This window comes from Thermobia domestica, chromosome 1, assembly GCF_964235325.1.
Source record: "Thermobia domestica chromosome 1, izTheDome1.hap1.1, whole genome shotgun sequence".
NCBI classification, from domain to species: domain Eukaryota; kingdom Metazoa; phylum Arthropoda; class Insecta; order Zygentoma; family Lepismatidae; genus Thermobia; species Thermobia domestica.
The window spans coordinates 120,135,115-120,257,010 of NC_137454.1; the positions used below are offsets into that span (position 1 = coordinate 120,135,115).

General features: G+C 35.8%; 1 protein-coding gene across 1 annotated transcript; it reads right to left on the reverse strand.

Moving 5' to 3' along the window:
- Positions 1-15,421: 15,421 nt before the first annotated feature.
- LOC145688434 (uncharacterized) lies at positions 15,422-120,283 on the reverse strand. The gene is made up of 4 exons (XM_081762666.1): positions 118,432-120,283; positions 39,290-39,476; positions 19,434-19,598; positions 15,422-15,677 (listed from the first exon to the last, which is right to left on the reverse strand). The coding sequence occupies exons 1-4, from the start codon at positions 119,768-119,770 to the stop codon at positions 15,485-15,487; spliced, it is 1,884 nt and encodes a 627-aa protein (XP_081618792.1). The 5' UTR covers positions 119,771-120,283; the 3' UTR covers positions 15,422-15,484.
- Positions 120,284-121,896: the final 1,613 nt, after the last annotated feature.

A 121,896-nucleotide genomic window follows, 5' to 3' on the forward strand; every position in this document is an offset into this window, starting at 1 on the left:
GGGTATATTTGTGCACTCCTTTAAAAATTTGGGAGGGGTACCTTGGCCCACCCCTTAAATTTTGGAAATTGTTCATTTTATATATTTGGTATTATAGTATTGGACCCTAACATGTATTATAATAAATTTGGGTGGTCCACTTCGTTCCCTTCTAGGGGTACAAAATTGTCAAAATATAGTACAACCACGTGTTTGTTCTTTTGGCCCAATTTATCCTCTTGGATGAGGTCTTATTACCTTATATGATTATATGGTTATGTATAGGGGTCTATTCCCTATCATAAGACATAGGTACATTTGTGCACTCCTTTAAAAATTTGGGAGGGGTACTTTGGCCCACCCCTTAAATTTTAGAAATTGCTCATTTTATATATGTGGTATTATAGTACTGGAGCCTAACATGTATTATGATAAATTTGGGTGGTCCACCTCGTTCCCTTTTAGGGGTACAAAATTGCCAAAATATAAACGTAAGCAATACGTTGTACCACGTGTTTGGTTTTGACCTAAGTTATCCCCTTGGATAAGGTCCTATTACCTTATATGGTTATATGGTTATGTATAGGGGTCTATTTCCTATCATAAGACATAGGTACATTTGTGCACTCCTTTAAAAATTTGTGAGGGGTACCTTGGCCCACCCCTTAAATTTTAGAAATTGCTCATTTTATATATTTGGTATTATAGTACTGGACCCTAACATCTATTATGATAAATTTGGGTGGTCCACCTTGTTCCCTTTTAGGGGTACAAAATTGTCAAAATATAGTACAACCACGTGTTTGTTTTGGCTCAATTTATCCCCTTGAATGAGGTCCTATTACCTTATATGATTATATGGTTATGTATATTGGTCTATTCCCTATTATAAGACATGGGTATATTGATGCACCCTTTAAAAATTTGGGAGGGGTACCCTGGCCCACCTCTTTATTTTGGAAATTGCCCAATTTAAACATTTGGTATAATAGTATAAGACCCTAATATATATATATATTACTATAAAATTTGGGTGGTCCATCTCGTTTCCTTTCATGGGTACGAAATTGCCAAATTTTAGTACAACCACGTGTTTCGTTTTTCACCTAATTTATTCACTTGGATGAGGTCCTATTACCTAATATGATTATATGGTCATGTATAGGGGTCCATTTTCTATCATAAGACATAGGTACATTGATGCACCCTTTAAAAATTTGGGAGGGGTATCTTGACTCATCCACTCAGTTTTAGAAATTGTTTAATATAAGCATTTGGTATCTTCGTACAGGTCTTCAATATGTACCACTATAAATTTGGATGGTCCACATCGTTCCCTTTCATGGGTAAAGAACTACCAAAAAATCAAATTTCGGAGGTTATTGACCCTTTGATAAGTATTTAGCACGTTATATGGTTTATTACCTTTATATGTTTTTGTTCTCTTTTAAATTTGGGAATTATAAAATAACATAATTTGGTAAACGTTTTTCTAGGACCCATTGGTGTTTCTCTTATGGCCAAATATTCAAAATTTAAAGTTTATTAACCGGCTTTATTATTAAATGAGTACAGGATTTATTACTTTTTCATAAGACACAGGTGTATTTGTGTACCAATCTTAAATTTTGGGAGGGGTACATTTCTTATTGTCATATCAATAATTGGTAATTGTTCTTTGGGTAAATCATTATGATCACGTGATCAGTTATTGACCTATGATGGGATTAGGAGTCCAGGGCATTGGTACATTTAAACTTTGTAGGATAATTTGAGAATGCGTCATTGGTATTGATTATTACAGCCAAATATAAACGTAAGCAATACGATGTACCACGTGATTGACCTTGATGAGGTAGTGTACAGGGATACATAGCTAACCTTATTGAACCTTATGACTCATAGTCTTAAGGGAATACATGCTACAACACTGGCAAAGTTATTGTTGATGTAATTTGATTGGTTGATCACTATCTTTCGTGCAATCTGATTGGCTGATCACTATCTTTCGTGCAATCTGATTGGTTGCTGATTTTCAAATCTTTGCTGCATTCAGTTTTAAGTTTTGTTTAACATTTAAAAATCTTGGTTTCGTTCAACATTTTGGACTCACTGATAAATATGATCAAAACCGTTTATTTGTTAATCGAATAGTTAAAAGCCGGATAAAGTTTGACGGTTAACCGTGAAACGTAAAATTTTTTTTTAGTTTGAAAATTTTTTGTTTGAAAGTTTTTGTTTGAAAACTCGTGTTTGAATTTTTTTGTTTCAGAATTTTGTTTGAAATTTGTTTCAAAATTTTTTGTTTGAAAATTTTTTTGTTTGAAATTTTTTTGTTTAAAATTTTTTGTTCGAAATTTTTGTTTTGAAATTTTTCGTTTCCAAATTTTTTGTTTAAAATTTTTTTGTTTCGAATTTTTTTCGTTTCAAAATTTTGTTTGACGTTTTCGTTTCCAAATTTTTTCGTTTCAAAAATTATGTTTCAAAGTTTGGTTAGACATTTTTAAAAGTTTGTGCACTCATTAGTAAAGAACCGGAACTGTTTAGAACTAAAACCTCTGGCAACATTGTGGTGCAATAGTACACATCAGAATATGGGGTTGTACTTGAAATGAAAAAACACAATTCATTGAAATGGATCATTTTATTACACTCCACATACATCCATACCAGATAGTGGTTCTGGATATTGTCGATACAATGTATTTTGAACTTCTTGCACTAGTTTGTCTTTAGCGTATAATTTTAATTCCAATTGAAGTCTTTTAAGGTCTATTGCGATATCAATTGGTGGAAACTCAATGTCCATTTGATCACAAATAAACTGTTTATCAATACAGTTATGCACCCACGAACGATGTTGACAACCATCACAATATCTAGATACATGTTGTACAATATGCATAACACATTTTTCAAAATAGTACTTTTTCAGGAATATACTTGTTTTGTTGCACACTTCCACTGCATGTTTCACACACTGAAATACGCTGATGAATTTGTTCCATTCCGTTTGTGTTAGATACACCATGCTGCGAGGGACATGGAATGTACTCTTTTTACGTAACAGCACCATCTTCTCTTCGAGGACTGTACGCAGCACCACTTCATGATTTGAGCCTAATGATTTGACTATGGTCACATTTAGCTCATCATGAAAATAATCGTTCATTTGGTCGATTCGTGAACATAATATTTGCCATTCTTCACAGGTCAGTTGTACACCAAATTGTTCTGCTTTGCCCAATCGAATCACAGGTTCAAATGTTCTAGCACTGATACCAATCATCACATGTTTTGTTTGAAATATATTTATTGGATAATAGCTTGCGAAGATGAACTCTTTATCGTTAGAAGTACACATCTTTCCTCCTGAAAAGCACTTGCTCAAATGATTTCACGGTATTGGTTGATTTATAGAACTACGGCTCACGTCATTGGAAAGGAATGTGCTGACATTTGAATTCATGATTTCATCACAGTTGCTGACGTCATGCTGACCAATCACATTCATACAACTATGTCTGACGTCAAAGAAATGTGCTGATTCATGATTTCATCACAATTGCTGACGAATCTGGCTGTGTACTAAATTCAAATTGATGACTTCGACCCAAGAATCCTTTGTAACATAAAGATACAGATCCAGTATTTAAGAAACGCAGCAGTTCTTCTTGTTTTGATGCTTCCATGGGAAAATATCTTGCTGGTAAAATTATATTCTTATCATTTTCAAGCTTCACTACGATTCTTAATCCAAACTTTGTAGGGATCATTTGGCTAGCTAAGATTCTATAAGGTACATTCTGTTGCAAATCAGTAATCTTGGTAAATGATTTCATCACATCACGTGTGTTTAGAAACTGCAGACAAGTAGCCATGATGATGTTATCATGAATACTAACTCGAACGATACTTATATATGATGCAAAACTGATGACGTTGCATTATCATGTTCTGACGTGTACTATTGCACCACAATGTTGCCAGAGGTTTTAGTTCTAAACAGTTCCGGTTCTTTACTAATGAGTGCACAAACTTTTAAAATGTCTAACCAAACTTTGAAACATAATTTTTGAAACGAAAAAATTTGGAAACGAAAACTTCAAACAAAATTTTGAAACGAAAAAAATTCGAAACAAAAAAATTTTAAACAAAAAATTTGGAAACGAAAAATTTCAAAACAAAAATTTCGAACAAAAAATTTTAAACAAAAAAATTTCAAACAAAAAATTTTGAAACAAATTTCAAACAAAATTCTGAAACAAAAAAATTCAAACACGAGTTTTCAAACAAAAACTTTCAAACAAAAAATTTTCAAACTAAAAAAAATTTTACGTTTCACGGTTAACCGTCAAACTTTATCCGGCTTTTAACTATTCGATTAACAAATAAACGGTTTTGATCATATTTATCAGTGAGTCCAAAATGTTGAACGAAACCAAGATTTTTAAATGTTAAACAAAACTTAAAACTGAATGCAGCAAAGATTTGAAAATCAGCAACCAATCAGATTGCACGAAAGATAGTGATCAGCCAATCAGATTGCACGAAAGATAGTGATCAGCCAATCAGATTGCACGAAAGATAGTGATCAACCAATCAAATTACATCAACAATAACTTTGCCAGTGTTGTAGCATGTATTCCCTTAAGACTATGAGTCATAAGATTCAATAAGGTTAGCTATGTATCCCTGTACACTACCTCATCAAGATCAATCACGTGGTACATCGTATTGCTTACGTTTATATTTGGCTGTAATAATCAATACCAATGACGCATTCTCAAATTATCCTACAAAGTTTAAATGTACCAATGCCCTGGACTCCTAATCCCATCATAGGTCAATAACTGATCACGTGATCATAATGATTTACCCAAAGAACAATTACCAATTATTGATATGACAATAAGAAATGTACCCCTCCCAAAATTTAAGATTGGTACACAAATACACCTGTGTCTTATGAAAAAGTAATAAATCCTGTACTCATTTAATAATAAAGCCGGTTAATAACCTTTAAATTTTGAATATTTGGCCATAAGAGAAACACCAATGGGTCCTAGAAAACGTTTACCAAATTATGTTATTTTATAATTCCCAAATTTAAAAGAGAACAAAAACATATAAAGGTAATAAACCATATAACGTGCTAAATACTTATCAAAGGGTCAATAACCTCCGAAATTTGATTTTTGGTAGTTCTTTACCCATGAAAGGGAACGATGTGGACCATCCAAATTTATAGTGGTACATATTGAAGACCTGTACGAAGATACCAAATGCTTATATTAAACAATTTCTAAAACTGAGTGGATGAGTCAAGATACCCCTCCCAAATTTTTAAAGGGTGCATCAATGTACTCATGTCTTATGATAGGGAATGAACCTATATACATGACCATATGACCATATACGGTAATAAGACCGCATCAAACAGGATAAATTGGGCCAAAAACCAAACACGTGATACAACATATTGCTTATGTTTATATTTTGGCATTTTTTTTTTACTCATGAAAGGGAACAAGGTGGACCACCCAAATTTATCATGATACATATTGAGGTCATGTACTATAATAGCGAATGCTTAAATTGAAAAATTTCCAAAATTTAAGGGATTGGCTATGGTACCCCTCCCGGGGTGCATCAATGTACCTATGTCTTATGATAGAAAATGGACCCCTATACATGACCATATAATCATATTAGGTAATAGGACCTCATCCAAGTGAATAAATTAGGTGAAAAACGAAACACGTGGTTGTACTAAAATTTGGCAATTTCGTACCCATGAAAGGAAACGAGATGGACCACCCAAATTTTATAGTAATATATATATATATTAGGGTCTTATACTATTATACCAAATGTTTAAATTGGGCAATTTCCAAAATAAAGAGGTGGGGCAGGGTACCCCTCCCAAATTTTTAAAGGGTGCATCAATATACCCATGTCTTATAATAGGGAATAGACCAATATACATAACCATATAATCATATAAGGTAATAGGACCTCATCCAAGGGGATAAATTGAGCCAAAACAAACACGTGGTTGTACTATATTTTGACAATTTTGTACCCCTAGAAGGGAACGAAGTGGACCACCCAAATTTATTATAATACATGTTAGGGTCCAATACTATAATACCAAATATATAAAATGAACAATTTCCAAAATTTAAGGGGTGGGCCAAGGTACCCCTCCCAAATTTTTAAAGGAGTGCACAAATATACCCATATCTTATAAAAGGTAATGGACCCCTATACATGACCATATAACTATATAGGATAATAACACCTCATCAAAGGGGATAAAATCGACCAAAACCAAACACGTGGTACTACGTATTGCTTACGTTTATATTTTGGCAATTTTGTACCCCTAGAAGGGAACGAGGTGGACCACCCAAATTTATCATAATACATATTAGGGTCCTGTACTATAATACCCAATGTTTAAATTGGTCAATTTCCAAAATTTAAGGGGTGGGCCAAGGTACCCCTCCCAAATTTTTCAAGGGGTGCATTAATATACCCATGTCTTATGAAAGGGAATGGACCCCTGTATACGCCCATATAACCATATAGGGTAATAATACCTCATCAAAGGGGATAAATTAGGTCAAAAACCCCCGAAATTTGACTTTTTGGCAATTTTTTACCCATGAAAGGGAACGACATAGACCCCCAATACTGATAGAGGTACATACTATGGTCCTACCCTACCATACCAAATTTTTAGATTTGGCAATTTCCAAAATTTAAGGGGGGTGGTCCTATGTACCCCTGCCAAAATTTTGGGGGTGGGCTATGGTACCCCTGCCAAAATTTAGAGGGGGTGGTCCTAGGTACCCCTAGGTCATTGACCCTGGGCCAAGGTCATTGACCTTTGACCTATGACGTCACAAAGGTCGGGGTCAAAGTCCAAAGTGTCCTATAGTGGGGCCAATACTACTTACACTGCTCCACAAAACTTAAGCAACTCGAAGAAAGTGGCAGAAAATAAAACGACACGATCACTGCACCAAGTATAATGAACAAACAGATGGTCCAAATGCACAATGCAACACAAGTGAAGATGAACAATACAGTTAGGATGTACAGAGTGACCAAAAAGTTCAGCACGACGATACCTTAACAGGTGAAACTGGATTGTGCGAGCGCATACGCAGTCAATATGGCGTGTGACCATCACAAACAGCTATACAGGCACGATCTATACTGCAAATCAGAGTGTTGATCAAGTCTTGCGGCAGATGGCACCACTCCTCGAGGAGAGCTGTTTGCAGGTGAGGGAGAGTGCGTGTTGGTGGACTGCGCCGCGCTATTCGCCACCCAAGAGCATCCCACACATGCTGGATGGGATTCAAGTCCGGCGAATATGCACGCCATGCAATACGCGTAATGCCTTCGCTCTCCAGATACTCGGACACAAGATGTGCACGGTGTGGGCGGGCATTGTCATCCATGAACAGGAAGTCTGGGCCAAATGCTCCGCGGAAATTGCGCACATGTGTATTGAGAATTTCATCCCGGTACCGTTGTCCTGTCAAAGTGCCATGTTGCACAATATGGGTCCGTTTTCCCATCCAGTATAGTTCCACCCCACACCATAATGGAACCACCGCCATTTGACGGCCGTTCAGCAATGAAGTTTGGATGATAGCGGTTCCTGGCTCTCTCTACACTAAAGTGCGATCAGAATATGACGACAGACTGAGTCTCGACTCATCGGAGAACATGACACGCGCCCACTGGTGTTCCTTCATGCAACATGTTCCTGACACCATGTGTAACGCGCACGTTTGTGCTCCAGTTTCAATGGCACACACAGCAAAGGCCTTCTTGCATACAGTCCTGTTCTATTCAGCCGCCGACAAACAGTTTCACGACTCACGTGTTGTCCTGTAGCCTGGAACAACTCATTGGCCAGTTGAGAGCATGAAGCTTAACGGTTACGTTTGGCAGAAATTGTGAGAAATCAGTTCTCGACGGCTGACGTCTTCTTCGGACGGCCTCCTCCATGACGTCTACTGACTTCACCTCCATTTTGGAAGCGACTCCACAGCCTCGAGACAACACTTTTGTTTACGTTGAATTCCTGCGCCACTTCCACTTGCGATCGGCCCAATTCCAACCGCCGAATTATTCACCCGCGGTCAAAATCACTCAAATGTCGTCTACCAGCCATTGCAAGGTGTGTACCCCACACAAGAACCACTAACTCAATGCTTGGAGCCTCGGACACTACTGGGCTGTGGTGTACGCCTCGTGGCATAAGTTGTTCACCGCGCTTGCAACGGTGCTGCTTATGTGATAGAGTGAGTGCTCGCCTTGCCTGTGTGTCTCTGTGTATGTGCATGCCACTAACCAGTGTTGAATGGGCCCCACGCATCCCTTATACCACGTTCTCTCGTGTTGCTTAAGTTTTGTGGAGCAGTGTATATAGAAGACGATCTTCGTGCCTCCGATAGGGAATTTCCCCGGGCCACACCCCTAAATCATTACTACAGATAGTCAAAGACTTTTCCATGATTGTGTTGGAAGAGAGCTTTCTTTAAATAAATAAAATAATCTAGTATCACTCTGCAATAGCAATACCTCGTCAGTTTTTAGATCTTGAATTATTAGCCATAAACGGAACGCAATCTGAACGTATAAGATTTTAGCTTTCTCATCTAAAAAACCAAATAGCTAGATAATTTGAATAAATAGAAAGAAAGAAAGAGAGAGAGAGAAGGAAAGAAAGATAAGCACTTTTGCAGTTCATTTCTGGCTACAATTTAATGACATAGTTCTTAGAATTAAATCTGAAACAAAAAGTAATGAAGCAGTCTTTCTTCCAGAATATTTTGGAGGGGACGAAATCATAATGTGAGAAATCATCACTTGAACGCTACTTGCAAAAGGACATGCTTTACACAACATTGACATGTAATAAAACTTTAATTTACCTTAGCTCCTTGGGGGAAGGTGATTGGGATATGTCTCCCTTCCGGAAGTATACACGGAAGAAACACTGCTAATGGAATGTTAGAATCTTTGACAGAAAGCTGTGGAAAGTGTGGAATTAAACAAATGCTGAAAAGAGAGAAAGAAACAATGGTAATCCGAATAAAGATAAATAGCACGGAGAGAAAAATCGAGCGCATTTAACAGGGACATTCATAGATTACGGCTACAATGGACTTCCCTGGCGCTGCTCCTGTGCTGTGGTTCAGATTTTCCGGACAGTGTAGTTTCCGTCCAGAGCCAGATAACGTTTATCAAAGTACATAATCATGATTTTCTGTGTCCTGCACTTGCCGACAGAGGGCACACATGATTTCCGTCCATTTGGGTATTTACAGATTGATCCTGGCTAAGCAATAAGTATGTACACTCATGTTCAAAATTATTGTCACATGTCTATAAATATGTTGTTGTAGGAATAGAACTTGATAACGAATTCGTCCGGTATTTCTTATAATGTTAGTATGTGTATAATCGGCAAAGACATATATGTGGCAAATTTAATGTCAAAAGAGCAGTAAATAAGAACAATAAAACGAAAATTAAACTTTCTTGTTTATTTAGCAACATTTTATTTTACTCATTATAATTTTCATATTTATAATTCTTTTCCTGCGAAATTTACCACAGATATACATTTCTCGATTATACATATGGTACCCTGCAAAACCATTATCAAATTATATTCTTAAAAGAAGACAGTTATAGATATGCGACAATCATTTTGGACATGAGTATACGTAGGCTGGTTAAGAAAAATTTTGTGTGTGATACAAAATCTTGCTAAATTTCCTCTCCGAATTTTCTAGACTAAATATTAGCCTTCCCCCTCCCCCTCGGCGTTTCAGCTAGAGAAATTGGAGGGAAGAAAATACAACAGGTGACTAGTTCTCAGTTTTTAACTAGTGTTATTAGTTAAAATTTGAAATGTGACACGGTAAAAGAAAAAGGATAGTAGTTGTAGTTAATAAAAACAATGTTTCGTGTGAAATATCGCACTGAACGAAACAGAAACGCGAACATTCCGAAAGAGAGATAAAAGAAATGACGAAAGAATTAAAAAAATAGGTATCAAAAATAATGAATAAAAACTGGGGAAACAATAACAGCTAATGTGGAAGTGTTAGCATACTTGCAAACTGAATAACATCACCACTTAAACCCTTTTAAGTTTTAGTGTCTATTTTTAGTTACTATCGTAGTGTCTTCATTATTCAATTAATAAAGTACCAATTAAACTTTTTACTTCGTTTTTATTTTATTTTATTTTATTTATGTATGTATTTATTTCTTGTTTTGTTTTGTTTATCAAGCATGGAGGCATTGTAGAACACGTTACGCATGGTTTCATGGCTTTCTGCTTCGCGACATAAAGGGTGATGACGCCATAACTTTAAAAATATGTTTTTGTTAAGCCTATTTGTATTTTCGGCCTTACTTTTGCACCTAGAAGGTTGAAATTTTGCATACACATTCAGTGCACGCATTAGTATTTTTAAGATCTCTGTTAAAATAGGAGGGTCCAGAGGGGCAAAATGGTAAAAAAAAAAGGTATATTTTTTAACAAAAAGTTCCCTTCTTCACGATTTTCCCGCCTCAGCTACATGATGGAGACATGTGAATAGTACCGTTAGAAAACTGTTCTATTTTAAAGAGAATGATGTACGAATCATGCTCCTAAGATAAATAGTGAGGTCTCAGGAAACTTTTAACTGAGATCCTGTTTTATACGGGAATCTGGGGAATTGTGAGGATATTATTTTTTTGACGGTCTTACTTTGGCACTTAGAAGATTTAAATGTTGCACACACATTCAGCGTAGCCCTTGGTATTTTTCAGATTTTTTCAGATCTCTGCCCTAAAACAACGGGTCCAGAGAGGCAAAAGTGTACAAAGGAGGAATATTTTCTAGCAAAAACTCTTTTTTTTTCGCGATTTTCCAGCCTCAGATACATGATGGAGATGTCAATAGTACTGTTTGAAAGTCTGTTCTGTTCTGAAGAGAATGATGTACGAACCATGATCCTAGGATAAATAGGGATGTCTCAGGAAATTTTTATATCACATCCGGGTCTTTTCGAATTATCAAGGGAATTGTGGGGCTCATTGGTAAATATTTTTTTCCGTCCTTACTATTCCAGGTAGAAGCTAGAAATTTGGTACACCTCTGAGTATTTTTCAGTTAATTTTTACATCTGTGAGTTAACATGGGGGGGGGGGTCCAGAGGGACTAAATATATTTTTAAAAATTCAGAAAAAAAATCCCGATTTCTCTCAAAATTTCTCGTTTCAGGCACATGATAGGGAAATGTGAATTGTAGCGTTGGAAAGGCTGTTGTATCCTAAAGAGAATGAGGTACGAACCATGTTCCTATGATAAATAGGGATAATGCTGTAGCCGCCTGATTGAAAGTCTATATATAATTCCATCCCCCCGAAAAAAAAAAACAATTTAGAAGCTTAAAAGAAACTGGTGAGAATATTTTTTAAAGTGTCATGTTTTGAATGAGAGAGAGATATGGAAGAAGGTAAAGGAGAGAGGAAGATTCCAATTGATGGATTAGATTAATCAGAGTAGTTTTAATGATAAAATAATGAGATTAGGGCCAGATCGTAATGCACTGAAACTTATAAGTTCGCGATAAATTGATCTTGATATGGCAGAAAATTTATGATAATAGTGATGATACAAGAGAACTTAACATAAGAGAAGTTTGGAATTGGTAAGTAATCCTGACACCAATCATTATGAATACTACCGGTATTTGTTCCCCACAAGCCTTTGCCTCATCTGGAAACTGCCTTTACGCTAGCGACATCTTTTGGCGTCAGATAGGAATCTAGCGACTACTACTAGCCTAACTATGAATTATTACGAACGTGAATGACAGACTCAGGCGTCTTGCTTTTGTAATAAGGATATCATACATCTATGTTTTCCCATTTATAATAATTTCAATTTGCGTGTGCATTCTTCTAAAAAAAAATGGAATAAAAACATTTATTTCATTTCCGGGAATGCGATTAAATGAGGATTACCATGTTGGGAGATTATAATTAATTACTCCATCACAAATGCTTTGCAAGAACTACATTTTTAATTAGAAAGCTTATTTGGGCTCTTTGTAGAATGTACGTTGCTGCCATCTGTTGGTGATTATGTCAACTACGACATTCAATTATGATCGTTCCCGAGAGATGGCACCACCTGATGTAAAACTAGCGTAAATTGAATGTTGATTAATTGAAGCTGTCAAATCAAACATCATATTGGCGACTACAACACACAACATATCCTTATTTTTCTCCTTTTCATACTGAGTCACGGGGTATGAAGAGTCATTATGATGCCCTGAGAGTTTGATAGACATCGTGTTCGTCGGTTTTCTCAGGGTTCCTCCTGTTTCCTCCCATATTCTCCCAGAATTTTTTGTTGAAAAGGAATTCAATGTTCTTGACGGAATGTCCAATACTACAAGGTACTACGCCTATGTAGTACTGGACTATTATTATTCTATGTACACTCGAGAAAATATATGTAACATTTAACTATTGTCATCTATATTCTCAGAAAAAAAATATAAAACCAAATTGTTTTTACGAGAAGAGTACAAATCAAGTGTAAGCTAAAATTTTAGGCTACATCAATAATTCCTCTGCTGAAGCAAAAATATTTTGTCAAGAAAATTAACAAATGTCTTTTTGACAGTTTGACGGCTTCAAATCTTTTTAACAGGGACTCAGAGACCTATTACTTTTGAGACCTTTGAAATCTAAAGCAGTATCATGTGAGGACATTTTAGGATTCTGACATCTCTTTTGAACTCGATCGCTTGAGTAACTTCGTTGCTCTAAAATCTCAACAAAATTAGAGGTCTGTAATTCAAGATTTTGGTTAACTGTTCTGTAACACTTCTTATTCCATTGCTCTTGCACTCTTCATCTGTCATGGATTCTACTCTAGCGCTCCTCCTAAGGGCGCCGATTTCTCTGTAAATTTGGGGGGTGGCATTCAGATGCAGAAGGTATATATATAAGGATTTTAAGACAAATTGCATTCATATTATGCCAATTATTTATATTCATAAATACAATAGGGAAGCCCACATGAGCTTTGGGGGGCCCGGGCCCCCCATCCCCCCAGGATCCGCACCCTTGGCTCCTCCTGCTTTCTGAGTTTGATTTTAAAACTACAAGAACAGTATTTTTAGTTTTTTTTTAACACTGTTGGACGAAGGAACAAAGAAAGAAGGTGTAGGGGACCTCTATGGTTCCAAAAATCTTTAACACCAATGTGTCCTGTGTTGCTGCACGTGTACTCACCGAGCTAAATGAGGGATTTTCACAGTTTACAAGAACTAGCAGATTATTTTCACCCTTAATTCTTTCATTAATGGCATCAATCTCTTATATCAACTTCGTTAACCTCTAATCACTTCAAAGACGATTTCAACCAAGCTTTCCGCATCTTATTATTATTTTTTCTATAAAGTCAAAAGGCCTCTGTAACGTATGCTGTTGTTTTCTAAATATCAACTTCCAAATACCTAACTACTTCTGACATCTGCTTTTGGTGTGCCTGATCAGGAGTGGAGTCAAACATTAAGCTATTAGAGAGTAAAACATTAAGCTATTAGAGAGTCAAATATTAAGCTATAGCATTTAGCTTTACGGATGCTTTCCAGTAACATATCCGAACAGAGAAATCTAGTAGGTAGATGAATTTGTTCTGAGCCCTGGTCGAAAGACGCGATGTTAGTTTAGGGTCTTTTCTTTCAAAGTAATAATAATAATAATAATAATAATAATAATAATAATAATAATAATAATAATAATAATAATAATAATAATAATAATAATAATAATGGAAAGCAGTTTCGAACGGTTTGGAAATTACTTAAGTTGGAGATAGGCTGAAGTGATTACTGTAAGAGCAAGTTCTACGTGACAAGAAATTTTGTACAATAAAATATTTTCAATATTTTATGCTACTTTTCCTTCCCCCTTGAATCTGCGTTTGAAGTTTTACATCAATAACTCCTACATTTAAAAGTATAATTCTTTCCATTGAGTGAAGTAAGACAATATAATGTGTCTTGATATTTTCGTGAATATCCATCCTTTCAGGTATTTTCTAGTGGTTAAACTAGTCTATAATATAATAATAAATAAAATAGTATCAGCAGACTCCTCCGAATACTAAGTGTGCCCCCCCTTTTTTCTGGAAGAAACACTAGTTGCAACTATTAAGCAGGCCAACCTAACCCAGCATTTCTATAACTATACAACAGAGCAGGGGGCTGAGTAATCACATACTTTTCACCTTTCTAACATACACTTCCAATTTTTATTTTCTGAATAGTACCTCACATCATATGTTTCTGCATCAAAATAAAAATTTCATAATTAAAAGGAAAAACTTCTCGCGACCCACCAAAAAACAGCCCGCGATCCGCCAATGGGTCACGATCCAGACTTTGAGAAACCCTAGCCCTATAGGAACAAATTAAATAAAATGAATTTTTTGAGTTTTACGTCCCACGATTATGCGGCTAGGCTAAAGGAGACGGTGATGAGCAATGAATGAAATGGTGGAATGAAGAAAGTGGGAGGAAACGGGAGAACCCCGAGGAAACCCATGCACACGGTGTTTGCCCACCACAAAGTTCACTTGGCGGGAGCAGGGTTTGAACCCGGGACCCCATATACAAGAGGTGAACGCTCTACCACTGCCTATAGGAACAAAAATCGTTTAACTGAATTTCGCCATGTGGGTGACTGAAGCCCTTTTTGCATGAACAAACTCATTTTAGAAATAAATTTGTATTTACGTATAATAAATAATTGCAAACCACAGAGATTCCTCGGGTTACAAACTTAATTTCTTCTTTGACTCTTTTCGCGAAACGATTTTTTTTTTATCTTATAGGCCTAATTGAAATTAATGCAAATCCAGTTGGTCGATTCGCCCGCCCCAGAAATATATTTTTTTTGACTTGTTTATGGATTCACTTGCGGCAAAAATATACATATACAGTAATATAAAACATACATTACCTTTGTGCGATGCAAATTTAATGCAAAAAGAAAGAAAAGTATCAAGAACAATGCAACAACAACAAATTCGCAGCGCACACACCTGAGTACAACTGTTGCTGTTAGCGAGCCGAAAATATGGCATCGAAGCCACGTGCGCACTTTCGTGAGCCGAGGAATTGTTTGCGGGTCGAGTTAAAATTTGTTCAGAAATTGTATCATTGAGCTGATAAGTTCCTGACAAGAGACGTTTGTAACCCGAGGTACCACTGTAATCATTCGATGGTTAAAAAACAAACAAAAAAAAAAAAAACTGTGATGGTAAATTAAAGGCCTTGAACAGAGCAAAAATAATATTGTATTTAAATCCAAAATTTCTTATGGATGATTGAAAAAAAAAAGTTTATATCATGTTTCACTCATAATATGTTTTAAAAAAAAAAGAAAAAAATTAGTCCTCCAGTAACTGGGGAGCTATTTTAAGAATGAAATCAGTAAACTTATGTCCTTTAGGTCTTCTTGGCCCTAAACGTTTCTTTGTAACTTTTGGCTCAACCCACAGTTCGTGGCTAAAACCCTGAAATTCATCCCAGCATTTTCGACAGTTCTTCTTAATCCATTCTTGCTCCTGAAAACTTGGAATCCTGAAAAAATATTACATTATATTATTATTATTATTATTATTATTATTATTATTATTATTATTATTATTAGGGCTCCTACCAGACGTTCCTATTTAGTCGGGATAGTCCTTTCTTTTTGGACCTAGTCCCAAAATTTTTCAACTGAAGTCGGAACGCGAAAATGTCCCTATTTTTATTTAAATAGTCGTTATTTTATTTTACATAGTCTTACATGAAATAACTAAGAGAAATGTTCAAATATTACTAAGGAGCAAGTATTGTACAGGAACTGAGTTACGACAGAACACTAATTTCTCGGAAATTAGTACCATTGCGTCTCATCCCACTTTAAGCCTTGTACTTGTATAGCCCAAGTTTGACGCTAAAATAAATTGCTATAATTGCCTAATTTCCAATCACTCAGTTATAAAAACTCAGAAAATGTCTCGATTTCACGCTCTGAAAATAAGTTAGCCTTCTGCATAAAGGTACATTTTATTACGTTGATGCGAATGAAATGTCCTTTTTGACGTCTGGGTAGGAAAGTCATCTCAGCTCGGCAACATAAGGATGAATGAAGGTAACGACTCTAACTAAAATAATAATTAGTAAGCAAACAGGTTGAGCTACCCAGCAATCAGGAGGTAGGGCGTCGCAGTATCGTATGAAAGTACACAATGGAGAACACATAATTGCAAGTTATTTTTATTTATGATTTCAAACTGGGACCTTCTGCACTGTCAGCTGAAAAACAAAAAACTTTTAACAATGCATTTGGTCCAGGTATGGTGAATGAAGACACCATTCACGTTGGTTTGTAGAATTTCGTTCCGGTGACACATCCATCATTGCAAAATTAGCTCAGTTGGCACCGACCAACAACATGTTCAAATATGTTCCTCAGAAACACCGTTGAAGCAAGCAGACCCTCGGAAGAGTCCCATAACACTCTTGCTCTTGGAGAGGAGTTAGGCATACGCCATACCAACTATCGTTCGGCTGCTTCGGGCAATCAGTAAGGTGAAAATTTGGATCATAGGTGGCACATGAGTTAATACCGGACAACAAGAATCTTCTGGAAGTGTGCATTTTTTACTTAGTAATAATGGTATTGCTTTCATTAATTCTTAATACGTTGTTAGCAGTTTTTAAAAATTAACAAATTAAGAAAATTGTAGAACCTATTGCAGAGGCATTGTATGTAGGCAAAATTTCTCACATAATTTTCCTTATACGCAAAAGAAGGTTGGTTATGAGATATTCATGGGATGTCCAGCGCCGGATTTCCCAATAGGCCCGGTAGGCCCGGGCCTATGGGCGCAAGCTCCCAGGGGGCGCACAGCCGAGAGAAAAAAATTCAAAAATATCTAGAAATAAAAATTAATAGCCACAACTTAACATGTTTTTTGAACTGATTGAAAAAAATCAGGCTCATAAAGCATTCTGATTTTGAAGTTCATTGGAACAAATAATTGTTGGTAAAGTTCAACTATTTTTCAACATTATGCATCAACTTCGTTACAACATTGATCTCAAACACGGGAGAACTGGCTGTTTTTTTTTACTTATTTACTTATTTTTTTTACTACAGAGTTTTTTTTTTATTTATTTGCCCAAATGGCTAAATTGAACAAAACCAAAGTTATTCACCAATCTTTTGTTAATACATTAACGGTATTTTGTTAAGCCTAGAACCAAGTAAATTCCTCAAAAAACTTGCAATGATAAAATTGCATCGTGGAGTGGTGTTTAAGCAATTAACATATAGGCCTGATATAATTATTTAATAAAGGTTTTTAGGAAAGTAACTTTAACCAGACTAGGGGGCGAAAAAAATTATTGGGCCTAGGGGCGCCAAAATGTTAAATCCGGCCCTGGGGATGTCCTGTTTTCGCAAGTGGGCGTCCAGTAAGACTCCTACATAAGTATCTTCTTACACCTCGGAAACAAAGCTTTCTGTGAGATTCCTATGAATCAGTTCTGGGCTCTTTTGGGCATAATGAGACAAATTTTCGACATCCAAATTAGGCTTGGCTACAACACACAAGTTCAGGATATCTCGTTTCGAAAAGGCACGAAAGTACATCTCGAAAAGTACATCAGTGTCTATTGGAAGAATTGTCTCGTCTCATGGGCAACACTAATTCGAAGATTGTTTCGTGACAAGCACATCCTATTGAAAGCCAAAGAAAGTCTTATGGATACTCCATTATACTTAATCCTTTCGAAAGAGGTAGAACATTTGCAGAAGAGGAAATTAGAAGTTCGACACGTCAGGAACAATTCATATTTCTGTTATATTGGCCACCAAGACATTAACTATGCAGTTTATGATCATATAATTTACTGTTACAAAAAAAAAAAAAATCCTTGTTTTAAGGTATCTATGTAAAGAAGTGAATGAAAGAGTTAGTCCATTTTTGCATTTTTTGAACTTCTTGAACATATATTTAGCTGAAAATCCTACCCATGATCTCCAACTGGAAAGCAAACCAGAGAACATGAGCACCATAGGTGCACGTACAAGCTACTAAACGAGCGGAGAGATCTCAGAGATTCGTGCAAAGGTCTTCAGCAGGTGACCATCAGTACTGTTATAGGTAGGGAAAGTGTTTAAGTGTAGATATGTATACTCATGTCCATAATTATTGTCGCATGTCTATAAATATGTTGTTGTAGAAATATAATTTGATAAAGAATTCGCCTGGTATTTCTTACAATGTTAGTATGTGTATAATCGGCAAAGACATGTATGTAGCAAATTTCAAGTCAAAAGAGCAGTAAATAAGAGCAATAAAACGAAAATAAAATTTTCTTGCCCATTTAGCAACATTTTATTTCACTCATTCTAGCTTTCGTATTTATAATTCTTTTCCTATGAAATTTACCATAAATATACATTTTCTGATTATACACATAGTGTCAGTATTAAAAGTACCCTGCAAAATCATTATCAAATTATATTCTTGCAAGAAGATAGTTATAGATATGCGACAATCATTTTGGACATGAGTCCTGTAAAAAAATTGGACCAGCCAATATTCACGTTTGTGTTCTGTTTTTGCATAATGTTATTCAACACGGTATAGTGAAATCCTACAATATTATAATTGTTCGTAATAAATAGTTCATGGGAGTATCCAAAGAGTTTATATTGTTTGTGTATGAACAAATGTCCTAATTAAGAGGTAATAAGAAAACAATTGCGGAGAGTATTTATTTGGAGGTTATTATTTTATATATGCAGTACTGATGATTGTTTGTTTAGTGGTTAAAAATCTATATTTTAAAAGAAGTATTCACCATAACAATAATTTGAAACAATACCGGATTAATTATTATCTATCTACACTGTTAGGTCATTTACCTGGAGTATTATTACATTGTGTAAATCCTATAGATAAATGAAACATTGCCTTCATCAAAACTATTACAAGTACGTCGAATCCCATCACAGTTTTTTCAGCTACCTAGACAAATTTACAAACTCTTAATTCAGGTAAAATTGCACCGAAAATTGAGTCAACATAAGCTATCTTAACTCCCAACAGAAATACAACAAAGAACTATTCATACGAGAAGCTCACGTACTACTCTTCTCTTAGAATTGAGTAATTTTAAAATATTTTTGTTTAATTTCTGATCAATGTTCTGATTTTCTGCCTTATTTGTTGTTTAAGAAGTCCTTTAGTTTTGCGATAGATACTTACTCAAAAAGTTTATATTTTCTTATACGATTCTTTAAAAAATAATGATTGGTAATAATGCTTGCTTTACCTTATCATGTGACCGTCAACTGCGCTGACAACCGTTCCTCGTCGAGGATCAAAGAAACCATCCTCTGTATCGTAGCATCCTGGAGGAATCTTCCTCGGAGGCATTATATTCGTCATGTAAGACCTACCTGCTGGTTGTAAACCGTTCAACAACTCTTGATAGAACCTGTGAACATATCCAATACAACAATATAAGCAAAGCACCTAAGCAGTGGGCCTATATGACATTGTTAAATAAGTCTTCCCAAAAAGCTGGCGATATTAGGGTATAAAGCATAAGGGCCTTATGCAGAGTCGTGCTGACGTGTGATTAGTACTATACTAAAGATTTCGACTAACATATGTTTCCTGCTTTAGTCAGACCTTTAGTATGACGCTAATCATACGTCAAAACGACACTGGATACGGCAATAAATGTCTACTACAAGCATCGAGTTCCCTCGTGGCTATACGGTTAGCGTGCGTTTCATTAGCGCGAGAGCCGGCGTTCTATTACCGATGGGAGCACACGTGGTTCGAATCCCAGATTAAGCTCACGTTTCATCACATCGTTGCTGAAAAGGACTCTGAATTCTAATCAACAATATCAACCTACTAGAAATATGTCTAAATTAAGCAAGGATTGTTAAGGGAAAATACTAACTTCCACATTACAATCTAACTTAATCTTATTAATGTATTAATATATTCCCTTCAACAACTGACGTTGCCCATTTGAAACAAATAGGCTTATACCTGCAAGAATCAGTAGTTGATACAAAGAGGATTTAAGTTTCGATTGGTTGGTTAAGTTGGGTATTAGCCTCCCTTTTGCTGTGAGGCTATATGAGACGTGGACCTACAGCTAAACGTGAAATCTGAACCACATGATCTGCCGCCGGACATCGAACCCTGATCTTCCGCGGAGAAGGATTTGTGTTTCGAGATGAGTTTCCTTTACTACACAGAAGCATTGTTGGGACAAGACTACTGTAATGCAATGATAGCATATTTCATTTGTTATTGACTGATGAGGAGCAGGGGCGGAATGGTCCACCAGGTGATTGTCCTGCAGCTGAGTGGGCTAATATGATAATAATAGGAACAGTGTCTACTTATAAAAAAAAAATATTTGTTTCAAAATTTTACCTTAATCATTAATTCTAAATAGAGAATATCAACAGTGCAAGGTTGGCTTCGTAAAATTTTCTCATGGATATTTTTTTTAAAAAATAAAAGAAGCGGTACTTTGATAATCGGAAATGCTGTCAATTAATTTATTATCCTCTTTCCTATATTTTCCACCTTTTTTGCAGCAATTCAAAGAAGATAACTTTTCTATAAGGGATACGTTTATATTATTATTGTGCTTGATCATTTTTTGGGTCATCCGAAAAATAATATCTAGTAATCTCTACTTTGTCGGAAGACAGATTTCACATTCGAGTCCCGGGGAATGCATTGAACGTAGTGATTTGAGTCAAGACCTGTAGGTCTCGTCCATAGCAGCTGGTCGGCTGGGTTTGAACTTAAATAAAAATTGAAGTCAAACTGAACGTTTCTTAGTGTTACGAAACATACTAAATTATTAATTGTTCTAGAATGAAAAAACTATGAGTATGCATGAATAGATTACACTGGTCTGCAAATGAAACTTTTTTTCGCTACCACGAACGAAAATAGGTAATTCCTATAGATTTCGAGCTCCTGAGTTCGGATCCGTTTTTATCCAGGACGTACCAGTTTTCAGGGAGGAGGGAGGGGGTGTTTCAATACCCGCTTAAAGATGCTATTCTCCACCCATAATAATTTACACGTTATACTGTAATTTAAATATCAATATAAGTTATGCAGATAAAATTGCATAAAAAGTTAAAGTTTAACACTTACGTGTCACTTGGTTTTCCTACTCCTCTTGTAATTACTACAGGGTGTCTCATTCCAACAGAAGTCTGCCAACATATTCACACTCCATTTACATCTGTAGCGCCACTACATGGTAGCTATTTGCTGGTGAAACCTTTCCCCGTGTTCGTCAGAGACCTCCCCAAGCTGTACATTTCAGGGAAGAAGTCCAGGTGGCAATGCAGGAAGTGTAGCTTTAGGAGCATATTACATCCCATGTTACGAAATGAAGTAATTAACCTGCCCACAATGTCTTTGTAATCAGATGACTTATGATTCCCTAGAAAGCTACTGCACACTTCTCGAAAGGCCTTCCAAGCCTTACTTTCCACTTCATTAAGCTGAGAAGAAAATGTAGTATCCTTAAAAATTTCTTTGATTTGAGGTCCCGTAAAAACACCTTCTTTCACCTTGGCCTCGCTGAGTCTTGGGAATAGTTTTCTGAGTTGATTAAATGCTTTACCATCCCGGTTCAGGGCCTTGACGAAGACGTTCATGAGTCCTAATTTGATATGAAGGTGTGGTAAGAATATTTTCTCCGGATCCACAAGACGTTCATTAGCCACTTTCATCTCCCCTGAGACCAGTTGCTTCCTTGGCGGCCATTTTGTGATGATGTACTGATCTTTGGCTCGACTATCTCAATGACACAAGAAGCAGCAGTGCTTTGGGTAACCTCCCTGTAAACCGGTGAGTATGGCAATAACCTTAAGGACAGCGCATACAGACCACTGGAACTGTTCGTACTTTATTTTCTGCAATAGGTTTCACATGTTCTAGTATGTTTCTTTCATATGTACAGCATGAGCAATAGGGATGGCTGGCTTTTCATTGCCATTGTGTAGTAATACTGCCTTGAGACTTATCCTAGAGGAATCTACGAATAGCCTCCAATCTTCAGTGTTGTAGTTCAACTTCAGTTGTCCCATAAGCAATGGAATGTCACAGCAATACACCAAATCACCATCCTTTGTAAAATCAGGAACTAGGGTCACCTTTCTTTTCCTATACATCGATATATTCACATCTTGGTTTAGTAGATTCCATTGTTGAAGTCGTGATGCAAGCAACAGGGCATTAGACTTGGGAAAGTTTAAGTCTCTGATCAGATCATTCAGCTCTTCCTGACTTATCACATGTGGTTCATTAGTGTCAGGCACTGGAGCGTACTTGGGATCTGACTGTGTACTCGAAGATTGTGCAACATCATCACAAGCAGCAGGTTCTTCATCGGATGAAACACAGCACAGGATGTATGAGTGGTGGTACGGATACAGGCAAACATCATATTTCACAGGTCTCCTCGCGGAATCCAAGTTAGGATACTGTATTTTATGCTTCATGTTCTTTGGGAAAACTTTTATATTAGTCAGGCAGAAGTAACAGTCTGAAACATTATCACGGGGCTCGTGCCAAACCATAGGTACGGCGAAAGGCATCGATTTATGTGTACCTTTCAACCATCCTGTGAGAGTACGCGCACACGAGTTACAACTTTGTTTCGGAGCCCAAACGCGATCCTGGTCGCCGATTTTACACCCAAAGTACAGATGGTAGGCTGTCTTCAGGAATGGTGACAATGGCCTACTTTGTCCCTTGAAAATCACTTCCCCACATATGTAGCAGAATGAATCTGTCGAATTGTTGCAAGTTCTCGGCATGTTCGTTTAACACAAACGTCAATATTTCACGCAGAAATATTTTTCACCTACGGTGTACACAGACACATCGTAACACCACCTTCTACCACGAAGATCAACTCGAAACTGAAATATTTGTTTCACGCGACAACGTGGTGTATGTCTTGGTGCCTTTTTTCAACAACCTGTCTGTCGTCTATACAAGAGGGAGCCGACGAATGATCGCAAGTTGATTACGAAACCTTTCTCCGTCAATAACACCTAGGTTTTTTAGTGTATGTAGTGTGGAAAGACAATAAATCTTTGCAACCTAAGGGGAGGGGGTACGTTTCCAGGGGGTAGTGAGCTAGAGAAAAGAATGTTCCTGGGATATAGCCTAGTAACAGTTCTTGGATTTAGATAAAAATTCAGACTTATGCACTCCAAACACGGGAAACACATATTAAATACGAAAAATACGACTTTCTGTCAATTATGGAAACAGCACCCCGCCAGAGAAAAAAGTTACGTGCTGGAACTTTTTCGATGAGATATTCGTAATCAGCGTCTCGAAATCTATCCGGTACACTCTTTCACTCTCGTGGGAAGATTTTCATGCCGACCATTGTTATTGAAAGAGCTCGGGCCACAATTTTCTGAAATTTGGTTTATGAACTTTTCCGTTCTCTAGTTGTATAGCAAGTGTCGAAGGTGTTAATGGTGTTAAGAGCAGATAGCAACAGTGTAAAAGCAACATTGATTTATAGGTTCAGCGCAGGAAAATTGTCCTGGATTTATAATAAATAGTTTTTCTACCCCAAAGCTGCACAAAATGACTTTGGTCTTTCCTATAATCATCGAGTCGTATATAAGCAGCTTGGACGAATATAATGATAAGCGCCACTTTCGATGGAATTTAGCTATTAGGTAGAAGAGGTGATAGAATCACAGAAGAGTGCGTAGGTAGTTTTATTAGCTGGAGAAGGCACAGAAAACTTGTTTGGTATGTCTCATTGCATTAAATTGCATGGGAATGGTCAACTTTTTTTTTCAGTTTATTCGAAAGTTAGAAAATGTGACATATCATTATGTTCGCCCGAGTCACTTATATATAAAAAGGGCCAGACACCATTTAATCCATGAAGACAAAAAAAGTTGCTGTATCTTGCTATCATTAGTTCCTTTCAAAATGTCATGATAACTGAATAGAACTATCTTCTTTTGAGTTGTGGAAGAGTTTAGTTCTCAAACCGAGAGACCGGTATGAAATGTTTTCATTACTTCCTGTCTAAACATCTATACTTTACTAGAAATAGATGAAAACATAAATACAAAAAAAAAAAAAAAAAAAAAAAAAAAACATTTAAGCAGAGAAGAGTTTTTAACAACTATGGAAACTAATTGGCGGATGGGTGTGTAAAGTGCGTTAAGTCACTTCGGAGTGTTTCGGAGAAGTCGTATTTGAGGGTTCAGACATAAATCCAAAATCCTGTTTTGGGAAAATTATTAGCTGTTGTAGCTCTTCATGTTAATAAGACTGTTTTTTAGGGTTAATGTCTGAAACCCGAAACCGGATTTTGGATTTATATCTGACTAGCAGCGTTCACCCCGCTTCGCTGCGGTCACCCCGGAACGCAATAAACTTTGTTACTTAGATAATTTTTACTTTTTCGCTTTCAAATTGCAGTAAATGTTAACATTATAGCGCCTGTCATTTATGTTAACCCGCCGAGTGACACGGTCATGCGGGTTGCATATAAATACGTTTATTTTTACCTATGATGAACTAATAACAAAGGATTTGTACGTATGGACACTTGAATGGTCAATTATCTCAAGACACTGGTAATTAAAAATTAAAGTGATATGATAAAAACCATCTAGGGTCCAAATCCTAATAACCCCCCAAAAATAAAAGAAATTGGTTCAGCCGTATTAGCGTGATGAGCTAACAAAGGATTTGTGCGTTCTCTTTTATAATATAGATCTTTCAAATGCGATTTCTGCAGAACACTGATTTTTGACTTAACAAACCTTACACACCCACCCGCCAATTGTTAACACCATAAAAATGTTACAAACCAAAATGAAAATTACTTTTTACTTTTCCAAATGAAAATACTCACATTCTGACGCACAGGTTGCGCAAACCTTTCTGCTGCATTCCAAATACATAGGCAGAGAATACTTGATATATTTGTATGCAGTCTTTGTTTGACATAGAGATACTTGCTACATGCTTTTTTTTTCTTTTAATCATTTTATCTGAAGGAACTTCTTAGGGATGAGCTTGTTAATTATCTTTATTGATAGTCTTTCTTATGACTTCTTTGACATCATTTATTTATTTATTTATTAAATAGAGCACAACAGGATAGATTCCAAGTACAGTGTTCGGACTATACATAATTCTTACTACAGTAAAAGTATAATATTCCCAATAATGTGTTGATTACCAATATTAGTTGTTTACTTATTTGACGTATTGCTTCATTATATCTATAACATATCTCTTAAATGTTCGAATGTTGTTTGTATATACATCAATTTTTGGACATAATTTGACTGTGTTATTGTTACTATCGGTGACTTAGTCATTATGTCAATGCGTGACTTGTTGATACTAAAGAAATTGTGATTCATGTTCCGTGTTTTAGTCGACGGAACTGATATACTTAAGCTGGATACAATTTCTGGACAATCGACTTTCGAATGCAAAATATTATATACATATAAAAGAGTATTTGCAAGTCTTCTTTGTTCCAATGTTAATATGTTATAGTTACTAGACAGGATAGAGGAGCTAAATTTATTTGGGTAAAAACCTGTGTCCTTAATAAAGGTAAAAATCTCAGAAATTTAGCTCGAATTTTTTCGAGCATGAACTTATCTTTATTGGTTTGAGGATCCCAAATTGTGCACGCATATTCAAGCTTTGAGCGTACGTACGTATAGTATAATGATTTCAAAGTATTGATATTTTCGAAATCTTTACCTAATCTTATGACTAGGCCTAGATTGCGAAATGCCTCGTTGGTAATATGTTCAATATGTACACTGAACTTAATTTCGGATCAAAGTGCACGCCTAGGTCTTTGACTACATCTTTCCTAAATAGTGGCTGTTCATTAATTACATACTCAAATGTAATACAGGACTGTCTTCTGGTATATGACATTACACTACATTTGTTAGCATTTAGTTCAATATAATTATTTTTACACCAACTGCTTATGTGATGCAGATCCGCTTGCAACAGTTCACAATCTTGAACTGAGTTAACGTCCATATAGATTTTGAGATCATCAGCAAATAGTAACTTATGTTATTTGCTTATATGGTCCGGTATGTCGTTGATATAAATTAGAAATAAGAGAGGTCCTAAGTTCGACCCCTGAGGTACGCCTGAGCTTAGCGAGAATGTAAATGATTGTTTGATCTGTACACGACGAATTGTTTACGGTTTGTTAGATAGGATGGAAAGAATTTTACAAGATGTTGAGAAAAATTTAGGTGTCCGAATTAAGTTAGTAGGGTTTGGCGATGTACTTTGTCGAACGCTTTCATAAAATCAGTGTATACAACATCTACTTGTTTGCCATTATCAAGGGTAGTAGAGATAAAGTTTGTTATCAACGTCAAGTTTGTTACCGTTGATCTTTGTGTAAGAAAGCCATGCTGGTATTCAGAGATAGCGGTTCTAGTATGAGTCATTATTCGTTCAAACAGAATGGTTTCAAACACCTTGAAGCATGACGATGATATAGCAATAGGCCTGTGGTCTTCTATTGTTTTACAAGTCTGAGTTTTAGGAATGGGGCAGATTTGTGATGTTTTCCAAATGTCGGGGTAAATGCCTCCTTTTAGCGATAAGTTGAACAAAATAATCAAGGGGTAGATAAAGATCTCTTCGCATCCTTTTAATATATAGCTCGGTGCAGTATCAGGACCCAACGTTCTTTTTGGCTTCAATTTTTTAATGGCTGTTCTAACCTCGTCACATGTTTTTTTTTTTCAATATGTAGCATGTCTAGGAGATTGTTGGTGTTGTGTTCTACCACAGGTGGCGTGCTGTATGAGTGGTTTTCCCCGAACACAGACTTAAAAAATGCTGCTAAGGAGTCAGCAATGTCCTTGTTACTGTGCAATTCTTTATCGCTAAATGTTAATGCTTTGTTGCGCAATTGTTTCTTTTTTGAACTAATAAAACTCCAAAGCCTGCTGGGGTCAGAGCGTAGTAGGATTTCATTGTTTTTATATAATTTGAGTACTCTAATTTTACTTGGCTTTTTATGTCCCTACGCAAACTACTGAAGTGTTTATATAAAATGCCATATTCACCTGTCCCTTTAATTCTTTTGAGTTTGCGATGATACATTCCTTTGATATTGATCATTTTGAGATAAGTTCTGGATGGAAAGTCTATTCCTTACATAGGGCTGAATCAGTTCTACGGCCAATTTTTCACAAATTCAAATCTTGATACTATAGGTGAATCCATGTAGCTGACAAGGTACATTCGCGAAGTGTCCTCTCGGGATTCGTGTAAAATTGATTCAACTGCGAAGTTATCCGAGATCCAATATGTATTGTAATGATTTTAACGGCCCATACATAATCTGCATATTTATGGGCATTCATATTTCCGAAATTCAATCATACACTATAACGCTCGGACACAAAATTGCTTTTAGTTTCTTTAGATGTAACTGGACATGAACGTGGGCATATGCAAAACAAATTGAATCAAATACTGCTTCTCTGATACATGTTGCTCACCCGGCCGCCATCTTCGATTCAACTTTCGGTTTTTAGAATGGGAATATATGCAAGTGATACATCAAATTCATGTACAATTTCCTCGGAAATTCACTGGTGTAGTAAATTTTACCGTACCTTGTACCGTTTGGAAGGCATTGCATGTTAAATTCCTCCAGGCACTTCGCGAATAAACATTGCAGAGTAATATCAGTTACGTTACGTTTTTGATATTGACAAATCAAAACAATTTCTAACTGGAAAAATACTGTAGGTATAAACAAACTCTTTATAACATTGATGTCATAATCTCATTACATTTCTGTGAGTGATTGTTATTACTTTCATGTTATACTGTAACAAGGAAGTATTGTATGACGCTCAAAATGACTCATGTAAATACAGATTAGTGATGAGCAAATGCAAGACCAAGACCAAGACCGGGGTGGTCTTGGTCTTGGTCTTGGTCTTGCACATCCAGTCTTGGTCTTGGTCTTGCACTGGAATCCTCGGTCTTGGTCTTGGTCTTGGTCTTGCATGCAAGAGTCTTGCAAGTCTTGCACTTAAGAAATCTCAAGCTTTTTATAGGTAAGTTTTAGTCTGGATATAATGCATAATAAACTCTACAATGCGCCAATAGCAACGGAAATACAGTGTATGTTTCTAAATGTAATATAGGTTAACTTGGTGTAAGTATGATGATAGTGTACAACATAGGTGTTGTCCTCTATTTTTTAATGGGTGCCTACGCTTCACTACTTATAAGATATGCCTAAATCACAACGTTTCGTAATCTGTTTATATTTTTTAACAGATCCAACACTCCACTGGTTCCCAAACTGGGGAGGCTACCCCTGAGACGCATGAAAGAAAATCAAGACGGCACATATTATTGAAATACCATGAATTGCGAAATTATTTTTACACTCTAAAGGCGTCAGCTGTTTCTTTTCAACCACGATTAGCTAATCCTTGAATTAATCAAACTTCCAATTAAATATCGAGATTTTGTTTTACTGATTCAAATATGTACTCTATGGTGCATAAACATTGACATTACGCAAAATCGATTTAAAAAAATTGCAGGCATTAGAAATGTGGGCATGGAGAAAAAAAAGGGAAAGAATTAGCTGTGTTGAACGTAAAACGAATCAGAAGGTTTTCGAAATACATATTAGCAGTAGGGGACAAAAAGAAGAATTTTAGATATTGTTAAGAGGAGAAAGAAGAACTGGTTAGGATATTGGCTGAGGAGGAACTGTATTATGAGGGACTTGCTTAAGGGTATTGCGGAAGAAAAGAGAGGGAGGGAGCGAAAGAGACTGTAGTTGAAGGAAGGTATTAAAACAGAAAATTGCTACGGCAAGACGAAGACACTAGCTGAGGAGCACCGAACATCCAACCTTCTCAGTTGCAGCAAGTAACCTGCCAATAATGGCAGAATAGCTATGATGATGATGATGACATGTTTAGTAACACTGACCAAAACAAAGAGAGAGAAAATTAAAATAATAATTATTATAGTCAAACCTCTTAATATTTTAGAATAATTTGAGTAAAAACTGAAAATGACTCAACTGTCTATGTCTTGTATAAACTCAATTTATATGAATATCTTCGATCTGTATTAGAAATACAAAATAACGGCATCAAACTCCAAGTTATTTGAAGTCTCACTTGTGAATATGAATTACTAGCATCAATTACCCCTTCGTTGAGTTAAACTAATAATAATAATAATAATAATAATAATAATAATAATAATAATAATAATAATAATAATAATAATAATAATAATAATAATAATAATAATATATTTCGTTAGTCAGTAATCGCTCTCTGATATCGATCATTTTCGATTATTTTTATATTTCTCTCCCCTCGTTCTCCCCAAGTTATGGGGCTGAATTTGGATTTAAACGGCATCAGAAGTGTCACTGTTCGTCTCAGACACGCCGAAAACTATGGATTCGGCACTAATATCGGTCATTTTCAATAAACTTATATATATCCTCCTCCCCCATGTTGCGAGGCACGGCATCGGAAGTGTCATTGTTCATCCGAATGACCTCGATAACCATGAGTTCGACATTGATAATGGTCATTTTCGATAATTTTTACATATCTCCTTCTTCCTTCAAGTTGCGGTGTTGAATTGGCATTTAAACGGGATAGGAAGTATCACTGTTCACTTTAGCGACGCCGAAAACTATGGATTCGACAATAATATTTGATCATTTTTATCATTATTATATATCTCCCTCTACCCCAAGTTACGAGGCTGAATTTGGTCGTAAACGGTATCGGAAGGTCAGTATTTAACTCAGCGACCTCATTTTCGATCATTTTTATATCTCTTCCCTTCCCTCCGCTAAGCTACGGGGCTCAATTTGAATTTAAACAGCATCGGAATTGTCACTGTTTAGCTCAGCGACCCCCAAAACTATAGATTTTATTTTAATATCGGTCATTTTGAGTCATTTTTAAATATCTCTCTCCTCCCCGCCCCTAAGTTGCATTGTCAAAGTGACATGACAAAACCATCTCAGGTACGATCCTCATCTATGTTGAAAATGAGATCGAGTTCAGTCGGGTGGTTCAAGAGTTATTAAATTTTATTTATTTTTGTACATTTTCCATTCCCTTTCCCTCCCCTACGTTCTATCGTCAAAGTGATTTGATAAAAACCACAACCTCATCTATGTTGAAAATTTTATTGAGATCGATCGGCTGGATCAAGAGTGATGAAGTCACAATGACAGTCACTTATGTATATATATATATATATATATATATATATATATATATATATATATATATATATATATATATATATATATATATATATATATATATATATATATTTACATATATCTCCCTCCTTCCCATCCCCTACGTTGCAGCATCAAAGTAAAATTATAAAAATCGCTCTAGGCTTCAACTTCATCTATGTTGAACATTTGATCAAGATCAGTCGGGCCTTTCATATATATCCCCCTTACATTCTCCTCCCCTACATTCTACAATCAAAATGAAACAAACTGTAAAAAACTTTCCAGGACCGAACCTCATGCATGTTGAAAATTTGATTGAGATCGGTTCAAGAGTTATTAAGTAACAAACTTCCTAACTTTTATATTTGTTCATATTGATTTTTATACATTTCCCCCTCCTCTCCTACGTTGCTCCGTCAACGTGAACATTCCAGGCTTTAACCTCACCTATGTTAAAAAAAATGATCGAGATAGGTCATTTGGTTCAAGGGTTATTAAGTTGCATTTATTATTTTATAACTCCCACTTCTCCCGTCCCCTAAGTTTTACCGTGAAAGTGAAATGGTGAACACACTCCCAGGCCCAAACCTTATCTATGTTGAAAATTTGATCGAGATTGGTCGGGTGGTTCAAGAGATTAGTAGTCACAAAAATAGTCACTTTCAATTTTATAATATAGATTTATTGTAGTATATTATATCACTCAATCCTCGATGGGCCGTATACCTGAGGAGGCTAAAAGTTATATTAATAAACAATTATTCAACGTAGAAGCATCCGTCCATGAAATCAAACTTGCGACCACATGTACTAAATTTTCGTCAATGTCATGAAAATATTATTTCGATTTTAATTTTATGAGGATACGTTAAAAATTTCCAACGGATGCTTGAGTCTCGGAGCCAAGGCCATACGTATGGTGTACGGTATTACCGATGTTCAATACTCATTTGTTTTTAGTTTTGAAAGAACACCACTAATATGCTTTGAAATGAAATGAAGTATTTAGTTTAACGTCCAACGTTATGCACCAAGGCTAAGGGAGACGGTGCTGATGAGAAATGACTGAAACGGTGAAATGAAGAAAGTAGGAGGAAACGGGAAAAGGCCGAGAAAATCCACGCACACAGTGTTTGTCTACCGAGAAAGCTCACATGATGCAAGATGACACCTGTGTAGTTTGAAAAAGAGCAATATCTACAGAAAACGCGAATAACCAATTTAGAAAACGACGTACTGTAGCTATATGTTACAGGGGCAGATCGACTCACACGGATTGCATATACTACTGGGAACACATTCACTCCAGCGGTATTTTTACTGAAGCCAAGAACTTCAAGTGAAATATGTAATGACTTTTCCCATTTTTTACATTCTATAAAATAATTCAAATAGAGCCGGTACTTGTGCAAGACTCTTGCGCAAGAGTCTTGGTCTTGGTCTTGGTCTTGCAGGTGTGGTCTTGGTCTTGGTCTTGTTCTTGCACCCCTTGGTCTTGGTCTTGGTCTTGCATCAAGATTCCTGGTCTTGGTCTTGGTCTTGGTCTTGGTCTTGCATGCAAGACTCTTGCAAAAACTGCAAGACCAAGACTCTTGCGCTCATCACTAATACAGATTCAACCAGATTTGAGTGAAGACCTACCATTTCCATATTGAGTCTGTGTGTCTGTATGTATGTACGTTCATAGAATATTTCGTCAACGATAAATCATATAAAAAATTACATATACACATGGGGTCCTGCACAACTTTCTATTTGGTTCAATATTAGTGAAGTGCCTGACATTTAACATGCAATATCTTGCAAATGGTACAAGCTACGATAAAACTCACTACACCAATGAATTTCCGAGAAAATTGTACATGAATTTGATGAATCACTTGCGTCTATTCCCATTTGAAAAACCGAAAGTTAAATCCAAGATGGTGATCGAGTTGAGTAACGTGTGTCAGAGAAGCACTATACTTAATTCAATTTGTTTTGCATATAATATGCCTACATCGGCGTCCAGTTATATATAAAGAAACTAAAAGCAATTTTATGTCCGAGCGTTATAATAGTGTATGAATGAATTCCGAATATATGAAGGCCCATAAATATACAAATTACCAGTATAGGCCTCTAAAATTAGTGATTGGCCCGTTGAGAACTTTGCATTTGTATCAATTTTACACGAACCCCGATGGGACAGTTCGATAATGTACTTTGTGAGATACAAGGTAAGTGCATTCACGCTGCATACATTTATCAAGCTGTAGAAGACCCCTAATGGCCATCGCCTTGTCTTTCTGTTTGAAGTATAGATTGCACATTTAATATCAAGCAGGTCCACCAAGCATTTGATTTCATTGTAAAACATTATTGCTTTAGGTTTCTTAATTTCCCTATTGATGTCTGCAGTGTGATACATAGAGGAAATCAGTGCGACTGCCTTATTCTTTTTTGGTATAAAAGAGACAAGCGTGTTCTCTCCATTGCATTGAATGCATGGTAACTTGAGTCTCCAGATCATTTACTGTTTACTAGAAATTATTTAGGAATCACCAACTTATCCTTACATAGAGTCCCAAGAAAAGGCAATCCTTGCTTCGAAAGCTCCTCTGACGTTTCAATTGATGAACCTACACAGACGAACTAAACTTAGAGTAGGCTTCGTAGATTATCATGCTCCTCAGTTGTTAGTCCTGTACGATTCTCCACCTGTATATAAAGGTAACCAAGAAAGTTCTGTCGTTTTTTCACCCAACACTTTCGAACATCGATATGTCACCTAAGACATACCTCGAAGATCAAAAATAGTTCCCATCAGCATCGACGACCTTCTGCCAACGTTCTGGAAGGCCATGGATTCCATCGTGGTAGAACTTGGTGAGCCGTGAAGGAAGAAAGTATCGAATGTAATTTGCACCTCTACTAGGGAGTTGAACTGGCGTCCCTTAAGGTGATTGTCCAAAGAATGAAACAGGTAATAATCGTACGGTCCGAGGAGTATGGCGGATGCAATAGTGTTTCCTATCCAAGCCGTAGAATGGCGTTCCGTGTCATCCTAGCTACGTGGGGCTTAGCGTTGTCCTGTAACAGGAGGACCCCTTTGTGATTTACAAGTGCCCGACTCCAGAGTTTTGATTTTTTAAAACATGGCTCTACTGCTGACAGTATACTGTTGCATTGATGCTCTGAACAACTGGTAACAGTTCCCTATGCACGATGCCGCGAGCGGTCCAACAAACACACAGGAAGACCTTCTTCTGGTGCAGTACTGGTTTCGGCTGTTTTGGAACCGGGTCACGGGATCTTAACCAATGATGACAGCGCAGTGGAGCTTCGTACAGCACCCATTTCTCATCACATGTTAACACCCTGTCCAGAAATGGCCCTTTCCTCAGACGAGACAGCAAAGAAACACAGGTGCCTGCTCGTGTTGCCTTCTGGCTCGCAGTCAAATCATGTGAGACCCATCGATCCAACTTGTAGTGCTTCCCAAGTTGATGGAGGTGCTGCTGAATAGTTTCTCCACTCACACTGAATTGTAGTCCCAGTTACCTGTTAGCGACTGATGGAACTACGTTCAGCCAAACGACGAACACGTGGTCAGCCTTCTGCGCAGGGGTGGATCCAGGACCGACTTCTGGGGGGGGGGGGTTGTCATACTGCTACTTTTAAGGGCTCCAGACTTTGGGATGGGTTTTATTTATATATATAAAATAAGAAAGTTTCCTCTTCTGGGGAGGGCGATCGCCCTGATCGCCCCCTCTGGATCCTCCCCTGCGTTACGCGTAGCCTTATCGCTAACCAGCGTATCGGGAGCTTTCTAAACCTAATATCCTGAAAGAACTGCTTCAATTTTTCCGACATTATAGTGACTACAACGAATGAAGGCTCCGATTAAGAGAGTGAGAACAAGAAAAAAAGCAAGGAAGGCATTGATGATGAACAAATTTCGAAAAAAAAAAAAGTTCCAAAACTTCCTGTTCAACGCGTTAGAATTACTTTATGAACTAAATCTCTACGGTCCAATGTATCCATCATTATACGTGGCTTGGAAACATATTTTAAATTTTTCATACACTCAAGTGTCTTGTAGAAGAACTTTTTCCATCATGAAGACCATCAAAACCTCGATTACAATCTTTCCTTGGGCACAGCCTGTTAGAGGATTTCATTCTCTTTTACGTTGAAAGATTATTTTGACTCTGATTATGACAAATTTATTGAAGAAATTTCATCTACTTCAAACCAATTAGGTTGTTATTTAAATTACTAACTACGAAAAAAAAACAACTTAAAAAGCATAGCAATTAAGTAAACTGCAAAGTGCAGTTGTGTTAACTTGTTGCAACATAAAAGTTTACACATGTATCTACAAATATAAATATTTTTAGTCACAGAAATTTGGAAATGTTTCCAAATTTTCGAGAATTGTAGTTGTAGCAACCTTATTTAAAAATACATACTCATTTCAAATCATTCCATTCCAAATTTCAATTCATTACAAATTTCAAGTCTAGGTAAATTATGGCGTTATGGTACAAACTTCTAGATAAATTACATGTAAAGTTGCGATAGGGTGTATAGCTTTAAAAAAAAAAAAAAAAAAAAAAAAAAAAAAAAGCGGAAATATACTATTGAAGAACATGATTTTGTAATACGTACTATCATTTTGTAATCAATCACAATCTTATTTCAAATTTAGATAACTTTTCACTTGTGTAGTTAATGTTAACAAAATTTATCTATCTTTAAGCCGTTATGATTTTGTAAAAAAGTAAGTTTTAGTGTAATAATGGAATTACTTTATCACCAAATTATAATGGTCTACTGCAATATGAATGTGTAAAATCGTCAAAGCATACCAACGCCGATAAGATGTAAATATTGATGCATTCATCCTGGAAATATAGCTGTAATACATATTCTGATTTTTTTGTACCCTTTGAATTCTCAACTCGTCTTAGCTATGAAGAAAATACAACTATATGTATTGCCGCAGATAAAGTAAAAATAAATGTAAGTTTCTACTGAAAGTAACGTTATAGTTTTGCTGAAGAAACTGTAAAATATGAGATATTAGCCAGAACAGGGAGCACGATGGCTCAGTGGTAGAGCGTTCACCTCTGGTACGTGAGATTCCTGGTTTGATTGCAGCTCGCGCCTAGTGAGCTTTGTGGTGGACAAACAACGTGCTCGTGAGTTTTCTTGGGGTTCTCCCGCTTCATCCCACTTTATTCATTCCACCATCGCAATCATTTCTCATTATAACGTCTCATTCAGCCTAGCCGCCATAATCGTGGGACATAAAACTGAGGGTTTTTACCTCATTTTCATTAGCCAGAACAGGCTACTTATCAATTAAAGCAAAACAAAAGATTACCTTAATACTAAGTTTAATAGAAAGCGATTTAACGTTCTGCTGATCCTAGTTCTTAACATAAGTTTAGGAAGAAAATAGATCTTAATTGACTTTCGAAAAACACTTTCTTGCTGCAAGTAAAACTACTATCGTAAATTTTTATGGTGGACCAACCATAGGGAGAAGGCGGGTGGGTCAAGTTTCCCAGTCTGCCCCTGATAGGGAGTATACTTGTTTTCTTTTTTTTCTATCATATTATCACTGAACGTCACATAGAGTTCTCTGATCATTTTAAGAGGTTTTTCTTCGTTTAGTCTAGAGACAATATCAATAAATACAGTTAATGAAAAACAAGTTACTGGTTAAAATAATTTTTGATTTGATTTCATTTCATTTGATTTCATTTGATTTGATTTGATTTCATTTTATTTCATTTGATTTAATTTAATTTAATTTCATTCGATTCGATTTAATTTAATTTAATTTAATTTAAATTAATTTAATTTAATTTAATTTAATTTAATTTAATTTAATTTAATTTAATTTAATTTAATTTAATTTGATTTGATTTGATTTGATGTGATTTCGTTTGATTTGATTTGATTTGATTCGATTTCATTTCATTTCGTTTGGTTTGATTTGATTTGATTCGATTTCATTTCATTTCGTTTGGTTTGATTTGATTTGATTTGATTTATTATGAGATATTAGCCTGCATATGCGACTGAGAGATTCTGATGTTAAGAACTAGGTTCAGCAGTACCTTAGATCGCTTTGAGATTTAATTTAATTTAATTTAATTTGGGTTTTGGTTTTAGCGCCCCTTTTAGTAACGACGCTATGTGAGACGTAGACCTACAATTTAACATGAGATGTAAACCACATGAGCTGCCGCCAGCAATCGAACCTGGCTCTCCCACGCCAAGGACGCGTAAGCTAGCCGCTTAGCCACGAGGGAACTCTGGTTAAAATAGTAGTCATTCGTCTATTTGACTGTGTTACTGAACCGTCATATAAATACAAGGCTCATTGAAAAACTTTACTTCTAGAAGTCTCTCAATAACTTTTCTTCCATCCTTACAAAAAATAAAATAATATAATATAAAGTTTGACTTCTAGAGAAGACCATTGTTAAGTTATGTATAATAACTATGTCTATTGAAGTTTACCAGTAAATGCTGTGTATACAGTTAACAGCTTTATTTCTGTAACCACAAGAGCTCAAATGGTATAACCAGGTCCTGTTATCTTCATTGAATTGTGTTTCAATAAATTACATTCTACTTCCGATCACCACCTGCTTCGTGAACATGCCTCAGCACTTTTCTCGAACAGCACAGATAAGGGTATTATTACATCATTTCGTCTGTTTGTATCTGAAACTTGTGGTTTCTTTGACACAGAAATCTCTCCTTAAAAACCATGCTCTGGAAACGTATTCATATTTTTCTTAAATATATATTTATCGTGAAACAAACTCCTTAATGATGCTGTTAAGGATTGTACATTTGAGTACTGTTCACAAACTGATATATTAAAATAATATATGCCATCCCATCTATTACCACAAGCTTATTTCAAATTTCAAAGAAATACATACAGCCAAATGAACAACTACGATATATATATATATATATATATATATATATATATATATATATATATATATATATATATATATATATATATATATATATATATATATATATACTGAATATTAAAGATGTGGAATACCTACACCATCTTTGTTCCTATTTATTTATAAGCAGTATATTTTTGACAAAATGTATTTAAATGTCCCTTATTGCGTGTAAATTAAATTATTTGTATATAGTTTAATCTTCCTTAATCAAAACTAATTCAATTAATATTAAATGTATATATGCATAATCCAAGGTCATTTTGAAAAAGCAAGGGACATTTAACCAGAACTAAATAAGACATCAGAACAATCACAGCAATTCCAGTTCATTTCGAAGAAAACAGAAAGATAACTCCCATATACATTTATAGGCTAAAAAAACAAAAATGAGTGCGTATTATTGAGTTAAACAGTACTTAGTATTTATTCTGTGACTGAAAACTATTAATTTCTCTCCTCTGAACCTTTGGAAAACTTCCATACACCTAGGGCTACTATACATCCCATCCATACGGAATTGTTCCTCAAATCAGTTGTTAATAGAGCGTTTTTTTTTCATATTCTGTGTTTTATCTTTTACATGCCAATATATGTGTGTGTGTTCATTAACTATTATTTTTCACTATTACTGGTTTTACTTTATTCTGATATGTAGTTGGTAACTATGCTATTATTTCATAGGATTTCACAATATTATTGCATGTATATTTTGTGCATCTTTTTCTGAAATCCTATTTATAAAACAAAAACATATCAGTCTGTGAGTAACGGTAAGATACAAACTCCAAATAATTCATGACTTACGGGTTGCATAAAGATTTAGGCTAAAATAATTATATGTTCTTAATCCTTCTTATAAACGTACCTCCAACCTGACGTCAATAAAGGTCGTTAGCGTGTATACTTATGGGAACAATTAGTTCTATGTAATGTTACAAAAATCAGAAGATCGAGTAATAAAATCTTAAGAAAACCTTCAGGATATTTTTAGAACATTAAATCCATATATATATAAAAAAAACAATTCTCACTATCTTTTGCAGTTTTTACTTTGATATCTATCAAAAGAAGACGGACGGGCATAGTCGCACTATAAGATTTCCTTACTTGTGCATGACATAATGTGGAAGTCTAATCAACAGGAATATGCATCACGATTGTCGACCCTTCACTGACTGTCTTTGCTATGCTTTATGTATAAGCGATTAAAATAATCCCACAAGGCCCAAGTAAACTATTAATTGAACATTAGAAAAGGAAATTCCCCAGAGAATAATACAAGGCTTGTCAGGAAAATAAAGATACAAAGAAATTTGGACTTTAGGGCGAAAATGTGTACGTAAGTTGGCAACATTGACAGTAATCGTGATCCATACGACGAGAATTTGAAGTGATTCGTCAGCGATGCGCTGAGTCTTGTGTGAGGAGCAAGTGTTGGAAATCACAGTAGCAATGACGAATCCTACTAAGTGTGAAGTATGCAGCGTGATCAGGTTTTTGCAAACATAAGGAAATCCTTGAACATCCGCCACACAGTCCTGACCTCGCACCAATCGACTATCATCTGTTCTTGTTGACGACGACAATGTCAGGGAATAACTCACATTATTTCGGATGCTGATGCATAATTTTTACGATTCTGCGATACGACATCTTGTTACGCATTTGAACAAATGCTTGGACAATGGTGCCACTTACGATGGAGGAAAAGCCTCTATGTCAGTGCATCTAGTGTAGCTTTCTTTGCGTCCAAGACATTTCTTATTTCTCGTTTGTATCTTCCTGACAAATCTCGTATGTTTATAATGTTTAATTAGATTAATAGATTACCTTCTATCTGGGTACAAGCAGTAAGTCCAATTCTTGTCCAATACTTCTAATCCATCAGCAAAGATATAAGTACCTTCAACACATCTTCCTCTGAACCATTTGCCTCTAATCTTCGATCCACGTGGGTACATAATTGTTCCTTTACCGTGGAACATTCCATCGCACATGGAACCTTCATAGTGAACCTCTGGTAAACAAGAAATGCATTGATGTTAGCAAGTTGGTTGTAACACGTGATAATTATTTCATTATATTAAATTTTATTAAATTTACCCGGCTTTTCACTTTTCAAGATCGGTGTAGTACTTTATCGTATGAAACCAGCTTCTGCTTTCCAGTAAAGCGGGATTATCTAACAAGTAAGTACAAGAATCAACCTTCAGAAGCTTAAGAAAATTTTAAACTATTTTAACGGTTGTTCATATGCAGTACGTCAAACAAGAGAAATACACATGTGTCTAAACCAATGGTCCTCAACCTTTTTTGATTGACGACACATTTTACGTATCGCTCACAACATCGCGGCACACTTATTTAATCCTCCACTCCCTAGCCAAATTTATTGGTATAATCGCACTCCTTGCTTAGTATGTCCTCACAAAGAACATTTATTTTTTAACATCCTAAAAAGTTAAAAAGCCCAACTACAATATAATTTGCCATCAGCTGGTTTTACAACGATAATCTTCTCTATTCGTTTATAAGTTGTATGGAATGGTGACTCTATGTAGTACTCAGCATTGTAGCTACCGTTGAAAGCGTTGACTATATAGTCTGTCTCAAAATTGATTTTTAACTAATTATTAAATGTTTCGTGATTTTTAAATTCTAAAATTTCACTACACCCCGGTTGGGAACCACTGGGCTAAACAGTATCACAAATCTGTCAAAACAATTACGGGAACACAAACAAGTTTTTTCAATTATAAAATTCAGCGACGTGGTGTTCGGTCATGGGGATATGTGGCAATGACAAAACAAGATAAAAAATAAATAAATTCTGGCGAATCGAAAATCCACATATTCTCTCACTCGTTGGGTTTCTCGTGAAACGATTTAATTGATCGCATTCAGAGAGAAAATAATGACAACAAATTTCAACCTTATCCCCAGAATGGCCTTAGTGCAATTACTAATTACTGTATAACCTCAGTGCCAACCCCCTAGCCACACTGGAAAAGTTTCTCTTAAGACCAGTACCAAGTCTGTTCAGAGAAAAGATTGGTGTCTGTTCGCACTCACAACGCGTTGGCATTGTGACGTCCACTTAGTGTCGTGAGGACAACTGGGAGCTACTTGAAACCCATCTAGAAACCTATTAAATAACGGCAGGGGAGCCCGTGTGCTGATTACACATCACCCAAAAGGCATGTGTACTCAGGCACGTAGCCAGGATTTCGTAATAGGAGGAGGGGTCCTTGACTAAATATTGTGATTATCACACCAGGAGCTCGATCATTTTAAATTATTTTACTGGCAACATATATTGGTTCGTTCAGCAAGGATTTCGTTATGGGGAGGGGGGATGACATGAAATATTGTGGTTACACACCAGGGCCTCGATCTATCTAAACTACCCGTATTTTACTGGTAATATACCCATATTGGTTTGTTAGGAAATAAAATGAGGATATGTTAGCAATTATTTTAATAAACTGTGAAGAAATCTCGAGTAAAAGAATATTTAAAAAAGTATTCAAAAAGATATAGTCTTCCGAGGTCATTTGAACTCGGTACTTCTTGTCTTCTTTCTTCTTCTTTTTGTTATCTTCGATTAATGCCGTCAAGGATAGGAAGAGATCTCTTTCGGCAATAAGCACATCCTAACGCTGATTCTTCTTTTTCTTGTTTTTTTTTTTTTGTTCAATATTTCCTTATTTTTTTTTTCATTTCTAGTCTCGAAGGAGGGGGGTCAAGACCCACCCCTTGGCTACGTGCCTCGAGTACCATAAACCAGCTGGTAATTCCTGGCTTTCTATTGGTTGCTGCACTATGAGTTTAGTTTTGGTATAGTCATTCACTACTGTTTCCAACGAAACGGAAACGTCTTGTCTTGTCCCGGAAACGAGAAATGTATATTTCAAATTCGAGACGAGGCGAGAAAACTAGAAAATTCTCGTTTTGTTTTCGTGACGAGGAATTGCTCAAGTTTCGTGAGCAACTCCATTTCACTCAAGCCTTTCATCTTAAACACTGTTTTAGTATTACTTGATTCACAACATAAAAACTTTAAATTGATAAATAGATTGCACGAATACAATGATGAACATTTGTCGACATTTAATGATACACAACTTACTAAACAATTTACTCTAACAATAAATATGGTTTAAATGTTGTCATCACACCTTTCGCGCATCTCTTATAACGCAGAAGGATTCTGAAAACTTCTAGATCCAACTAAGGGGAAAATCAGGATATAAAGTTAGTTCATAAATTAATAAAACGAGACAAGATAGTTTTCGAAAGGAGATAGAGAAGAATTTTTCAAGAATCGAAACGAGACGAGAGATCGACAAAAAAAATTAAGAGAAGGAACCTTATTTCTCGTCATCTCGTCTCGTGGATAGCACTAGGCTATTACTCGCTGTCCAATTATGGGTTGCTTATCTTAGCTGTAATTCGACTCATTTACTAGGATTTCGAGAACTCATTTCAGATGAGAAGAGTCTTTGAATGAATATCAGTCCTGCGGAGAACAACACTAGCACATGAGTTTTCTCTAGGTTTCCTCCCCCATCCTCCTTCCACTAATTCTTCCATAATGATTTCTCACGTTTATAATCCCCCTACTTTCAGAATAAACAGTATAATTGTGGGAGACTGTGTTCCAAATATTTCATTTTATTTCTTTGATGTTTTCTAGCACAGTGATTCCCAACCTATGTGTCGCAACACACTGGTGTGTCGAACAGTTTCATATGGTGTTTCGCGAAATTGTAAAATTTAAAATTTATGAAATATTAAATAATTAGTTAAAATTAATTCTGAAACAGAGTGTACAGTCAACACCCTCAGCGGTAGCAACAATGCACCACAAGTTTAGCGAGGGAGTGAAGTATCAAGGGAGTGTGTCATGATGTAGTGAGAGTTATATAAAATTTGTCGTCAGTCAAAAAAAAAAAAAAAAAGGTTGGGAACCACTGCTCTAACAGCATAAACGATAGGTCCAACAGTAGGAAACGGCCATTTTTGCCGACCATTTGCCAACAAATTTAGTTTTCAATATACGTATTCCTTAGGAAAGAAATAAAATGCGGTTGAGGATGCGAGGTCAAAACTGACGGCAAAATGACGGCAAACATACACTTTAAACTACGTTAGGCCAACATACATTTTAAACTACGTTAGGGCAACATACATTTTAAACTACGTTAGGAGAACATACACTTTAAACTACGTTGGACCAACACACTTTAAACTACGTTAGGTTACTATACACTTTAATCTACATTAGGTCAATATACACTATAAACTAAGTTAGGCCAACACACTTTAAACTACGTTAGACTAATATACACTTTAAACTACGATAGGCCAACATGCTTTTTAAAGTATGTTAGACCAACATGCACTTTAAACTACTTTAAACTAACATACACTTTAAACTACGTCAGGCTAACATACACTTTAAACTACTTTAAGCTAACATACACTTTAAACTTTGTCAGGTTAACATACAGTTTAAACTACGTTAGGCCAATGAATTGCCAATTATGCCGACCTAGCTTACGTAGAATCTACCAAATATGTTGTTAGGATTAGGACACTGATGGAGATTTACTCAATCCTTTTGTGTTGCACAAAGAAAACGTTTAATTGTATCAATCCTGGACTTAATACTATTTTCTTTGAATAAGGACACGTGAGTACAGAATTAACCGAAGGAGTAGGCCTACATTTAATTGGGATCGAACAGTACATTCATTGAAAATATGAATAATGAACTACCTTTAAACAATGGAAGGTGGTTGGGAAAGTTCGCTAACAGCAAATTTGTCCTTTTTGGTTACATTGAGATGCCACACCGAAATCAAGAGCAACTAACGCGGGTGACCTAGTCATTCAATATTTCATGTACTTCACAATCACATACACACACACCTTCAAAACAAAACGACAAAGCTATGCAACAATCGAACGCGAAGAATACTTTTTCGTGTTATTCTATCGTTGTTCTTCTCAGGTAATAAATACCCTTTGGGTTCCTTTTCTTCCATTACACGCGAAGCATTGTTTTCAGTGTTGACAGGTAGTACGATGTAGTTAATCACCACGCTTATAGACAATAAGAAAAATATATGGTTACACAAGAACGCCTGCGGACATCTCAAAATTGTAGTATTTTAAAATTAATGCAAAATTAATAACTTTTTAAAATTTCGCAAGACATGCTTAGTATTGAAACATGAAGTTGAATAAAATATATGAAGAGAGAGAGAGAGAGAGAGAGAGAGAGAGAAAAGAAGTAATAAGAAATAAATTATTGTTCTTAATATTGTCACAAAGGAATCTAAGTAATAAGGTCAAATTTAGAACTGTATAAAAGGTTTTTCTTTTTCTTGTTGAACTGAGCTTGCATTTTCATAAGAATGTCATCTGTGAAAGGCGAGGAATTATTAATTTTTCTTTGTGTGTCTAGGTGTATGCTCTCTACCACTCACCATTGCTTTGATAGGCAAGTGATGTACACATTTTTATTTTCCCTCCTTTTATCTTCGTAAAAATAACTTGCTTCCCACTCCCCTTTCTTGTATAATTTCACTGCTTTTGTTCCGCACGTTTTGTACTTGCTATTTTTATTATTTTCTTGTGTTCAGCAGTCCTTTCACTTTCAGATAAATGCAGTAAGAAGGGAAAAACGATAAAAAGACATTAAATTACATAGTTTGTGATCTTAAAATCACCTAAAACTCCTGTGAGTAAAAAGGCACAGAATGAATGATTTTACATAATTTTCTCTTTTGCTTTTCAGTATTTTGCACATTTTGATTTTTCTGTTGTTTATTTATCCAACACAAATTACATTCACTTGTGGGGTCGCGTTGGCTCAGTATTAGAGCGTTCATTTTTAGTGCACGAGGTCCTTAGTTCGATCCCAGCTTAGCCCAAATGAGCTTTATGGTGAACAAACATCGTGTGCCTGGGTTTTCTCGGGATTCTCGCGTTTCCTCCCACTTTCTTCATTCCACCATTTCATTCATTTCTCGTCATTACCGTCTCCTTTAGCCGACACGGCATAAGCGTGGGACATAAAACTCAAAGATTTCATTCCATTTTACATCCACTTGCAGAGATGAAGAATTGCAAGTTATCGCTTCTTAATCGGAAAGTCCTGGGAAGACTTACTTAATTTGTTAAGTCTCTTCGGGCAAACACCGAGATTGTAAATTTATATACATAGGTAAGACCCGGTGAACATCCCTCCTGTCTCCAATATTTAATATCACTATTACTTTGTTCCATTCTTTCACATAGATTTAGCAGCTTTCTACTGGCTGCTAGAGTTACCTAAAAAGACAAGAATTGCGCCTGTCTCGTCTCGGAAAGGTGTCATAAAAATAATGTCCCGCCTCGGAAAGCATATTTGTTTCTATGGGAACAGCTCATATCTTGACACGAAAAATAATCCAGTCAACCCTAGCTGTTAGATTACTTTGCCATAAAAACAAGCTCTACAATATAAATTAATACGTATATTTTTTGTGTGTAATAGTAGTAATTTATTGTTCATGAACCAATAATTGAAATCCTGTTTATAATACAAAAAGATCTCAGTCTGTGAATAATGTTAATATGCACACTTCAAAACCATTTAAGTGTTGTGGATTGCATAAACACCTAGGCGAAAATATTTAGACATCCTTAATCGTTATCATAAACGCAAGATGCCTCAGTCTGTCAGTCACACTAATTTCTAATAGTTCACAATCATGCTAGTAGTTGCCACCATCTCTGCTCCCTCCTATAAAATTTCTAACATTTACCACAACGAGTGAATGGATGATTTGTGTCCATGTCTTTTGTCAGAAGTGAGGAGGCATCTTGAACGAGACCTACAGTTTGATGCTTGTCCACCGCGAATAATAAAAGGAAATCACAAACAAGTTTCAAAAAAATAAAAACTTAAGAGTCATAATTTGACAACGAAAGCTGATGTTAAGGTCATTTGAAAATAACATTACATAACTAAATTACTGGAAATTAATTAATATATATTGACATCACTTTTTAAAAGCGGAAAAAGATGAAAGATCGGAACAATGGTTTAAAAAGAAAATAGTTAGTGAGCCATTTCTTATGCATGATACTAAATGAACTATAATATTCAAGATTTATAAAGAGAGCGACAAGTTAGAAATTTAGAAATCTATTCTGTAAATGTTACAAATATCCCATACAGCCTTCGAGCACAGATCCGCAACTAAGGAGGCCTACACCGAATCCCTCCCCAAGAAAACAATACACGTATTATATTCATTTTAAATTTGTTTTAATCCCTTTCAGAAAATATGAAATACAGAAATGAATACAATAAATAGCTAGAAACAAGTGAAAAGAAACTACACATCTTTTCAGCGAATTTTTTTTACACCAATTGCTTGGTAACTTCTCAATGACATTATAAATAAAATTTAGCGCAATCCATCAAAGACTTTCGACACAATGCGGGAACAGTGTCTTGTCGCAACGGAGTGTCTACGAGTGGATTGAAAAATTAAAAAAATGGTCGCACAAGTGTTACGCACGAGGAAGGAGCCGGACGACCATCTACGGTCACAAAAGTTGACAAGTGCACGTGACATTATTCCGTTTAGATGGGTTGCCACGTTAGAAGAACTTTTGTAGCTGTCATAAAAAAAAATCTTGAAACCTTACCATATTTCACCGTGTACACATAGTCTTGAAAGGGTCATAAAACATTTTTTTTTTCTATCTTGCAAGGAGTTGAACGATGCGCAACTTTCTGGGACGTCTTGCTTGCTACCTGCTATCGCCCTCCCGCTGACATAAAGGAAAAACCAATTTCGCCGCTTCCGAAACAACGAATTCTTTTGGACAGGGAGGGGAAGTGCGCCAAAATACACGTTTTTAATTAGGAGGTTCACTGTTTGTCCACAAGAGTGCAGTGCTGCATGTGTGGAGAAACCTTTCTTGCCTTCAAGAAGTTGTAATATCTACATAGTAAATAGAAAGATCGGGTTGCAAGGTATTTTTTTATGACAGCTACAAGATTCATTTAATGTGGTATTGATGAAGTGGTACATCGTCTGGAAATTAGTCATGGTTCCTGATACACCTTCCGACCACAAAAACCGGATCATTCCTCATTGTTCCTCTTTGGTGCAAACTTCTAATGGAGCGACCATGATTTGTCTGCAACAAAAGGAAGGCAAATGGAGGAATTAGAATTAAACTTTCATAGCATGACCACGAAAGCATGACAATAAAATGCACGAGGGCAGAGGGCAATATGAACAATGTAAGAAGAGTTATGTCTAAATTGTGGATAATTTTTGACTTACCCTCGTATATCAGTCAATAGATCATTTCGAGCTTAACAAAATAACATGCTTGTGAGTAAATTTACATGCGCGGTTTTCGATAAAATCGAAAAATACAAACATTATGGCGCTAAATAGAATACTGTCAATTGTCATTGTTATTTATGTACTGTATACAGGGTGTTTCAAAACAACACTGACAACGTTTGGGAGGTGATTCCTGACATCAAGATAAGACATAAAGTATAGACCAATCTAGGTGCACAAATGGTTCCTTTCGGAGTTAGAGGCTGCCGAAAACGTGAAAAAAAAAAGAGTTTTAAAGGTAGGAACTAGTATGTGCCCTAACCAAATAACCATGTTTCAGAATTCTGCGGTACTTCGTCATCAATTTTTATAGAGGTAGTTGGTGACTACTTCAAATTATATACCCGTAGCCAAACTCCCTCTATAAAAATTGTTATGGAAGTACCTCAGGATTTAGAAACATGCATTTTTGGATAGGGCACATTTTAGTTCCTAAGTGAAAGCTTGACCCGACTACGGTAGGTCCCATAGTTTTGGAGTTATGGAATTTTAGAGTTCATTTTTTCATTTTTTCTGCAGCCTGTGACTCCGAAAGGAAGCATTTATGCACTTAGGTTGGTCTATACTTTTTGTCTTATTTTAGGGTCAGGAATCACCTCCCAAACATTGTCGGTGTGTTTTGAAACACCTTGTATATAAGAAATGAATCTGTTAACTAACAGATTGCATCTATTGTTCTTTTGTCTCTCTCAGGGATGTATTGTATCGTGAACGAGAGTATACGGTGTATACCGAATTAATATCTTTATGGTGCAGCGTATTCGTACCTTAAAATTTACTAAAAAACGATTGTACCGGTATACTATACGCGGGAATCGAGGGAAAATTGATTATTTAATCTCCTTATAATTTTGGCAAAAAATCCTCCATGCTTTTACGTCGCTTCAGCTTCTTGAAAGAAGGGGAAAAAATGAAATTTCCTCTAATTCCCCTCCCCAACCTTTTCTGTTTCATGTCATGATATTACGGTATCAGCAAATTGGTTCTCCGAAAAAGAAACAGAGGATAAAAACTAAGCATTAAGACATAATATGTTGAAAAGAGGATGGGGACTGACCTACAAAATTAATATTCTCGTTAAAGAATATTTAATAAAAAAAAGTCATCGTCACGAGTAGAGTTTCCATTATCTAAACATTTTTAGAAGCACAATATATACAGTTTGTTTCTTCATCTTTTTCTTTTTTTATTATTATTATTTACTTCATTTCCAGATTATGCAAGTCAGTGATGTGAAGACATTTATGTGCAGGATTGACCGCTCTTCCATTTTTGTTCACCATCAGATAAAAATATACTCAGAAAGAGAATGGTCCGAGAAGAAAGAAAACTATTTATTTTCTTTCCATTCGAGCGAGATGGCGCTGCTGTAGTTTCTTTTCTTTTTCCTCCCTATCCTTTCCACAAGTTCACTTGTAATATCTGATAGCCTCAAATGTATATGTTATGCTTCTGTTGTTCTTAATTTTTCGACATGTTCGATCCAGTTCACTAAACTTCTTGATAACAAATTGAGATTTCCTGCTGTACGTATAAGCATTACTATAGCGCCACCTGTCCACGGATGTTTTCTAGCACAATTGATTGAATGTAAAGCATACAAAGAACATAAGATATCCTCTTCTAAGTGCTTGGGAAAGAAACTTCTTCTTTGATGATTGTCATGGGTGTGGCCACTTCTTTCATGTTAATATATAGTATTCACACTAACAAAGACATTTTCGAGATTTGCAAAGGAGGTTAGCTTTCCTATTTTAGTCTTAAACTTTCCTATATGTATCTTTGACGTTACACTGAATGAACTCCTCTGTACATTCTCTATAACCTTATAATTATGCTACATTCCTTCACTTACGGTGCATGAAAGACTAGAACTTACTAGATAGGTTTTAGCTACGTTGTTGACGTTATTTCTGGCTTTCTAGACCGGAGTTCGTTACCTCTTAATTTAAATAGCTCATGACTAGTGCTAGGTCAGCACCAAACCATTACCTTATTGTTATTGCAATGAGTTTCATGTTTATTATTTACATGGAGTTGCCTAATGGAAAGAAATGGCAAGTTACGTATTGTATATCTTGTTCTATTCATTTGTGGTGCATTGAAAATAAGGGCGAAATAAAGCTGTCAGAATTTCACTATAGCACACAGATTCACTAATCTCTGTGGAATTTAAAGTTTTAAAGGACATTTTATTTTTATCTTACAATTTTGTAATGCTGAATAATGCAATATGTTGTTTGCCTATAGAATAGCAAATTAACTGCACATGGTAAACATTCTCTATCAACATAGCTCTTTGCATTTTTTTTTTAAACTATTTTGATAGAAATCCAGGAGTATATCTGTAGTGGCAAGAAAGGGAATTTCCTCTTCCTAGACCTTGCTTTCTCTGTCTTCCTAGCCTAGATAAATATTTACAGTCTCAACTCATTTCTTTAAAGAAATTTCGAAATCAAACTAATGCGTAACAAAATCAGACATTTAGGCCCTACCACTGCAGACTACACAACACAGCACGAAGTGATGTATGTTAGAAATTACCAGCAATGATATTAAAATAATAGCATGGACCAGAATGATGAAAGAATGTTGAATGTCATTAAAATAGAGGCTTTGAAGTGGCGGTGAAAAACAATTCTTGACTGAATATCAAGAGACAAGAAGAGCCCTAAGAAACATCCTTATATCAAGTGATGTGACGAAATTATTAAGCACTGTAAAGTAACGTAAAAGAAAACTGCCCAAGATAGATGAATGCAAAGAGTTGACTCCAGCAATTCGTTAACTATGACATATAAGTTACGTATAACTTCAACTTTCATAAAAAGACAAAAATTTTTTATCTTTTCTTACATTTTCTCCATTTATTTGTAATATTTTCTATCCATTGTTTCTGTATACTCTCAATGTGACAGTGAATAATGTGATTTTTACTTATTTTTATTTATTCATTTTTACGTTTGTTCCCACTAGACAAAGAATGATTATTCACATGGTTAAAAAGGGAGCGACATGACCAGCAAAATATTATATTATTTTACTATTATTATATTTATTAAACATGATAAAAATTTAACAAATTCCCTCCTTCCTAAGTTTGATAGCTTTGGAGAATGACTTCCCTCTAGGAAAGTCACAAATACTCTGTATGATTATGCTAAGGAATAAATACATCTGTTAAAAATCAAATTGTAATCCACAAATGTACTATTCAATATCTAGATCCTATAATTACACAGCCGGATAATCAAAGACAGTGGCGTAACTAAAGGTTTGGGGGCCTCCCCGCAGACAGCGTGGAGTGAGACCCCTTCTCCACGTCCAACTTCACGATTTGAGCGCCCCTGATGGCTTGAGCCCCCCCCAGCAATGCGGGGTCTGCGGGGCCCTTATTTACGCCCCTGATCTAAGACATATTAACAAGTAACAGATGGAGGCATCTAATAAGTTCGATAACTTCTATTATATAAAATATAAATTGAAATGCAATGAGAAAATGTCAAAAAAAAAAAGATCGTGTTTGCTTAAGATTTCCCACAATTACAAATTATTACTGAAGCAATTTCATAAGATCATGAAACGTTTGAGAGAAACTGGTATTAAAATCAACGATTGCAAGAATATGGACAAGCAAGAGAGATAATTTCAGACTAAAAGACAAATTAACATTAAAGCTAAATGGTAAAAAAGTCTCAAGAAAAGATCTGTACTTCAGTACTGAAAAATACAACTTTCTTGATTTTTAACACTGCATAAGAACAATATCAAGTACCTGGCGTCACAATAGAAAGAAATCATGTGCGTTTGTTTCTATTCTTCAATTTCGAGCCACTTTATCATTCATTTAAATACATCATAACTTCTTTTATGCTCAACGACAATTTACTTGTGAATGAAAAATAAAAGTTCTATGAGGTGCTTCGGGTAGTAAGTACAAACTCAACAAAAATTGCAGTCTGAACGCCATCGGATATATACATTTGATGTGTTTGAATAGTAGTACTAAAGTGTTCTGTGGCAGTCAGTTATCGTGTATATATGTAAAGTTGCTGGAAGTAGTTCCTTGTTCCCTTAGAAAATACAGTTTCAAAATAAGCGGACGATTATTTTGACCGTTCAAAACTGCATTTTCAGGAAACCGAAACTTAGTTGAATTCGCCCTTACTAATCAGGACACCTTAAATGGGGCGTTCACAGCACAAGGAACTGAAGTATGGTTATCAAAGTTGTGTGAAAAAGATTAATAAAGTTTGTTCAGTATGTTGAAGAACATGAAAAACTTGATATTGCTTTTTTTTTTTTTTTTTTTTTTTTTTACAATGTAAAAGTCATTTACAAAAATCTGGGCATCAATTTTTTAAACTCTGAAAGGAGCTTCAGCTAGAGATCTTAAATGCGAAATGTGTCTAAAATGCCCCTCCCCCCCCAAAAAAAAAAGGTGGACTTGATTCCTTTGTAAGCTGAACGCGCCATATTTTGTCTGAAACGATTCTAATGTGCATTGCTTCAATAAATTAATATAGTAATAAATGAATACTGTTCCTGATAGTTCGAAACTAATGCCTACTGTACAAAGTGATGATGTAAAAAATGACAGAAACAATGTGGAACTCTATAATATATAGTGTTAAGCGATTGCGGGTAGTTAAATCGAGACGTCTGAAATGGACAGGAAACGTTGATAATTGATTGATTGTCTGGTTTTAGATGGTTTATGTGTTCAGCATCATTTGGGATATTTGCTCCTGTCGCGATTGTTTGATTGATTCTTAATTTAACGTTCTTCCTTCAGAAGTGAGTCTGTATGAGACGGTACCGTATTATTTACAGTGGAATCCGAGTCACTATTCGGTGTTTCTATCAAAGCCATGTACCTCACCCTGAAATCAAAATCAGGATCACTGAAAGCACGCGAGTTCGCCACTTGGCCAAGAGCAGGCGTCGTCGCCAACTGAACGTTGTTCTATCGTTGAGTAACATAAAATGCGTTGAAGGCATGTGTTTGACTCCATAGTTACCCCAGCATGTGCACGATGAAGACGCAACAAGCAGCACTTTGCGAACGTGAGGGAACGAACCGGTTGACGTTCTGGCTGCCTTGGTCCCACAGTAGAAGTGTCTTATTTCTACCATGCCTTTGTCCCTGCTCTTGAGAGTCGTGAGCTGAAACGTGTTTCCTCTCAAAGCTCTGGATTGGAGAATCTGTTACAATATGAAATAATAATAATAATAATAATAATAATAATAATAATAATAATAATAATAATAATAATAATAATAATTAGTATTCTGCCTTCTGTCAGGTCCTTCCTGGGACTAATGAGGTTGTATTTTTATTTTCTTTATTTATTTTTCTTTTTCTTTCTTAAATTTTGGACCTGGAAGTGTTTCTTCCACGTTTCTCGATCTTCAGTTTCCTCTTTAACTCCCAATATTTTCGTCTATTTTTCAAATCACCCATCAGTTGTTTTCTTCTTCCTACTCTTCGCTTCCATCTTTTCTTCTATGGTGGTATAAAGAAGTCAATTTTTCGCAAAATATGCTCAATCCAATTGATCTTCCTACGAAGGACGCTGGGTAAAAGCATCGTACATATAAGAAAGAAATATAAAGGAACTCAATTGTTCATTTAGGTGCCGCGGTGGCTCAGTGGTAGAGCGTTCACCTCTGGTGCTAGGGGTCCCGGGTTCGATCCTAGCCCCCGTCAAGTGAACTTTGTGGTGAACAAACAGTGTGCGTGAGTTTTCTCGGGGTTCTCCCACTTTCTTCATTTCATTCATTACTCATCATCACCGTCTCCTTTAGCCTAACTGGCATATGCGTGGGACGTAAAACTCAAAGATTTCATTTCATTTCATTTTTCAATTGTTCATTGATACAGCTCTTACCTAAACGCTAACAAACATTGTTCGATTCCAGATCATATTAATCTATGTTTTGTTTATTATCTGTAAAGGACTTTTTATGTACTCCTAAATCACTATTACAAATTTACTAGTTTTTTTTCTCAGGTCCACTCAGTTATTTTCTGTCTAATATACATATTACATCTTCAGGCATAGCCGCTTACATGGTGGGAAAAGGGGTGGGCAATTACACTTTCTGGATTTTCAAAGAAGGTTCAGTTCAAGTTTTCTTCCAGAAAAGTTTGAGCAAAATCAAGGAAGGGAGGGGTTGAACAAAATCAAGATGTGATGGAGTTGTACTGGGAAGCTATTTGTCAAAGGACATGCAATTGCAATTAATCTCAGCTCTGCAGGGTTGACTAACTCCGAGATTGCTAAGCTCTCCAGGAACACAGGAAAGAATACTAGCCCAGTTCTACGAAATACAATCGAAGCATAGCAGATTTTCTTAGTCACATCAGATCTTACTATAGTATTTTATATATTTATATTAAATACTATAGATATTAACTGTACCTGATAAAGTAATGCAATGTGCATAAATAACTATTGTTTTACATGAAAAATCATTTGCAAGCATGCATCGAACTTTAATATACATTCTGCCAGCGACTCTGTCTACGGGATAATAAATTTATCAATCATTTATTTTGTTTACTGAAAACAAATAATTGAACCCTAATAATGGCTCAATCTTTAATTTCTGTATTTAATTTTTCCATGAAGTTATGTGAAAAACTTTCCTTTGATTCTCTTAAAACAGCCCAATCGCCAATGAAGTTTAATTTGTAATAAATTAGCATTAATGAAATATTTATATAATCATTCTCTAATATTAATGATAGGTTATTAGTGTTTCCATTTAGATTTACTGTGTGATTGCGCTTAATATGGCAGGAAAAAAGATGCATTTTAACTTTTAATACTTAAAGAGAATGCTTTTTATTTCTGATTTATAAAAAAGACCAATTATGTTACTCACAATGTTTCTTTTCTTCCCATGAGAACAAATAAAATGGAAAGGATAACTCTATGAATTGATTGGCAGAAATTGTACCTTTTGAATTTTGAAGGAATGCGATTTACTCTCTTTTCAAATGCATAATTACTAACCACAGTGCATCGTGGTGGGAAAAGAGGTTTTTCGAAGGATTCAAATCATTCGGAACGAAACCTTTTTTCTGTTTCGCTTTTCATGTTTATTGGTGAAAGTTACACTTGAAACACTAACTCTTCATTCTTACAAGAGTTAAATGCTATGTTCAAATAATGTCAGGGTCTTAAAATAGATTTGAAAAATATATAATATTACCTTGTTCAAACAGTGTTACCCCAGCCCATATACTTGTTTACAATTGTGTTTTTTTAATATATATTTTTCTTTTCTCTTTCCTTCTTGATAAATGCTATCTAGGCTTTGGGTTCAAGGCCTTTAATTCAGCATAGTTATTTTCTTCTTCTATTACGTATTTCTAGCCACATTTTCTTTAAACACGTCAGACATATAGCCTACGGTTCCCATTACATTCAATGACTTTCGAACTGTATTAATTTGTATTATAAAATATGCATTCAATCTGAAAATAAGCAAAATAAATATAATTTTACACATCTAATCTTAATTCGCGGGTACGAGCCTTAAACAAGTTGATCCGTAGAGGCTAAATCTTTAGAGTCCTGGCTTTGATGTAAAAGTTTGAAGGTTCGAATTCTTGATCGGCACTCGTTCCCTCAAACGTCAAATAATAATGCGCGTGATTTCTTTGAGGAAATTCACGTGAAGTTTAAGGTCCCACGTTATGCACCGATGCTAAAAGAGACAAAACAGTGATAATGAGATTGATGATTATAGTGAAATGAAGGAGGAAACGGATAACCTGAATATGGTAGTGTCCACCAGGGCCGTGCCGTGGGGGGCGAGCGGGGCCACGGCCCCGGACGCCGAAGTAAGGGGGGCGAAAAATTCGGGAGAAAAAAGGAAAAAATAGGAAAAATTGCTTAGAATATATGCATTGGGGTGCCGCCGTATACTCTCGCCCCGGGCGCTGATTTTTCACCGAACCCTGGTGCCCACCATAAATCTCATTTGGCCGGAGATACCATGGAGCCAGGGACCCGACGCATCAGATGTGAATTCTCTACCGCTAAGCCACCGAGGTCTAGATAAAAGCTCACCAAAGAAGTTCTCAACTAGGATAAAAGCTACTGGATATTTACGAGAAAGGAAAACAAAAAAAATTGGATATAAGAAAACAGAGTAAGCATTTAACGAGGAAGATTTTCCAAAAGTTTGTTATTAATTGGGTAGGTGGTGTTAATTTTCAAGATGTTAATATTTAAAGAAATAAAACGGAAAAGAAAAAGAAACATATACTTCCATTGAAAATAATTTTCTAAAGCTTAATTTTTTAATTGGGTGAATGGTGTTTATTTTCGAAAAGTTAATTTTAATTGGGTGATAGGGAAAATGGAAATTAACACATGTTTGCTAGGAAAAATACATTGAGAAAATTGCACAGTAATTTAAGGTCACTCTGTACGGTTTACTTTAGGCGTTTACGTGTTAAGCGATATGTTCCGGTGATGAATCACGTAATGCAAGGGAAGATGTACCTCGAAATGGAATCGGTTATAATTGCCTATTTTCTGTTTTAAAATGCTGTTTCATAGCATTTTAAACAACCAACATGTTTTCAATGAAGGAAATCAGGAAGAATCTGGGCAGAAATAATACTGTCATATTTCAATTAGAGGGCACGGTGGCTCAGTGATAGAGCGCTTATATCTTGTACATGGAGTCCTTGGTTCGTTCCCCAGCCAAATAGGTTTGCCACGGACAACATCGTATCCGTTGATTTTCTCAACATACTCCCACATTCTCATTCCACCAATTCTACTCTCATCATTCACTTGCCTTAGCCTTAAGGGCATATTCGTAGGACGTTAAACTGAATAATTTCATTTCACATTTCAATTAAAAATGAGAGATTGACCTCTAAACAAAATTAATTTCTAAATGGACATACTTTTACCATATTGAGAATAAAGAATACCTGCTTTATGTAGATAATGAAAATAAGTTAATGCCAAAAAATAAATAAATAAGCTACAAAATGTTTCCTCCCTTGCCAACTATAGTAGTGTGCGTGGTTTGAGGCTAAAAATTGCCTTTCCTGTTTTAACTATTTAGAAAATGACATATATGCTAATTAAACCTTATGTTTTTTTTTCACATGATTATTCTAAAAGTAATGTCTCTTTCTTGTTTCATTTTATTAAATAGTCGTATTTGCCCATTTATATTTTTCTGACTATTTCTGAATATTGGCATAAAGAAGTACTCTATTTATTGCAGTCAATTTTTTTATATAAATTAGTTTTTTATAAAATAAGTAAAATAAAATTAATGAAAAGGCACGAGGTAGTGAGCGAGAGAAAAAACACCGCAAAATCCGGACGTTGACAACATGTGATGCCCCCTTCGTTTCATTTTAAGAACGAGAAAGACTACAATGGCTGCTTTTGTTTGGCTTCTGTAGAAGCAACGAAAATGTGAAGAAAACAAAAATAGGTAGATATTATATTTGTTTAGAGAAATTCAGAAAATAAACCAGAAATACAGGTTTACGTTTTAAATATAGTCGGAAAATTGTTTTCTCTTGCGCGACGATAACACATTTTATTAAGGCGAACCCCAAACTTAAAAATGATATATGTCCCAAAGATTGTTTAAGATGAAGTAAAATGTTTGCGTGTAAAATTTGTGTTTACTAGATTATTATTAAACGATTTATTATGGTCTAACTGTAAGAGAGTGAATCTCACTAACCACAATTATATAGCATTCACTTGATTTTATTATTTAATTGATACCAATGGAGTGATTAATAGCTTTTTCTGAAGCTTTTGTAGAAAGTGTAGGAGAAACTTCGGGTTGGCCCACCAAAATATTGGAAGCTTTTGGTTTGGTGTTTTTCTTTCGCCTGAACGAAGATAAATAAAGTTTTTTTTTGTTTGTTTATTCTATCATACAACTGAATTTGTTTCAGTTTCGAAAACGAAAATATAGAACTGCAGTAAGTGTGCTATAATTGTCTTGCGAAAATTTCTTGGACTCTCATGTGAAGTCTGTCCAGGAATGATTCACGTATGTAGGATCTGGACACTTTTATAACTTTGGTCGCGTTTGTTTGTATTGAAATCATCTTGAAATAACTTAGTTAATTTTTAAGAATCGACTGGACAAAAGTCCACCGGCAAAAAACCAACAGGATAGAAAAAAAAGAAAAAAGCCCATTATATATTTTTAAAGAAAACAATTTTTATACACCGAAAGCTCCAGGAAAGCAGTAATTTTCCAGAAATTAATTTTTTAATTAAATGTCTGATTGCTTTTTTTTCAAAAAAAAAAAATTTTAACTGGGTAAAATAGAAAAGAGAAGAAACATGTTTCTTGGATTGAATTTTTACTTGGATCGGTAGCTTTGGTAACTAGACGCTACCTTTTGTTTATGTTTCCAAAAGGAATGTTAGAAGCTTTAATTGAAAAGTCCAGGAATTGAATATTAATTTATACCCCGTTGAAATTGTTGCAGATTTTGAAATAGCATTCGTTCAAGTCGCTTGTTAGATGATGCATTTTTCATTTGACTCAGATGCACCTGGAGAAAAATACAAAATCTTGGATTATCTACTTTGTGCATGGAAAACAAAGATATTAAACAATTTTGTAGGATGTTGGATGGATCAACTTTTCTTCCATTGAATATGGTGGAAAAAGTTCTTTTTTATTTAGGGAAAATTGTACCGGAGAAATTGCATGATTTATTCGTGTATTTTGATTGTACTGTAAATTGCAAATTGAAAATTGCATAGTGTTAAGTTAATTCAAACAACATTCTCCAAAGAAGATTTAGAAGAGTTCCGCCGAACTTTCCGAAACAAATGTAGAACGTGATGAACTATCCGAAAAGAGGAGCGTACGTACTTCTGTGTTTCTCTACTATTGAGATGGACTCCACAGTTAGTTTAGCGTCGCAACTACTTTGACTGTTCAATACCAAGTAGTTTTTGTTTCTCGTCTAGTACTGACGTCCTGCATTTACTGTACTCGAGATTAAATAGTAAGTACATGTACCTACGAATATATTTTTCTCATTATACAGGGTGGCCCAAAAGTAGGTATACATCCCTGCATTGATCAAGTATAATTTTCTAGCTTATTGGTTTATTTGTTTCGGTTGTTCCGAGCTTAAGATATAAGTAAAACAGAATTAAGAACAAATAATAAATAAACTAAGTCTACCTGATAAGAAATTATATAAAAAGCAATGAGTTGATCAGTACGGGACCGTATACCTACTTTTGGGCCACTATTTGTCAACGCATGAACTTACAAGATGAGTTGTACCGTGTCCTGCGAAAACGAACTAAGCGCCACTTTCATACTTTTGAGAAAATTACGTTTAAAGGTTGATGTCTAGCATTAATGTAGCCGTAATCAAAAGTGAAATTATGTTTCCTTTTTTGGAAATTTGTTGGTTTTTCTCTCTTTTCGATTGTGCAAAACGTTCTAATGCTTATCAGGAACCAATCATCACATTTACGTGGATTTTCAAAGTTTGGCGCTTAGTTCACTTTTGCATAACGCGGTACAGTTGTGTAAAGCCATATTGCCACGTTAAATGAATCTTGTAGCTGTCATAAAAAAAAAAAAAACTTTCAACCCGATCTTTCTATTTACTCTTTACATGTTACAACTTCTTGAAGGCAAGAAAGGTTTCTCCACCCATGCAGCACTGTACTCTAGCGGACAAACAGTGAACCTCCTCACTAAAAACGTGTATTTTGGCACACTTCTCCGAAGGGCGATAGCAGGTAGCAAGCAAGACGTCCCAGAAAGTTGCGCATCGTTCAACTCCTTTCAAGATGAAAAAAATGTTTTATGACCCTTTCAAGACTATGTGTACACGGTGAAATATGGTAGGGTTTCAACATTTTCTTTTTTATGACAGCTACAAGTTTTTCTAACGTGACAATGTGGCTTAAGGTATATGACTTGAATACTTGGAAACAAATTTGGAAGACAAAAGAATTCAAAAGTTAATCACAATTTAGTTTTGAAATATTCAAAGTTTCCTTTAACAGTCCTTTGTAAGTCATTTGAAGAGTAATGAACTAAAAATATAATCACGGACAAAAGTTTCTTAATTTAGTTGAGAGAGTCCGTGACATTATTTATTTTCATTCCCGATATCAACTTTTTGACTGGGTCAACTATATATTGCAGGCTTTAATCTTAATCTGTTTTGAGGATTTTAAAGGGGTATAAAGTAGGGATGGCCAATTCCGGAATTTTTACTTTCCGGAATCCGGAAAGTAAAATCGGAAAATTCCGGATTTCGGAAAAATTCCGGAATTCGGAAAAATTCCGGATTTCGGAAAAAATCCGGAATTCGAAAAAATCCGGAATTCGGAAAAAATCCGGAATTCAGAAAAATTCCGGAATTCGGAAAAATTCCGGATTTCGGAAAAATTCCGGAATTCGGAAAAATTCCGGAATTCGGAAAAATTCCGGGATTCAGAAAAAATCCGGAATTCGGAAAAATTCCGGAATTCGGAAAAATTCCGGATTTCGGAAAAATTCCGGAATTCGGAAAAAATCCGTATTTCGGAAAAATTCCGGAATTCGGAAAAATTCCGGAATTCGGAAAAATTCCGGAATTCGGAAAAATTCCGGAATTCAGAAAAAATCCGGAATTCGGAAAAATTCCGTAATTCGGAAAAAATCCGGATTTCGGAAAAATTCCGGAATTCGGAAAAAATCCGGATTTCGGAAAAATTCCGGAATTCGGAAAAATTCCGGATTTCGGAAAAAATCCGGATTTCGGAAAAATTCCGGAATTCGGAAAAATTATTTTTTCTTTTTGTAATCCTAAGAATTTTGTTCAAATGCAAACGAACAAATTTCCTTTTTGTAATCCTAAGAATGTATGATGCAAGTTAAGCTGAAACTTACATCCTAAAGTATACACTACTCAATCTTCCCATGGTTAATGAGATGTAGTCCAAAAGTACGATGTACTCCTAATATTTAATTTTCGTTTTACTGTGATATTGTCCAGATGTAAGACATATCACACTGAGATAAACAACTTGACATAATGAAGATGTTATCATACGTAGTTTTCCAGAAAATCGTGAGAAACGATTTTTTATGAAGTTAAAATATGCGTCGCTTGTTGCCAGTGTGATGCAATTGATAACTTTTATGCTGGAATAGTCTTCTTCTTCTTCTTCTTCTTCTTCTTATTATTATTATTATTATTATTATTATTATTATTATTATTATTATTATTATTATTATTATTATTATTGTTAATATTATTATTATTATTATTATTATTATTATTATTATTATTATTATTATTATTATTATTATTATTATTATTATTATTATTAATCGTTTATGTACTGTAAAAGAAAAATATGAACCGTTAAGTAGTAGATTTTATCTGTTGTTTTTTGATATCTTCTAACAGTAATAACAAATTGCTTGTAAATACGCAATGATTATCAAGGACAATGGCATATTAATGTAAGGACTACTCTGCAGACTAGCAATAAACAATAAACAATAACATAAACAATAGTCCCAAAAAAAAGTAACTAACTTGGGCACGTCAGAATATTCGCGAGAATATAGGGACGCATTGAGACTAGCAAAAAACGTGGTGTTATTATTACTCAAAGGGCCGTACGATGGAGGCTTTAACGTTAATGTTAATGGCACCAATGAGCACTTACTTGCTCTAATGGTTAACCTCACTTTTGAGATGATTCTTAGAAGTGGGCGTGTTGGCATGCAGTTGGAGTACTAACGATTTGCGTCACTATCGAACACTAACGTAGCACTAGCGACGTTTAAAGTCGAAATTGGAGTCTGACATAAGTGGCTTGTCAACTTCACGGACATTATATTTTCCTTGAATGCGAGAATTTTGCGCCCTACCACAAAAATAGGAAAAAATGCACTCGCAATATATTTGCACTGGAATGTTTGCGCCCTACCCCAAAAAGAGGGGAAAATGCGCCGGCTATATATTTGCACTGGGATGTTAGCGCCCTACAATTCAACTTATTATTGTATTGTGTAAAGTAACTTCCACTCGCACTTGAACTAGGCTTGCCTCTCATCGTCTCAGTGAGTTACTCCATCCGTTATAATATTCCGAACAAATGAAAAAAAAATACAATTTTAGTTCACTAAAGGGCAATCCATACAAATACAATTTTTCATTATACTACAAAATTTACAATAAACGTATAAATGACTGATATATAATTATTTATTAATATAATCAAAGAGTATAATTTAATCTACAAAAGGCTGTTTGGCTCTACCCAGATATCTCTGTTCACAATCCTTGAGAGTTGTTTGGCTTTTCAGGACACAAAATATAGAAAAGAAAATGTAAAGTGAATGTAAAATCAGTTCAGTAATATTATCAAGAAAACTATGTACAGTGTGTTTACTTGCTGGAATTACACTTCAAACACACAATTGCGTTCAGTCGTTCTTTCAGGAAAAATGTTCCGGGGGGCACATTTAGTATTCCGGAGGGGGGTCACTGCTGGTACTATTCTATTTATTATTATATTATAGACGTATTATTTTGGTCTCCTCCGAGGGGGCACTCTGAGAGCTCTGGGGAGGCCAGTGTTCCCCCAAAATCATCTCTGGAAGAAGCAGTGATTGCATCCGTTGTGTTCTTTTGGCTTATATTGAAGTTTATTCTCCCCTTATATAGCCACAATGAAAATAAATCACAAATGGCATGGTTGTGGGGGGAGGATTGTTTATGCTGTAATGTCAGCCCCTCCGAGGAAATGCGTAAGCTCCAATAGGTTCTTTTATTTCGCAGGTCTCAAACTTCCCGGTGGAGGTACATCGCAGGCGCAATTTTCCCTGTTCTTGAGGTAGGGCGCAAATTTCCCAGACGCAAAATTCTCGACACCGTTCGAATGACCTCGGAAGACGATATCTTTTTCAATACTTTTTTTATATTCTTTTACTCGAGATTTCTTCATAGCTTCTTATTAAAATACTTACTAATATATCCTCATTTTATTGTCCTAACCAATCAATATGGGTATGTTGTCAGTAAAATATTTAGATTGATCGAGCCTCTGGTGTGTAACCACAGTATTTCATATCATGATATACATGCATGCATGCATGCCCCCATTAGAAATCTTGGCTAAACGAATCAATATATGTTGCCAATAAAATAGTTTAGAATGATTGAGCCCCTGGTAAATAACCATAGTATTTCGTGACAGACCCCCCCCCTTCCTATTACCATATTCTAGCTACGTGCCTGACTCAGCTAAATCTCTACATTCTTTACCAAGCACACATTTTCTAAAGCGGAAAATGCTCTCTAAATACCTAAGCTCATTATTTTCAGCAGATGCACAAACTGGGTAACATGCTATCTACATGAATGTTATATATGTCGATTACTGGAAACCGCTTCTCGCTATCTATTACCATATTTACTATATAATGATTAACGTTAAAACCGGAAATGGTTGATTTGTACCGCTTCCGGTTTGAATATTACATTCATCAGGGAACTCGATTCTTAACTATTGACTCTGTACATCATGGCCAAAATTGATTGGTAATCCATCAGATAGTTCTTGAGACTGTTTGTTTCACTGACGGACAGAATGAATATATGGCTATAGAGTTTTGATAAACTAAATTCGTTAATGAGTGATGATGGAACAAATATAAGAAAGGGAACCAAGAGTACCACCGGGAAAATTTTCGAACACAAAATTAGCCATCGAAAACCCACATGTCCTGGGTTAGAATACCATAGATGAAAACTCTACCACTGAGTCATCAATCACCCGCTTATTAGTTTTGTTAACTATTATATTAATATAAATTAATGAATGCCTGCTTATGTTAATTATTGAACAATTACATTGTATACTTCGTAAAGTCAAAAATTATAAATTTGTATTTACTGTACATACAGTGAGCGCAGAAAGTGTTCGTACACCTATGCTATTGAAACGAGAATGCCTGCGAAAAAGAAACAGAAAATTTAAGAAGTGTAATAACACACACAATATGAATAATGAAAACTAAGCTTTATGAATATATCAATAAAGAACCACAAAGACAAGTTTAATGGTCAGAAAGTAAATAAATTCCGTAGAAAATATATAGAGTAGACGCAAAAAATGATCGTACACCTGACGTACGAATACGAAACAAAGATACCACAACTGGGGTTCACTAGTATTCACCTGAGTATACACCTCTGTATAGCATGACGAGTAACAGAATGAGTTTAGTTGTGAATAGGAGTGAAAAAACTGCACGGTGGGCTGTCGAAATGGGAAGCAACCGAACAGAAACTAATGAGGAGACAAGAAAAGTAATTATTAAAGTGCATAAGAAGGGTAAGTCTTTGAGAAAGATAGCAAACCTCAGGGGCAGATCCAGAGGGGGGCGATCGGGGCCATCGCCCCCCCCCACATGAGGAAACTTTCTTATTTTATATATAAATAAACCCATCCATAACAAGTTTGGAGCTCTTAAAAGTAGCAGTATTACTGCCGACCGCCCCTTCCCCAGAAGTCCGTCCTGGATCCGCCCCTGTATAGAGTAGCCACAATCGAGTATTTTCCGCTGTATGTTTGGAGTCGTTGTCTTGCTGAACAATAAATTGTTTTCAAGAACCATCTTCTGCGCACTAGTATGGAGATATTCTTTTAATATGTTAATATACACTTTGTGGATCATCACTCCATCGATAAGGTGGAGACGACCCACTCCTGAGGCACTCATACAACCCCAGACGAGCACGGACCCTCCTCCGTGTCTTACTTTAGAGACGAGATTTTGAGGATTCATCTCTGTATTCACCTTGCGCCATACCATACGCCTCCCATTGGACTCGATAAAATTAAATTTATTTTCGTCCGAAAATATGACCCTATTCCAGAAAGAAGCCTGATCCCTTATCTTTATACTCTTTTTCAAACTTTAGTCTCTTTATACGATTTGTCTTGTTCACCCAGAACATTTTCCTGGCTATCCGACCATGATACCCTGCAAATATTCCGCACTGTACTGGCTGATACTTTAACACCGCGTGTTTCCAGATCCGTTGCCAATTGCACAGCACTACTTTTTGGAACCTTTTTTCTTTCCCTAATAATGTAACGTTTAACTTGTTCACTCAACACTCTTGGTCTTCGAGTTCTTTTTTTATTATTTTTTTTATGGTTTCGCACAGTGATAGAAACATTATACATCGCAATTATTGTTTGTACTGTTGAACAAGGCCTGTCTGCAAGGTTTGCCAGGGGCGGATCCAGGACGGACTTCTGGGGGGGCGGTCGGCGGTAATACTGCTACTTTTAAGAGCTCCAAACTTGTTATGGATGGGTTTATTTATGTATAAAATAAGAGTTTCCTCTTGTGGGGGGGGGGCGATTGAACCCTCTGGACCCGCCCCTGACTCTATAATACCTTGAAACAGCTTCGCACACCTCCCCAATCCCCAGACATGAACCCCATAGAACATCTATGATCTGTTCTGGAGACAAGAATCAGAAGGCACAGCTTGTCTACTAAAGAAGGCCTAAGAAAAGCTATTCAAGAAGAATGGGACATAATCAGTCCCGAAGCTACAGAACTACGAACTACTACAGGTGAAATCAATGCCACGAAGATTACAGACAATCATTAACGCACAGGGTAATCCCACAAAATATTAAATAACGTAATATACTTTATAAGCATTAATTCAAGCATAAGTGTACGGTGACTTTTTGCGTTTACAAAAAAGGAATTCTCTCTTTTCTTCTGAACAAAACAGTGATTGTGTTTGTTTGGCCTTTCTCTTGTATATAGAAATAAAATGTATGAATGTGTAGTCTTAATTCTGGTTATATATATATTTTTCCACCTCCCGTTCTCATGCTAGCTGTTTTCAATATAAACTATGCACGGTGTACGAACACTTTCTGCGCTCACTGTAGGTATGTTGACAATAAGCGAATGTTATTAGAATATTTGTTGAGATTTATTTTCCTTCACTGCCTTTCGCCTGATTAAAAAGTAGTTTGCAGTGCTTTGGAGCAGCTGCAGGTGGGAACGCGATAATGTTTGAGACATACCGGCGACTTTTTTGTGTGTGAAAATAAGACCTTTCTCATAAAGTAGTAAATAACTGCAGTAGCAATTGTCTACGTAAATGATAAAGACATATCCAACTACAAGAAATTAATACAGTATATATAGCCTATTCATTATTGTGTTTCTCTTTTAACAGCTATTAGCTAAGGATGGATAATTCCAGAATTTTTACTTTCCGGAATCCGGAAAGTAAAATCGGAAAAATTCCGGATCTCGGAAAAATTCCGGATTTTTTCTGAATTCCGGAATTTTTCCGAAATCCGGAATTTTTCCGAATTCCGGAATTTTTCTAAATTCCGGATTTTTTCCGAATGTCGGAATTTTTCCGAAATCCGGAATTTTTCCGAATTCCGGAATTTTTCCGAAATCCGGAATTTTTCTGAATTCCGGAATTTTTCCGAATTCCGGAATTTTTCTAAATTCCGGATTTTTTCCGAATGTCGGAATTTTTCCGAAATCCGGAATTTTTCCAAATTCCGGAATTTTTCCGAAATCCGGAATTTTTCTGAATTCCGGAATTTTTCCGAATTCCGGAATTTTTCTGAATTCCGGAATTTTTCCGAATTCCGGAATTTTTTCGAAATCCGGAATTTTTCCGTATTCCGGAAAGTAAATTTTCCGATTCCGGAAAACAAAATTTCCGGAATCCGGATTCCGGAAAATTTTGGCCATCCCTAGTATAAAGGGTACATTAAGGTAAGAAAGAAGAATGTTAACATTTTGAATACTAAGTTTAGTTTCTAATCTCTTTCGTTTAGTGTTTTACTGTTCATTAACAATGTTTAATTTACAATATGTTTTTTTTTTTTAATGTTTCCAAGTTTGCTGGTTGGATTGGAATTTAACATGCCTTTCAGCAGCGAGGCTATATCAGACGTGAACCTACAGCTTGACGTGGGATAAGAACTATATGGGTTCCCATCGGAAGTCGAGCTCGAGTCTCCCGCGCCAAAGGTGGTGCGCTACTATATAACCACCAATGAGGTCATTTCAAACTTGGTGTACCTATAGGTCCGAACTGAGGATGCAAATTGCCAGGGGGTGCTAAATAATTTTATTTTTGAGAGTTGGCAACCCTAATTAGGTCCCGTGTACGTATTGGGTAGAACACGAAACAATATTAATTCCACTTCTCTCTAATATTTAGTTTGCTATTTGACCTAGTACCCTGTTACGCACATGGTGACAAAATGAAACAACAACCAAATGTTAAGTGGAATTTGTCATTTAAAGAATGCTATTATACACCATAGGGCGCGGCAACACTGTCAGCTACCGTTATGCAGAAAACAAAAGACAGCAAAGAGATTTTGCAGTTCACAAGTTGTATACTAGGGGAAAATATATAGAAGATGAAAAAAATATATATTCTTTGTTTCAAGTATTGTACACAACACAACCAAGTTTTCCTACATGTGCTAGTTTTAGTTACAGGATAACGTACTAAAGATCTAAAGAGGGAAAAATTACGTAAAAAAAAAAAAAAAAAAAAAAATCTGTTTTTCTCTTTAAATTTTTGCCAGAAGCGTTTTATGTGTGAGAATAAAGGTTTGTTTATAGCTTAACATTTTACAAAAACTGCTTTCTTAGTTTTCCAGTAATTTCCAGAGCTTGAAGCGAAATGCCTTCAACAACATAACAACAATAACAAAAAAAAAGTCTTTGCTTCGAGGCTCAATGCAAAAAATGTTAGGTAAGGCCATTTATTATTCTTTTTTATCTTATTTTGTAATGAAGTCTTTTAGTTTGATGACTGTTCACAATTTATATTGAGCAGTAGATCATCCGTCCAAGAACCAATATACTTGTTGATGAGGAACATGATCTTTACGAATAGTGGAGAATCTAGTCCGGGACCGAGGGAGTCTAGCGCCCCGGTCTTTTCAGTGACAAAATAATTTAAGCTATTATTTATATTTTTTTGAAAGTTTATAATAAATTCATGATATATCTATCGTAGTCTGGATTCTGGCTGCTCTCATCCCCCGCATTAAAATTCTAGAGCCGCCATTGTTTACTAACATATGAATCGGGTATTGGGCAATGCTATGCAGGAAACGAAATCGGCACGACGTCAAAATGACCGAAGAATTTTTGTCTCTTCAATTACTCTCTGACAAATTTAACTTGATCTCGGGGAAACAAAATCCAGTTATCAAAATTTGGGATAGAAAGAAATCAATTTTATGAGAAGAGAGAGATTGATACTGCTTATTGTAGAAAACATGGGAATGCATGAGGTTTGCAAATGAAATGAAATAAATGAAATGAAAATTTTCAGTTTTACATCACGTGGTTATGCCGGGTAGCATAAAGAAGACAGGGATGATGAGAATGAATTAAATGATGGAATGAAGAGAGTGCGAGGAAACGGGAAAACCCCGACAAAACCGCTCGCTCACACCACACTGTGTTCGTCCATCACAAGGCCCACGTGGCACGAGTTGGGATCGAGCCAGAGGTGAACGATGTACACTGAACTATTGTGGCCCCCAGCATGAGACTTGGTTTCCAGATAAATGTAGGGCCTATAGGTCTACGTTCCATATAACCTCCATGTTGAAACAAACTCTTTGACTTAAGAGAAGGGCGTAGGTTTATTACCACAGAAACTGTGATAATGCAATCCAAGTAGGATCATAATCATTCACTTCTTTTACATTCTGCTTCCTCCTGTCTTCCGCGTCCTCTATAGCGTCCCTTCGTGGCTTTTTGTGCGTGTAATAGCGGATTCAATTCCCAGTACGGATGCTTGCGTCAGAACAAACTATTAGTTGTTCCAATCCTATTAAACTCCAACTAATCAAATAATTCTCGGCCTACATTTTATGCACCATTTCAGCGACGAGTTCTAGCAATCTTACAATATTTAAATTTAATTACCCTCACTATCGGCAATGAGAAACAGAAAGGGTTGTCGAATGGTGGTATATCTGCTCTATTTTGTGCTCTGTTCTTACTGTGATCGTCGACACTATTTCTATTAAGACGGTGCATGACATCATAACATGGAGAATTTTTGTTAGAGATGTGAAAGTACTGTAATGGGAAAAAATAATAATGTGGAGGCGACAGAAAAATTTACCGGCAAGTCATCTTTGCATTCTTGTTGAAATTTGCCTCTGAAAATATAAAATGACTATGGGGATGTTATGCACCACTTCACTTTTCACAATCCCTTCCCACAGGTTCACTAGAACTCCAAGATTCCAATGAAAAGAAAGACTATATCACAGTATTCTCAATCAACTAATAACGAAGTAAGGTGAATCTTTTGCGGCAATAGATTTTGAAGATGTTAGAGGCGAAATGTAGGTGCAATGTGTTGATTAGAATATGTGGGCTCATGAAGTGTGTTCTGCTTGTGAGAAAGACGCAGTTTTTGATTGATGTTAGTAATTTAACGAATCTGTAATACACATTTTATTTCTTTGGTGTTTGAATTTTCACAAACAACAGAGAATAGAAACTAGCAGTTCATATTCTTCATACTAATCTGTAATCTTAGCCTTTTATCTTCTTTCACATTTTTGGTAATTATTTGTTTCCTGAGAATTTGTAGAACTTCAGTTAATTATACAGAGTGGGTAAAAAGTCAGGTGGCAGTTCTGATCCAGGCAAGACTATTGGGTTCAGGGATAACTTTGCCTATAGCAATGTTTGGGAAGCGGAGCAACTTGAAAATACGAAGTGACAAATACTGCCGCCATGTTCAAGTCCCCCAGTGTAAATATATATATCACTTCATTTTTTTAAAGTAGGAAGGGCGGCGTACCACTGATTGTGTTGTCCTATCACTAACCACTTGAAGTGCCCTATTACTAATTATGATCTGTTTTATTTTTTCAGTATCACTGAGTGAACAATACTTAAAATCGTTCTGTCCTATCACTAACCATTCACTAATTATTTCCTGTTTTATCGTTACAGGTATCACTGACTGCACAATTTTGTTGACAGTCGAAGAACTGAGGAGATAATCGTGAGTATTGAACTCGTAGCTTGCTTATAGTGACTGCAGAGTTTAACGTAGCACACCCCAATATGGATCCACTTCCCACAATGATGTGACAAAGCTCATTAGCAGATATCGCAAAATGGAATATGTGGCCAACAAACTACACAGTAATCGTCTGGCATCATTTACAGATAAGCTAATTACTATGGCTGTCTTCATATCCGCCAGTAAAATCTCCCAATATAGCATACGGCATTTACCTCAGGAATGTGGAATGAATCGAAATCCATATGGACAAGACTTTCTGTCACCAAATGGAAACCATACAAAATCCAGACGCACCAACATCTGACTGAGGATAATCCAGACTGCTGAATGCAGTTTCCCAAATGGTATTGGAGGAATTAGCCCAACCCTGATCTCCTCTTGCACGTGTTGTTCTCCGACGGGGCATATTTGTACGTGAACGAGATCCTGCTGAATGAGATCCTGCTGTCAGTTTGAGGGATTGAGTTGTGTTGTAGTTCATCGTCCCATTCAGCAGCGAGGCTATATGAGAAGTGGACCTAAACTTTAACATAGGACTTACGTGGATCTACAGCTCGAGTTCCCATTGGGAATCGAACCTTGGCCTCCCAAAAACGCGTAGCCATGAACGAACTTCAGTTTTTTTTGTTGTTGTTGTTGTTTTAGTGATCCTTTCATTCCTAACATTATTCCAGCAGGATGGAACTTCTTCCCATTACGGAAGTAGTGTGTGAAACTACCAGGATCAGCAGTTTCCTGGGAGGTGGATCGAATATCTGGGACCGGTGGAGTGGCCACATCCTGTCTCATCTCACTTCTCTGGACTTCTACTTTTGGTCCACCTTAAGGTCATAGTGTACTCCGTCACGATCTGTAACTTACAGCATCTGGGCCAGCGAATTAAGGGTGCCTGTGCTGTTGTGTGTCTAGAGGCTCTATGCTAGCTGTACACGAGGAGTGAAAATGGCGTGTGGGCGTGTGGGCGTGTGTAAATGTGAAGTGGCATTTTTACATAGGGTGGTCATTTAGAGCATGTGTTGTAAAGGAATCAATAGGGAAAAGCCAGGCTATGTTTAGTGAAGGGTTAGTGATATTACAAAATGGTCAGCAGCATTGCACTTATGCGAAAAAGCTGCATATAAGACATATGTATCATGCTGCCCTTACTATTTAAGAAAAAATAAGAGTGAAATACAAGATGGCGGAATTAAAAATGGCGATAGTGTTGGTCACTTAAGTTTTGAAGTTGCTCCATCCCTTTAACATGGCAATACAAACCATAAACCCAACAGTCTTTCCTGTGTCAGGACTGCCATCTGACTTTCGACGTACCCTGTAAAATTAATTGAAGTTCTACAAATTCTTGGAAAAGAAATAATTAATAAAAATGTAAAAAAAAAAAAAAAAAAAAAAAGATAAGAGGCTAGGGTTACGGAGCAATATGCAGAATATGAAATAAAAGTTTCTATTCTCTGCTATATGTGAAAATTCAACTACTCAACTTTCCAACACCAAAGAAGACACTATGAATGATATGAAATATATGAAACAGATTAATTACAATTATTAACAAAAGTCACAAATATAGGAGTCCATCGCTTTGGCATTGTAGAACGTCAGAGCGCTTTATCTCGGAAGAATATTAATCGACGTGAGCAGCTGATGCCATAACTACACAGTTCTTGTAAAAGTAGTATCCGTAATTGTAATTCTCAATCTGTTTACCTACTTTAATATCTAATTTCCAGCTTGTCATAGGCTTTTCTAAACCACGGGGAAAAGAACTGGCCACTCTACTCCTGCTCTACTAGCTTAATTGCTCAAGGAAACTACATTAGGACACATGAGCTAAAATTTGCCTTTGGCCAGAACATTTAGACATAATATATCTGTCAAAAAACATCCGTCATAATATATCCGTATCCGTTTGAAGCTTCACAATGTGTGTGATGGCAATGATAAATTGCCGAAACTGTAATACAAGGCTATTATTAATATAGACAATTAGCTGGAATGCTCGTTCTTCGCAAGGGAAGAATAGATTTATGGAAAATATTTAAACTCCCTTCTCCCCTTAGGATACACATTTCAAAGAAAATATAATTTAAAAAAAAAAAAACCGTAAGGTACTCTATTTTTACTCCACATCATTCCTGTCGAACTCCCCTTTCAATTACATCCTCCTCTTCCATTTCCTTCCCTTTTCCAACAGTTATATTTAATCTGCACAATAAAAAAATGTCCATTTATTCTTAAAATGGGGGAGGCGCGGTGCCTCAGTGGTAGAGCGTTCACCTCCGGTGCTTGGGGTCCCTGGTTCGATCCCAGCTCGTGCCGTGTGGACTTTGTGGTGGACAAACACCGTGCTCGTGGGTTTTCTCGGGGTTCTCCCGTTTCCTCCCACTTTCTTCATTCCACCATTTCACTCATTTCTCATTATCACCGTTTCCTTTAGCCTAACCGGCATAACCGTGGGACGTAAAACTTAACGATTTCATTTCTTAAAATGGGAATTTTTGGAAACGTTTAGACATGAGTTCACTTATTTTTAATGAGTTTGTATGCCGAGTTTCAGGGTTTCATGTTTTTACTTAACTCTGAACAAAACATTTAAATCTCCTTTATACTCCTTAGCATAGGTATTTTTAAAAAATCCTTTCCTATTCATTGTTCTCGTAACAAAAGTTTTCTGTCCAAATCTCACGAGTATATTTGTTTGGTTTCAATTTTCAGTGAATTAATTTCACTCTTCCATATAATGTTATATATAATCACCAACCCTTCCCTTACCAGGAGCAGAATTTTCGAAAACGCTCAAATAGTATTTCCTTCATTTTTAATTAAAAGTTTGTGTAACGAATATTACACTTCCAACTTAAGCGAATCCTTACATTAAGCATATTCTGAGTAAATTATGGAAAATCTTAAAATTATAGAAATGGTCTCCCTTCTACCCTTTAGAAGTGGAATTTTTGCAGGGGCTGATATATATATTTAATTATTTTTTTTAGTTTAGGAGTTTATACACCGATTTTTAAATCTCCAACTTAAGTAAGTCCTCATTACTGTCATTTTCTTAATAAATAAAGAGAAATTCGGATATTGTATAATGACCTTTTCACTCTAAGGAGCAGAATTTTCCTAAATGTTGAAACATGAGTCCCATTATTTGTATACCGAACTTTACTCTCCATCTTAAGCGAATACGCACATTTGACACTTTGTAAATAAATCAAGGGTAATTTCAATGCTATTGAAATTGATCTCTTATTTCCCTTAGGAGTGGAATTTTCAGTAACGCTGAAATACTTGTTTCCTTATTTCTGATTAAAAGTCTACGCACCAAATTTCAGATCTCGATCTTAAGCAAATCCTCATATTCGTCACTTTATGATTAAACAGAGGAAATTTGAGTATTTTAAAAATGTCTCTCTTTTAGGAGCGAAATTTCCGAAAACGATTAAACTTATATTCCCTTATTTCTAGCGATTTTCCTCTTTCTAACGCCAGGGATTCATGAGATACACTATTCTTCGGGTAAATTTTGAACCTAGTTTACAATCTTAGGATAGGTACTTCCACAAATGCTCCCTTATTCCTTACTTTCGTGAGGAAAAGAGTATTCTCTTCAAATGTCACGTTAACACGTATAGTAGTATGGCCTGGGCAATTTTGAGTCACACACTTCTATTCTTTCATATAATAGATTAGTACTTCGGTCAGACTTCTTTTTGGATCAAAAGATCCAATATATTTCAGGCAAAAATTTTCTTGTAGGCCTTATATCTGGAGAACTACATATAGTGTAGCCAAACCCAAACTATCACTTGGCTCAGTATGATGTGTTTATTCCGTTGACAATACAAAAATCGATTTAGGGGCTGTTTAAAAATTTTGTGACCCCTGAACCAAAAATGCATAAAAAATCCAATATATTTCAACCCTTTCAAAAATTTTCTTGTACCCTTTATGTCTGGAGAACTACATATACAGGGTGGTCTAAAAGTAGGTATACACCGCTGTATTGATTAAGTATAACATTCTAGTTTATGGATTCATTTGCTTCGGCTCTTCCGAGCTTAAGATGTAAGTAAAAACATTAAGAACAAACAATAAAGAAACGAAGTCTACATGATGGATAAAAATAAGGAAATATATAAAATGCAATGAGCTTATCAATATTGTATTGTATACCTACTTTTGGGCCACACTGTAGTGTAGCTAAACCCAAACTATTACTTAACTCAGAATAATGTGCTTATTCCGTAAAAAATACGAAAATTCGATTTAGGGGCCGTTCAAAATTTTTGTGGCACCAGATTTAAAAAGATCGCAATCTTTTGATCAGTTATTTTTATTATTCCTAAAATTATTGTTTGTTTATTCATAGTTATGCCTAGGTAAATAAATCGAAAGCTAATATAGCTTGTATTAAGCCAGTATCAAAATTATTTAACGATTCACACTCCCACTGAGCTTGATTAAAACATGCCTTTCTTCTACAGCACATTTTAATAAAAATTACTAGGTTGTGTCCTTCTAGAAACACTACTTTCTTCTCGATCCCTAACATCCCAATAGCGCGTTTTTATCATGAACATCTATTCTTTAGAGAGTGGAAAAAGAAACAGCTGTTTTTGGTCCTACTTGTCATCCTGCTTTGTAAACAGCACATATCAATCTTGTAACTGAAAGAAGTCAAACACCTTATCTCATGTATAACGTTGAAACCAGTAAATAATAATAATAATACGGTTTAATTTAAAATTAAAGTATCTAAATGACAGACCTTACAGAAATAACCACTGCACTACTAGCCTCTAGAGGACACAAAGTTTTGGCCCGCTGATAATAATTCATAATGGGATATGTTATTTTGGGGCAGGGGGTACGATAGTACAGATAGATACAGAGGTGTAATTTACTCTTGGAAGTAAATCTTATTTTGAACAATTTTCTTAATAAATTACTCAGGCGATTTTGTTCATATTTGATAAGTAAATATTCTCTACGATATGGCGTAAGTCACTTCTCATGAAAAAATCACACGGAATAGTTTACTCTTTGGGATGAATTTTGTTTCGCGCAATTTCCTCAAAAAAGACTCAGGGGATTATCCTCATATTTCACAGATAAATAAATAGTTCAGTAATAGATCTAACTGTACTATCTAAGTGTAGGAAATGGGTTTCATACGGTGATTGTGGCTTTTATTTATAATTACGTTCAGAGTGATATATATAACATTAGGTTGGCTTTGTTTAAAAATAATGAGACACCTCAAGATTTTTATGCAAGGTGGGGGAGAAAGGGTGACACACACTTTGATGTATGCTTTCACATAATACCTCCTGTAAAATAACAATTAATTAGGCAGATTGCATAAATTTATTAACTACAGAATTTAATATAGGGTCATTGTCCCTATGATGGCCATTGTTCACATGATGGCCACAATCACGTAATTTCAGCAGTAATCACAGAACGTCGCTAATTGTGAGTTTTGTAAATGAAGAGAGCCACGCTGACTTCGAGGTGAAATTGTCATCGTTGAAATGTAAGTATTAACTCTCGTACACACAACGTTTTGAGAAATATGCATGTTTTAATACTTTCTTATAACATTTGAGTAGGTTTAACAGGGATGCCTGTCTAGCTAAGTGTGTTTCTTGTAAACAATATTATTGGTGTCGCTTTAACCTTTCTTCTAGTTGGTAAAACACGAAAGCTTAGCTGTCTTGTTAGAGTCATCTGCCCTCTCGTCGGTAGTGAATTAAACAAGTGTGTTTGCCAATGACGGCCACAAAGTTCAGTTCCTATGATGGCCACAGAAGTTTGGCGTGTTCATCATTGGCACAGAGCCATCGCTCCGTCTACTGACACTGGAAAGTACAAAATCATTCATTTAATGGCTTACGCAACCTGGAGATTCACCAGCACAGAAGGAAACGTTGGCGTCAGACTTTGAAGAAGTAAAAAATATAGTGAGCATTTTTTCCTATTACTAAATTATTGCAATACTCAGATAATAGGGTAAGCAGTTATATATGAAGGCCATTCTATGCTGATCCACGGCAAATCTCTTGACGTTTGGCGATTGCCAATAGAATTCACTTGCGACGTTGTCAGATTTTTTTGTATGTTAGTATGTGACTGAAACATCTTTTTTGAAGTGCCGTTTCAAGTTTATGCGTGAAGTGAGTCAATGCTACTATCTCTGTAATTGGCTAGCCTAATGAAGGAGAGCACGCTCTAAAAGTCAAGAGATTTGGCGTTTTCTTTAAGTAGAGATGCATATAGAATAAGAATTTGAATGTAAATTAGCAAAATCAGATTTAAAACAAAATTCCACTTGGAACGTCAGCATTTAGAGAAATAGTTTTAATCTACATTGTTATTAACCATACAAGTAAGAAACGTTATGACTGGGTTGTGAAATCAGACCTGCTTGTATTATCGATAGCATTAATCTCTAAGCGAGGGCGGATCCAGAGAAAGGATGCAGAGATCCCTCCACAAAACAGAATGAAAAAAATGAAATGAAATCTTTAAGTTTTATGTCCCACGGTTATGTCAGTTAGGCTAAATGAGACGGTGATGATGAGAAATGAATGAAACCTTTAAAACACTATTATAACCAGGCAACTAACATTTAGAAAAAAAGACGCCATCCTTCAGAGGCTTTCACCACGAGAGGTTTCCCAGGTGTGTTCTTCGAAGTCTGGTCGCAAGCAGTGACTGTATCTAACGGTGTCAGAGACTTCGAAGCATGTGGAATTTTTCCAATCAATCCTGATAAGATTCCTCCAGAAGGATATGCTTTCAGTCAAGATTTTGGTTCTGTGGACACAGAGACTGACATGGAAACATTCGAAAACCAACAACAAGAGGAATGCAGTGAAGACAGTCAACAATATAATTAAACCAGCTCTCCTCAACCCAGCACATCCACTGTATCTGACTCACCACCGGCACCCAGATCTATGAATCTGACTAATGATATTGATTGTACGACTATTCATACACAACCTGATGAACAACGACAAGTGACATTTGAAGATATTTTGTCAATCTCTCAAGTGCAGCCTGCCAACCAAAAGAGGTCACATCGTAATGCTATTTACAATCCATTGTCTCCGTCCAAAATCCAACACATAAAAGAAAGAAAATCACGTGCCGTGGCACAAAACCTAAGTTTTCTAGATCTCTTTATCGTCAGGAATATAGACCCACCAATACTAAGACTTCCAACGATACATCGGACATGTTTAAGGCTGGGCCTTCTACTCGTGTGATGACTAGGGAATCATCTAAGGCAAGGAAAGTAGATTTTTGTGGACAGTGTAACGGTTATTATTATGATGACTCTGGAGAAGCTAAAATCTGGATTCAATGTACTTTTTGTAGTGCTTGGGTACATGAAACCTGTGATCAATCATATGGTCGAATGACAAAAACTAAATATTTTTGTGGTGACTGCTTTGATGGGTAGGTAACCTATATAAAGGATGTAATTATAAATGATGAGTAGGTAACCTAAATAAGTGATGTATTACTTCTGTAGTTAGCCCATGTCCAATATCTTAGTTAAGTAGTAGTTTGTGGTAGACCCTATTTAGTAGTTAGCCCTTACATATAATACTTGTAGCCTAGCTTGTATATCATTTATCCAACTATGTACGCCAGGATGTCCAATTATTGTGTATGTTGTGAATAATATATCGTCATAATAGTAATATACGATGGAAATAACATTCTTCTTATTTGTTCACGCAATTTATTCGTTCTTTCGATCTCAGTAGAAGGGAAAATAGGCAGATCTTAATGTGGCCATATTAGGAGCATACCTGTGGCCATCAAAGGAGCGTGTGTTCCAATGATGGACACTTTGCATCCTTCCAGTTTTTTTGTAATAACTTAGGATATACTAAGTGTCTTTTTTTGTTTCTTGTGGCTGTGTATAGTTGAAGTGTGTCACTTCGCGTACACAACTTTTTGTGAGTATCGTTGCAATATCCTGCATGTTATCGAGCAAACAACGTTACAGTGGCCATCATAGGGGCAATGACCCTACTATAATATTTAATATAAAACCAAACCACTTGCCGTAACGGCCCGATTTGTGGGGCTGAGCCGCTCCACCCCATCTGTTAGCGACTAGTGGAACTACGTCCAATGTAGCGACGAACGCTTGGTCAGCACGCCGCGTCACCCTATCGCTAACCCGCGTAACGGGAGCTTTCTGGACCTAGTGGCCGTGGCTCCCCAGTTTTACCTCACAACGCTGGGTGGACACCGAAAAATTAGGGAAGCACTGGCCGGGAATAGAACCCAAGCCACGCGGACTTGAGTCGAACGCTGTAACCACTAGACTACATATATTAAATGCTATAGTGTGTAAGGAAGCAAATCTAATATGTTTTGACATGCATTTCGAAAAGCTGAACTCCATTCGGAAATTCAAGGGTGGACAACGATGCTCCTTCCCCCATTCTTGCCCAACTCTGCGGAAGGTCATGATTCAGAATCTTCTACTTATTATCTTATATATTTATTCTCTTTACGGAAGTGGAGTTCCTTAGCTATCTGACATGACATTGAATTGACGCACTCGCCTGATTTCATCTTCGTTAAACCCTCAAATGAATGAGTCCAGAGAAGAATAATTCTCTCTCTCTCTCTCTCTCTCTCTTTCTTTCTTTCTTTCTTTCTTTCTCTTCCTCCTCTTCTCTTATATCTTTATTGGACATTGCTACAGTTTTGTAACAATACTCGCTTCCAAGTTGTAGCGCTGTTTCTCAAAGTTGAAAGAGATTTTCCTTGCAACTCTTTCTTATGTTATAAATACATATAATAGGAGAGAGACAAGACAAGAATCTCTAAAGAAATTTCTCATGAGTATTAAAACAGTAAAAATTTATCTCTTTCTGATTTTCTCATGTCAGATACAACATCTAGAGAATAAAAACCGTTTTGTTTGTATTGTTTTCCGTTTCTGTCTTTATAGATGAATGGAAGAAAGGAAAGATGATTTCTCCCCCTCCACACGACTCATATTGTTTTCCTACAAAAGATATCTCGAAAGGAACTGAATAAAGTCAAGATGGCGTAGTATATGTCTTATGAATTCCGAACGTCCATTGCCAACAAACAAAAGTGTGCCCGTGGATCCTATACTACACCAATTACTCAGAATTCTCATGAGTCGCTTCCTCTTTAAGATACATTTTTATATTATTTTCACTCCATCTTGACCTCTTTATTAAAATAACCTTTACTAAAATTTACATTAAGCACTTAAATAGGTCTATAACAAAGCATAAACATCCAAGATCAGAAAAACACTAACGAAAATGTATAGAAGATTGATCTGGTTATAGGATGTCCATTGTGGCCATGGATATATATACAGGGTGCGGCAGCGTTCATAGCGTAATTTAACTTGCGTAGTACAATGATGTACTGCATAAATGCGCGTCACCTCGTGCCGCGTTCGTGTACTAATGAGCTGCCATTTCGAGTGTGACAGTGATATGGAGCGGTGGAGTGCACAGCATCGTGCCTTTGCTGTTGAAAGTTATTTCAAGAATAACGACTTTGTTATTGCTACCCAGCGTGGCTCAGTGGTAGAGCGTTCACCTCTCGTGCTTGGGGTTTCGGGTTCAAACCCTGCTCCCGGCAAGTAAATTTTGTGGTAGACAAACACCATGTGCGTGGGTTTTCTCGGGGTTCTCCCGTTTCTTCCCACTTTCTTCATTCCACCATTTCATTCATCTCTCATCATCACCGTCTCCTTGACGATACCGTGGGATGTTAAGCTCAAAAATTTCATTTCATTTTCTATTACTTCTGTACTGGCTCAACAGGATAACATAGTAGTCTGACTCCTAGACACCCATTGCTATTTTTTTCTTTTTTATGTCCAATTTTTTGGTCTTGTCTGTGGCAATTTATTCACGGAGCAGAAGGAACAGTCTGTTTTCCCTTTTTAGTCGTGTCTCTAGGTAAAATTTAAGTTATTCTAAACCTTTTAAAAAAGAAAAAGCATTTTCTGAGGGTAAGAAGTCCATTCGTTGGTCTACTACAAGATAGTATAGTTGTCACTTTTGTCGTCTGCACTACAATACCAGATGGAAGGACTTTTTATTTGATATTACCATCGGGCTTCCGGCGGATGAGAATGTCCAGGAATGGCAAGCATCCGTCCTTTTCAATCTCCATTGTGAACTTGATGTTACTATGTTGTTTATTAAGAAATTCTAGGAACAAATGCAGTGTCTTCTCCCCGTGAGGCCAAATGACAAACGTATCATCTACGAATCTAAAAAAAACATGACGGCTTGAAAGGTGTCAGTTCTAATGCTTTTTGCTCAAAATCTTCCATAAAGAAATTCGTAACTGCTGGTGAAAGTGGTGATCCCATGGCGACTCCATCCGTCTGTTCATAGTACTGTCCATCATATAGAAAGTATGTTGAAGTTAAGGTGATTCTGAATAATTCCACAATTTCCGCTGATCTCTACATAATTGCCCTGATGATGAGAACGATGACAGCTCTCGAAGCGTTGGCCTATCCACCAGTTTTCACCTGGCTGATTGCCCGAGAAGAACTTTATCATATACGCCGCCAGGAAAGCTTCAAATCTGACTTTTTATTTCTTTTGAATAAAAACCAAACGGACACAAACCTCACGAACATAACGAGGAAGATATAAAAGCTGTGTACTGGAAGAAAATATACGAAACATATTCTTGTTTAGACTAATTACATCATGTCTTAGTTAGATGAAAGATTTTTAGCGCAATACGACACAAATATTCGATAAAGTAAAAATGTGTCAATTCCAGCCTCCTCTTAAAGTGTAATTCTGAGTACGCCAGTGATGTTTGGATCAATAGCAGCTGAAGTTTAATTATTATTAGTGGACAAAGATTATGTCAAGGGGTGTGCCCGAGGCAGTTCAGCTCCCATACTAGTTTTATAGGAATTTCCCACCCCCTTCCAAATCACTCAATTAAAACAACACATTATCAGCTTAAAATATACTTATATTTCAAATTGACATCTTGTAGATATACACGTTTTGTGTATGTCTGCTTTCTTTACCTTATACTCGTTGTTTGTTTAAGTTAGTATCCCCCTTCAGCACCAAGACGTGGATCAACAGCTTAAAATGGAATCTGACCCACGACAATGCGTTCAAATTTCAATACTCGCTCACCGAGAAACGAACCCAGGACACGCTATGCTTCGTTATGCATTTTAAGGACGAATTTAAACATGACAATGCCCGTTCTTCCCGTGGGCAAGATAAGGTTTATATAATATATCATACACGTATTTGGAACTAAAAAGTGAGTAAAATGAGTAAACAGGGAATATGAGAGAAATATATAAATAACAAAGAACAGTGCTTTTGAGTGTACCTAACACTGCTCAACTACACTTCTAATGGCAGTATTCATTTAACGTTTAATACATTAAGATCCATTAAGTACATGATAAATACATGACTTAGTAATATACGAAGCAGAGTCGGATTTAGATTTGATGAGGCTCTAAGCCAGATACTTTCGCAAGAATTTATTTCGGAATGGGTCAAGGTTTTTTGATGGGGGCCCAAATTCAATATGAGGATATGCTATAAATCAACTTTCAGACTAGATTTAAACAAAAGTTAGAATTTCGGGAGAGGAGCTAATCCCCAGAACCCACCCCTTGCGTACATCTCTGCTCTAAGCTTTTGAAGGTAATGGATCCCTTTATATGTTCAAGAGTTCTTTGTAAATAACAAATTGTCGCTTTCTTTATCTCGGGTGCTATAATATGGTATTTTATGGACATAATAGATATCTAAGGCCATTTGAATATCACAAAATGTATATTTGATCAAAGTAATTGTAGAATTGAAATGCAATTAAGAAGTAGTATATTAATAGTGATAAGTTCAAACTTAAAATGATGTTTTACTCATAACAAATTTAATAATGCAAAAACATTGACATTTGGCAAACATGGAAGTTCTTTTAGGAGTCCCTGATTCGATCCCCGGTCAAATAAGTTTGTGGTGAACAACAACGTATCCGTGGGTTTTCTCGGGGTACTCTCATTTCCCTCCACATTCTCATTTCACCAATTCTTCTATCATCATTTGCTTACCTTAATCATCCGTCTCTTTTAGCCTAACGGGCATAATCGTGGAACGTTAAACTGAAACATGATACATTTTCATTAATTTTCAAACTGGCATTTCATGGATTTTCAGTAAGTGTAAGTTATGCAACCCCGTATCACGAGGGTCATGTTGGTTGCCTAACTATTTTACCATGTTCTTGAAAGTTATATATTTTGATCATGTGTGTTGTACTGGTTGTCTAAAGTCAAACTGGCAGACAAGAACAAAGTATCACAAACCAAGAAACAGGTAGAAAGCCATTTTTGTTTGGTATAGAATTTTGTTTACATCCCGTTCTCTATTCGGGAAACACTTTATTGTGATCTTCAGATATTCTATTGGAGCCTAATATACGTTTAGTTAAGTTTACCAAATTAAAGCCACAAATGATATTCGATTAACGGTAGTAAATATTTTATTATTTACAGAATTTATTTTTTTCTTTTTTTTTGTACACCATATCAATATATTTGAAAGATAAAACTTAGGGATAGTGTTTTTTAACCTTCTATCGCTCAGATTTTAATGGCCTTAATAAACTATACGTATATATATATAAATAAACACATTTGTTCCACGTAACTTCCTACATAAAAGGCGTCTTTAGCTTCAAAAAAACTGAAGTTTCAGTTTATGGAAACATTCTAAATAATAATTTTGTTCCATTAAGTCCAACAACTACACTCCCAGCTCGCGCCAAGTGAGCTCTGTGGTGGACAAGTACTGTGGGGGTGGGTTTCCTCTTTGTTCTCCTGTTTAGTCCTATTTCCTTCTTCCACCATTGCATTTATCATTGCATTCATTTCTCAGCATTACCGTCTCCTTTAGCCTAGCCGGCATAACAATGGGACGCAAAATATAAAGATTTAATTTAATTTTTTTCTAACTACTACTTTTCAGGACAGTTATTCCTAACGCTATATTTTTTTTACTAGAATAGTTTTACTAGAATAGAATATTACTCTAATACTTCTACAAACGATTCGTTTGAACTAGACAACCCACTGCGCCCACCGATTTGATTTTTTTATTTCCTATTAAGTGATCGATTTTCCATATCGAAATATTCATATATTTCCTCAGAATGCAGTAATTGAATGCTTTTGTGTTATAATAGGGAAAAAAGTGGAACATGCTGTTATTTCTTCATTAAAGTTGGAATGTTCAAAGAAGCTCAAAATTTACCAGGCGAAAAAGCCGTACAGAAAACCACGGTTTTTCAACAACAAAATGACGGCTTTCCCTAACGTTTGCATCCCTATCCCTGGTAGCAGTAGATGTTTTCAAAATTACTATGAACTGACAGGATAGCCAAAGAATATTCTAAACATTCTCTTTTCAAATGAACTACATATTACTTTTTTTTTTTTTTGGCAATATGTTGTTCATGAGAGCACTGGGCAAAGGCCAAGAACCCTGACATAAAAAGCAATGACACATACACCTACATTACACATGTATCTGCATGTATGCGTGCGTATGTGTATGTGTGTATGTCAGAAACTGAGTATCAAACGGTTAATAACCGTTACCAGATTCTCTCCTTTTTCAATGCACAACACAAGCTCGTAAATTTTTCCGAAAGAAGTGGCAATAAAAATTCAATGATTTCTTTGCAAGATCCTTTTGTTTTCTCTCCCACGACACCAGAGCCATCTTGTGAGGAAGGTATGGAGTTAGTGGCCTCACGCAATCATTAGAGCGCGACGGGGCCACAGAAAAAACAACATCCAATGTAGGTACACCTTACCTCTCTTCAGTGGGTACGACAGTTACGAACATCAAAAAGTAAGAAAACGCATTTCACAACCTTATTATTATTGCGTCACATACAAAAGCATGTTGCATCATGATGCTGAAAATAAAAGAAGAAAAAGAAAACAGAAGAGAAATATTGTTGGACAAGGTAACGAACGACAGGCATTTCTGGAATTTCTGGCATTTTCTCGGGATATTTGACGCATTCCTTGTTGATGCATGAGAGACTTTCCTAGTTCTGGGCGTTCCAAAGTCTGTTTCTTTAGTGACATGTAGGTGTTTACTACTTAAGAAGTAGTGTCAAAACAACTATAATATTTTTAAAAATTGATATGGTAACTCAGTGGTAGAGAGTTCACTTCCTGAAGTTGTCTCCCAAGATATGTGAATTTTTGGTTAGCATAATTATACTCGTAAGTTTTCTTCTCTATCCTCTCCTGCCTTCATTCGACAATTATTCTTTCACAATCATTAGCTTCCATTTAATATAGATATTCTTCACTCTATAAAGTCACCTTCGGGCATTAAATTAAACATTACTTTTTAATTTACTATAAGAGTCTATTTTACCAGATATTGTTAGGGTCTCCAAGTCTAGGAGGCTCAGGTGGGCAGGTCATGTAGCCCGAATGGAAGAAAGTAAGAACGCTTTCAAAGTTTTAGCTGGAGGTCCAATCGGAAAACGACTATTAGGAAGACCTAGGCGCAGATGGGAGGACAATATTAAGACGGATCTTGCAGAAATAGGAATACAAAGTAGAAACTGGATCCTATTGGCTAAGGATGGAAGTCAATGGAGAGCTAATCTGAATGCGGTATTGAACTTCCGGGTTCCATAGGCCATAGAGTTATAGATATACCACATTGACTTGACACTTAGTCTTCCGTTCTAAGCGCTGCTATTGGTTGAAGGAATTCCAATCCCTTTCTCTCGCTTAGCAACAGCTGAACCCTTATTGGCTCAACGCGTGGGTGTGAGCTTTAGTTCACATTTTTTCCACGAATCAAGACATTTTGGCAGCACTATAGTTAGTTATAAGAGTCTATTGGCATGTGGTGATAGATTGAGATCCAGTTATTCCAATTGCAGATTTGTGTCCTTTAAAGATTTAGGTGCACTCTAGTGTTGCTCACGAGACGGCAAATAAGACTTTCTTGTCACGTCTCATAAATGTTTTGTTTCGTCTCGATACTTGAAAAATTCTTTCTCGTCTCGTTTTGTAAATGTATTTATATACAAAATTTATTCGCTGATGTTTTCTTACTTTTATCTAGAACTTATCAGAGTCGTTCCGAATCACGAGAAGTCCATAAAGGGTGTGATACATCATTATTCAAACCATATTTATTATTGGACTACATTATATAATGACTTGCATATCTTTAAACGTTGATAAATGTTTTTCATTGTGTTCGTACAATCACTTTGACAATTTACAGCTTTATTATACGTGAATTACATAACACTGAAACAGTGTTTGATTATCTAAATTTCTCATCTCATGGTCAATACTAATGCTTGCTGCGCATAATTTCACTAATCAATTTATCATCAAAAATAAATCTTACTTTTACATCCTACAAGGAATACAAACGTAGAAAGTTCAAGTCAAAATATGATGCATAATACATAGGAATATTTAAAAAATATATATATTCAAGAATTCTCAAGAAGTCGAGGCCAAATATTCAAGAGGTTACATATACCATGGAAGTCCATCATTATCAATATACTGAATAAGATATTATATATGAATCTATAATTAATTTCAGATTGATGCTAGAATATGAAATTGTAGGCATTTCAATTGTTGTAACACAATACATATGTTATTTACGTTCAAAAAAATACGAATTTCTTTCTTCAAAAGTTATTGTCTGTTATATATTACATTAGTATAAAAACTTGGTTGACTCCTGTAAGTATGCAACTTTCCACAATATACTGCTGGAATGTGCATCTCAAGTATTAAGCAATCTTGTTTATACGTACCATCGGAGGATCAATAACCTAACGTACTTAGGCTAGACATGTTCGTTATTTCACACGGTGGTTCAGTGGTAGAACGCTTACCTCTAGTGGGCGGGACCCTGTTTCAAACCCCGGCCAAGTAAGTTTGTGGTGGACACCATCGTGTCTATGAGTTTTCTCCGGGTACTCCTCTTTTCTCTCACTTTCTCATTCCAGCAATTCTTACATTATCATTCACTGTCTTTAATCCTCGTCTCTATTAGCCTAACGGCTAATAGAATCATGGGACATTAAACTGAAAGATTTCATTTCATTTTTTTTTACGTTCGTTATTACTTGGTGACGTATAATATGTTTTTCAATAGAAGAGGCAGAAGAGGGCAATTTCAACACACACACACACACACACACATATATATATATATATATATATATATATATATATAAGACACATATATAAAGACTTTCCAATATATATCAATAGAAAAGTCGTATGTTAATGAAAAACGCGAAAGTAGTTATATTGGTGGAGAATCCTGCCTCTCCACCCCTAGCAAAATCCGAAATGGCGCTCCAGAAAGAGGATTTTGTAATTAATTTGAAACTTGTTTAATTCTTGGTTGCATTGGGGTTTTATATCTCTTTTTCACAATCAAGTCTACGAAATCCTAATTACACGAGATTCTACCGGGAATCTGCCTTGGATCTTCCTCACTAAAAGGCGATAACTCAAATAATGTAAACACGGGAAGCTAGATATCTTACTACATATTGGAGTCAATGTTCTTGAAAACAGAGCAGCTATGGTTTTTATCCACATGCGTAATTATTTGTAATGCAAATAGAACATTTTTTTTAAAATTGACTTTAATAGTTAATGAAGAATATAGAACACGTATGTCTAATTTAATATAAGTTGTTGTTTAACTAACTAGTTTGTTTATTAATAGATACATCTAACTTACAACAGGGTATTCAAATGTAATAATAATAATAATATAATCTGTGATAAAAATAGTGTGCGAAACACGTGAAACTAAAGATAACGAACTTTTCCCAGTAAGCAAAGCTACTTATCCTTTTAGCATATTCAACCAACAATGCTTTGCTGCAGTACAGGTTGCATAGAAACTAGGGATTATCGTTACCTGTGAAGACGCAAATAAGCTACGCAACGAAGGGATGCAAATAAGCAACAAAATTTTACTAACCCAAGAAAAAAAGCTACTAGCCCACATTCCACAGTAGAAATCATTTACCTACCTTCGGTATGATATTAAATACTCGCCTGCAGTGCTGAAGCACTCGCCCCGGGCGAGTGGGTGAGTGGTTATTTGCATCCCTGCGTTAACAAATTGACTCCATTAAGATCTTTACCGAATAGATCGCTGTAATTATCTATTGCACAAAACAGAATTCTAAATTTCGCTTCTGTTCGATGGACAGACAGACGCATTACATTACAAACTTAGAAGGGCTACTTACAGTTGTTAATAATAATATTAATAATACGAGGCGCATGTCAAAAATAGGGAAGATATTTTTTAAAAAACAAGTAAATGATAGAAGAAATTTGTGATTGATATACAATTATGTACCTTGTCTATTTTCGACGTAGTCACTATAAAACTCCAGACATTTCTGATAGCGTAGGACTCTTCCACATACCTTCTGTGTAAAAATCTGCCGTCTGAGAATGCAGCCAGTCCAGAACATGTCTTGAGCACTTCACCGTCGTTGAAATGCTTCGATCCAAGCCACTTTTTCAGGTGAAGAAAAACAAAGAAATAGTTAGGGGGAAGGTCGGAGCTATAAGAGGGATGATAGAATAGTTTGCATCGAAATCTTTGAATTGTCACTGCTTCGACTTCCTAGTGGCGTACGATATGCAGGTTTATCCCGTCACTAGATGAGAAAAGAGATCATCCTCATCTTCTCCTCGGCGGTCCAAAAATCACGTGCAGTTCTCATTCTTTACTGTTTGTGAGAATCTGTCAGCACTTTTGGCACCCATTTCGCACGCAGTTTGTGATAACCCAGCTTGTTAGTCACAATTCTTTGCGCTGTTTCCGCAGACACTTCGAGAAACTCTTTGGCGAGTCCAGTTATTATAAACCAGAGATTGAATCGTATTTTCTCGTTAACACGTTTAATTAGATCGTCCGTCTGAACACTAGGTTTACCGCTACGTTTGTAGTCATGAACATAGGAAAGCCCTTCACGAAATTTTCTCCACGATTGTCTCATCTTCCCTTCACTCATTACTGTCGGTCCTTCGAATTTTATTTCTGTTTATTTTCAGGTTTTATGATTGAAGGGGATTGGCTGAAGTAGCCTGTAGTAGCCAATCAGCATTCAGAAATTGTTTCGCTGTCTCTTATATATATAATCTGTCATTACCTGTGTATTTATAGTGCCTGATGAAGACAAAGTGGATAGTTGGCGAAACTGTTACACGCTATTAATTTTTACAATAAACGTTTTGTTTTGCTCAGCGAGTAGTTTAAATCGGATGAAATTAAAAGTAATTTCGTAAGTGGAATGCAATGTGGCTTCTCAATAAATAATTTTGTAAAATTGGGTAATTTATTTCATTATCTAGGAATTCCATAGAACAAACAGAACAGGAAACTCTAGTTAATGTGTAAGATATAGTTAAGTGTTTTTTTGTATTTGTATTGAGAAAATTTGACATTACAATGTGTTTTAGATTGTAAGCTAAGATGCGAATTAAACGGGTACACCGTATATTTTATACACATACATACAAGGTCTGTCAAAAAACCGAACTTTCTAAGTATAATAGTACTTACCGTTTGTGGAAGATGTGTGTATCCCCTTCAAAATGTTTCTTTCAAATTGTACTTAGCACCACTTCTATTGTTGGAATTCTTTCTCCGACGCATATTTTGGAATAGCTGGGTCCCGTAGCGAATTTTTCTGTTCTCTCTTCTACAGACTTGAAACGGAAAACTTTTAGGGTGGAGTCCAACTTGGTGAATAGAATGTAATCTACTGATGCTTAATCAGAGGAGTAGGGTGGTCAAGATACAACAATCATATTGTTTCTCGCCAAAAACTTCCTAATGAGGAGCACTGAATGGCTAAAAGTATTGTCATGGGGTCAACATTCATGTTCAAGTTTTCCAAGCTTCTGCTCTCTTCAAGCCTCCCTCAAGTACCTGATCACTTTCAAATAATACTTTCTGTTGATGTTTTGACCACCTGGGATGTGTTCATAATGAAGAACTCCACAAATATAAATTATAAAAGGAAGTATATGCTTGTTTATGGACTTTAACGTCTTTTTTTGATCTCGGCAAAGATTTTCCCATCGTTAGAATGACTGCGTTTTTCGTCACCTGCTATCGTCTTCGTTTGCACAATTCAAAATATCTTTACATACAAGGATAAATCAAAAAGTAAGGTGAAATTGCCTGTCAAACTCATAGTATTGTGTGTAGCTAATTAATTCTTTTCCATGTTACAGGTAATCTGGAAATAGAAGTGTGACGGCTTGTACAACATTCTATGTCCACCCGTCTGGTGCTGAGAGCAACTCAAAGATGGCGCAACGACTGGAACATTACACCAAGGAGGAAGTGCGCGGTGTCATTCGTTTTTTCCGGGCCAAGGGAACAAAACCATGTGATATTCATCGAGAATTGGTGCAGGTCTACCATAAGAGATATTGAATTCATTGGCAATGTCCTGCAACCGCACTCTTCTGTCTTCACGAATCATGGCATCGACGACAGCCACATTCGTGTCGGTGATGGACGTTGATAGTCTGCCACTTCTGCCATCATCTGTGACAGTACTCCTACCACTTGCAAATGCGTTACACCACACGTACACTTGTTTCAGCGACATAACACTATCTCCGTAGACCTGCACCAATTCTCGATGAATATCACATGGTTTTGTTCTCTTAGCCCAGAAAAAAACGAATGACACCGCGCACTTCCTCCTTGGTGTAATGTTCCAGTCGTTGCGCCATCTTTGAGTTGCTCTCAGCACCAGACGGGTGGACATAGAACGTTGTACAAGCCGTCACACTTCAATTACCAGATTACCTGTAACATGGAAAAGAATTAATTAGCTACACACAATACTATGGGTTTGACAGGCAATTTCACCTTACTTTTTGATTTATCCTTGTATTTCCGTACATGTTTCTTTTTGTTCGTGTATTAGCAACAACGTGAATTTTGTAACAACACGATGCATGTTCAGTTTTTTAAATTAAAATCTCATGCCAGGACGATTCACTGACTCCTTTTAGTTCTTCAGTTATTTTGCTGACGATCAAACGACGTTTTTTTTTTTTCTTTTTTCGTAGAGCATAGCGCACTTCCTGAGCGTGAACGTTATCAGTGTTATCACATGATGTTGATTGGCACCCAGATTTTACCTCGTCTTCGATGGATGGTTTTCTTGCCTTGAAACACTGAAACCACTCATAGTGCTGGGTCCGGCTCAGATATTCTTCCCCGTTGTGTAATATGGTGACACATACTCTTAGTTAATGGAGAACTTCATTATTTTATCTTAACTAGTCTCGAGGTTGTACCTGGGGTAACTATCTCCATTGGATATTAAAGTAGTAATTGCTTGATACGAAACATTTGCGGAATAATCACAATAAATAATAAATAATGAATAATTACCCGAATATGGAACAAATCTTCATCTCTCTATTAAAATTATAAATATTTTTTCCTTCTTGTTTTCTTTGTTAAGATTGTATTACATATTTGCCCTTTCTTTGTAAGCATTAATTCAATTTTCAAATAAAAAAATATCACATATTGAATTCAGGAAATTAACGTTACCATTGTCTAGTATACATAGCTCACAACCAAGAGTTTCATCGTGGCTTTCGGCGTAGAATATGTGGGTTCGATTCTTTGTGAGTACTAATGGGGATCGGATTCCACGTTAAGCTGTAAATCTATGTCTCATTACGTAATTAATGAAGAGAACACAAAACTCTCATTCAATCAAAAAAACAATTTTCCAAATCTAAAGGAAAAACAATAAATGAAATTTTAAGATTTACGTCCTGCGAATCCCCTGGTGGAAGAGCTTGTAACTTGAACGCACTAATGGTTCGAATTTCACTTTAAACTGTAGGTTCACGTCGAATATAACCTCGGTGAAATGGGCCGCTAAACTCAAATAATCAGACAAATGTCCAAAGCTCATGTCCTTTGCGCTAAAATAGATGAGTGATTAATGAAAGTGAATGTTTATGAAAGAGATAGTGGAATTAAAATATGGGAGGAAATGTGAAAAATCCGGGAGAATCTACAGATGAGATGTTGTCCATCACAAATTCAAATAACTTGAGAACGAACTAAGCACATTGCACAGAGGTGAGAAGCCGCAGTGGCTCAGTGGTAGAGAGTTAATCTCTAGTACATGGGATCCCATGCCAAGTGGACTTTCTGGTGGACAAACACCGTGTGCCTGGGTTTTCTCGGGATTCTCCTATTTCCTTCCACTTTTTTCATTCCATCATTTCATTCTTTTCTCATCATCAACGTCGCCTTTAGCCTAGCAGGGCCTTTCATTTCAATCGTATTTTGCACACAGTGACAGTGCTCTACTACCAATGTGTCGTCTTGCACTTCTGTTACTTTCAAAAAGAACTCAAGTAGTTTTATCAAGTTATTTATCTAAAAAAAATATATATTTCTTTTTTTAAGTTATAGTTGCACCTAACGAAATTACTCCAGTATCTCCTTCGCATCTCTGAATGATTTATCCTGGTGCCTGCAGCGCACGTAAACAATAGTGAAAGTTTATTTTCTTGAAGCAAAATTGTTCACACGCCCGTCTGTAAATAGATCGCAACTCATACTCTGTTAAGGTGCGTAGGCTTACAATAAGTCTCAAAGACAAAGATAATATTTAGCTCTTTTCTTTTTCTTCTCTTTCAACACACTTTCGTGATAATATACAAGGAACATTCAATAAGTTTTTCACAGATGGTTATAATATTCCATTCAATTGCAATATGATGATGAAATTTTAGGTGAGCATAATTTGTTCTTTTGGCTACAAGACTGTGTCACTAAATGTAGCCTCCATCTGCTATGACGCATCTCGTCCAACGTTCTTTCCATGCCTTGAATGCACTTTGGTCAAATTCAGGAGTCTTAATTTCTACACCATTGTTTCACACAAGAAATAAGGCCCTTGTCACTGTCGAATGTTTCTTCCTTGCAGGTGGACTTTCTGACGACCAAACAAGAAGAACCACGGAACCAAACCTGGATAATAGGCAGACTGAGAGAAGACTTACCATCCCATTTTAATGATTTTCTACTGTGTTAACACTGCTGTATAAGGCTCGGCATTGTCATGGTGGAGTTTGATTTATCTTACCTTGCAGCTCAGGTCTCTTGGTCTAGAGAGCACATTTTGTCTTATTCAGTGATAGAGAATAACGCTCCTTGTTAACTTTGGAGCTACATTCCAAGAAATCTATGAAAATGACACCGCACTGATCCTAGAAAAAGCAAGGCATAATTTTCTGGCCAAAAGAGTGAAATCAGTATCTGTAAATCGCTGGATACTGGCGCTGTCCAATGTGTGATCGCCATAATCCAGAATCAACTTCCTATGAATTGATGTGGTTGATTATTTATGATTGGTTTTGAGCAGGAATTCCATCACCGACCATTGGTAGCTCCTGATGTCTACTTCAGTGTCCATTGTGGTTTACCTGTGAACAACTGGAAACAACTATTATTACCAGTTTGAAGCCAAAGAATCAAAGTACGTTAACCCAAAATTTTATCATCATATTGCAATTAATGAAAATATTATACCCATCTGTCCAAAACGTATTGAACACCCTTTGAATCTACCATTTGCAATCCAACATAAATTAGATAAATTGCAAAATGTGTCTATCTGGTCGTTCTATCGCTCATTGCACAGTGAAACAATTAAAAAAGAAAGATGATGCAGATATTCACACTAACTTTCTCGCTCAACCATTAGCTTAACTTGAAGTAGGATAGACAATCCATCATCAACAGCAAGCTATATTCTTTGGATACCCCCCCCCCAAAAAAAAAATATATATATATATCTAGTGTTACACACGAGATGAGAAATAAGTTTTTTCTTTCGTCTCTAATTTTTACAGAGGTCTCATCTCAATTTCAAGAATTCTTATGGTTCCGCGTAACGTAATCCCTTACGCTCTTATCTTTAGTGCGAGCGCTCCTGAGTTTGATTTCGGGTGGGCACATGGTCGAAAAGGTGCAAAGGGTTTTCAGGCAATCCATCAGATGAACATTACTTATTGTCACATGGTTCAGCTCATAGCGCAATGATCAGCTTGAAGATTGTAGATTCTTCTACAGATCAGGCACGTAGCCAGGATTTCGTAATAGGGGGGTCCGAGACATGAAATACTGTGGTCATCATATCAGAGTTCGATTATTCTAAACTATTTTACTGGTAACATATGGTTCGTTTAGTCAGGATTTCGTAATGAAGGGGGGGGGTGAGTTTGACACGAAATATTGTTGTTATTACAGCAGGGCCTTGATCAATTTAAACTATTTTAATAGCAACATATATTAGTTTAAGACTTTAAAATTAGGACATGTTAGTAAGTATTTTAGTAACAAACTATGAAGCAATCTCGAATAAAAGAATATTAAAAAAAGATTTGACATGAAAATGAAATGAAATCTTTAAGTTTTACGCCCCACGTCTATGCCGGTCAGGCTAAAGGAGACGGTGATGATGAGAGATGAGTGAAAGGATGGAATGAAGAAAGTGGGAGGTAACGGGACAACCCCGGGAAAACCCACTAGCACGGTGTTTGTCCACCGCGAAGTCCACACGGCGCGTACTGCTACCGAACCAGGGACCCCAAGCACCGGAGGTGAACGCTATTACTGAGCCACCGCGCCAAAAAAAAAAAAAAAAAAAAAGAGAGAGAGAGAGATTTAAAAAAAGATTTTACAATATCTACGTTCCTTCTTCTGTTCATCCAAATATAACAATTTTCCTTTCAGTATGACCTCAACTATTAAAAAAAAAAGTACGTATCCAATAATGTCTTGTAAAATAATTTATTATATCTGGGTTCCTTTCTCTGTTGAAACAAATGTTACTAGAACTTTCTTTCCACATAACATTTTTTTTATTATTTCGTCAACTGCTGTCTGTTCCAAATGACAAGTTAAAGGAGCAGAAAACTGTTTCTCAAATAACATGTTTGATACTGCAGAGAAGTGATGATGAAAAATTATTTTTATTTTTAGCTTTTTTTTTTTAAATTTTAACGCTTATTCTTCCTATTACTTGTTTCTTTTTGTTTCATCCTTCCTTAATTTTTTTTTATTTCTGGTCTCGAAAGGGGGGGTCCGGACCCCCCTGAACCACCCCTTGGCTACGTGCCTGTACAGATGATTGTAGTTAGATACCCACTACGTGGTATCGATTGATAATTACAATGTGCACAGTTGATTATTTGGTAATCTGTATGTTAATGTAACTATAGGGGGTGAAAGCTCCTTAAAATTATTGTACTTATCGTACTGTAACTTGTTAACCATTGCGTTCTCATCATGTCTTCCCTCCACAATTGTAGATAATATCAATTTAAATTTATATTTTACTGTTTATTCTTTTGACTTCTCTTTTTTCTTTTATAAATTTATATTTACTTTACTATATTTACGAGTATAATTATATTATTTACATTTCTTCTATAATGTTATATATCATGAGAGAAATATACGGGGATGTGGATTTGATGTTGTAAAACTTTTGGGTTTTTTAAAATCCCATTGTGCTACTGATCATAACACTTTTTACACTAACTTAAAATTTATTAGAAATATAACATAATATTTCTTCTAGAATAAATTTATACTTAAACATACGTTCTGGATCTAATTTCAAAATAGCAAACGACCAATGAAGTTACGTAATAATAAGCTTCAAAAAAATAGTTTTCGACTTTTTTGTTTTTGTTTTTTTTAGACCCACTCATGACATTATATTTTCTGGTTTTATCGCCAGTAGTAGGATGGCATGGTTTAGCAGAGTATCGTCTTTCTTGAGGCTTAAGGTACAAACATCAAATTAATGTAAACAATTAAATGCTAACTTGTAATTAAATAAAAATAGTAATAACTCACAAATTATCCTGTAATACCTCACAAATGTGGGGTATTACAACACTAAGTGAAGTTTTTCTGAGTTTCCTCATTCACATCAGACACATGCCGGGATTGTATCTAACACAGAGATATTACACTGCTTCCTTCCTTCCCCATTTTCCTTTCTTCTTCCTACTCCGGGTAGTGTGCTCGTCGAGTGATGTCATCCCTCTTACATGACAGGCTTAAGGCCATAGATGCCGATAATTCCCAGAAATATGTATAAATAAACAAGAATTCTTTCCCATCCCGTCTCGATTGTCGAAAAAATTTTTTTCGTCTCTTTCTGTAAATTTGTGTACAACATTCATGCCCTAACTTTTTTCTTAATTTCATCTAAGAGTTATTAAAATCCTTCCTCGTCACGAGAGGTCAAAGTGAGGTGTCATATAATAACATTTATACTATATTTATTATAGGTGAATATTGTGTAATGACTTGCGTATCTTTACATGTTGATAATTGTTCTTCATTGTGTTCGAGCAATCACTTCGTTAATTTATAGTTTTTTATTCTTGAATCATGTAATACTAAAATAGTGTTTGAGATCTGAAACTTGAGTGAGTTAGTGTTGTTCACGAGCTTAGAAAATGCAAGTTGGCATTCAATTGTTTACATTAATTTGATGTTTCTACCTTAAGCCTTAAGAAAGACGAAAGACTGCTAAACCATGACATACTACTACTGGCGATAAAATCAGAAAATATAATGCCATGAGTGGATCTGAAAAGAAAAAGAAGATAAAAGTGAGCTAAATCGAAAATTTGGAGATTATTGTTACGTAACTTCATTTGTCGTTTACTATTTTGAAATTAGATCCAGAGCGTATGTTGAAATATAAATTTATTCTACAAGAAGGAATATTACGTTGTGTTTCTTATAAATTTTAAGTTAGTTTAAACAGTGTAATACACTGAGATTCTAAACAACCCAAAGGTTTTCCAACATCAAATCCACATCCCGGTATACTTCTCTCATGATATATAACCACATAGAAGAAATGTAAATAATATAATTATACTCGTAAATATAGTAAAGTACATATGAATTGATAAAAGGAAGAACAGAAGTCAAAAGAATAAATAGTAAAATATAAATATAAATTGATATTGTCTACAATTGTGGACTGAAGATATGATGAGAACGCAATGGTTAACAAGTTATAGTACGGTACGTACTATAATTTTAAGAAGTTTTCACTAAATAGTTACCGGTATATTAATACGCAGATTACCCAATAATTGACTGTGCATCCTGTAATTATCCATCTAGAACATGTATTGTGTATCTACCTATAATCACCTGCACTTGCAAGAAGTCACTGGGACAGATGAGGTCTTGCTTTCACTAAAGAGATCTTCTGAACCTGGTTTGTATGGTGCACATTATATCAAACTAATGTTCCTAATTCGTAAAATGGATAGTGAAAATGGTCACATTCATTATGTGATATTTTGGGAACTTAAAAAAGGCAAAAAGTGCTAAGGTGACAGCTGAAATAATATGCAGTGTATATACAGTAAAGAACCAATAACCGATCGAGCAGTTAGAAATTGGTTTGCCAAATTCCGTTCTGGAGATACGACCTTAGAAAAACGTACCGAGGGCCAGATATCCTTTCGACCTTGACGACAATCTTTTAAAGACAATACTGAAGCAAAATTCACGTCACTCAACAAGAGATACAGGAGAAACGTTGAATACATCACAATCAATTGTTTGCCACCCCCTGGTGAAATTAGGGAAAGTCAGCAAGTTAGGAGTATGGATACCTCACAATCTCAATGAACGGAATAAAGAAGATGGCATCTCAATCGCCACAAGTCTGCTCTCAGGTGTAAAAAATGAACCCTTTCAGACTAATGAGAAATGGGTTATCTATGACAATATTGTCCGCAGAAGACAGTGGTTTGATACCGATCAACCACCTCTTCCAGATTCGAAAACAAACATACATGGAAAATAAATATTATTGTGTATATGGTGGGATTGTCGAGGTATGGTTCATAACGAGTTGTTAAAGTCAAATTTAGCGATTACTGCAGATAGATACATTTAGCAGTTGCAAGAGTAAAAGAGGAACTCGTCAATCGAAAAAAACATAATGATTACCCATACGCAAGAGTGACTCAAAAAAATCTTGACCTTGGATAGTCTGTTTTACCATATCCATCTTACTTCCCGGACTTTGCCCCGACAAACAACCACCTTTTCTATTTCTTACAAAACTTTTTAAATGGAAAAACCTTCAATTGTGAAGAGCAAGTCAATCAATCAAGCTATAGAAAATTTCTTCCAGTCCAAACCAATCTCATCTTACAAGAAAGGAACTGATAAGCTGCCAGGAATATGGGAGAAGGCCATACATAATAATTGTGAATACATAATACATTCGTATAATTTTGTTATTTAATGAAAGCAAAATAAATGTCTAATAAAGAAATGGACGTTATTTATGACTCAACCTAATAGCAATAAAAACAAACTTTTATCTGTTAACCTGTGACATGGAAATATCTTTGTAATGAATAACTTTGCAATGTTAATAATGAAAACACGTATGCAAGTTAGAAGAGGAAACACAACATTATTAATATTCCAGCAACTAATCCAAGTAGTCAAACCATAACAACAGAGACAAGATACGTTACTATGTTTGAAAAAAAAATTAAACGAATGTAGGTGTCGCTGCTAGCGATTTTCTTCTTGAAAAAAGCGTTGCTGTTTATATTTGTTATTCTATGACTTCCTTTATTTTACATACACAGATAAGACTGGAATAAATGAATGAATGAATGAATATATAAAAAGGTACTTGATTTGTTTGTTTTTTATATTTATTTCTCTCACGCTGACAAGTTGAGATGACACAGTTTTAGGAAAACCCGCCTCACAGACAAGTTTTGAGATGTTCCAAACGTCTTTCATTGTCAATGTATATCACTTATCTTGTGTCGTGTACATGTGGGTCTCATTACAGCCACAGGCAAAGTACCAATTGCATTGCCGACTTCTGGTATGTTTTATACATTATGGGAACTAATCAGGTGTTGTGAATGGTGAGAGCACACAATGTCAAGGTGTTACGGAAAAAAATAACATATACTGACAAACACACACATATGAGGATAAAATTTCCGCAACGTGTATGTAATCATATTCACAGATATCAGAGAGACTTAGCTTTCTCTACTTAACCTATTAAAGTCATACTAGTAGTATTTTTCGTCCAGTAATACGAACTATATATACATATACATATTTTTTGTTGTTACCGAGAAAAAGCAATGTCCTAAATCGTAAGTCGCCAAACTTTAGCCTCGATATTAATGTCAATCAGCTAAATAATAATAATAATAATAATAATAATAATAATAATAATAATAATAATAATAATAATAATAATCTAAGATTAGAAGTCTCTTTCTTTCTATGCAAATGAAATGTAAGAATTTAAATGTAATAAAAAGAAAAGTGCTATTTCTCGGTTAAAGTTTGATAAAAAGGGGGTTTTGAATTACTTTTTTACTGTTAACTTTTTATACTTCACTAAAGTTTTGAAAATATTCTTTTGTGTTTCAGAAAGAAGTTATAACTTTAAATTGCTGAACTTTGACAGTCTACTAAAACATTACCTTAAAGTAGATCAACCCACTCGCGAACATTATTTTTATTTAAATACCATAAAGTTATATATATATATATATATATATATATATATATAAAGAGAGAGATATAAATAGAGATATATAGATATAGATATAACTATTTTTATGTATAATAATTATCCACATAATACGTGAACACCTTTACCTATCTATTTAGAACAACAAAAACATCTCAGCCCGTGAGTAACACTAATTCCAAATAGTTAACAATCATCATTCCACTACGTTCACTATCTGCTTACCTGCCTGCCTTTACAATGTAGTTCCGTTTAAACAAATCCCAATTAATCGAATTTCCGGGTTAACCGAATCGTTAAACGAAAGAAGCCTTTACTCGAGCGCTATTTTTATTTAAGAACACCTACAAGGAGGACAGTATTCATTTTGGTCTAAAAACACCAACAACGAGCACTGTGTTCGTCTTGGTCAAAGACATTTATTAAAAAGTAAGTGTATTGTTAGGATGCATTAGCTGTACTCACCCACTTCCTAATGACCGTCTATTTTTATCACATCTATTGCCCTGTATTCTAAAAGTCAAGACACACCTGCCAGTTGAGTTTTGTACACAAATATACACCTTAATCCCGGTTTATTATTAAGAGAAAGGTTGTTGTATTAAATATAAATAAGGTTGTAATTATTTATATAAAATCTACACAATTATTTATTCCAGGTCAAGTACAATGTAATTTATTATCTAATCAACACTAATGTAGTATATAACCTACAGACAGTTGTTACCGTTTACCCTTAGGACACTACAATATGTAATAAACCTTTCCGGTAACGTACATGAAGTATACTACCATTAATAGGTTCGCAGTCATAATTAGAATTGATCGTTAATCTTTAAGTAACTTCAAGTTAATTGGCAAACTAAAAAGAAAGTTAAATGTAAACAATTACGAGAACTTTTAGTTTTTCTTTTAATTTATCATAATTTTAACATGTACTGTAGCATACAGCGAACCGCAGGATCGGGGGATCAGCTAGTTTATTTTAATTTTTAACGAATCCGATTTACCAACCAAAACTCTTTTATATATTTATCCTGCCTATCCATGTGGAAGACAAAGAATACTCAACAACTACTTTATAGATCACCAGTTTTAACCAAAATGTAGGGAAGTTAGGAATCGAGTGTGTTCATGATGGAACCGATATTCAAAACATAAGTGATAAAAATGAATCATTTCCAGTTCTAACATTGATCACTGTATAGCAAAATCGGAAATAGATCAAAAAGCGGTTTCCTATAATCAATTAGGGGTCTCCAGAATACATTTCAGTACATTTCGTCTGCATCCTTAACTCTTTACTAAACTCGGAAGTAACAGAAATCAACTACAACTTTCAGTCTCAATATTCATCAATGTAGATAAAAAACTATTAGAGAAAAAGATTTTTTTTTAAATGAATTTTAAGAATAAATAGATTTCATCTTCTCTCTTAATCCTGTATTCAAACAGGAAGTAAGTCTTTTCAGTTTAACTTCCCGTTTGACTAAGATTATTCTCGTACATATTTAACACAGGAAATACTTTGTGCATCTTGAAAATAAAATTTCAATTGATCCCCTTAACTGATGGCAAATTTCGATCAGAAACTAAACGGCGTGACAAACATCTTGGCATTTGAAGGCGGCGCTCCAAGTTATCTTTAAATGCTGCTAGCAAGTCAGAGGCCTGGGATATTGCCACGTTTATTTTGTACACATCCACGTCCATCCCCTGCCACCTGATCGCGCTGTATTTCGTCTGCTTAGTCATAGCCACACCCCTTTACCACTTGGTAACGTAGCGTCAGAGCTTGCGTTTTATTCGTTTAGCTGAAATGCCAAGATGTTTGTCACAGGCTCTAGTATCCGGAGGATTACATGGCAGACAAATATCGCACACTTTCCCCAAAGAAATTCATAAACCGTCATGATTGTTTAGTTTTATAGATATTTTCAGCGCGGATTAAGGCTCTTTTTTAAAGATATGACTTGTACTTGAGAACAGAATTATCATAGAAGCATTCTATTTTGCAGTACACGCAAATACAAACACATCCGCCAATGATACTTTTGTTTCTTTACAGAAACGGATTTCTCCCTCATTTCCCCAGTCATTCGAACACTGAGTATAAAATTTTGATTTTAGCCTATATTTAAAATTATGGATACAATTGCTACATAGACTGTAAGTAATCTAAACTTGTTTAATCTCTCTGTAACGAATACTTCTCAATTACGGGCAAATATTCATGTCCCGCCGGTGTTCGTCATTTAGAGATTTCACTGTATCCTTATTTACCTAGTTAACCAGGTGGAAATCAATCATTGAGTCACCCAAATTCGACCAATAGACGTCACTGCTTGCGAAATCATTGTCGGCATCCTGGAAAAAAATATTAATAATATCTCCACAAAACGTAGCGAGAGAAAATGAGGACTTTTGAAGAAGAATGAAGATAAATACTACGTCATGAGTGAGTAGTAAAGATCGGCTTACCATCTCTTTCCCTCTTATTTGCCTCAGAGCCTCTGAGTAAGTAATTAGATAGTAAGCACCACAGACAAAAATCAACAACTTTCTTAGTTTTCTCACACAAAAATGGTTAGCAAACAGATTTCTCGAGAAAAGAGGTAGAGGAGAGAAACCATATGAATCCGTGACGTTTGTTTCGTGACGTCATGACTGACTCATTTGCAAACACGTAAAAATCAATGACGTGGAGAGACGTCAAGACATAAAGAAGATCCCAGAATAAAAGAAAGCAACTATTCGAGGAAGAAGAAACGATTGGATGGATATTCTCCGTTAGGAGGAGGCGATGACCTTTCTGCTCTGAAGCCAGACTGGCACCCATGCAATAGCCATCCATCCACCCACCTGCACGAGGCACCCGACCAGGATGTTGTGATGTCATGTTCTTTTCTTGCATTTGGTCCTGGTCCAGTCGACGGAAGAAGGAGTCCTGGTGACCCTGTTTATTATAGAAATGTTTATATGCGATACAAAGAGAGAGAGGGAGGAGAAAAAAACCATTCGGTTCAAATCACGTTGCAGAAAATTGTTTAGAATTCGTAATAATTTTGGTCCAATCTTCACAGAATGAGTGGTCTGAGTTCTTTGCACAAAATAAAAGAGTTAAGATAAACGCATATACAGTAAAGAACGTTAAATTTTGAACCTTATTTCAGTAACCTCATTGACAACTAAGTTTCTAGACGAATCCTCATGGGTCATAACAACACAATGCCGATAAATGGACATAATAAATATGGATGCATAACCAATAAACATACTTACAGTAGATGTCTATAAAACATAATTTGCTGCTAATTTCACATTAATCAATTAATAGTTGAAAGCGAAAAATATATCTTATCTTCTTATTATCATTAGAAAAAAAGACAACGACAAATATGGAGCGATATACAAGGACAGGATATGATCCGTTAATATCATTTTTCGATTATTTTTATACGTTACTTCCACTTCCCCTAGGAGTGCTAGGGCTTATTATCCCCACATTACTATTTTCAAAATTGTAAGTTTTATGTGTACCCACTTTGGTTGAAAATACTCCAGGTGTTCCAGAGTTATGCTGGAACATACATACAGCCAGTTTTATGAAGAAGATATAAGATAAATAACTATTAGAAACTTAAATATTTGCGTTACAGCACATAAAGGTATATTTTCAATCACTCCTTTTTTTAATTGGTAATGTTAAAGTCACCATTTACCACTTTAACTCTTTCGGCAGAATTTGATATTAAAGTTAAAATAAGGTAACGAACTCATCACATAGCCTAGTCAAATGCCTAGAAGATATTATTAACTAGATATGATTTATTCCAGATAAATATCAAAATGGAAGAAATTACAGCCAGTACCTCTTTAAAACGTAAGAGTGGTCAAGTGTTGAAGAGCAAAAAAAGGGCTATTGTTATGAACGTGTTTAATTATTTAAAGCAGAAAACCCCGGGTAAAAGTATAAGTTGGGTTGGGTTGGGATGATGATGATGATATGGTAGGAATTGATTCTTTAGAGTGCGATTGATTCAATGTGGTAAGTTGTTTATTATTATTATTATTATTATTATTATTATTATTATTATTATTATTATTATTATTTATTTATTTATTTATTTATTTATTTATTTATTTATTTATTTATTAATCGTTGAGGTGTGGATTTCTTTTTTTATTACGTAAGTTGGCAATATCAGTCGGCAGTATAATAGAAGCGCGATCTGTTCTGCATTTGTTTTTAATGCTCAACTTTGCATCGCTGTTCCCATAAGACCAACAGTCCACTCTTAAGTCTGGATAAGCTTTAGATACCAATGCAATATAGCCTTAGCTTACATATCGCGGTTAGAAGTAGTATGTACGTAAAGAATTATGTGTGTTACTGTTGGGTAAAGACAAAGTGTGTGTGTGTGTGTGTGTTAGTTAACATTGTAATTTGCTACATATATAATACCTAAATAACATTTCCTTCCAGCAAAAGAAGAATTGCCAATTATTATTTTTGGCAACAAACGACACACAGTTTAGCGCCAAAATGTTCATATTTTTGTTGACTTCCTCGAAAACTGGACATGTGCGTTTACCCACAAGGATTTTATTTTGATCATTTCGAAGTGATCTGATATATATCTTACCCTTTAGACAATATTTTACATAAACAGAAAGAACAATTTAACAGTTAATTATTCTTTTAGGCTAAATCTCATTAAACATACTCTATACATTGTCATCTTGCTAATTTGATGAGGGCATATTCCAGTACCAGTTTCATCTCAGTAAGTGGCTTCGTTTTTCTACAGCATCAATTTTTAAGTTTACGAAGTAGTTTGTTTTCCTCCATTTTTTCGAAGACTACGCATGAGTTTTTTGCGATTGGTCCATGTCTCTTCTTTGGACATTTTTTTTTCATTGAACACTAATCATATAGTGAAATTTCAGTGTGTCAGACAAGCAAAAGAATTTCAATTGTCTCACGATGCAGAGTCAATATAACAAGAATTTTAGGAATAATTTTTAAAAATGGATCAAAAGATTACGATCTTGACCAAGAATTTTAGGAATGATTAAAAAAATGCATCGAAAGATTGCGATCTTGGCCATTAATTAGTTTTTAGATCAAGGTTTACAAAATTTTTGAACGGCCCCAAAATCGAGTTTTCGTATTTTCTACGGAATAAGCACAACTATACTGAGTTAAGTGATAATCTGGATTTGGCTACACTATATGTAGTTCTCCAGACATAAGGACTATATTAAAATTTTTGACTGAAATATATTGGATCTTTGGATCCAAAACTTTTTGTGCGCCCAGTACGAGCCCGTAGCTAGAACACTAAGACAGGGGGCAGAGATTATTTTGGTTACATATATATGACCAATTATTACCAACGACATTATTGCACACTTAACATATTCGTATATATATATATATATATATATATATATATATATATATATATATATATATATATATATATATATATATATATATATATATATATATATATATATATATATAAGTTGGCGTGTGTGTGTTTATCTACAGTACTATATGCCCTCCACCTGTCTTCACGTACAAAAAAAAGCACTGTGCTCAACCGAGCATTAAGTAGGTGCACCTTTTCACACGGTTCCGATGTTCTTCAGAATTAACACATTACAAGAGCCATCAAGACAACTTGTTTCGGAAGTATTGAGATTCTCAATGCACTTTTGTACCGTACTGAGAGATATAAAGACAAAAAAAGAGAGGAGAAAAGCATAACCGAAGGTAATAACTATATTAATTGATTACAGAAACTTCGAGCAGACATAATATACAACACCAAGTTTAAAACTAATGAGCTATTTCTTAAAAAAATAAAAATTAGAAAAAAATAATATGTAACATAAAGTAAAAGCATCATAACTTGTCGAATGTGATTACCAAGAAATCTATTAAACAGAAAACCGTTAAGTTAAATCTAATTCACATTCTTGATTCTTTTCCTGTGCTGCGGGAGATAAAAATTTACTTTTTTGTTGTATCTTCTTAATTTTATCATGAAAGTAGTTACAAAAATAACAACTTAAATATATAAATAACAAAATTATAAAAAGAAAACTTTATAAAATGTAATTATTTTCTGATAGTATACTTTTTTTTTCAAATTACTAAATTGCTAAAATTTAAAAAAAAGGAATGCGTAAAAAATATTAAGATGTGACAAACAAGTATTAGTGGTAATATAGAAACGCTTCGACTGCTTTGGTAATAACTTATGTAACTAGTGATGCGAGCACTTTAAAAGCCAGGAAATACTTCATTTAAATTGTCCTTTCAACTCCTTAATCTTATAATGTTACAATACCAATCAGAAAGAAGTGTAGTTAAGACTCTAAGGAAAGGCTCACATTTTGTTTCATAAAATCGTATTATTATTATTATTATTATTATTATTATTATTATTATTATTATTATTATTATTATTATTATTATTATTATTATTATTATTATTATTATTTTCTATGTAAAAGAAGTCCTGACTGTCTGACTATTTAATCAACGTCTAGGCAAAACTAGAAACTTGAAATGTGAACAGTGCATAGGATTTGTGGAATAAGTTACCGAAACCATTAAGAAGAGGATTTTTGGAAATTGGACATGGAAGCCGTGAAATTGGGATTATGGCTATGGTAATAGGATGTAAAATTTCGGAATCCCTTAAGGCTAAAGATATGACATTCGATGTCTGAACTTTTCATTTAAAAGTAAGTAAACATGTGTTCTTTATATTTTTTTTTAAAAAAAAGGATAAATTCTAATTACGGGGGACCAGAATTTTTTTTCTAAGAATTCATACTTTTTTTGAAAACTATAGCCTAATTTTGGTTAGATTAGGTTAGATTAAGTTAGCTTAGGGTAGATTAGTTTACATTACATTACGTTGTATTTACCTTCAGGGTTTGTATTGGCCCACCGCAATTAGAACTAGCCCTTTAAAAATACAGTAGGACGTCGATACCGAACTATTTGGGATTACAGGTAGTTCGGAATTTAAATTGTTCGAATTTTCGAAAATGACTAAGAAAATGCCACTTAGGCTTTAATATACTGTATTGTATGCTCTTTTATCGATATAGTGATAAAACAGCACATACAGTAATTACAATAACGTACGTAAGGCTACTTACATTTAATGTTTCGGAACACCCTGCTAGTACACTAAATTATACTGTTCATGTAACACACATAGAACCTAACTTGTATAGGCCTAAGGGAAAATAAAAATAAAAATATGTGTGATAAACAATTACATATGAACGAGCTTTTGTAAAAACACTGACTTCACACAAGTTTGTTTATCTCTAGTGCTAAGATAAAATGTAAAAATCTTCTAGGGACCGCGTTTGGATTTTTGACGTTTCGGATTTTTGACGTCCGGATTATCGACGCCCTACTGTAAATTTAACCTAAATGAAAAGGAAAAGGAGTGGAGGTGGTTCAGTAAGATGTCCATATCATAGAATTTCTTAGGTTTAGATCAATGAAATTTAGTATCCAGACTTCCCACTTAAAGTACAGGGTTATTCAAAAAGAAAGAACATATTTCAAACATTTATTTCTTCCAAACTACAAAAGATAGAAACATGATTGGAGAACTTCTAGTCAGCTTCGATGTGGTTTCATTGTTCACCAAGGTTCCAGTTCAAGATACGTTACTCCTACTTAGTGAACACTTCACACCGGAAATTGTGGAATTATTCAGAATCATCCTAACTTCAACATACTTTCTATATGATGGACAGTACTATGAACAGACGAATGGAGTCGCCATGGGATCACCACTTTCACCAGCAGTTGCGAATTTCTTTATGAAAGATTTTGAACAAAAAGCATTAGAACTGACACCTTTCAAGCCGTCATGTTTTTATAGATTAGTAGATGATACGTTTGTCATCTGGCCTCACGGGGAGAAGACACTGCATTTGTTCCTAGAATTTCTTAATAAACAACATAGTAATATCAAGTTCACAATGGAGATTGAAAAGGACGGATACTTGCCATTCCTGGACATTCTCATCCGCCGGAAGCCCGATGGTAGTCTCGGCCATAGCGTCTACAGGAAACCTACTCACACTGACCTCTATCTCAATGGCAACAGTTTTCATCATAAGTCACAGCGAAACACCGTCATCAGCACACTAGCACATAGAGCGAAAGACATCTCAGACGAAGAATCCCTCCCTCGGGAACTGGACCATCTCAAGAAGACGCTACTCCAGAATAATTACAAGAAGAATGATATCAGTTTGGCCCTGAAAGGGACCTTTTCTGAACAGAGGAAATCCAAAGAAGAAACTGAAGAACCATTGAGTATAGCAGTTTTACCATACACTGGACAACTTTCTGGAAAGATCTCCCGGATTCTGAAAAAACACAACATTAAGACCATACACAAGCCGCCACCAAAAATCAGAAACTTACTTCGCCCGATCAAAGATGACTTGGGCTTAAAGACACCAGGCGTGTATCGTATACTCTGTGAATGCGGAAAGGCTTATATAGGACAAACAGGACGCACCATTGAACAACGTTGCAGAGAACATGAAAAATACATTAGATTATTCCATCCAGAAAAATCAGGTTTAGCTGAACACAGTTTAACAGAAGGCCATAAAGTTTTATTTAAGGACACATCCATCATCACCAAGAGCACCAATTACTGGACCAGGATAGTAGCCGAATCTCTTGCCATAGTTCATGAACCGAACAACGTTAATAGAGACACCGGATTTCAACTCAGCCCCCTGTGGAACCCGGTCATCAGTACCACAGCAAAGAAAACGACACACAAACATCCAGTTAACCCTCAGCCAATCAGTACCACGGACTACGGAACATAGCCAGCCAATCACAGCTCCAGTTTTCAGATTGAATCAGCCAATCAGGAACCAGCATTTTCAGCCAATCAGGAACCAGCATTTTCGCCAGTCCAGAGTATATATCACTTACATCCGCTGATCTCTACATGAGTCGAAGCAGCATCCATCACGGAAGGTTGTTAGACTCTCCCTCTCGAACGAGTAACTGGTTCAGGCGAACTGATTAAAACGCCAGTCACAACAAGAGGAGCTCACCTAGATTGTTTTTGGTGAAGAATAGGCTGTATAATCATATACGCTTAACGAGGCCAAAACTGAGAAAACATTCGGGCGAGCATTTAACAACTATGGAAGGCGTGCCCTCGTAGTTGTTAATCTTTTTCTCTTTCCAGGAAGAACACAGCGATCCTCGTAGAGCGTCGAGAAGTTTATTCTTGTATATTTACAGGTGTAGCAGAGAGAATATACGGCCCTTTTTAGAGCCACAGAAGATCTTCAGCAACAGAGAAGCCGAGCAGTGAGGACCAGGGACTTGTCTGCCAAGAACTGAAGCTTTTTCTTCTTTCTTCTTTTCGTTACAGGTGCAGTTCAGCGAGTGGCCCTTTTCAGAGCCAGCAGAGATTGTAAGTATCCACGATAAGCCACATTCAGGCGCCCAACTGCAGAAATTGCTTTTTGAAGGTTGTGTTAGGGTCCGCAACGAAAGCATTCGGTGACAAATCCTAAGATTGCTGTAGCAGGGATCTCCCGAAGCAACCCTCATTAAGCAAGGACTGCAGGGAAGTCGTCATTTAGAGCACTTGGGCATTGTGCCCACATCATACTAAATAGCGTTACAGGCCTAGCGCCTGCCCACAATTAGCGAAAATCAATAGAAATTGTACTGTGCTGACAGAGTTACGGTCCTTCACAGGGCCATAGCCCTCAGAGCACACTCTTTCCATTGGCGACAATGGTTAAGAGACGGACGAGGAGGACGAAGCGGGATGCTGAGTCCCCCTCCCCCAGCAGTGAACCGGAGGCATCTCCCTCTAAGAGCAAAGGAGAAGACAAATCTCCAAAGAGGCTCGAAGTTCACTCAGCCCCATCATCTATAGACTCAGACAACGAAAGCTGTCAATCAAATAAGTCATACTCTGATGCTGTGAAAGCAGTTCCAGAAGGCATAGATAACACACTTTTACTCAGTAAGGGGTCACTTGAAACAACACCTCAAGCAAACAGAGATTCAGACAGCTCTTTGGCCACACCCAAGAGAAAGCGATACCCTCCCATAACAATTAAATCATTAACAGATTACTTGTACATTAGTAGAACCTATGGTGAAATAGAAGCCCGCTGTACCCGGGGAGAGGAATACAAAATCACACCTCTAAATGAGATCACAAACATTAGCATCCTAAAGTACTTAGAGAATAAGAAGATTGAGTTTTACACAAACTCTCTCTACAGGCCAGTCAAGGTGGTGATTAGAGGGCTCCCCCGGGAACTTGCCTCCGATGACATCCAGGACCATCTTAGACAGGTATTAGACTCCCCTACCCTCACTGTCTCACAGATGAGAAAAACAACGAGCGCTGGAAAAGAGGCTTTGCCCCTTTTTCTTTGCACGGTCCTGGATGGGGAAACTAAACAGCGACTCATGAAGGTCCCTCATATCTTCCACATTCGAGTAAGATTTGAGGAGTACGTTCAAAAGAGTGTAGTGGTGCAGTGCCATCGTTGTCAAAGATTTGATCACGGCAGCACGAACTGCAGGCTAGCGCCTCGCTGCGTCAAGTGCGCAGGGACTCACCTGACACCTGATTGCAAGAAAACCCGCGAACAAAAGCCTAAGTGTGCTAATTGTTCAGGAGAGCATCCGGCCAGTTACAGGGGCTGCACAGTTTACAAAAAGATTGTGGAATCGAGGCAAAGAGCAGCGACATCCAAAACTAACGCAGACAATCTTGAAAGACGAGCAAACGCAACGCACAACATAAACAGGAAGACAACACAACCAACACACACAACAAGACCTGCGTTGCTACCTACCCCCAAGCCTGGACTACTTCCCACTCCACAACCTACATCTTTACCTTCACGTACCTTAAGGGGCACTCCCCAACAGTCACCTATCATAACCAGAAACTCACGTACAGCTCCAAAAGGGGTTGTGCGAGAACCTATCCCTGAGGGTACCCAAGGTAGCAGCAGAAACATACGCAAAGACAAAAACTCAGAACATACGCAACAACAAATAAACTTTAACACAGACAGTGATACATTTTCACCCACTGAAGCCACCACAGACCCAGAACAGAGGAGGAAAAACATAAGAATACGACAACAGCGCGCCAAAGCCATAAAAGATAACGCAGACAACGCATTTCGGTCACTGCAACCAAGTTTAGATTCACTTACGTTAATGCTTCATGATTTCAGTGTTCACTATGACAGACGTAAAACGCTGTTTTACGTTCAACGTCTGTTAGAGTTTTACGCTGAGAACAAACATGAATTCTTTTTAAACGTCATAAACTTCATAATCAGAGTCGCCCAAACCGCTGATGGGGCACCGCGTTAGGAAACAAAAATATTAGCTTGGAATGCGCAGGGCATCTCCGAAAAGAAGGACGAATTGGAAAGCTACATAAATGAAAATAGCATCTCTATAGCTTTTGTGTCAGAAACACTGCTTTCAACGCATCACAAATTGTATATCCAAGGGCACCGTATTCTCAGACATGATCAATCAAATACAAATGCAGGAAGAGGAATCTTGGTAGTGGTAAAGTCCGACTATAAACACGAATACGTACCCATTCCCCAATTAAAAACAATGGAAGCCATCGCAATTAAAATATTCGTTAAAAATACTCCGGTTGTATTAGTTGGCATATATCAATCACCCAATACAATCATAGACACAAACGATGTCACGCTTCTTTCCCGCCTGGGAAACAGAGTTTTGTTAATTGGAGACTGGAACAGCAAGCATTCTGTTTTCAAATCAAAAAGAGCTAACGAAAATGGCAGAAAGTTACAAAATTATCTTGAAACATCAAGCATTGAAATACTCACGCAAAATGAACCAACTTACTATCCTCATAATTGCAACAGTAATCCAGATATCTTGGACTACGCATTATACAGGAATATTCAATTACCGCTCTCAATAATTGCTGATGATGATCTCCTTTCAGATCACACAGCAATTATTGTCACAGTAAACTCAGAACAAGACAAAGAACCACCACTAAAGAGACTAAATTATAAGAATGCTGACTGGACCAGGTTCCAACAATTAATATTAGAAGGACTACATAGAAAGATTGAAATACAAACAAAAGGAGATATAGATACTGCCGTAAATTTCCTCACCACACTTATTAAAACTACTTCAGAAAAAACTATACCGTCTACAACTAATAAGATAGATTTAAAAACACTACCCCCGAAAATTTTAGATATGATAAAAACGCGGAACCGACTTCACAAAAAATATAACAAAACTCGAGACCCACTTTATAAAGCGATCGTAAATAGATATAGAGTATGCATAAAAGAAGAAATATCCGCGTATAAAAACCGCATCTTTGAAAATAAAATCTCAAAAATGTCACTAAAAGACGGAAGCGTCTGGAAATATACCAAAAATTTAACTACAAAAAACATTAACACGCCATGTATACATGGAAAAAACGGATTAGTCTACTCCTCAGAAGAAAAAGCTGAAGCTTTGGCTGACTTCCTGGAGGGCTCATTCAAACCAAATCATGAACTAGAAGATCGTAGGCACGATGTAAAAGTTGAACGAACAGTAAGTGAATTCTTAAAAGCACCCCCATTAGACAAAATTAAGAAAACTAACACTGCAGAGTTAAATGGTATCATAAAACGGCTTCGGCCACTGAAAGCACCGGGTCCTGATCAAATACAGAATATAGTTTTAAAAAACCTCCCTAACGCATGCGTATCATACTTAAGTTACATCATTAACAACATAATGAAACTTAGCTATTTTCCTAATGCATGGAAAATAGCCAAGGTGATAAGCATTCCTAAGCCCAATAAGGATGCTAAATTTCCTCAGAACCATAGACCTATAAGTCTTCTGAATACAATGACCAAAGTAGCCGAAAGCATAGTGTTCAGAAGACTTAGAAGCTTTCTCTCAACACATAATATAATCACACCTGAGCAATTCGGATTTAGAGCACAACATTCAACGACACACCAATTAGTGCGCGTAATAGAATTTATCACAGACAAATATAATAAAAGACAAATAACAGGCGCGGCCCTGCTAGATGTGGAGAAAGCATTCGATAGGTGTTGGTTCCCGGGAATCCTATATAAAATGATACAATATAAGATTCCTGACTATCTAACTCACTTTGTGCATTCATACCTTAAGAATAGAAAATTTTTCGTTGAACACGAACGGAAAACCACAAAGGAAAAAGATATTAAAGCAGGAGTCCCTCAGGGATCCATGTTAGGGCCACTTCTGTTTCTAATATATGTTAATGATATACCAAAAACTACCAAAACACAGATAGCAATGTATGCAGATGACACAATCGTGTATGCATCATCATTCTTGCCAGATCAAGTCACAAAATACATACAGAATCACCTGAACAAACTCAAACCCTGGTTTAAGCGTTGGAAAATTAAAGTCAATGCTGAAAAGTGTGAAGCTATACAGTTTACTAAGAAATACAAACGAAGACCAAACAACCAACTAACTCTATATAACACACCAATAGAATGGAAAGATAAAGTTAAATATTTGGGAGTAATACTAGATAAAAGGCTTACCCTTAGGTACCACATGAACTCCCAAAGAAACAAGGCTAGTGCTAGACTGCGAACCCTAGCCGGACTTTTCCGCTCACCTGCCCTCAATACGCAGAGCAAAGTTATATTATATAAAATGTTAGTTAGACCAATAGTCACATACGCTGCGCCAGCATGGGCTTTCTCCGCACCCTGTTATACGCGGGCTCTGCAGAGACTTCAGAACAACGCTGTGCGCATAATAACAAATTCACCCCGATATCTGCCTGTTCTACGCCTACAGCAGCGCCTAGGGCTGACTCTGATTGAAGATCATATACAGTATTTAGTAAGGAACTTCTATCAATCTGTGAAAACAATAGAAAACGACCTTGTGAGCTCTCTGGGTAGCTACACAATTCCAGAAAGCTACTACAAATACAAACGCCCGCTACATGCGCTAAAATAGAAACACATCCAAAACACTTTTCAGAGTATTAAGAAAAAGAAAATGTAAATATGTACATAAAAAAGTATGACGAGGCCTGTTAGGCAGAAAAATAACTAATACATCCTACTTAAATCACTGATATATCACTAGTATTAACAAAACTGACAAGTCCAATAGGATACTAATATCAATCATATCTCAAATACTATAATATGACTAAATACTACATACTCGTGTATATGTATATATCTTAGTCTCATTTTAGATTGACGCAGTCCAAGGATGAAGAAGACGAGAGACTTGCATGAAAAAAAAAAATAACAAAAGTCCCACTAACAAATCTTGCCCACCAAACTACAGACAACTTAACACAATAGTATAACTCACACTTGACTTTTTAAGTTAGGGAATCAATACAGACAGTAAAGATGCTTTTACATGGATTTTTACCACCCCTTCTCAGTGTGGTTTTGCCATGTAAATACTTGAGCACGAGCATGACCGATAAAGGGGGTTTTCCTGGACTCCAGGTGTTTCCAGGTTTCTCCTCCTACTACCCAAGCCAATGGTGAGGCGAAAAATCTTCACGCGCTTTCCTATCTTCTATTTTACCCTTCTTTCTTTCTCTAATACACACTGTCCGGTAAATGTCTTTGGATAAAAACCGTGACGCGACACAACACTCGACATGCTGCTTTAGATCTCTAACTGCATGTAGGAGGTGCACGTAGATATAGGTTGGTGCATCACTCAAGGGGGCGAGCTTTCTTGTTAAGGGGCCCTCTTTATTCTCTAATTTATTTCCGTATTTATTTCCGTATTTCCGATCTCTACATAATTGCCCTGATGATGAGAACGATGACAGCTCTCGAAACGTTGGCCTATCCACCAGTTTTCACCTGGCTGATTGCCCGAGAACTTTATCATATACGCCGCCAGGAAAGCTTCAAATCTTAATTTGAATGTATAATATTTTAATGTGGCGAACGAGATATAAGTTGAAAGATAATAATACATATATATGAAGTGCATAACTGTGTTGTGTTATTCTAGATAATCTTGTGATGTGTATCAACATTTAGAATTAGGGAATATGTAACGTAGCTGACGACAGAAATAACGTTACACAAGCGAGTATCGTTTCACAATGTAAAATTACGGTAGATCAAACTATGCAAATTCTGTACTCAAACTCAAAGTAGTACATCTATAACTACTGGTTGCAATAAAGGAGTAAGATCAAAGATAGAACCTCTTTCTCGGACGCTGAATCCACACGAATAAATCAAAGATAGAACCTGTTTCTCGGACGCTGAATCCATATCAAAAAAGTCATTACTTGCTATTTCTTACAGCTTTTGCTCTATGGACAATAATATTGAAACCAAAAGTGTTAATTGATGTCTATCAATTCCAGTTGCAATAGAGGAATAAAATCAAAGATAAATCATAACTTGCGGTACTGAATCCGGAAGTGGCTAATTTGCAAATACAGAGTTTACGAAAGAAATGGAACCTACTGCTAGAACGCTGAATAGATTTGAAAAAGAACTGTTTGTAGTTATGTCTTGTGGATTTTACCCTATGAATGTCAATATTGAAATCAAAAATGGTAGAAAATTTCTACCACTTCCGGTTTTAATAGAGAGATGGCATATTTTCTTGAGACACTGAATCAATTCACAGAAAGGCACTAGGCACTTATCACTGTCATAGTTTTTGTTCTATGGTGAACATTAAAATCTGAAATTGTTAATTTCTATTACATCTGGTTTAAATAGATGGTTTACGGATGAAATGGAACCTATTCCATGAACACTGAATCAATTTGCAACAGCCGCTTCTCGATCTCCTATCGTTTCTGTTCTCATATCTGTCGATATACAGTCAGATGGATATTGGCGTTCTTTAAAGTTGGTTTAAAGGGACAAGTTTTCCCGATAGATGTCACTACAGTCTTCGTATCTCTCTCATGTAATTCACGATAATTCACGATTTCTCTTACAAATTTCGAACAACAAACTTCAAACTTTTAAAGAAGGAACTTCATAACCTATCGAATGCAACAACTCGTGCCGATTTTTTATTTAGAATTTTCTTCATTGCTCAAACAGTATATGGTTAAAGATTTGGATATTTAATTTCAACAATTGAGCCATTTCAACTATGAAGTTCTAAATAGAAAATCGGCACGGATTGTCGTCTTCAATAGGTTATGAAGTTCCTTCTCTAAAAATTTGAAAGTCTCTAGGCTGAAATTTGTAAGAGAAACCGTGAATTTTCGGGAAAGGTAAAAAATACATGAGAGAGATACGAAGACTATAGTGGCATCTATCGGCAAAACTTGTCCTTTTAAACCAACCTTAAGACTTCCGACTGTTTCATAATTTAGCAGTCTAAATAACCGATGATTTTTGTTTTGCGAAATCTACCGTGAAGCATAATTTTTAAAATGTGAAGGTATATGTGTATAGAGATGTAGTGGTGCGTATACTAGGGTATACGGTGTATGGCCACCTAATATTTTTATAGTTCAGCATACATTCATCTTAAATCTACTGAAGAACGAGCGTATATGGGGTTGGATGTAAGTTTTAGAAACGGCAGAGTGTATACCTACCAAAAATTCTATCATTATATGACGGGATGTATTTTTAACCGATTTAAATATTAAGATGTCGGTGATTGAAAAGCCTGAAAGAAACTTCCAAATTGATCTTTTTTTAATTAAAAGAACGAAATTCCATGAAAAAATCAGTAATTTTCAGAAGGGACACACCTTAATTTGTTAAAATGGGGTGAATTTATCTTTACTTTTAGATAATTTCAATTTCAAACTATTGAAGTATAACTCACAAAAATCACATACTATGTTTAATTTGTTAAAAACAACTAAGCTTTTACTATTTCATCGTTTTCTTTTTTTTTAATTTTAAGTAAACTCGACAATTCCGCACACTCTTTATCAATTTCAATCCCAAATAATAGAGGTAATTGGGAATCCTAAAATATAATATTCCCATATAAAGCGAAAGCTATCGTATGATCATTCTAATTATATTGGCGTGAAGAAACGTCCAAGTTGAAGATTAATTTTACCCTTTTTACTCATTACGCTTGTCCGATAAGCAGTGGAGATGATCTGGAGACTCGAAACAATATACATCTCTTTCCTTCAAAATGGATTAATTTTTACCAAAATTAAGTTGCAAAGTTCTATTTATTCCATTTCATCTATGTGCAAACTTCCAACATGGGTAGGGTTCCCAGATTTTCAGACTAGAAAACAGACTAGATTTTCAGGCCCAATGAAAACTAAAGAATAGTCATAGTTATGCACTTTTTTGCAGAAATATCAGAATTAATTATATAATAGGTCGTCACTCACCAGCAGTGAGTGACAAGAGTAAATTATTCCTAGTAGTTGAGTATCGATGACTAACACATGGATTTGGAATAAATACAGAGAAAACTAAATGCATGGAAGCTCGGTGGAATCGTAATACTCTGAATTATGGATACGTCCAAATATCAAATAATACTTTCGACAAAGTGGATACTTTCAAATATCTAGGACCAATATTAACAGACAAAACCATATTCACGAAGAAATTAAATGTTGACTGAAAACAGGGAACTCGTGTTTATTATTCATTTCAAAATCTTTTGTTGTCGCGAATTCTGTCGAGGAAGCTTAAAATATATGAAACGATAATCATGCCTGTTGTCCTGTATTTTCGCGAAACATGATCACTTACTCTGAGGGAAGAACGCAGATTGAAATTGTTTGGGAATAAAATCCTGAGACAAACCTTGGAACCCAAGAAGAACAGGAATGGTGAATGGAGGAAACTTCATATCTAGGAACTACTTAATTTATACCGTTTACCAAACATTGCTGGGTTCATCAAGTATAGAAAGCTCAAGTGGGCAAGTCATGTAGCTAGAGTGGAAGAAAGAAAGAACGGTTTCAAAATTTTAACTGGAAATTCAATTGGAAAATAATCCTTAGGAAGACTTGGCGCAGATGGAAGGAGAATATTAAGATGGATCTCGCAGAAATAGGAATTCAAAGTAAAAGAACTGAATCCAATTGGGTAAGTACAAAAGTCAATGGAGAGCTTTTGTGGTGGCATTGAACTTTTCATATTCCATACGTTGTAGAGTTAGTTAGTTAATAATAGCGATATTTTTTAAAAATATAAATATCACTCGAATGATATTAATTTATGTTTTGGAGGAAAATCAAGACATTTGGAGTTTCATTGAGCAATTTTTAGGCGGATGGATGATGTAAATCCGGGGCTGTCCCGAGTAAACCGGGATATCTGGGAGCCCTACACATGAGATTGATTTTATTCCTTTTCTTTGTTCTTATTCTTGATGGATTTCAACAACAAACAAAAGAGCTCATTTCCTAAGGTTGGGAGAAAGTACAGGCAGAGCTCTCTTCCGCGTTCACTCTCAACTGAAATTCGCTACCATGCTTCAATGTCGAAATCAGGCCCCAATTAAAATTTATCTGTTTGTCTTAATCAAATTTTATGTCAATATTTGTCCTAATCAAAATCTATCTGTATTAATCAAAATGTATCTGACTGTCCCAATCAAAATGTATCTATTTGTGTTAATAAAAATTTATCTGTCCATTCTAATTCCAAAATTCATCTATCTCTTCTAATCGATTGTTTATTTGTCTGTCCTAATCAGAATGTATCTGTCTGTCTTAATCAAAATTTATATGTCTGTTCTATCCAAAATTTATATATGTGTCCAAAAAATACATGACTTAACAATTCCAGTTGTTCATCATCGTAGAAACATAAAATCTTCATTTGATTCTTTGTTCTATCAACGCAATTGAGCCAGGTTGTTATGAACATTTTTGAGTTACTGCTTTATACTCCAATATTCTTCTTGTTTTTATTTCTAACACCTCTTTCTCTTTGAAAAATAATATTTCTTTCTAAACAAAAATAGAAGAGGACACTCAAAAAAGTGTTCATGCAACTGCAGACCAGTTAGCCATACACTCTACCATTATCTTTCGCAGGCCCCGCGCAATCACTTCATGTGAAAAATTCAGAATCATGGTTATCACATGAGTTAGTAACACTTGCCAAACAGGATGTAAGTAGTTTTGTGTTCTCTATGGATGTTCTGTAGAAGTGTACAGTTGTCTGACCATACGAACAACCGGAAAGATTTCCTGTATCTGATTTTCACTTCTGAGTTCTTTTTTATATCTTTAATAAAAAGATTCATTACGAAAACCGCAAACAGTCAGGACAGTGGTGAGATAGTTATCAATATTCAGGACTTTTTCAATACCAGTCTTGGACCCGAAGAAGTCTTTGTTGTTGTTATGGTAATCCATGATTCGGTGATCCCGCATATATTTATCCATCACTACTGATAGTTACAACGCTGAATATCATGAATTCATCCAAAACTTATCCACAAGCATTCAGCAATGATCCAACAGAACTGTACCCATATATTGCATAACATTTAACATGCATGTCGCTGAATGGACGCTGCACACTCATTATGAGCTGCAGTATAGAAGCCGTTATTCTCTTGACATTTCTTCCATTAACTTCTACCTTTTCTAGTTTCTCGATCACTTCTTGATAAGCCAGAACCTCCCTAATAACTGAGCGGTGCAACGTAAGATTAAGAACTTCTTTACATCGTCCCGTCTGGCTTTTTTCGTCATAGAATTCATTTGTTGACTAAACCATAGCACTAATATATAACTACAGTCGGAGACTATTTTGACTAACCAGATATTGTAGTCATTTATTTATTTGTTTGATTGATTGTTTGAAAGTTACACATGTTAGTGGGATATTTCAGTTACATGAACCCAATACAAATCGCAGTTTCCGGTTTTCGTTCACCAGCAAACTCGCTTAGCTTCAGGAAGTAAAGAAAACTGGAAAAATGTCCTTCTAATCCTATAAAAAAAATCTGAAAATTTGTTTTTGATCTATTTTTTTAACGGTATGTCCACCAAGCACATACATATCTAAACATATGAAGAAACAAACATCCAAAACTCGCTTAATCAATATGTAAGGATCATCCGCCCAAATTTGGAATTAGAGTGTTGAGATTTTCTTAAGAGATGTCTGTGATTGCTTAAACGTAGCATTATTGTTTAATTTTACTTCGAGTATCAAGTAGAACGGTGATTCAGTGCCACTCTGAAAATTTCGTCCAAGCTGTAGGTCAGGCGTTTACATTCCCCCTCCTCAACATTCGCCGAAAATTCTCCTGATGTACGGTGTTTTAAAAGAAAAATCTTTTACACTTTCAAAAGGTATTTCTCCAGTGACTTTCTCCGTTTTGTACATGTTATAGATTTTTTATACAAAATCTTGCTGTTAATTAGTTTAAATATTTTCGTCCCATAAAATTTGAGTGCTGGACTTTATTGGAATTTCTGCTCTGTGTACAAGAACATACGTGCATGATACTTGGTGAACGTGAAAGGGACAATTCTATAAGTAAAATAGAATACGAGATGTAAATAGACTGTACTTACCATGAGGCATCATGTATTCTCCATCCCCGAACATCCAAACATTATACCATTGACCTACATAAGAACTTCCCGTCCAGAAAATAACCAATCGTCTCTTGATAAATAAGTCTCCCTTTCGTTCAGATTCTGCCGCTTCTTCTTCTGCTTCATCTTGTAGTTCATCCCCAAACGAGTCGTAAATATCCACAATGTCTTCAGGCCTTTGTCTTTCTTTTTTGATACCCTTTGTAGTTTCTTCTCTCGTAACTTTCCCCGACAAATTTCGTGTTTTCTTCGCCTTTCTTTTCGTTACTTTTTTAAACTTCTTACTTTCTTCTTTCTGCTTTTGCGTTCTTTTTCTTCTTCCTTTTCTTGTTCTTTCCCGGTAACTTCCTTTCTCCTTTTTCTCCGGTGCAGTGGAAGCTTCTTTTCCAGTTGGCTCCAGCCAAGCTTTCCCCACATTATCTTCCTTGAATTTTTCTTCCTCTTCTGCTCCTTTATACTTATGTAATTTCTTACTCAGTTGGTTTATACAGTTTGGGTCTTTACTAAATCGTTGATCTGCACTACTTCTTTCTCCTCTGGTAAATATTCTATCTGCTTCTTTTAGAAATTGCTTTTTCCAATCGTTTTCCGCCAGACTATCTATTTGCCTACTGGTTTCTCTTTTCTTTTTGACTTCTTCTAATTCTTTTTCCTGTTCACTTTCTTCAACTTCCACCGATTCACTTTCTTCCGCCTCCTCCTCTTCTTCTTCTTCCTCCTCCTCTTCTTCTTCCTCCTCCTCTTCTTCCTCTTCAACCATTTCTCTTGCTCTTTTTTGCTTGTGTCTCATTACTTTCCTGATATAACCATTGAGGCCATAAGAAAAATTAGGTTCCATTACCAAACACGGATGATAAAAATGTGTTTCAAAAGTAGTTTTGTATTCTCCAACACCACTTTCATGTAGAATTTCCTCTGTTAGTTTTGTGGCCAAGTCGCCTACAAAAGAGTCATTGCCTTCCGAACTTTCTTTGTGAAGTTCATTTTGGGATTGTGGAAACTTACTCTGACGCAAATATATTGGTGGCAGTTTACCTATTACTTCTTCGCGTCTATTTGTACCCAAAATATGCAGGAAGCTACCCTCAGGACGATGCCGCTTGACTGGATGTACATGTAAATCTTGCAATATATCTGATAAAGTTTCAGCAGAGTTCATATCCATTGAAGAAGAAGAAAGAGAAAATTTTCCTGGATTCGGATAACGCCGTGGTTTCCGTTCTGATGCGGTGGATGAAGTTCTAAAAGGCAGAATCTCCTTTAGGGATTCTTTTTTACCTAACGTTTCCAGTATTTCAGCTGGTAAGTCTACCATGTTGGCTTTTAACGCAATTAAACAATATCCAAAAATGTAGAAAGAGAATTCAGAGTAAACAAAAGTAAAAGTTTACTTTCAAATACGCATTCAAACGTGATTTATTATTGATGTTATATTTGTAACAATAAACGAAGATAGATAAATATGTTGTAAAAATTTCAAGTGAATCCAATTATTACTTCATATTACTAAACAATATAACCATCACTCTTTAAAAGAACAATAAACTCGCAAAGAAACTGTTCGAATATAGTTGGATTATAGAGCTGGAAACATCCTTACCAAAAGTTCTTGCGAAGACCATGATTCCAACTATAACATCAATTTTGGTAGTTTGCCTTACAAATTTCCACTTTTACTCCAAAATAATATGAAGAAATTCTATTTGGATGTATGTCATTTACAAAAGTGTGTATATAACTTCCCAGGTGTTTCGTGGTACAAACCATATAATAAGTCTCAACATAATTCAGAATGAAACGTTAGGCTTACTTAATGAGTAAGTTATTGAAAATCCTATTTTTTCTTCTTCTTCTTCACCTTTCAAGGTGCTTTTATTTGTGTTGGATGCATACTTAGTTCATTTCACCTGCATTCTTTAATAATTTAGTCTGGCTCCCTTATTGTACTTTATTTTGTTTTGGCTTTTCCATTCACCTAATGGATCTTCTTTATAAAATTTATTTTCGGTTCAGATTTATTGTACGGTTCCATGCATATATTCATTGCATATACTTATTTTTTTATTAAATCGATTCTCTGTATCGTAAACAATCCTTTTATTGGGTGTAAATTTGCATTCCTCTGTGCAGATTCATTTTAGGGAGTCTTCTGTGTATGTACTTTAAGAACTATTGTGTAAAAGACGCTAACTAACTTGTGCTATGTGTTACGCTATCCAACCGAATCAGAGCAGAGGCGCAGCAGTGGGGCCCTGTGCGGGGGTTCGTCCGTAGGGATCAGGTGCGTCAGTGATGGTAAGTATACACAAAAAAAGAGGACAGCGCAAAACACTGTATATGGCATAAAAACAAGGACGTTATAGGAAATATACCGATATGTTTTCATTGCTTGGATATTTGTGTTCCAAAATAACACATTACTTGTGTAAATTCACAAATATATGGATCCTTTACTTCTCGAACTCTATTGTGATTACCCATCATGAGTTAGCACACTGAATTTAGATACTTCACTTCTCTTCACTTTGTATACTGTACCTAATGGCTTCCTTATGGGCAAATCTTTGTTTAACAAGTTGACTTTCATTAAAGTATTACTACGTAGATACGCATGTCACAGCTAAGAACACGACATATTTCAATAATTTACACACTGATCTATTAAAATATTGTTACAAATTTGTTAGGTTAATTCTTCAAATATGTGGATCCGAACAGTAAATCTGCACCTTATTTTTTAATATCGTTATTGTGCATGTAAAATGTCTGTGAGTTATAAAAACAATATATAGATGAAATAATTCTCATTTAAAAAAATCTATGTAAAACAATTTTCATTTTAAAAGGGGATGCACTCAAATACAAATTTAATATTTAAATTCAAAAATAAATGCAAAACATTGGTTTACAATGTTCCTTAAAATATTGCTTCAAACTCTTTGCAATATTTGGAAATATTATAGAGAGAAATACTGCTTGAATTTTTGAAAAAAAAAAAAAGTTTCTATTGGTTCACGACTCATAATGTGTCTGGATGCGATATCTGCCTTTGTCCAGCATGGATAGTGTGAAATAATGTAAAATTATAGCTTTATAGAATACTATAGAGAAAGGATGTCTATATAGTTACGGAAGAACAATTCATGAGAACTGATTATTCAAGTTTAAAATTGTAAATTGGAATTTTTAATACGCTGTTCGGATCAGTTACCCCAATTGTAAATATGTTGTGGTAGTATTGCCTCCTTGTTAGGTTGTTTCAATCTCGAAGTGTTTGGATAAACTTCTATTATTTCGGCCCCGTGAAGCAGTGTTTGCGTTTTCTTGGTCAGTTTGCTCTTCTGACAAGTGGAAGCCATTTGTCTGAAAACGTGTGTTGGAAAGAAAAGAATCATCCCTTCAGTCCCTTCAGTGCAGTGAGTCATGAAGACAGTTCTCAAA

What these genes read in the sequence shown, in the direction of transcription:
- LOC145688434 (XM_081762666.1), bottom strand. Translation starts at nt 119,770, where the DNA reads ATGGTAGACTTACCAGCTGAAATACTGGAAACGTTAGGTAAAAAAGAA. An exon ending in AGAATACATGATGCCTCATG is followed by an intron (nt 39,477 to 118,431) that starts GTAAGTACAGTC and finishes CTTGTTTACCAG; the next exon opens with AGGTTCACTATGAAGGTTCC. An exon ending in TGCTTGTACCCAGATAGAAG is followed by an intron (nt 19,599 to 39,289) that starts GTAATCTATTAA and finishes ATATGTTCACAG; the next exon opens with GTTCTATCAAGAGTTGTTGA.